Here is a 140,303-nt window from a genome sequence, read left to right on the forward strand (position 1 = left end):
TTTGCCAGGCTGTGGTGCAAAAGCCTTTAATCCCAGCATCAGGAGGCAGAGGCAGGTGCATCTCTGAGTTTGAGGCCAGCCTACAGACAGAGTTCCAAAACAGCCTGAGCTCCACAGAGAAACCGTCTCACCACAAATTAAAACAAAACCAAAACCAAAAGAAACCTTCTTCCCTAAACTCCAAGAGCCTTGTCCAATTATGAAAAGAATTTCAAACAAATCCAGGCCTCTTCAGAGCTGTCAAGGTCATCCAAACCAAGCCAGCCAGGTGTGACAGTGTGTGCTTGGAAGTGTAATACCTGGGAGGTGTCAGCATGGGCTACATAAAGACGCTTCTTACCACCAACAAACATGGAGGTGGGGGCAACAGGCCCGGAGTCTGAGAAATTGTGACAAACAAAAGAAACCAAAAGCAAAACAACCAACAAACAAACCAAAACCATGCAGACAAGTGTGGTGTGGTACCAGAAATGAATGATGGAGTAGAGAAAATATTAAGTTCAAAAACAAGGAAAATCCAGGTATGGTGGCTTATACCTATCATCTCATCAGTCAGGAGGCTGATGCTAGCCCTGGCTATATAGCTTTTGCCTCAAAAAAGGCAAATAGGGCCAGTGTAGTGGCAGAGGCTAGTCTCCATCAGTGTAAGTTTTCCCACAGACTGATCTGTGGGAAATATTTTGAGTTCCAAAAAGGCCACAAGATAACTTGGCTAATGGTGCCTGTAGCCAAGCCTGATGATTCAGGACCCACATAGTGGAAGGTGAGAACCCATTCCCACAAGTTGTCCTCTGTGTGCTCATACATAATCAACAAACAAGACTATCCTAAAATTGTTATTCATTTATTTATTTTTTACAATGCTGAGAATAAGGCCCAACTTGCTAGGCAAGCACTCAGCCCCTTAATCCTCTCATGGAAACCCCTCCCTCATGGGTGTGGCAGCTCAGCCTTAAGGCCCACTCCAGAATAGAGCTCTAGGAAGAGCTTGAGTACAAACCAGAGCAGGAGTTCAAACCAGAGAAGTTTATTCCAGAAAGTTCAATTTGGAGCTGTGGGGACTGTCTTGCCTATTGGCAGATATAATAGTCTGGATATAGCCCTAGAGTTCTGGGCTGCTAGCATCTTAGTTCCCAAGGCCTTCCCAAGAGAAGTGGCCCTCTTACCAAATTCTGTCAGTAGCTGGATAAATTATGACAGCTATTAAAAGCTTGCCAGAAAAAAAGTGAGATGGCTCATCCAGACAACCCAAGTTCCATCCCAGAAATGACACAGTGGAACAAGAGGACCTCAAGTTCTCTGATTTCCACAGATGTGCAATTGTATGGTGCATACACTAAACCCTGAAAATACGCGTATATGCTCTGTAGACCAGGCTGACCTCAAACTTACAGGAATCCACCTGCCTCTGCCTCCTGAGATTAAAAGGATGTGCCACCATTGCCAGACTTTTGTTTTAAGATTTATTATGTGTACAGAGTTCTGCCTGCATGTATGCCTGCACACACACCAGAAGAGGGCACCAGATCTCATTATAGATGGTTATGAACAACAATACGGTTGCTGGGAATTAAACTCAGGACCTCTGGAGGAGCAGCCAGTGCTCTTAACCTCTGAGCCATCTCTCCAGCCCGTTTTTTTGTGTCAGGGATTTTACTATTTAGCCTCTATGTAGACCAGGCTGGCCTCAAACTCAGAACTCAGGGAGCTACCTGCCTCTACCTCCCCAATGCTGGAGTTAAAGGCATGTGCCACCATGCCCAACTTTCAAATTTGTGTTTTACAACGGACCCACTAGAGGGTAAAAGCTGGTAACACCGGGTAATAAGAGGGTGAATGTGATCAAAATACATTACATGCTTGTGTGAAAATGTTACAATGAAGGCTGGGAGTGCAACTCAGTTGTTAGTTTGCTTGCCTAGCCAAGTTAGATCAGAGTGTGGTAGTACATATCTGTAATCTTAACACACAGGAGTTTGAGGTGGGTGCCTATTATGCCTCTGTGAGGTCAACATTCATCTGTGCAAAGGCCAAGCTCCAAGATGGTGGTGGGAAGGTGACTACGGAGTTGAGATTACTGACTGAGCCAGGGAGGAGCATACTGCAGGAACTTTGAAGTAGGGCCAAGAGTAAAACAGGATATATTGTGTATGAGATGGGCATCAGAGCTGGATGGAGGAGATCTGGACACACCTGGAGCCCTGTCCAGATGGAGGATGTTTCATTCTATGCTAGATTGAAAGCAGGTCAGGATCTAGAGCATGGAGAAGATTGAGTTGTCCCTGACTCCTCTCTCAAAGCTACTTCCACAGAAAGGGAAGTACCTCAATTACAGAAGAGGCTGCTAGGGTCAAAAGAGAAAGGTAACCACCTTCCCTTATGAGCAACTTGGGGTTCTGTGTGGTTATAATCTGCTGGGATTAACTCCTGTGCATGGCTCCTCTCTTGCACCTGCTGAATGACAGCCTGTATCCTCCCTACTTCCCCCCCCCAGCAAACTCTGGCCCATCCAGCTGTGATCTCTGAGTGGGTCAGGGAAATGCTGTGTCAGCTGGCGTGTGGGGCTCCATTGCTAAAGCAACCAGAACTTAAGTTGAATAAAGTGGTCTCAGGGCCTTGTCAAGGAGATTCCAGGTTTTTCTGAACAGCCAACTTTCAGAGAGGAAGCACTGTTATCTCTAGCAGTCATCCCAGCTTGCTCAGGGCTGTGGTCCAGTTGAGACCTCACCTTCCTGCTTTTCACAAACTTAGTGCTGGCTGTGCCCCACACAGGATGACTCCTGCCCCTGACGCCCCACCCATTCACATGGGGCAACTCATTTCCTGGCCAGCAGCTGTGCTCTTCCCCTTCGGCTCTGCTCTCTCCCAGTCTGGTGCCCAGAGAATCTTTTTCCTAGTGTGAACTCCTGCCCTCAAACCAGCATTTGGCCAATCCAGCACTCAGAACATTGACAACAGCAGGCCCAACACCTTCCGTGATATATTTTTTTGTTTTGTTTTTCCAGACAGAGTGTTTCTTTGTGTAGCTTTGGAGCCTATCCTGGCACTTACTCTGGAGACCAGGCTGGCCTGGAACTCACAGAGATCCACCTGCCTCTGCCTCCTGAGTGCTGGGATTGCGCCACCAATGCCCGGCCCGACATCTTTCTTTCTTTCTTTCTTTCTTTCTTTCTTTCTTTCTTTCTTTCTTTCTTTCGTTCTGTTTTTCAAGACAGGGTTTCTCTGTATTGCTTTGGAGCCTGTCCTGGAACTCGCTTTGTAGACCATGCTGGTCTCGAACTCACAAAGATCCTCCTGCCTCTGCCTCCTTAGTGCTGGGATTCAAGGTGTGTGCCACCACCACCTGGCAGAAAAACACAATCTTTTTGTTGTTGTTTGTTTTTCCAGACAGGGTTTTTCTGTGTATCCCTGGCTGACTGTCTTGGAACTCACTCTGTAGACCAGGCTGGCCTCAAACTCAGAGATCCACCTGCTTCTGCTTCCCTGGGTTTAGGATTAAAAGTGTGTGCTACTAAGCCTGGCTATGATGCCCAGTTTTTATATGCAGGGCTGAGGATTGAATCCCATACTTCATGCATGCAACATAATCACTCTAACTTGCCAAGGTGCATCCCCAACCCCTCCAACTGAAGTTTCAAATTACTTTCCAGGGAGCACATTAGCTAGACTCAAACTCTAGTTCTTCCTATGAAAGTCACATGACCTTAGACCCTTGGTAACCTCGAAGCAACATTTTCTCAGTCTGAATTGTGGAAAAACTGTAGCAGCGGTGGTGGTGGTAACATCAGAGTTGGGATGGGCAGAATCCACAGCTAGCAGGATCAATCCAATTATGAGGTGGATAGGATCCTTGTTGTTCTGTGCTCCCTTTCAGTTCACCTGCTTGAGAGTTAGTGTTCAGAAGGAAGTCACAAGCTGGGGCTGGAGGGATGGCTCAGTGGTTAAGAGCACTGGCTGCTCTTCCAGAGGTCCTGAGTTCAATTCCCATTTGTATGTGATCTGATGCCCTCATCTGGCCTGCAGGCCGACAGAGCATTCATGTACATAAAATACATAAATAAACCTTAAAAAAAAGTCACTATATGCCATCCTAAAGCCCTCATCCAGCAGTTGGTGGAAGTAGAAGCAGACACCCACAACTTATCACTGAACTGAACTGGAATCCAGGAGGAGGAGTGATGAGCAAAGGGGTCTAGACCAGGCTGTGAAACCCACAGAAACAGCTGACCTGAACAACGGGGAGCTCTTGGTCCCCAGACTGATGGCTGGGATACCAGCACTGGACTGATCCAGACCCCAGGAACATGGGTATCAGTGAGGAGACCCGGGAAATCTACAGGACCTCCTGTAGTAGTTCAGTACTTATCCCTAGCATAGGTGTGGACTTTGGGAGGCCATTCCACATAGAGGAATACTCCCTGAGCCAATACACACAGGGGTGGGCCTAGGCCCTATCCCAAAGGATATGACAAACTCTGATGACCCCTATGGAAGGCCTCACTCTCCCTGGGGAGCAGAAAGGATATGTGATAGGCAGGGTTTTAGTTGGGGGGTGGTGGTAGGGGAGGAGGAGAGGAAGAGGAAAATGGGATTGACATGTAAAACAATCTTGTTTCTAATTCAAATAAAAAAAATCTGCAAAAAAAAAAAAAAAAAAAGTCACACAGGCTGAGCCACATAAGGCCAGAAGGAGCTACACAGAGGTAGGTGACTCTAAATTCTGCCAGGATCATCTTGAATTCATCTACAAGAGAGAGACTGGGCACATGTAGGAACTACACCACCGAATAAATGGCATTGATGGGGACTAAGGAACAAGGCAAATGGAGCAAATACTCCAGCTTTGATCCTTTCTTCTAAAATTTCAGTGTTTGTTTTGCCTGCATGTATGTCTGTCACCATGTGTGTGCCTGGTGCCCCTGGAGGCCAGGAGAGGGTGTTTGATTCCCTGGGACTGGAGTTATAGACAGTTGGGACTTATCATGTGGATGCTAGAAAAGAAACCTAAGTCTTCTGGAAGAGCAGCCAGTGCTTTAACAACGGAACCATTTCTCCAGCCCTGTCCTTGTCCTGTGACTACAAGGCAAAGCTTATACTGACTTATCCTCTTCCTTCTCTGCTACCCACTGTTGAAGCTCTTCTCATCTCCCCATCACTGTCTCACTCTAGTTTCTTTCAGCCCTGTTCATTAGCACCTCTTCCACCCCAGCAAAGGCCTGCCAGGTGGCCAGCACTGGGCCAAGACTGTCATTTCACCTACTTCTTGACTTCAGTTTATGAGACTGTCCCTTCTAGAGACTGTGGAGGCCACTGGTGTCCAATCTGTTCCCATCCTGAGCTTCAACCCCCACCAGCTCCTCCTTTTCAACCTTTTCCAACTTCATTTCTATCGGTTGGCCCTTCCCAGCAGCCACCCAGAGTTAAGCATTCCAGCTACTCAGCATTTCATTCTGCTCAGATACAAATACTTGGTACGGGACATATCAGACTTGGAAAACAAGAGGGCTGGAGAGAGGGCTCAGCAGCTAAGAGCACTTCCTGCTCTTCCAGAGAACCAGGGTTCAATTTCTAGTACCCACATAGAGGCTCACGGCTGTCGGTAACTCCAGTTCCAGGGAATCCAACATCCTATTCTGGTCTCCGTGGGCACGGCATGCGAATGCGTCACAGAAGTACATGCAAGCAAAACACTCATACATATAAAAATAAAAATGAATTAAGAAACAAAACAAGGCCAGATGTTGGTGGCGCACGCCTTTAATCCCAGCACTCGGGAAGCAGAGGCAGGTGGATCTCTGTGAGTTTGAGGCCAGCCTGGTCTACAAAGTGAGTCCCAGGACAGCCAGCCAGGTCTACACAGAAAACCCTGTCTCAACCACCCCCCACCCCCCACCAAAAAACAAAACAAGAAAGCAGCACTTAGGAGGATGGAACTGCATGGCTAGAACACAAAAAAGCAGCAGGGAGGCCTGAGGACTGATTTTGGAGGTAGAGGAAGAAGTGACCGGAGAATGGCTCAAGCCGGTTTGAATGTGCTGAAGGATGAGTGCAGGTGAGCCCATGCTTCACAGAGGTCAAGGGAATCTCAATCTGACCATGTGGCGACATAATGGTAGGTGCTGGAGTCAAACCCACAGAGACAGCATTTAAAGTTGTAAGAATCATAAGATTTCACTGGACTAAGAATATAGAGATGAGAATGAGATTATGTAGAAAGTCCATGCAAAAAGGTACAGGTCGGTTCAGAGGGAGACATAAATTCCTAGTCATCAGTTGTTAGGAGCTACAAAATCCTGCTTTGAACTCCGCTCTCCTTCCTGCTTGGGGTTCCTCTAGACTGCCTGGACCTGCCCAAGTCTTCATGAACATCTGACACTAGCAGAGGAGACAGTAAGGCAGCTTCCTGTGACCCCTTACACTGAGTTTCAAACCTACCCATGCCTTTCACTTCAGCATGGTCCACAGAATATGGATAGAAAGTGGGAAACTAACAAATGTGATGATGACATGGCTGTAGATAATAGAATTGCCAGAGCTGGAAAAATGGCTCAGCAGTTAGGTATTTACGGCTTTTGCAGAGGTCTGGATTTGATTCCCAGCACCCATATGATGGCTCACAATTTCCTGCAACTGTTGTTCCAGGAGACTTGAAGCTTTCTTCTGACCATGGGCTTCCTACAGGCATATGGTGCATACATATCACTTAGGCCTACCAAAGAATATATATTTTTAATAAAACTGCGTTCTCCACAGGGTATGGTGGCACATGCCTTTTAGCCCCAGCACTTGGGAGGCAAAGACAAGTAGATCTCTAAATTCAAGGCCAGCCTTATCTACAGAGCAAGTTCTAGGACAGCCATGGCTACAAAGAGAAACCCTGTTTTGGGCTGGGGCTGGGAGAACTTTGTCCCCTTTCTACCTCAGTCTGTTCATGCTGATTTATAAAGAACAGGAAGTTATTTCCTCATAGCTCTAGAGGACAGGAAGTCCGAGGTCAAGGTGCCAACACCTGAAGTTCTTCTTGATATGTCTTTTCATGGTAGAACAGGGAAAAGAGTAAGTTCACTCCCTTTTTCTGCCACTGATGTAGGAATATTCCAGACAGAGGCTTCCAAAGATAAATTCCTCCAGTCTACCATGCCATTACCTTCAAAATGTGCTAGCCATGGCAACTTCCTCCCAAGCTATGATAATTTGTCCATTCTTAGTTGATGCTGCTCTTGGGATCTCAGGGCTCCCAACTCTTCTGTATGCTGCAACATTGACTGTCTCCAGCCCCATCCCCTGTTCACACTTTTCTTCCCTCTGCTCTCTTCTCACAGCAAACTTCTCAAAAGGAAGCTCATGTTCCTCCTCTTCCCACTCATTCTATTCAGTCCTCGTCTTGCTGCCACGGCTCCCCTTACCCTCTTTCTTCCCTCTCTCCTTTTGGAGAGAGTCTAAGTATCCCTGGCTGTCCTGGAACTCTCTGCAGACGAGGCTGATCTTGAACACAGAGATAAACCTGCCTTTGTTGGGATTAAAGGAGTGTGCCACCCACCATACCCAGCTTGGGGATGTCACAATAGTTACAGCCCGACTTGGTCCTATTTTATCTACCTGACTCTCCTCTTCCTCCTACTGTCCTCTAGGTACTTTTGTCTTTTGTACCTCCCTGGCCATTCTTTCTTAGCTGTTTCACATGCTCCTCTTCCTCTGGTGGCTTCTTTGTATATCACATTAATTCCTGAAGCAGTTACAGGGAATCTGCAATAGGCTCTGTAGCCCCACCCCAGGCCCCAAGGATTCTGGCCTCCTTCCTTTATCCATACAGGCCATATTTCTCCTGTGATTTTCATCTCTTTATGCTGTCTCCAACCTCCTCCTCTATCACAGACTACTCTTCCATTCTAATCCTTGTAAACCAGCAGGTGTTTCAGAGTCCTTAGACACACACATGTGATCTTGTCCTTTGGGTAGAAACTGTCACCCATGTCCCCTCCCTCTCCTTCACATTCTATACAACAAATGTGTGAACAAAAATATTTTTTTATTTTTTGAGACAGTGATTCTCTGTGTGTAGCCATGTAGGCTGGGTCGAACTCCCCAAAATCCTAAAGGCATGTACCATCACTGCCCAGCTGTGTGGACAAATCTCATTGAGCCCTCTTACTTCTTTCTTCCCACAAGAAAGGATCTCATGTTCTATGTTGCCTAGGCTGACCCTAAACTCCTGGGCTCAATGATCCTCCTGGCACTGGTCTATGCCAGGCTCTTATTTCTTCCCTTCTCCTCTTACTGTCCTGTGTGGGGCCACTTTCTTACTTCCCTCATGGGAAAAACAGAAGACCTTTCTTGCTAGCATTCTGCTTTTGTATCAGAGTTCTAAGACATAAACTTGACCTTGTCATTTCCTTGTATCTAAGAGCATAGGTTGTTGGGCCTTGAGGTCCACTCTTTGCTGGCCTCCCAGCCTCCTGGTCAGGCCGCATGGCAGCTCACAGTATTTCCTTTCACTTTACTCCTGCTGCACTGGATGGCTGCTTTTTGAGTGTACCGGTATCTTTACCTGGAATGTTCCTTTTTGTCAAATAGTTTCAATATCTCCACCTCAGATAAACTATCAGTTTCCTGGTAGGATTCACAGACCCAATCATTTGCTGTAGTTTCTCCAAGTTAACTAAACTCAGTTTTTTTTGTTTGTTTGTTTGATTTGAGACACTGTGTAGCTCTGGCTGTCCTGAAATTTGCTCTGTAGACCAGGCTGGCCTCAAACTCAGAGATCCACCTTGCCTCTGCCTCCTTAGTGCTAGGATTAAAGGCTGGAGCAACCACCCCCAGGCTTTTTTTTTTTTTTCTTTTTGGTTTCTTGAGACAGGGTTTCTCTGTATTGCTTTGGAGCCTGTCCTGGAACTTGTTCTGGAGACCAGAATGGCCTTGAACTCACAGAGATCCACCTGCCTCTGTCTCTGCAGTGCTGGGATTAAAGGTATGCACTACCAACGTCTGCCACCCCAAGTTTTTTATTATTCTGAGACAAGGTCTCACTATGCAGCTCTGGCTGGCCTGGAACTCACTTTGTAAACCAGGATTTCTGGAAGCTTTGTAAATCAAGCTTCTAGAAATCCTCCTGTTTTTGCTTCCCAAGTACTGGGATTAAAAGTCTTGTGCCACCACATCTGGCCCAAATGAATGAATATTTGATCTGTGGGTGAGAAACTGAGATCAGTTTGAGGAAGAACAGAAGTGCAATGGTACAGGTATTAAGACATGGTTTATAGTTACAACTGTATCACTAACCTAACTATATGATCTTGGCCAGGAGTCTTAACATATTGGGCCTCAGACCGTAAATTTTAAAAATGAGCAAATTGGCCAGGTAGTGGTGGCTCACACTTTAATCTCAGCACTTGGGAGGCAGAGGCGGGTGGAGTTTTGTGAGATTGAGGCCAGCCTGGTCTACAGAGCAAGTACCAGGACAGCCAGGGCTATACAGAGAAACCTTTTCGCAAACAAACCAACAAACAAACACACAAAAAACAAAATGAAAACAAACAAACAAACAAACAAAACCCAAAAGACTACAGAGCTAATGTCCCATTAGAAAATGTGGACCCAGCAGACACTCTTTGGAAGAAATTACTGCAGCATCAGGTCCTGGAGAGGAAGAGGGCCACAGCTCCTTCTGAAGTGGGGCAGAAACCCTGTCCTTCCTCTATCAAGCTGTTGTCATCTTTATGCTTGATATGGAGGTCGATTTTTTCCCCCACTTTTCCTGTGAGTGGTATGAATTTGTGTATGTGTAGGCTGATATTTTTAAAATTAGTCTTTTATTACATTTTTTTTTTCTGAAGCGTGAGCTACCACCCAGACCATTTTTATTTTATTTTGAGACAGGGTTTTCGAGGTTAGCTTTGAAATTGCAGTCCTCTTGCGTCAGCATCTGGAGTAGCTGGAATTACAGATACACACCACCACACCCAATACATACTTTTCTGAATTTATTGATGATAAAAAACTCTAAAGGGGCTGGGTGTTGGTGGTGCACGCCTTTAATCCCAGCACTCAGAAGGCAGAGGCAGGCAGATCTCTGTGAGTTCGAGGCCAGCCTGGTCTCCAGAGGGAGTGCCAGGATAGGCTCCAAAACTACACAGAGAAACCCTGTCTCGAAAAACCAAATTAAATAAATAAATAAATAAATAAAATCTCCTACAATAAACCATGGTGGCTCATAACCATCTATAATGAGATCTGGTGCTCTCTTCTGGCATGCAGGCATACATTCAGACAGAACACTGTATACATAATAAATAAATCTTAAAAATTCCAGTACTCAGGAGGTAGAGACTTTTGAGTTCAAGGCCAGCCTGGTCTCCAGACCTAGCTCCATGACAGGCTCCAGAGAAAACCTTGGTTTTTTTTTTTTTTTTTTTTTTTTTTTGGTTTTTCGAGACAGGGTTTCTCTGTGGCTTTGGAGGCTGTCCTTGTAGACCAGGCTGGTCTCGAACTCACAGAGATCCTCCTGCTTCTGCCTCCCGAGTGCTGAGATTAAAGGCATGTACCACCAACGCCCGGCTGAGAAAACCCTGTTTTAAAAAACAAAAAAAACTATATATATACATATATGTGTATGTATATGTTTTAGGAAAAATAAAACAAATACTAAGATGAATTAGATATATCATATAAATCAATATTTACATGAAGCATACATTTACATTCACATCTTCATATATACTCACAAAATAGATGGGTCAATCCTGTAATCAGCTCCAAAAATAAAAAAAGTGAAGTATAGAAACAGGACCCCCCCATTACACAATAAAATTGTCTCACTATGTAGCTCTGGGTGGCCTGGAACTCTGTAGTCCAGGCTGGCTTCCAACACCCAGAGTTCCATCTACCTCTGCCTCCAGAGTGCTGGCTTTAAAGGCATGTGCCACCATGCCTGGCCTCTTAGTACATTTTTACAACAAATTCTCTTTTTTCCTACCTTATACTCAACACTACATTAAATAGTTGAATGGAGAAAGATTTCAGAAATGAAAAAAATATTTAGGGTAGGGTACCATGTAACCAATGGTGGTCTAGAATTCTAGGTCTTCCTGCCTCAGCCTCCCTATGTCTTAGGGATTCTATTGCTGTGGGGTGTTTCACAGTTGCCTAGCATGTAGAAGTTCCTAGGTTTGATCCCTAGCATCCAAAAAAGGAAAAAAATACAAAAGAACCAGCCATCTTTATTTTATTTTTGGTGTTTCAAGACAGGGTTTCTCTGTGTAACTAGCTGTGTAACCAGGCTGGCTTGGAACAGAGATCTGTCTGCCTCTGCCTCCTGAGTGCTGGAATTAAAAATGTGTGCCACCACTGCCAGGAAATGGCAAGCATTAGTATCTGTTTTACTCAAGAGAACTGAGGCTAAGGCAGGAGGTTAAAAACACAAAACTGGTAGTCAGTCCTTGAAAAGCAGCTGAAGCAGCCTTAGCAGAAGCTGAGGAAAGGTGGTTTGTACCCTTGAAGAAGGTACACAAAGATCTGACCTGCTAGGAGGGTCTGGATACAGATAAGTACTTGCACAAGTAGCCTTTAAGGGACATGGCTGAAACAGGTATTTCTCAGTTCTGGTCTGTGGCAGGACAGCACTTCTTTTAGAAATGGGGAGTAAGGCCAGGTGGCGGTGGTACATGCCTTTAATCCCAGCACTCAGGAGACAGAGGCAGGTGGCTCTCTGTGAGTTCGAGGCCCTCCTGGTCTACAAGAGTTAGTTCCAGAACAGCCTCCAAAGCAATCCAGAGAAACCCTGTCTTGAAAACCCAAAAAAAGAAATGGGAAGTAAGGGTAGCCTAGCTCCAAAGCAATGCTAAGACTAGAAAGAACAGGTGGCTCTCAGATGCTGGCCTAGTTGCCCCAACAGCCAAAGTCAATCCACTAATTGTAGTGGCTAATCTGTAGAAAAGGCCAAATGCCAGGAGATAGTAGCTGAGAGGCACTGGGCCAGAGAAAGCTAAAGTCTCATGATCTCAAGGAAATGGTCAGCTGCATCCCATGTAATTTGAGTTTCATGTATGTCTTAGGGTTTTCATTACTGTGAAGAGACACCATGGCCAAAGCAACTCTTAGAAATCTTTTTTTTTTTTTTTTTTTTTTTTGGGTTTATCGAGACAGGGTTTCTCTGTGTAGCTTTGGAGCCTATCCTGGCACTCGCTCTGCTGACAAGGCTGGCCTCGAACTCACAGAGATCCGCCTGCCTCTGCCTCCCAGAAAAGAAATCATTTAATTGGGAGTTTGTTTACAGTTTCAGAGTTAGTTCATTATCATCTTAATGGGGAACATAGCTATGGTGGCAAGCACATGGTACTGGAGTAGTTGAGAGCTACATAATGATTGGCAGGCTAAGAAAGAAAGAGCCTGATAAGGGCTTTTGAAACCTCAAAACCTACTCCTAGTGATAAAAGTCCTTCAATAAAACTACTCTTCCTAATCCTTCCCAGACAGTTTACCAGCTGGGACTAAGCATGCAAATATATGAGTCCATGGGGGCCAATCTCATTCAAACCACCACGATGTGTCATCCATGCTCAACGATACAGGGCATTTTTGGCCTTTTCCTCCCCAATCCTTTTAGATTCTTTTTCCAGATGCAAAAGAAAATTACCTATCATTTCTTTAGGTCATGATCATTCAACATCCATTCATAGTATTAATGCCTTTGAATGATACTCATGTGGCTCAGTTCACCTCCAGAATGAGCTTGTCTGGTAGAAAAAAATAAGAGATGTTCACTATTTAACAAATCTAAAGAACACTAGTCTAAGTGCACCAGGTAGTAAAAAGAGAGTAGGCACACAGGCCTGTCAGATGATGGACAGAGAAGGTAGAGATAGTACAGAATGATGGAAAGAAGGACAGCAGGGAAGAGGATAAAATGGAGAGCAGACACAAGGTATGGGGAGGAAAAAGAGGCTGGGACTGAGGAGAGCAGTTGTCTAGAAAGGCTTGTGGATCATTCGAACCCTCTTCAATTTGCTTAAATACAAAACATCTTTACTCAACACTGGTTTTCTGTTTGTTTTGTTTTCAGATAGGGTCTCATGTAGCATAAGCTGGCTCTATAGGCAATTTAACCCTGAACTTCTGATCTTCCTGCTTCTATCTCCTGAGTGTTGGGATTATAGGTATGGAACACAGTGCTGGTATGGAACCTTGAACTTTGTGCTTACTAGGCAAGTACTCTGCCAACAATTCCCAAACTATTCTTTTTTTTTTTTAAAGATTTTATTTATTATGTATGCAACATTCTGCTTCCATGTATATCTGCACACCAGAAGAGGACACCAGATCTCATAACAGATGGCTGTGAGCCACCATGTGGTTGCTGGGAATTGAACTCAGGACCTCTGGAAATTAACCTCTGAGCCATCTATCTCTCCAGCCCTCTCCCAAACTATTCTTAAATCTAGATGCCAGAAATATAATGTGTACTAGATGGCTAAGTGGGTAAAGATGTTTACTGTTAAGCTTGATAACCTGAGTTCCATTCCTGGGACTCACATGATTGAAGGAGAGAACGGACTTTTTTTTTGGTGTTTTGAGACAGGGTTTCTCTGTGGCTTTGGAGGCTGTCCTGGAACTAGCTCTTGAAGACCAGGCTGGTCTCGAACTCACAGAGATCCACCTGCCTCTGTCTCCTGAGTGCTGATACTAAAAGGCGTGTGCCACCAACACCCATCGAGAACAGACTCTTTAAGCTATTCTTTGACCTACACACATACACAAGCATACACCTGCACATACAGCCATGACATGCAAGACCTCTTCCCTGTCAAGAGGAAAGAAAAATAAAAAGATGCATATGATCGTGCATACCTTTAATCCAGCATTCAAGAGGTCTAAATAGATCTCTAGGAGTTTCAGGCTAGCCTAGTCTACATAATGTGGGCTAGGCCAGATAAGGCTGCATAGTGAGATCCTGTCTCAAAAACAAACAAACAAAAAACAAACAACAACAACAAGAAAGGAAGTGTATGCCTGTGACCACTGAGCAGGCACACAGGTAAAGATGACTGTCAAGCCTGTTAACCTGTGTGACCCACATGGTGGGGAAGAAGAGAATCCTCTTCCACACGTTGTCCTCTTGTCTCCATATGCACGCTTTGACATACACAAATAAACAAAATCTAAGTTTAAAAAAAGCACGTGCTTGTTATCCTAGTTTCTTAGGAAGCTGAGACGGGAGGATGTTTTGAACCCAGGACTTTGGGGCTAATCTTAGTTATATAGTGACACTCGTTGATAGAGAAAGGTCATGAACAGTATCTATTATGTGGCAGACACCACACTTTAAGAGGTGATTCATTTCACAACTGAGACCTAGAAGGACTCATTAGGAAGGAGTTTCAGACACCCACAGGATGGCCATTCTGTCTCTGAGCTGTTGAACCACTGATGACCATGTTGACTCCCGGGGAATCTTCAAGACCACCTTCTCTGTTCTGGATCAGATCTACTATTTTGGGAGCAGCCTTGTTTCCTCTTTAAAATTGAAAAACAAATTGGAAATAGCTTAACACAGTTAAAAACAAAGCTTTTGTTTCATCCTTAACCCCGCCCCCCCCCCATTTTCCCAAATATACACAGAAAAGTGGGTGGACTCAGTATTTTAAAGGTTTTTTTATTTTTATTTATTTATTTAATTAATTTTGGTTTTTCAAAACAGGGTTTCCCTGTGGCTTTGGAGGCTGTCCTGGAACTAGCTCTTGTAGACCTGGCTGGTCTCGAACTCAGAGATCCACCTGCCTCTGACTCCCGAGTGCTGGGATTAAAGGCTTGAGCCACCACCGCCCAGCTTTAAAGGCTTTTTTAGATTTAAAAATTCTCTGGATGCCTCTGTTTCTAGGGAAGTGGTATGTGTACATGAATGCAGTTGCTGGTAGAGGCCAAAAGGGGGTGTCAAGATACCCTGAAGCTGTAGTTATAGGTTGTTATGAGCCAGCCAACATGGGTGCTGGGAACCAAACTCATGTTCTCTGCAAGAGCAGTACATGATGCTCTTAGCAGCACTTATTGGGTATTACTTCTGTGAAAAGAAAACTGTGTGGTGGTGCACATCTGTTATCCCAACACTTCAGAGACAGGCAGACCTCTGAGAGTTTGAGGAGTTCCAGGTCAGCCAAGGCTCTGTTACACAGAGAAACTCTGTCTCAGAAAACAAGCAAGCAAAACAAAGGCTGACACTGGAGCTGGCAAGATGGCTCAGTTGGGAAAGTACTCACCTATGTTTCACTCCCACAACCTACGTAAGAAGAGATGGGTGAGCTGGGCGTTGGTGGCGCATGCCTTTAATCCCAGCATTCGAGAGGCAGAGGCAGTTGGATCTCTGTGAGTTCAAGGCCAGCCTGGTCTACAGAGGGACAGGCTCCAAAACAATATAGAGAAACCCTGTCTCGAAAAAACAAAAACAAAAAAGAGATGGGTGTTCAAAGTGAACACTTGTTTATTTGTTTATTTATTTTGAGACAGGGTTTCTCTGTGTAACAACTCTGGCTGTCCTGAAACTTTCTTTGTAGACCAGGTTGGCCTCAGACTCACAGAGATTCACCTGCCTCTGGAGGGCTGGGATTAATGTTCATTGCCACCATCGATGGGCCATAGTGAACACTTGTAATTTTAGTAGTGGAGGGGCATAGACAAGCATATCCTTGGGTTCCCTGGCTAGCCAGCTTAGCCTTCTTGGGAATTCCATGTCAGTGGGAGACTTTGTCTGTAAAAGAATAAGAAAGAGACAAGGTAGATGGTGCCTGAGGAATGACACCCAAGATTGTCTTCTAGTCTATATATACCTTGCCACTATACATAGGCTCACAGGTAATTATGTGTGTGTAGGTGTGCATACTTTCTATGAGCAAATGCAGACACAGACACTGGCACACATTGTAAATGAATTTACAAATTAAGACACCAGATTATTCCAGACAGACTATTTTCTCAAGGCTTCTAGATTTTTTTTCCTTCCTTTCCATAAACCACTTATCTCCTCTCCCTTTAGCTGAAGTTGAGGCTACCTACATAGTTCAAGGGTCTAGCAGCCTTCTTGGGAAATTGCCCCAGTTCTAGACTTTCTGGAATTTTTTTTTTTAAAGCCAAAACAATAGTCCTCATAGATCTGCCCCTACCCATCAAGTCACTATGATTTGGGGGGATATGACTATCTATTTGCCTACCTCTTATTGCCTATCTGCCTATCTCTATCTTTGCATCTGCTTTGCTACATTTACAAAGCCAACCTGTACAGACATTATTAGGTGTATTTGTTTAATTAGTTAATTCCACTATTGCAAAGTAGTTAACAAATGGCTTTCAACTGGAAAGAGTTGGGATGGAATTTGGCAAACCTTGTTCTATTTGTAGCTGTGTTCAAAATAAATACTGTGGGTTGAATTTATTCTGGAGCCTTCCTTGGTTTTCTTACAGCACATGTGAATTAAACTTGCAAAAGGTCTCTTACAATGTCAAGAGTTACATCTAGAGATCCTTAACCTCCTCTGAGGCAGGAAATCTTGCTATACAGACCATGTTAGTCTTGAACTCATTATGCAGCTCAGACTGAAGATCCTTCTGCATCATTCACCTCCCAGTATTGGAATTATAGGTTGTATGTACCATGTAGGGCCTTTCTTTCTTTTTTGCCTTTAAGTATTAAATATTTCTGGATAAATAGAACTAAATAAAGGGAATAGCAATGAGACCCAACACTCAATTATTCTGATAGAAGCAAAATTTCCTTTAAAATAAATGGCTGAGATTTTTGTTTTGTAGCTACAGAAAGTCAGAGATGTCTTTGGGGCTATGCCTGGCATTGGATGTAAAAGACCATTGCCTTTTGTTGAGACAAGGTTGCACTATGTAGCCTAGGTTGGCCTGGAACTCATTATCTAACCCAGGTTGGCTTTTAATTTATGGGAATCTTTCTGCCTCAACCTCTGAGTCATTACACCTATGTAAGAGTACTACTTTTAAAACATTTTATTGTAGTCCAAAGACCGAAAGAGGCCTTAAATCTGATAAAGTTTCAGCAATTATCTCTTAGTAGCAATGCCCTAAAAAATTAAGTCTGAATATGGTATCAGAATAAAGAATGACTTTGCTCAGTAACTGGCTGCAAGATGACAAATCCATACTAACCAATCAGTTTTCTTGTGAGAGGTTTCTGTTGGCAGTCCTAAAACGGTGGACCTCTTTCTTTCAGTAATTATGCACCCGGTTTAATCTTATATTCCAATTGTCTATCTTTAAAACAAGTTTAAAAACAAAAAGCTCTTTCCCTTGTCTACTAAAGATGTGAAACAAAGCAGAGAATGTCTGTAAAAATCCTCTGTGCCTTAACAAAACCTTGTGTTTTATTAAATACTTTGGATTTAAGGAGTGTTTTTACCCAGTTCAAACTGTGATAGAAAAAGTATCATTTTTCCAACTGTCGATCACTAACGTCTTCCTAAAAGACCTAGAAGATTGTTTATGAACGTTTTTTTTGATAGATACACACCGTGCTCTTCCTCTTCAATTCCAGACTCATCAGGATCAAGCTGAAGAGTCGGAAACTAAGGCTGGGAGAAAAAGATTTGTGTGACACCACTCAGCAAGGGGAAGGTGCCAACCTCAAGCACTTGGATGTGTAGCGTCCAGGCCACCGTCCTTTGTGGGATTTACAATTTAAACGGGCCTCAAAGCACGAGATTGGCTGGGGAACTGCCCCTGAGCGCAGTTGGGCTGCTCTTATGGCATTGCTCTGTTACCTCTGGCTGGGCTCCGTCGACGTCCGAAGCCTGCTAGCCCGTCGGGCAGCTGTCGAGCCATGGGAGCCCGTTCGTGGGCAGGGCCGGGCAGCTTGGGCCGCCGCTGCCCCATCGCTGACCCTCGCGCGAAGCTGCGCACACAGACTGGAGACATCTTCCAGGCTGGGCCTCCTGTACACGCCGCGGCCCTGGGGTTAGGGGCGGCCCGCGCCCCTCTCAGTGGGGGGCGCCCCGACTCGCCGGGGGCGGGGTCACGTCCCACCCGGGCCGCCGAGGGCACCGGCGTTACGGAAACCTGAGCGTGGCCAACAGCAGGGGCTTCCTGGGCCACCTCCCCAGGCGCCTGTGGCCCGCGGTGGGTGCGCTGACCGCCGCCGCCCCCGAGCCGTCGTGGATCCCACTCGCGCGCACAGCACAGCACCTGTGGACGCCCTTGTCAAACGTCTGGAGCTCCCCCGAGGGAGCCGAGCCCTGGACAGACATGCTACTACTCCCGTTTCCTGCCCCTTCGGAGCGGCAAGGAGTGGGTGAGGCGGAACCGGGTCACTGCACAGAGGAGCCCCCCGTGCTAAGGGCGGCCAGGCCCTGCAGCGGGGGTGCTGGGGCCTACTCCGGGATGGCGAGCAGGTGGGCCTCGGTCCACCGGCCGGCGCGTGAGGGAGGGCGCCCGGCGGGAATACGCCGCTTGTATGCGCCCCCTCGGTCTGAGCAGGCCCGAGCGCGGCGCCGGGGCCTGGCCCACTCCCACCCATGGCATGACCCCGGGGGACCCCGCGTTGAGGTGGCCAACGGCTGCCCTGGCCCAGGCCGCCGGGCCCTCAGTGGTCTGACTGACGGGCTGGCTGCCTAGGGCTTCAGAGAAGCCTTTGGGGAAGGGGAGATGCTTCCTACTGCTTGTGGGGGGGATGTTGTGTTTTGTGGGGGTCGGGGGTCACAGCCCTCCCTAGAGTGGTGGGGGAAGGCGGCTGGCGCAGCTGGCCGGCGATGGGCGGGGTCACAGGCGAAGTTGTATGTGTGTGTGTGAGTGTGTGCGTGCGTGCCCGCTCGCCCGCACGCCCGCCGGCCCGCCCGCGTGAGCGTCTGTGGAGTGCCGGTGTGGGGGAGGGAGCTCGCGGAGGAGGCTCGCAGCTTGTGCGCAGGCGCCGGCATCCAGCCGTGCTGGGGACCTGGAAGGAGGCGGGCAAGGGAGCGGGGGCGGTAGGCCGGCCGGAGGGCTTGCGGGCTGACGCGAGGTGGGGAGGGCGGGGAACCGCGTCGGCGTCGCGGGGCGCGGGCGATTCGAGGCCGACGCATCCGCGCGTGCGCGCGCCGGCGGTGTGTCCGCGTTAGAGGGGAGTGACGCGTGCGCGTTCTCGTGTGTCCCGGAGAGCGGTAAGAAGCGCAGGGAGGCTTGAAGGAGGTGGGGGTGGAGAGACGACGGGGTGGGGGGGGTGGTGAGGAGACGGCGCCTGCGCAGTCAGCCCGAAGGAGCTGTGTGTATGTGAGAATCTGACGGGTTCAAAATGGCGGCGGCTGCTTCAGCGGATCCTCCTGTGTGAGGGAAACAACACCCCTCCCCGGCAGCAGCGGCGGCAGCGGCGGGTCGCAGAGCACCTTTCCAGCTCCTGGGCCTGTCGCAGCTGTTTCTCTCCCGGGCAGGGGGCTCTTCTGGTGGAAGGGCAACGACAGGGGGCCCATCCCCCGGAGTCCCTCCTCTGCGACTGGGGAGTAGCCGGGGGGTGGGGGGATCGTCCCGCAGCGCGGAGCCCCGGCTTAGGGGACGACGCAAACGCAGCCGGGGGCCCCCAGTCAGAACACTTCGCTGCTCCCGCCCCCTCCGCCCCCCGGGGCCGGGGCCCGCGTTCCGGGGGGCCGGGCGGCGCGGGGAGCGTCGGCCGGGTGGATCTCAGCTGATCGGCCGCGTCTTCTGGGCTTCGGAAGCGTCTGTGGTCGGCCGGGGGTACCCAGAGGAGGGTGTTCCTCGCGGCCGGGTTGTCCCGGGTCTCGGGCTGAGGCTGCTGACGGCCGGCCCGGGGGAGTCGCCGAGTGGTCTTGCTCTGCTCTCCTAACGCCTCGGACGCCGAGTCCGTAAAACCAGAAGAGGAGGTTTGATTCAGTAACTGTTTCTTCTTTTCCGGGTCGCTCTGACCCTTGTCTGGAGACTGGGTTAATATACAGAAAAACCGAAGACGACGTTAGGGATTTAATTTTTTCTGTTTTTGGATCTTCTCTCTTGGACAAGAACTCAAGAACAAAATCCCCGGTGAGATTTCCCCTCCCCCCTCCCCCGCCCTGGGAAGTTTGGTTCCCTGTCTTATCTAAAGACTTGATGTAAAGTTTTTATTTCTTTGCAAGGGGTGAACCATAGAAACGCCTTTTCCCTGGGGGAGCAGTCGAGATTTGCCGCTTTCCTGTCCAGCCCTGGCGGCACTCGTCCAGGGGGTCGGACTGTGTCCCTCGCTACCGAGGCAGAGGAGGGCAGTGCCACGGACTGCTCTCGCAAACTGTGTCATCGGGTCCTCTGAAAGGATTCCGTTAACGTGGCCGTAATATATTTAAAGAGAGAAAAACATTTGCATTCCCAATGGAAGCCATTATCTAGGAGAAAGAATATTTAGAGAAATAAAAACCCTTGCTTGGTGTTGTGGATTGTTTGACGCGCCAACCTGTCTTTATTTAATAGGTGTTTCAGTTGTTTGATTTATTATTTGACCGTCTAGATCATTTGGTGTTTTTGCCTTCGTATTGAAACTCTAAAATTTGTTTCCGAGTTGTACACCTTGTGTTGAGGTGTGGAGGGTAGTTCTGGGAAGGCAACAATTGTGCACAGTCTTACTAGAAGGATGTGGGGCATCGGTTTGGAGTCTTTGTAAAACCTCATTTTCCTTGCCCTCTTTTTATGAAAGTAACCTGTCCCTTTTGCTCATAGTTTGTCATTACTTGTTTGAGATATAATTTGTTTGGCATCTGGATTAGTTTTGTTCGTACTTCCCAACTGATCATTCAGGCTTTAGAAATAAAAGTCCTTGCTGGGTTTGGTGGTTCGCACCTTTGATCTCCGGGAAGCAGAGGCAGTCGGATCTCTCGAATTTGAGGCCTGCCTGGTCTACATAGTTTAAAGACAACCAAGGCTATATAGAGAGATCCCATCTCCAAAAAAAAAAAAAAAAAAAAAAGTCCTGAGTCTTTTCCTCTTTTTTCTCCTTTCTTCTCTTTATTTATTTATTTATTTATTGCTAGTGTTTCCAGGAAGGAGAGTTTTGCTAACTGCAATCTCATGGGCAGAAACAAAATGATGTGGCCTGGTCCCAAGGAACTGAAACCAACGTGTCCTTTTCCTTAGGCCTCCTAGAGTTGTGATGAGATTAATGTTGACAAGACATGGCACCATTTGCCCAAGAGGGTAAAGGTTCCAAATTCATGAAAAGGATTCTCAACCTTTAACTTTATGAGAAGGAAGGATAAGTTTGAGAATGAGTTCTTATTTCTGTTCATTTCCTTTGCAATTTGGTTCCTAAGGAGGAAGAGGAGGAAGGCAGCCCCGGAGTGGTTTCTTTACAGTACTTTCATTCGAAGAGTAAGAGATGGAACCTGAAGAAGAAAGGATTCGGTACAGCCAGAGATTGGTTAGTATTTTTAACTCCCTTCTTTTGGAAGTAATTATTCTATATGGCTTTTCTGTGTACCAGAGGAGGAGTGAAGGTACAATATTATTATCTTACCTTGTTTTTTTTTTTTTTTTCTGTCGAGTAGTTAGAACCTTAATCCATCCTGTTTTGAAATGGAGTTACAGCCTAAACTTTTATAGAAATCATTGCAAATATTGCAAATCAAAGGTTTTTGTAGATTGCAATTTGACTAATAACTTGGAATACTGATATCGTAAATTTAATTGAATACATTATCTTAAAAATGTAAATTTGAGGAACAAACCAAAGAAGGTTAGTTTTATTAAAAAATATATTAGTGTTACTTATTAAAAGTTTGTAGTTTTTGAGCTGAGGTGTTAATAATTAGCTATGATTTTTTTTTTTTTGGAAAGTTAGCAGTGGTTATTTTATTAACAGTGTGGTAAATTTGGAGGATTGTTGAGGGGATTGATTGAGAACAATACTTGATGCTGATAAAGTTCTCTTGGTTAATATTTTAGAAAGAATTTATGAGATGTTACTGAAGGAAAGTTTTGTCATAGTTTGGAGTGATTAGGTTGTACGTGCATTTGGATGTTTTTAGTTCTGCTTTCCTCTCAGGGTTTCTCTATTGGAGTTTAAAAAGTTTTTTTTGTTTTTTGTTTTTTTTTCCTCCTTAGTCATAGAGACCTTTATTAGTATTATTCACCATGTGTTTTGAACTTTTGAATGTGTGTTTGTAGAGTGATATAGGAGGAGAGCCACAAAATGGTATATGAAATCTGCTGAACTGAAAGGCTTAGCATAGTACTGAAGAATATGTGGTTTTATTTGGCTCTGTGTTCAGAGTGTGTTTGGAAAAGTGAGTAAATAGTTCCCTAATCTATTTTCTGGTGATCCTCACTCTTAGAGAAAAGGCTATAGCTTATTTTATTTATTTATTTGTTTGTTTGTTTGTTTATTCCCCCCAAGACAGGGTTTCTCTGTTTAGCTTTGGAACCTATTCTGGCACTGTAGACCAGGCTGACCTCAAACTCACAGAGATCTGCCTGCCTCTGCCTCCCAAGCACTGGGACTAAAGGTGTGAGCCACTACCATCCAGCTTTGCTTTTTTTTTTTTTTTTCCCCTTTGAGATACTATATCACATTGTAGCTTGGGGTGATCTGGAATTTGTGACAGTTCTCTTTTCTCAACCTCATGAATGCTAGGATTTCAGGTGTGAACTACCTTGCCTGCTTTCTTTTGGCTTTTTTCTTTTGTTAATGTTCTTGTTAGAAAGGTTTGATGCAGAAGACTAGAGAGATGGTTCAGTCAGTGGTTAAGAGCATTTGCTGCTCTTGCAAAGGACCTGTTTTAATTCCCAGTACCACATGGAGACTCACAACTAACTGTAATTCCAGTTCCATAGGCTCTGATACCCTATTCTGACCACTTGGGTACCAAGAGGGCAAAACACAGAAAATATAAATACCTAATTTTATTTATTTATTTATTTATTTATTTTTGGTTTTTCAAGACAGGGTTTCTCTGTGGCTTTGGAGGCTGTCCTGGAACTAGCTCTTGTAGACCAGGCTGGTCTCGAACTCATAGAGATCAACGTGCCTCTGCCTCCCGAGTGCTGGGATTAAAGGTGTGCGCCACCAATGCCCTGCTAAATATCTAATTTTTAATGGTTTGACATGTATTGGCAAATATGTATGTATGTATGTATGTATGTATGTATGTATGTATGTATGTTCTGGCCAGTTGTGTTTCAGGGATTTGTTTTACATCCCTAAATCTATACCCATTTATAAGATTTTATGCTGGGTGGTGGTGGCACAACCTTGGATCCTGCAGCATTTGGGAGGTAGAGAGAGGTGGATCTCTTGAGTTAGAGATCAGCCTTGGTCTACAAGAGTGAGTTTCAGGACAGCTAGGGCTATACAGAGGGAAAATAAAAAAATTCTATCTACCTATCCATAAGTAAATATTTGTACAATATATAGATAAAATACCCCACCCCCATTCTCTATGTAGCCTTGGCTGTCCTGGATGTCCTGGAACTCACTCCTGAGTTTAAGACCAGGTTGGCTTGAACTCAGATCCACTTGCCTCTGCCTCCTGAGTGCTGGGATTAAAGGCATGTACTACCACACCCAGTCAGATATTTGTCTATGAATACATAAAGTTAAAATAAATTTACCTATATGTATGTATGTGTGCCTTATGTATGCAGATGCCACAGGCTAGAAAAAGGCACTGGATCCCTGAAACTGGAGTACAGTACAGACTTTTGTGAGCCACTGTGTAGGTGCAGGTTTGTAGTGATCCTCTTTCTCCCACTATCTTGAGTGTTGGGATTGCAGGCACTATACCTGGGTTTTTAAGTAAGATAATCTTTTTTTTGTTGTTTTTTGTTTTTTGAGACAGGGTTTCTCTGTGTAGTTTTGGAGCCTATCCTGGCACTCACACTGGAGACCAGGCTGGCCTCGAACTCACAGAGATCCACCTGCCTCTGCCTCCTGAGTGCTGGGATTAAAGGCATGTGCCACCAACGCCTGGCCTAAAATAATCTATTTTTAAGTGAATTTTAAGACTTACATGAAGGTTCATTTCCCAGCCCCTTCCCCATGGTGACTCACAGCTGCTTGTTACTCTGGTTCCAGAGGTTCTGATGCCCTCTTAAGATCTGCATGGGCTCTTGCATGCACATGCTACACATTACACACACACACACACACACACACACACACACACACACACACACACACACACACTCTCTAAATGTAAAAAAAAAAATGAAAATACTGATTCTACTTTTTCTTGTCCTTAAAGAGTTACAGATAAAGATAAAAGAAGTATCACTGTGATAGGAAAAATGGCTCATTGTTACTGGCTAATAGCACACAAATTAGTTGAATATGCAGTTGATTCTTTATGAGTTCCTAACTCAACTAGCCATGGTCCACTAACACTTTAAAACAGAATGTGTCTGTGTTGACCATGTACAGACATCTTTGTTAATATTCCCATACAATGCAGTTAATGATGACAGTGAGATGTCATATAATAACATTAAAGACAAACATACTGTGTCTATTGTGTACCTGTTTCATGAGTTAGTCATGTAGTATGTTGTCTGTAGATTTGTATAAGTATGCTGTATGGTGTTAGCAGGATAGTGAAATTACCCACCTAAGGGTGCATTCTCAGTGTTTCTTGTTTTAAGAGTGTATCTCTGTATTTAAGTGATGCAAAATTACTTGCTAATTTACTTTTTAGCAGCCTTTAAGGTGGATTCTTTTTTTTTTTTAAAGCAGGATTTCTCTGTCTTGTTCTGGCTGTTGCTCTGTAGACCAGGCTGGGTTCAAACTCAGAGATCTGCCTGCACCCTCCCCCACCCATTGAAGGCATGCACCACTACTGCCCAGCTAAGGTGGATTCTATGATTCCCTTTTACAGATTTGGAAACAGGCATAATGTTTCTCCTGGGTTATCTAGCTGAGAAGGGACAGAGCTACAATTCAAAGATGACAGTCTGGTTAAGCTCTACTAAACTGTTCAACTTTGTTGGTGGTACTTTTTATGTTCTGATGATGGATGAATTTCAGGTTTTACCAAATTATCTTTCTCATTTGAGAGATTCATTCAGTTAAATGTTTGTTGAGTGCTTATGCTGAGCCAAACACTTAAATTTTCTAATACTGTAGTGTCAGGTGCTGCTGAACACTTTGATAAGTTATGACAGTGATGAGATGCTTGTAGAGTTGGGAGTGCTTTTTTAGATTGGGTAGTTGGTGAAAGGTTCTCTGAGAAGATGGCATTTTAAATTGAGACTTGAAGCTACTCTTCAAAGTCTTAAATAGGAATGAGAAACTATCAGTAACATTTAACCATGTATCAGACCTTAAGAAAGGCTCTTAGATTAGAGTAATATGCAAAATATACAGTTTGCCTTGGAATCTACTTTTGTTCAAACATTAAACAAATGTATGTACTAGTCATGTTAATTATGGTTATGCAGAGGACTACAAAGAAATACAGCACATAGTGTATAATAGTGACCTAATCCAGTCTACACTTAGTAATGGGGTATCAGAAGACACTTTTGCTAAGAGTGTTTAAAGTTGAGACCTGAAGAATGAGGTGAGAAAGAGGTGTAACTAGGCAAAATGGAGGAGTGATTATTGTACATACAAAAAAAAAAAATCTTAAAGCTGGAAGGGATTTGACATTTTTTGAGAGACTTCTCAAGCAATTAAATGCTAGCTAACTAAAAAGGTCAGTGTAACTATAGAGATGTAAGTGAAAGAGTTAGAATATTGACAAAGTATTATTATTTTTTTTTCTTTCTTGGTCCAGAGTAATAATGTTTAAGATTATGATATTTGACTGGATTGCAGAAAGGATTGGAATTACTATACTTAAAGAAACCCAGGGAGAGTACAGAAATGGATTTGAGACTAGTTAGGACACTGGTGGTTCAAGCAGTATGTTGGTACAGGATTGTTGCAAGCTGGTAGGAGATTAAAAGGGAATGATTTGAAAAATACTTACAGAAAGTATCATAGGCTTTTTATTGATAAGGTGTTTTGAGAATTAATGTAAAGGAGGTATAGCTGTGACTCCTAGGTTCCCTCCTTTGTGGCTTATAGTGTAGTGCATTCATTACCATAGGGCACACTTTTTTACCTTTGTTTGTTTGTTTTCTGAGACAGGGTTTCTCTGTATAGCCCTGGCTATCCCGAAACTCACTTTGTAGACCAGGCTGGCCTTGAACTCACAGAGATCTGCCTGCCTCTGCCTCCTAAGTGCTGGGATTAAAGGTGTGTGCCACCATGCCAGGTTGTTTTATTCTCTAAAGTTACTTTTCAGTAATTGTATATTGAAGGAAACCTCTTGGATCCTTGTTTCACCTGTACCTCATGATACCTAACTGAATATAAGATGGAAAGTTTTGTCTGTGTAGTATGTTCCTGCAGCCAAGTATGTTTCTTTTTCATGGCATATACATTAGCATGGTGCCATTTATGTCATTAACTCTCATTTTACTGGATGGTTAACTGAATACACCAAGGGCAAACTAGAATGTAACACAATTAATTTAATCGGTTCCCTTTTAAAGTGTTTGGTGGTAATGCTATAATTATCAAGAGAGTGGTTGTCAGGAAGGAGAGGGAAGGGGAGTGCCATGGAATAATAATTTGTTGTCTTTTGCTTCATTTCTGATCATTAGAGAGACTGTTTGTGTTCTTTGAACCTTTGAGTTACTTTTGCTCTGTTACTGTGTTCTTCAGTTTACTGTCATAATTAGTTTGATTACCCTGGTTCCTTGATGCTGGAAAATGGTTTCCCTGGATAGCATCAGTCATGACTGAAGTACAAGACATCCTGAGGATATTAATATGGCAGTCTTTTGGTCTTACAGAGCTGAATGTGTCAGTTTAACAATAATTTAATCTTTAAACACTTAACATGAAAGAATTCTCCTGTTTCTGCAAAGACCACTTAAATTGTATATGAACTGCTAAGGAATTAAGCTTACTTTAACTTTTTGTCTGAAAAGCATTTGATTTTACTACTTTTTTTGATTTTTCGAGACAGGGTTTCTCTGTATTGTTTTGGAGCCTGTCCTGGGACTCACTCTGTAGACCAGGCTGACCTCGAACTCAGAGATCCGTCTGCCTATGCCTCCTGAGTGCTGGGATTAAAGGTGTGTGCCACCAACGCCCGGCTTATTTTACTACTACTATTATTTTATTTTTAATTAAAGTCAGTCTGTGTGTGTGTGTGTGTCTGTCTGTCTGTCTGTCTGTCTCTGTCTGTCTGTCTCTATTTTTGTTAGGCTGTGGTAGTGTGTACCTTTTGTATGCCTTTAATTCCAGCACTTGAGAAGCCACCTTGGTCTACTGAACAAGTTCCAGGACAGCCTCCAAAGCTACAGAGAAACCCTGTCTTAAAAAAAAAATTAATAAAAATAATAATTTTAAGGTCTCACTATGTGGTTTTGACTGTCTAGAAATTACTGTGTTGACCAGGCTGGCCTTGAATTTACAGAGATCTGCCTTCCTCTGCTTCCTCAGTGCTGGGATTAAAATTGTATGTCACTATGTCCAGTAAGCGATTTATTTTACTTTGTTTATTTAATTTGGGAAGGGGCGGGGTTGAGACAGGGCTTCTTTTTTTAACAGCCCTAGCTCTCCTGGAACTTGATTTATGGGCCAGGCTGTCCTTGAACTTGCAGCGATCCACCTGCCTCTGCCTCCCAAGTGCTTGGTTTAAAAAGGTGCTCCACCAAGCCCAGCTAAGCATTTTATTTTTAAGATTTATTTTAATATTATTTATTTGTGTGTGTATGCGTGGGGAGCATGTGATTTCAGAGACCAGAAAAGGGTAGGTATCAGATTCCCCAGCGCTGGACTAAAGGTGCTTGTGAGCTGCTTGACATGGCACTAGGAACTGAACTCGGGTCTGCTGAAGGAGCATTAAGCACTCTTGGCCAACAATAATTTCCGTATACTTTGGGTCCTGGGACTACTAGGTAATAAAGAAAGGACAGACCCATGTACACAAAAGATGGAGTCAGGTGGACTGTGATGGTGACACCAACTACAGAGCAACCCATAATCTTAGCACCTTTATTATGTATAGAACAGAGTGAGTTAGCAAGTCTTGGTAGATAGGTGAGCAGTCACAGATTGTAAACATTGGAAGAAGGAGCTGAGTTTTTTAGTTTTTGCAACATTGGAACTTGACCAAAGGAAGGCTTGGTGATCCCTGAGCCTTACTGGGGAATGGGGGGTGTGTGTAGAGCTTTGCCTTCCCATAGGTCTGAGGCATTGGGTCTTTGACATAGCAATGCCATGTCAACAATACACATTCAGGACTTATCTGTCCCTAAACATTGACTCAGGCCTTCTCTACTCCTCCACACTTAACTACTAGGCAAGCCATCTCTCCAGCCCTATGCAAGTGTCCTCCCTGACCCTATCAGATCTTCCTGTTAAGTTCTTATAGCATAGAGTACCCCCTATGCTCAGTACTTACCAGAATGTGCATTTTACTTATTAGGGGTTTTTTGTTCTGTTTTGAAAATTTTTATTTTATGAGTATGAGTGTTTTGCTTGTGTGAATGTAAGTGTACTGCAAGCATGCCTGGTGTCCTTGTAGGCCAAAAGAGGACACTGGATCCCCTGGAATTGGAATTGAGGACCTTTGTGAGTATCTTATGGATCCTGGGAACTGAACTAGGTCCTCTGCAATAGCAACAAGTAGTTTTAATAGCCGAGTCATCTCTCCAGCCCCCTTATTTTTAACAGATACAAAAGAGCATAATAATGTGGTACTTGGTAAATTCACAATTGGCAGCTGGGCATTTGTGGCACACGCCTTTAATCCCAGCACTCGGGAGGCAGAGGCAGGCAGATCTCTGTGAGTTCGAGGCCAGCCTGGTCTCCAGAGTGAGTGCCAGGATAGGCTCCAAAGCTACACAGAGAAACCCTGTCTCGAAAAAAAACCAAAAAAAAAAAAAAAAAAAAAAAGTTTTGGGACAGAGGATGTGATACACCCTGTAATCTCAGTACTAGGGTGATGAAAGCCAGAGGAATGGATGTTGAAAGTGTATTCTTGGCTAAATAGTGATATCAGGCTAGTCTGGGCTATATGAAACCCTGACTCAAAAAAAAATCAGTAAAGTGTTTTTTTGTTGGTTTTATTATTTTACTGGCTATGCTTTTTATTTATTATTATTTTGTTGTTTTTTTTTTTTTCTGGGGATCTTTCAGTCCTGTGCCTACCCCTTAACCCTTACTTGAATGTACCATGGGATACCCAGTCAGTTAGGTTATTGCTGCAGTACAAACTGGTCCTTATGATTATAAGCAAACCCTTAGTCATTGAGCCATCTCCATTTCTGGATTTTCAACAAAAGAAAAAATGGTGTGTAGGTGGGGGGTAATATCTATTAGCATAGTCAACTATCCTGAGATGCCTATACCCACCCTGAGCACTCTGTGGTAATTACTGTGCTTAAATCTTCTTAAAGCTCTTCCAGATAAACCCTTCTCTGCTTCATTAAAAACAAAAACAAAAAGCTAAAATTCAGCTGGTGTGGTAGTACTTAGCATTCATTAATCCCAACACTCAGGAGGCAGAGGCAAGTCTCATCAGGGCTACAGAGAGAAGTCCTGTCTTGAAAAAACAAGAAGCAAAAGGCATAATTCTAGGGTGCTGCAGGGATGGCTCAGCAGTTAAGAGCCCTGGCTGCTCTTGCAGAGGTCCTGGGTTCCATTCCCAGAACCCACAGAGTGGCTCATAAACATCTGTAACTACAGTTCCAGGGGATTTGGAGCTGCCATCTGGCATCTGAGGGTACCAGGCACACACATGGTGTATAGACATACATGCAGCAAAACATTCTTACACATAAAAAATAATTTAAAATTTATTTTAAAACAATTCTATTTAAAATATTTCCATTGCTCAAATCTCCCTATTTGCCATTTTTGTAGTGGCTGGTTGGTTCAAATCTGGGGTCAGGGTCTTTCTTCCTCTTCCTCTTCAAATATTTATTTATTTATTATGTGCACAGTATTCTGTCTGCATGTATCCCTGCAGGCCAGAAGAGGGCACCAGATCTTACTGTGGATGGTTGTGAGCCATCGAGTGGTTGCTAGGAATTGAACTCAAGACCTCTGGAAGAGCAGCCAGTGCTCTGAGTCATCTCTCCAGCCCCCAGGGTCTATCTTCTTATCCTGTGTGGTTGATAAATGCCTCTGTCTGTCTCTCTTCTCAAGACAGGGTTTCTTTGTGTTTTTCTGTGTAATAGCCCTGGCTGTCCTGGAGCTTGCTCTGTAGACGAGGCTGGTCTTGAACTCTACCTGCCTCTGCCTCCCAAGTGCTGGGATTAAAGGTGTGTATCATCAATGTGTTACCACAATCTCTCTTAACCAATAGATGCCTACTCTTCTTTTTTCTTGTGTGTCTGGCTAAGTAGTCACCTGTCTGTAGAACTTAATCTTTTCTGTATTTCATTGACTACATATCAATGGTGGGTTTTTTTTATTTTTTTATTTTTTTTTTTATTTTTTAACTTTTAGACAGCATCTTAGTATCACTGTGTAGCCCAGGTTGTACTGAACTCATGGTGATCCTCCTGTCCTAGCCTTGTAGGAACTGTGATTATAGGTATGTATCATCATTCTTGGCTGTGGTAAACAGAATAAATCACACTTTTCCTTTTATGGTTTTGTCATGTGCTGTTAAAAATTTTATTTTAAAGCTGTCTTTTTGAGGGGAAATGTGATAATAGCCCATTTTGCTCATCAGAAAATGGCTCAGAGAAGTTAAATGACTTGCCCAGAGCAGTTAAACACCTTTGAATGGCAAAGATGAGAAACTAAGTCTTTTTCCTTGGTTGAATTTCTCTACCATATTAACCCTTTTTGTTTTTCCACTAACTGAAAATGATATTTCACTCAGCTACTTTTTCCTAAAGTTCTCTACCTGGTCTTACTTTTGGATCTTTATGTATACAATTCCTTAACCAACCATATTTCCTTCTTTTAGCTGTATGTATCAGGCCTTAGCTAAGATGTAACAGTAGCCTCTTGAGAGTTTTAACATCTTCATTCTTACTAGATAAAGGTTCCTCTTCTATTAATGTGGGTTTTCTGTTGTCAGAGGAAAAATAATCCCACTATTGTCTTTCCATTTGCTCTCTCTATATTTTGAGGACAAAAACCACGATTCTTTTTTTTTTTTCTCGAGACAGGGTTTCTCTGTGTAGCTTTGGAGCCTATCCTGGCACTCGCTCTGGAAATCAAGCTGGCCTCAAACTCACAGAGATCCGCCTGTCTCTGCCTCCTGAGTGCTGGGATTAAAGGCGTGCGCCACCAACGCCTGGCAAGAACCACGAGTCTTACTGATCAGAGTAGTAACAGTGCCTGGTACATCACAGATGTTTAAAATAACAACAACAACAAAAAAGGAAAATAGTTGTGTGTAATTGTGTAACTACTTGTGATAGATATTTTTGGTATTGTATACTTAGGCCTCATAGTGTATTTAACTTTATAATTTCTGTGTGGCATCATAATGTTCTGATGGGGGTTGTCCTTCTGTATGCTGTGAACGTATGTTTATAAATGGTTTCATTTAAATGTGTTGGTTGTAAATGGTTAATGATCACAGTCAATCTCTTTCTAAAGAAAAAAGGGACTATGATATAAAATGAATACTTTGCATTGGTATGGATTTTGGTTTATTGATACAAATTTAAGGCCAATTTTGCTATGTATATTTCTACTCTTGTTTAGGTATTGTGTTTATGCAGCTCATTTAAAAATGTAATATATACTGGGCCGGGCATTGGTGGCGCACACCTTTAATCCCAGCACTTGGGAGGCAGAGGCAGGTGGATCTCTGTGAGTTCGAGGCCAGCCTGGTCTCCAGAGCGAGTGCCAGGATAGGCTCCAAAGCTACACAGGGAAACCCTGTCTCGAAAAACAAACAAACAAACAAACAAATGTAACGTGTATATATATACGAGGCTGGAGAGATGGCTCAGTGGTTGGGAGCTGGCTGCTCTTGCAGAGGACCCAGGTTCAATTCCCAGTACCCACAAGGCAGCTCACAAGTGGATCCAGGGGATTTGATACCAATGCACATAAAATAAAAGTTAAATAAATTTTTAAAAATATAATAATGTATAATTAAATACAGATTGTAGGTAGTCACCTATAATAGTCAAAACTTAGATTTTTCTAGATATATAGAGATATATTTCAAATGAATAGGTATTTTTTGTTTTGTTTTAAGATTTATTTATTATGTATACAGTGTTCTGTCTTCATATATGCCTGCAGGCCTGAAGAGGGCACCAGATTTCAGTACAGATGGTTGGTTGTGAGCCACCATGTGGTTGCTGGGAATTGAACTCAAGACTTCTGGAAGAGGAGCCAGTGTTCTTAACCTCTGAGCCATCTCTCCAGCCCTGTGGATAGGTATTCTTCAAAAACTTTCAAAGACCTACAGAATATGGCATTTAAAATTAGGGTTTTTCATGACAATGAGACACAACTGCTCCTGGCCACACCAGTTACATCAGAGAGGAAGATGGGTATTGAAGAAACTTGTTAGTAAGTTTGCCTTCAGTGTGGCAAAACTGGCTTATTGGGCAAAGAACTGCCTTTCCCTCGACTGCTGACAGTAAGCACACTGTCCAAACTGGACAAGCAGGTTACAAAGGATAGTGACTGCTGAACTTCCAAAGAGACAGGATGGTTGGTTCGTCAGGGTTCCTGCTATACAGAAGAAAGCAACTGACTAACTTTGCTAATACATGACAGAACAGATCTTGAGATTTCCTACTTCATTAAAAAAGTCTGCCGGACACACTATAGCCTATGGGCTGAAGATAGATGCCTCAACATTTCAGGGATACTTTGGGTGACTGTCCAGGCATTGAGATGTGTCTGTCAATTCTAGAGTTTATGTATTATCCTTCTGGGGTCTTTGATGGAGTTGAAGACAGTTATGATTATTTTTATGGTTTTCCTTAGTTATGATAAAAGATAAATTATATATAAAACTTTAGGCTCACAAAGACAGATGAGAAATTTTAAATTTTGCCAAATGTTAGTGGGCTTAAATATTGTTAACTGTAGTTTTTGCTTGATAACTGTTTTGTTATATATAATTTGTTTTGTTTTCTCTGTATTGCTTTGGAGCCTGTCCTGGAACTCAAAAGTTCTGTAGACCAGGCTGACCTCGAACTCGCTGAGATCTGCCTGCCTCTGCCTCCCAATTGCTGGGATTAAAGGTGTGTACCACCAATGCCCATCTCAGAGGCTTATATTAATTATAAACAGACTCAGGCTTCTTATTGGCTAACTCTCTCTCTTATTAACCCACTTCTATTAATCTGTGTATTTCCACATGGTCTTGGCTTACCAGTGAATCCCAGACCTCTTGCTTCCTCGGCAGCTATATGGCGTGCCTCTGAAGACCTCTTCCCAGCTTTCACCTAGTCTGGTAGCCCTGCCTATACTTCCTGCCTGTCTACATCCTGCCTATCCATTGGCCAAAACAGCTTTAGTTATCAACCAATAAGAGAAACATATTCACAGCATATAGAAGAACATCCCTCATCATTTTCTCTTTTCTGACTAAATATAAAGGAAGGGTTTAACTTTGGTTTTTTTCTAGACAGGGTTTCTCTGTGTAGTTTTGGAGGCTATCCTGGCACTCGATCTGTAGACCAGGCTGGCCTCGAACTCACAGAGGTCCTGCCTGCCTCTGCCTCCCGAGTGCGAGTGTTGGGATTAAAGGATTAAAGTGCACCACCAATGCCTGGCCCCATTTTGGTTTTTTAAGATAGTTTCTGTATAGTCCTGACTGTTCTGTATCTAAGCTCTGTAATTAAAGGGTGGAATTAAAGACATGTGCCATTTAACAAAAATATAGTCAGAGGCAGACATCTCTCAGACCCCAGGAGGATAAAACTCTAGAATTGACAGAGACATCTCAATGCCTGGACAGTCACCGAAAGTAGCCTGGTCTACAGAGTAAATTCCAGGACAGCCCATCTCTCAGACCCCAGGAGGATAATACATAAACTCTAGAATTGACAGAGACATCTCAATGCCTGGACAGTCACCGAAAGTAGCCTGGTTTACAGAGTAAATTCCAGGACAGCCAAGGGCTATACAGAAAAACCCTGTGTCAAAAAAAAAAAAAAAAGAATCATCCTGTGTCTTTTTTTTTTCTATTCTTTTAATCTTTCTTTTATTTGTTAATTATAGCCATTCAGATAAATTGATTATACTGTAGTGTGTTCAGTTGATTGTATCTTTTGTTATCTTGTGGCATCTAGGATCCTGTCTGAAAAGTTTTACCTGTGTTGATGGGAACCACTGAGGGTTTGTTCAAAGTAAGGAGTAGAGGCATCACCTTTAATTTAGTTTGGGACTTGAAAGGCAAGAATTCTTTGCTCAGGGCTGGAGAGATGGCTCAGAGGTTAAGAGCACTGGCTACAAATCTTTGAATATCTATTGGACTTTCCAACTATTGTCAAAAGGCTCAAAAAATGCAAAATTTTCCAACTTCACTGTCACAAGCCAGATGTAAAATTCCTTTCTCAATTATTTGCCTATCAGGTGATAACTGTTAAATTTTATTTTTTTAAAAAAACAGTTGGGAGTTTCTTTATAAAGTATATAAAAATTTCAAAAAAGGAATAATTTCGCTTTTAACTGTATTACTGAATACCTGAGGTAGTTGAGTAAAAATGCATGTTTAATACCCTGCCCGAAGCAGTGGGCACTTCCCTTAGGTTATCCACATTAATGTTAGAGAGACAGGAAATAACAGTTCTACTCTAATGGCTTTACGGCATTCTACTTTGATCCAATCTATTTTTTCTAATTTATTTGATGAGTTTAGTGAATGTACCATTTATGCCAATCACTGGCATTAAAGAGGATGTTAAAAATTAAAAAAAAAAAAAAAAAAAAAAAAAAAACGAGCACTGTCTACTGGCTACTCTTCCAGGGCTCCTGAGTTCAATTCCCAAGACCCACAAGGTGACTCACAACCATTTATAATGAGATCTGGTGCCCTCTTCTGGAATGGAGGCAGAACACTGTATAAATAATAAATAAAATCTTAAAAAATTATTTGTTCATCTCTTTACTGAGTATATCTTTTTCAAACCTCCCCCATTTCTTTGTATTTTTTGTTTTTAGATATCTAATTTTATAAGTGTAAATTTGCTGGCCCTTCATTTCTCAGTAATGATATAAAATACAAAAACATTTTCTTATATTAAGTTTGTCTTAACTCCATAATGGGTAGAATCTTTCTTGTTCTTCTAACCCATGATTCCCATTCTGTTGAAATATCTCCTACTTCAGACTGGTTCTTTTCTGTTTTCTGCTTCTCTCCAGTTCTTTTGTTTTGTTTGGGTGTTTTTGTTTTGTTTGGGTTTTTGTTTTTTCAATTATGGGTTTCTCTATATTGTTTTGGAGCCTGTCCTGGAACCTGTTCTGTAGACCAGGCTGACCTCGAACTCACAGAGATCAGCCTGGGCCTGCCTCTGACTACCAAGTGCTAGGATTAAAGGTGTGAGCCACCAACACCCAGCCTTTTGTTTGTTTTTTTGAGACATGGTTTCTCTGTGTAGCCCTGGCTATCCTGGAACTTGGCTCTGTAAACCAGGCTAGCCTTGAACTCATAGATATCCTCCTGCCTCTGTCTACTGAGTGTTGGGATTAAAGGTGTATGCCTCCCCACCCAATGTTTTGTTTGTTTTCTATTTTCTCAATTGTGGCAGGTTGGTGGTGGCTCATGCTTTTAATCTAAGCACTGGGGTGTCAGAGGCATGTGAATCTCTGTGAGTTTCAGGCCAGCCTCGTCCACACTTGACACTGTCTTTGATAATGGAATAAATTGTTGATTTTAATGAACTGCTTATCAGTCACGTCTTTCATGGGTCATGCTTTTGGTGGTGTTTCTGAAACTAGGAAACCAAGTATGGTGGTATACATCTGTAATTAGAGCAGGAGGTAGAGACAGAAGAATCCGGAGTTCAAGGTGACCCTTGTATGGATACAAAGCAGGCCAAACTCCGGTACAGTTTTCTCTCATACTATCTTAAAGTTTGCATAGTTTTATAGTACATGTAGGTCTATGAACCATTGCTTCCAGATATTGTAACAGAGTTTAACTGTATCTGTTTGAATGTGAATTTTGAGTTTTTCTTGCACTATTTGTTAAAAACACTGGCAAGTTACTCTCCCAACTGAACCATATGTCCTGCCCCTATATGGTTTTCTTACACTGTTTCCCTCATTTAATCCTAATACAACTCTTATTTTGTGGTCTTTCTTTTTTTGTTTTTTGAGACAGGGTTCCTCTGCATAGCTTTGGAGCACATCCTGGCACTTGCTCTGTAGACCAGGTTGGCCTTGAACTCACAGAGGTCCTGCCTGCCTCTGCCTCCCGAGTGCTGGGATTAAAGGCGTGCGCCACCAACGCCTGGCGGTTGGTTGGTTTTTCATGCCAGGATTTCTCTGTGTAACGGCTGTTCTAGAATTAGCTTTGTAGACCAGTCTGGCCTCAAACTCAAGAGAGGCTTTCCCTGTCGAGTGTTGGGAACAAATGTGTGTACCAACACCACCAGGCAAAAAAAAAAATATTTTTAATTTGGTGTATATGTACATGGCTTTCAGCATGTGCCATTACATTACCCTGGAACTGGGATTTCAAGTAGTTGTTAGCTACCTGATTAGGGTGCTGGGAATTGAACTTGTGTACACTGCAAGAAACAGTGCTTGCTCTTAACTGCTGAGCCATCTTTTACCCCTAATTTAGGCTACTTTTGAGATTGTTTTTTTGTTTGTTTTTAATTAATTTTTTATTTTAGAAACAAGCCTGCTTCACATGTCAGTCCCTTCTCCCTCTCCCCCTTGAGATTGTTTTACAAATTTATTTTTTATATATTTTATTTTAATGTCTTTAAAATTGTGTAGTCTTTTGTTTTTAGATAGGGAGGTGAATGTCTACAAATGAATTTGTATATGTGAGTGCTGGTATATGAGGACAGACACAAGCATTAGATCCTCTGGAGCTGGAGTTGAAATCAGTTGAGCTGCCAGACCTGAGTAGTGGGAACCAAATTAAAGTCTTCTGAAAGAGTAGTATGCAGTTAAGCACTGAGCCATCTCTCCAGCCCTTAATTTAATGTCTTAAATGTCTACACTCTGAGAAACCATGATAGGTATTTAGTAGGTCTGAATTGGTTATGTTTTTATTGTGAATTTATATCTTTTTTTATTGTGAATTTATATCTTTGGGCTAAAAGAGGTACCAAAATAAAATTCAGCTGGGTATGGTGGTGATGCCTTTAATCCCAGAGGCAGAGGCATGTTTGAGTTTGAGGCTATACTAGTCTGTAGAGTGAGTTTCAGGGTAGATTGGGCTAAACAGAGAAACTTTGTCTCAAAAACAAAACAAAGTGTAGACATCACAGTTTGGAAGACCTGTAACTTACTAAAACTTCATTTTATTTTGTGCATTCTAAGAATATCAGTTAATCTTGAGCTTGGAGAAAGGAAAGTGGATGATTTAAACTAGCAACTAAAACTGGAAGTCATACTCTACATCTAGGGAGCAGTGATTTCTTAGTAGAGAGGAAGGAAAAGCACATGATTTCATTCTTGTATCCTTTTACAGCGTGGTACCATGCGACGTCGATATGAAGATGATGGCATTTCAGATGATGAAATTGAAGGGAAAAGAACTTTTGACTTGGAAGAGAAGCTCCACACCAACAAATATAATGCCAATTTTGTTACTTTTATGGAGGGAAAAGGTCAGTATCATTTTGGTTCAGACCCTGAGCCTCTTGATGTAAGAAGTCATTGACTCTGAGAGCTGTGGGTTTAGCAACTTTACAACTTTAAAATATTGCCTGTTGAGGATATTTATTTGTCTCAGTGTTCATTCTCTGCTAAATTTGAAGTAGTCTTTTACTAGAATAAGAATGCTACTGGGGAGTAAGTCCTTTTTCTCATTTCTTGGCTTGGGATTAATTAAAAATAGCACAAGTATGGTGGCACATGCTTGTAATCCTAACACTTAGTGAATAGAGACAGGAGGATCAGGAATGGTTAAGGGCCATCCTAGGCTACATGAAACCTTAGTGAGAGGGAAGAGGGAGAAAGGTACAATGAAATCCCTTTTATGAGGTGGAATTCCTCATATGTTGTGTAGTTTTTATCCTCAGCAAAAAGATACTGGACGTATAACATTCAAACTATTTTGACATGTTGATAATTTCTAATTAGGATGTATGAAGTGTCTCATTAACAATACTAACCTCCAACCCTGATTTTTCAGTGTGCTTTCCGTATTTCCTAAGAGAGAATTCTTAGTAACATGCAAAAGTTATATGATCACAACAGTATGCAAAGAGTAACAAACGCCATCAATACATTTTTACCTAAAATTTCTCTTATAAGTTAGGTGTGGTGGTGCACATCTTTAATCCCAGAGCTTGGGAGTCAGAGGCAGGTGGATTTCTCCTAGTTTGAGGCCAGCCTGGTTTACAAAGCAAGTTCCAGGACTGCCAGGACAGAGAAACCTGTCTAAAAAAAAAACAACAAAAAATTATTATGTAATCTTTTTGCCTTTTTTTTCAATGATTCCTCTCTAATGTTTTTTCCCCTTTGGTTTCAGATTTTAATGTGGAGTATATCCAGCGGGGTGGCTTGAGAGACCCTCTGATTTTCAAGAGTTCTGATGGACTTGGAATAAAGTAAGTGCTTTGGTGCTGGCCTGAGATGGTTACAAAACAGCTGTTACACTCAGGTATTCAGACAATGACAATGTTGAACCCAGAACAGTAGCTAGTTGAAGTTATGTCTCTTGTTTCAAAGGTGATTCATATACTCAGAAATGAAAAGTGTAGATGAGCTTAAAAAAGCTTAAGTCTCTTGAATCTATTATTCTTAGGTAATTGTTACTGACATTTCAGCTTTTCTTCCTTTTATACATATATAATTATTTGTATTTAAAAGCATTTAAACTGAAACATGAAGATTGATGGTTTTGTAGAGTTTTCCATACTTTTAAGAAATGACCCCCCCCCCAAGAAGAAAAGAAAAGATCCATACTGATTAGAGAAGTAGTGCTTCCTATTTATTGTTGTTTATTTCATAGGATGCCAGATCCAGACTTCACAGTGAATGATGTCAAAATGTGTGTGGGTAAGTAACAAACTTTTGGCCTCTTACAAACATAGTAAGGAAAAAAAGGAATTCTCGAGCTTGCTATTTTGTGGTATACGATAGTGCTGTTTCTTAGTTTGGAAATTAAATATTGTAGCACCACCTCTTGCCACTTAGACCCTTGTTTGACAGCCTAAATTCTTTGATGCCTGTATTATTTGTGCCCTAATGCTCTATGTTATTCTAAGCACCTGTCACCCATGTATTACTTGGTACCTATCACAACTTATGGACCAAGTACTCAGTAAATCTGTTGTGATCGATATTCTTGTCTTTCAAGCAGAGCTCTTTTATGAGGCCTAGATACTTTCTGTGAGTACTTACCATTGTAGAAGTTCACTTGGTTTTTTTGTTTGTTTTTTGAGACAGGGTTTCTCTGTGTAGCTTTGGAGCCTGTCCTGGCACTCGCTCTGGAGACCAGGCTGGCCTCGAACTCACAGAGCTCCGCCTCCCAAGTGCTGGGATTAAAGGCGTGCGCCACCAACGCCCAGCCAGAAATTCACTTGTTAATCCCTTTTTATTTTTATTGTTATTTCTAGACAGAGGTTCTGTCTAGAAATACTAGGCTAATGTATACTAGGCTAATCTCAAACTCCTCACATAGCCAGGGATGACCTTAAACTAATATTACCTACATGTCCCACTTTTTGAGTGCTCCAGTGACAGGCATGTGCCACACACCCAGATTATTTAGAGCTGGGGATCAAATCCAGGGCTTTGCCCATGTTAGGTGAGCATTTTTTCAGTATCTGAGTTATATCGTCATTTCTTTCTTTCTTTAATTTGTGTGCATTGGTGTTTTGCCCGCATGTGTCACATACCCTAGAACTGGAGGTAACAGACAGTTTTGAGCTGCCATATGGATGCTGGGAGTTGAACTGTGGTCCTCTGGAAGAACAGCCAGTGCTCTTAACTAACCACTGAGCCATCTCTCCAGCCCCTCACGATTGTTTCTTAGTTAACCTTTAGGGAAGTAAGGCAGTAGATAGCCATAGCTTTCCTGTGTTGGCTTTTAAGATTTCTGTTTATGAGTCACAGTCTCTCAAATGTAGCAGTAGCTGTCTTGACAGACTGGCCTCAAACTCAGAGAGATTGGCCTGCCTCTTCCTCCCAAGTGCTGGGATTAAAAGGCATGTGCCCCTACCTCCCAGTTAATCCTATGATTGTTAATATTCTTCATGTAAATGATCTGTACATCAGAGTTCTGAATACTCTGGTAACACTGAGAGAATAAAATTGCTTTTGTTGTGTCCAGAGAGTTCTTGAAGGAAGACATTCACTTTTATCATTTTTTTTTAAAGATTTATTTATTTATTATGTATACAGTATTCTGTCTGCATGTATGCCTGCAGGCCAGAAGAGGGCACCAGATCTCATAACAGATGGTTGTGAGCCACCATGTGGTTGCTGGGAATTGAACTCAGGACCCCTGGAAGAGCTGTCAGTGCTCTTAACCTCTGAGCCATCTCTCCAGCCCTCACTTTTATCTTTAAAAAGAGAATGTGTGAGAGAGAGAGTGTGTGTGTGTCTGTGTCTGTGTGTCTGTGCTTGGGCATGTGAGCACATACATGCTTATGTGCATATGTGCAAGTGCCCAAGGGGGCCAGAGGCATCAGATACCCTTTAATTGGAGCTACAGGCATTTATTTGTGAGCTACCTCTGATACATGGTGTTAGAATTTGAACTCAGGTTCTCTGCAAGAGCAGTGCACATTCTCTTGATTTCTGAGCCATCTCTCCCATCTTATTTTTTTAAATTGTGATTAAATATAACATGAAAATCACCTATTATAATCACTAAATTATACAGTTCAGTGGCATTACATCTATTCAGTGTACAACCATTATCAATGTCTACTTGCAGAACTTTCTTATCACCCAAAACAAAAGTCTATTAAGCAGTCATTTCTCATCCTCTTTTATGGAGCTCCCCTGACAACCACTGATCTGATGCTTTATACATCTGGGTTTAATATGTGCATTTCATATAAATGGATTTATATGATAGGTAGCTTTCCATCTAATCACTCCTCACGTATTTTCCAGGGTTATTGGTGTGGTAGTGTGGATTAGTACTTCACCTTTTTTTTTATTTTTTTTTCTTCTTTTTTAATTTTGAGACAGGGTTTCTCTGTGTAGCCCTGGAACTTGTTCTGTAGACCAGGATGGCCTGGCGCTCAGATCTGCCTGCCCCTGCTTCCTGAGTGCTGGGATTAAAGGTGTGCACTGTCATTGCCCAACAGTACTTCTTTCTTTTTATGTCCCTTGCATTGTGTAATTCACCATTTTTTTAATTTATTCATTCATCTAGTGATGGATCTTGTAATTATTTTTTTCATTTATTCATTCATCTAGTTATGGATGTTGGAATTATTTTTTTAATTTAATTTTTACATTCCAATCTCAGTTCCCCCTCTCTCCTCTCCTCCTGTTCCCTCCAATTTTGAAATTATTTTAACCTTTTAGGATACAGCCTCTTTTTTTTTTTTTTTAAGGTTTTATTTATTTATCATATATACAACATTCTGCTTCCATGTATATCTGCACACCAGAAGAGGGCACCAGATCTCATAACGGATGGTTGTGAGCCACTATGTGGTTGCTGGGAATTGAACCCAGGACCTCTGGAAGAGCAGCCAGTGCTCTTCCTCTGAGCCATTTCTTCAGCCCCAGCCTCTTTTCTTATGCTACCTAGTATAGTACGGTTTAGTTTTATAAATTGGGCAACAAGCTCACTGTCTTGTCTTTTTCATCAGGATCTCACTATGTATCTCTGGCTTGGAACTATGTAGATCAGGTGTCCTCATACAGAGATTTGCCTGCCTCTGCTCTACTGAGCGTTGGGATTAAAGCTGCTCACCAGTACTCTACAACGTGCTATATTTTGTTGTTGTTAATGGTTGAGGGAGTCTGAAATGGAACTTTGTGTCTACATAGTAACTTTATCAGATTGTAAATATGAAATAAATGTAAAGAGGGTTTATATTAGAAAAAATATTGACAGGATTAAAGAAACAAACTCTGTTAAACTGAAGGATAGAAAATAAAATTTCTGGTATTCACTAACTAGAGGATCCTTAGCTCTTATTATTAATTTTTAAAACTATTTATTTGGTTTTTCAGAACAGGGTTTTCTGTGTAACAGGCCTGACTGTTCTAGAACTCTGTAGACCTGGCTGGCCTCAAACTCACAGATATCTGCTTGCCTCTGCCTCCCGAGTGATGGAATTGAAGGCGTGCGCCGCCACCACCCAGCCCTTAACTGCCATTCTTGAGACAGATTAGGTTAGTCTTTAATCTACCACAGAAGCAGTATATCTTAGTCTTTTGTCTTGAAAGTTACCTGATTCCTGTTTTATCATTTATGAAATTAAATATTGACATCTTAATGTGCATAATTGTAGGATTATGTGAGGTATTGAATAAAAGATTCAGGACTTGCCAGTGTAGTAAACATGGCCTAGGTGGTGATGAGTGTTTCTAACCTTGCCTGTTGTTTTTTTCATTCTCTGTTGTGGTTATGATCATCTTCAAGTAATTTCCTTGTATATTACTAATTACCTTAAGAAAGGTTACTTTATTTTGACTTGTGTTTTGTATGTGAGTACCTGTGGCTTAATAGAGCTTCTTTCATGTAGGGAGTCGTCGGATGGTGGATGTCATGGATGTGAACACACAGAAGGGCATTGAAATGACCATGGCTCAATGGACACGATACTATGAGACCCCAGAGGAGGAGCGAGAGAAACTCTATAATGTCATCAGCCTAGAGTTTAGCCACACCAGGCTTGAGAACATGGTGCAGCGACCTTCCACGGTTAGTCATTATTATTTCCCCACATTCTCATTTTCACCAGATGGTCTTTATACTGGGAGAATTTTTGTAACTTTGTACATGCCAAGATTAAGCTAAATGTGGAAAAGAGTATTGGGTAATAGTAACTTTCATTTTTAAAAGACTTTGTTTTCCGAAATCATTTAATTTTTATTAGAATCGTTCTGATTTATATCACCAAGAAGTTAATTTGGGAACTTGACCTTTCTGTGATAGAGAAGAATCTTAAAATGTTACTGGGAAATTTGCTGGGCGTTGGTGGTGCACGTCTTTAATCCCAGCACTCGGGAGGCAGAGGCAGGTGGATCTCTGAGTTCAAGGCCAGCCTGGTCGACAGAGTGAGTGCTCCAAAGCTACACAGAAAAACCCTGTCTCGAAAAACCAAAAAAAAAAAAAAAAAAAAAAAAAAAATTACTGGGAAATTTGCTTAAGGAATTCCTGTCCTGTAGGTTTATGTTTGCTAAGAAACTTAAAGGAATTATTTTGTTGGGGTGGGGGTGGTGCCATGTGTGGTGGCAAACACCTTCAATCCTAGCACACAAAAGACGGGGAGTTTGAGGCCATTCTGGTTTGCATAGCAAGTTCTAGATTAGCATGGGCTGCATAAGATAGAGCCTATCTCAAAAAAAAAAAAAAAAAAAAAAAAAAGGTAATAATCAAATAAAATAAAAGAGAAACTAAAGGAAAACTGGTTAGAGCAAGCTAAATTTTGTAACCACAGCCCATTCATTTCTCCAGCATTTTATGTAACAGGTTGTTCAAGTAAGTAACTAATAGTGATAAGTGATTTGGTTTCATTTGTTTTTAATATTCTACTCTCCTGAGTTAATTTTTATTTTACCTATCTTTTGGTAAAGTGGCTGCTATCTACTCAATATTGGGAAAACTATTCAGGAAGTGGATTTGGCTTCAATTTTGGAATGTGTGTATATAGGCCTTTCACTTTAAAATAGCTGGCAGAGTAGTGTGCATGCTTATAATCCAGTCTCAGCATGTATGAACTGGAGGCAGGAGGATCAGGGTTCAAGGTCATCTTCAGCTAAGTGAGATGCCGTCTCAAAAATAAAACAAAAAAACTTGCCATGCCTGGTGACATGAGGGGGCAAAGACAGGAAGATCTCTGAGTTGTAGGCCAGCCAGGGGTACATAGAGAGACTCTGTTTCAAAATACCAAACAAAAAACTCACTTAGGTATTCAAACAGAACTTGTACTGTTTCAGTCTAATCCAGTATCTCAGTGTTTTATCCTATTTCCATTGAAGTCCTAATTATACCCTTTGATTTAGAAAATTAATACGTGTTAATTGCTTGTAATTGTTTCAGGATATTTGATCACACTGTGAATCCAGAGATTTTATTACTTACTGGAAAAACATGTTTCTAGTTGTGGTGTGGCTCTAGCACTCACCTTTAATCCAAGAGCTTTCATCTTGAATATTGTAAACAGGATTAAATTAAGTCAACCATAAGTCAAGAGACAGAGCAAGGAATCAGTTGACAGGAAGTGAATATAGGATTATTAAGAAAAAAAAAACATGGGGGGGGTCAGGAAGAAAGAAAGACACACCAGAAGGAGAAGGAAGAAACAATCAGTTTGAGGGGGCTTGTTAAGAGACAGGATGTCATCAGAGGAGGTAGGTCAGCTGGGTGCTTTCTCTGCCTCTCTGAGCTAGCAGGCTCTTCACCCCAGCATCTGGCTCCTGAGTCTTTATTGGTAAAGTCAAATGATTGTTCTTAAAACAACATGTAATATCTTTATATACCTTCTAATAATTTGCAGTATTATCACTATAGTTTATTGGCATGTAACAGGGTGTATGTAGCCGTGTTACAGGTTTTTATGTAGCCAAGGTTGTCCTGGTTGGGTTTAAAAGATTGACAAGACTTCTTTGATGAATATGCTATAAACAGTGGAATCACTTCTCATTCATTCATTCATTCATTCATTCATTCATTTTTGAGGTTGGGTCCCACTGTGTAGCCTGGCTATCCTGGCACCTACTATGTAGACCAAGTTGGTCTTGGATTCACAGAGATGCACCTGCCTCTGCCCCCAAGTGCTAAGATTAATGATGTGTGCTACTAATCATTTTTAGTAAAGAATTCCCTAAAAAGGAAACATGAAGTCAAAGCATGGTGGCCCATGCCCATAATCCCAGCATTGTGGACATGGATACAGGAGGGTTGCCTGGGCTAGAGAGTAAGCTGCTGTCTCATAAACAACAGAAAACAATGTTGAGAATTATAGTAGCATTGCTTATAAAGGCATTGCTTTAATAATTCTATAATTATAATTTAAAAATGAATATTGTTACATATATAAAGCGTGATTATTAGAAACATTTAATCAGCTGGGTAGTGGTGGCACATGCTTTTACTACCAGCACTTGGGAGGCAGAGGCAGGCGGATCTCTGTGAGTTAGAGGCCACCCTGATCTAAAATGTGAGTTTCGAGACAACCAGGGATGATACACAGAGAAACCCTGTCTCTTAAAAATAAATCAAAAAAAAGAAGAAGAAGAAGAAGAAGAAGAAGAAGAAGAAGAAGAAAGAAACATTTAACCAGGGGCTGGAGAGATGATGGCTCAGAAGTTAGAGTACTGGCTGCATTTCCAGAGGTTCTGAGTTCATTTCCCAGCAACCTCATGGTGGCTCACAGCCATCTATGAGATCTGGTGCCCTCTTCTGGCATGCAGGTGTACTTATTTATTTATTTGTTTGTTTAGTCTTTTTGTTTTTTGTTTTTTTTCCAGACAGGATTTTTTTGTGTAGCCCTGGCTGTCCTGGAATTTGATCTGGAGACCAGACTGACCTCCAACTCACAGACACCTGCCTGCCTCTGCCACCTAAGCACTGGGATTAAAGGTGTGCACTAACATCCCCAGTTATTTCAAAGATTTTAATTACTTTGATTTCAACTTTGATAAACCAGGAGCTTATGATTTCTAACCCAGTAGTTTCTATATCACATACTGAATTTCTTTCCTCATTTTTAGAAATTGTTTTTTTTTTTTTTTATTGTTTCTTTTGTTGTTGTTATTGTTACTATTTGTTGAGACTGGGTTTTTCTGTGTAGCCCTGGCTGTCCTGGAACTTGCTTTTTGAACCCGGCTGGCCTTGAACTTAGAGATCTATGTGCCACTGCATCCCACCATTGCCTAGTAATACTCTTTTTTAAAATTAATTTATTAATTAATTAATTTATTTGTAGAACTTATTTTTCAAGGTCAGTCGGGTCTACTGAGTGAGATCTAGGACCAGCCAAGGCTACACAGAAACCCTGTCTCAAAAAAAGAAACAACAACAACAACAAAAAAAAAAACAACTTTTTATTTTTATATATGTGTGTGTGTCTGTGCTTGTGCACATCATGGTACATATATAAGGAGTTTGGTTGTCTCTTTCTAGTATGTGAAACCCAGAGTCAAACTGATGTTGTTGGGCTTGGTGGCTTGAGCCTTTATTTCTACACCATCTTGCCAGCCCAGATCTCTTTTATATTTTAGCTGCTCTAATAGTGAGTTTCCAATTATCATCAAAAACTACCCTTTAAAAATTTTATACATTCTCACAGTTTCAACCTACCATACCGGTATTGACAGAAGAACGTTCCTAGTTGTAAGCTACTGGTTTTAACCCATTTTGACCAATGCTTGCTTTACAGTCATGTTAATGTAACCATCAGTCTTTGCTCTCATTTTTTATCTATTTCCAGAATGTCTTTTGTGTCTAAGGCTCACAGATTTTAAGATTTTCTTTTGTGCTGTGTATATTTAAAGGAATTGTTTTTTTCTTGACTTTGAAATTGTCTGTCACCCCACCTCTTAAATGTCTCTTCCTTTTTTGAAGGTGGATTTCATTGACTGGGTAGATAACATGTGGCCAAGGCACTTGAAAGAAAGTCAGACTGAATCAACAAATGCTATTTTAGAGATGCAGTACCCTAAAGTGCAAAAGTAAGTTACTCACTTTTGTGTACTTTCCCAAGTGTTCTTTGGGGGTCTAAAAGTGATAACAAGGAATAGTCTATCCCTTTCAAGCTTTTTTCTATGCTAAATCATGAAATCAATAGATTATAAAAGTTGTGAGAAATTACATAGCACATGGTCTTATGAGTAAGGGAAAAAGCTGTATGTCCTGGACATGTGCCTTAGAATTGCATTTCTTTAACAGAATAGAGTGGCCCATGCCTTAAGGCAGAGGCAGCTAGATCTCCTGAGTTTCAAGGCCAGCCTGGTCTAAGTATTGAGTTCCAAGACAGCCAAGAAGCATAGTGAGACCTTACAACAACAACAAAAAGAAAGAAAACCTACTGGAAGTTTATTAGTTGCAAAGTAGAGAGAGTTCACTAGGGAGGAGAATGTCATTTTGGTCAGTAGTTTCTCTTTATCAGTGTACTAATGCTGCTGCTTCTCTTTGGGTCAGGTACTGTCTAATGAGTGTTCGAGGCTGCTATACTGACTTCCATGTGGATTTTGGTGGTACTTCTGTTTGGTATCATATCCACCAAGGTGGAAAGGTACGGTCATGGTTGGGATTGGAATTAGAAGCAGATTATATGACTTGCATGCTTAATATAATATGGAAACCATTCTATTAGGAAACATCCTCCATTCATATCTAAAGAGAATAGTAGATTCAGTTGCCTTTGTTGGCTAGTCCATTGGCATTTTGGTATTTATGTAGGCCAGTGTCATTCCACCAATATTTGCCCAATACTTGGGAAATCTCAGTAATACTGTTTCTAGAATGCAAAGCAGAATTCTCCAGGTGAAATTGAAAAGGTAATTCTTAATGGACAGTGTCCTTTTTGCACCTAAAAGAAAAGTAACGTGGAAAGGAACATCTAGCAAATTAGGATTCAGCTGGCTCTCCCTGTCTAGAGATACTGGTCTGAAATATGACCAAAGGAAACATTTTCTTTTTTTGAGGATTTGAAAAGGTACCTTTAGTCATAAAGAATTATATCCAAAAATAATAAAATATATCCATTTTTCTAAACATTATTTCAAATTGAAATGTAGAGTTACTAGCAGAGGTTTGTAGCCTTTCTTCTACTTAAGAGTGACTATATCTATTAGCAGAAGCAGAACTGGGATGAAAACAAGTACAAGAATTTAAATTAGGACATCTGAGTATCTAGCATCCTTTTGTTTATTTACATCTGTGTAGATGGGTTTTTTGTCTATTGATTTTAGTTACTACTTTGAGACAGAGCAGCCCCAGGCCAGTCTCTTTTTTGTTGTTGTTGTTTTGTTTTGTTTTGTTTTGTTTTTCGAGACAGGTGTTCTCTGTGTAGCTTTGGAGCCTATCCTGGCACTCGCTCTGGAGACCTGGCTGGCCTTGAACTCACAGAGATCCACCTGCCTCTGCCTCCCAAGTGCTAGGATTAAAGTTGTGTGCCACCAACGCCCAGCCCAGGCCAGTCTCTTAAGAGTTATTAATTACATCTAAATAATGGGGCTGCTTAAGCCTCTGGCCAGAGATTTTAAGAAACTGCCCAGGTAATAAGCCCAAGGCCCTTTTTCTCTTGGTGTTCTAGGTGGGTTCTGGGTTCTTCTACAGCCATAATCCCAGGAAGTCTAGATGTTGACCTACCAGATCTGTTTGTTTAGGTCCTGAGTTACCTAGATAGTCAAGTTTATTAGGCTGAGGGAATTGTTCGCCTGTCTTCTACCTTCCAGTCCTCTTTGTACTTGTTTATCAGTTGAGGGAGACGACTGGATCATGTCAATGGCTGTTAACAGACTGAAGTTTTTTAACTCACAGGTCTTCTGGCTCATCCCCCCTACAGCCCACAACCTGGAGCTGTACGAGAATTGGCTGCTGTCAGGGAAACAGGGAGACATCTTTCTGGGTGACCGGGTGTCAGATTGTCAACGAATTGAGCTCAAGCAGGGCTATACCTTCGTCATTCCCTCAGGTAAGAAAAGTGGGGAAAGTATGTAGCTTTCTAGCACTTAGCCCCTTTGTTTTCTTAAAGAAAATTGAGAATGCACAAGGTTCTGAATTCAATCCCTAGAAACACATACATGTGTATGCGTGCACAATCAGCAACAGTGATGTGTTTTTCTTTCTTCATGGGTGCAATTTAGAGAATGTGTATTTTAAAACAAAAAAATAAAAAGCAGTGCTTTTATTCTGGTACAATATATTAGTATTGGCCAGTGGTGGCTTCTCAAAGGATAAGCATGTTTGGACTACATGTTAAGCCCAGTAATTCAGAATCTTTATATGTGATGTATCCTCTCTGGTGAAGAACCACCTTTCCCCACCTGAATGGCGTGTGCTGAATCAGTGATATTTTAATTGTATCAGTAATTCTAAAATAAAGAGTACAAATATATAAAGAGTACAAATTTTCATATAAAGAGTACAAATCTTCGGGTCCGTGGTCTGTTTGAGATTTCTAGCTATGAAGTTGCTTGTTCAATACTACTTTGACGAAATAATTAAGTCTGTTTTTTTGTTGTTGTTGTTGAAAAGACTACATGAGAGTATTAATAAACTATCTTGCACAGAGCTGGTACACAGTTGGTGCTTTAATAAATGTTAGGAGCATTTATTAAAAGTTTCTTGCACTGGGGAAGTAACTTGATGGTAGAGTACTTGCTTAGCATGCATAATAGTGTGTGTTATATCTTTAGCATTAAAAAAAAACAAAACCCACACATCTTATGCTGAGTGTGGAATCACACACATATAGTCCTAGCTATTTGCATGTATTTGAGACTGGCATGAACAGCATTTAAGACCCTGTCTTTAAAATAAGTAAAAAAAACCTGTTCCTTAGTTATGTATTCACATTTAATGTTCACTACCATAGGAAGTACAATATATCCTAGTTTTAAGGAGAAAATTGAGGCTTTGAAAGATAAGTAACTTGACCAATCATTAAAGGAGCCTGGACTATTCATCTAGGTCGTGTTTCGAAGAAAGAGAAGAATATGACCTAGAAGACTTGTAGTATTCTGAGGAAACCATATTGCAGCATATGCATTCATTCCTGCCTCCATTTTCTATCTTCCAGGTTGGATTCATGCTGTGTATACTCCTACAGACACATTAGTGTTTGGAGGAAATTTTTTGCATAGCTTCAACATCCCCATGCAATTAAAGATATATAGCATTGAAGATCGGACACGGGTGAGTAATTTTATGTAACAATTTTATGTGAGGACGTTTCCCTGTGTATGACAGATGTTAGATGAGCATGGTAATCTTTGTAGCACTCAGGGACAGAAAGATTGTGAGTTTGAGGCCAGCTTGAACTATGTAGCAAGACTGTGTATCAAAAGAAAAAGACAAATTTAAAAGGGATTCATGGGGTGAGATAGCTTAGCAGGTAAAGATACCTTGATGCACAGCTTGATAACGGAAGTCCAAGCCCCAGAGCACACATGGTATAAGGATAGAACTGACACCTGCACATTGCCTTCTAACCTTCATATGCATATACTGCTATCATCCTTCCCCCAATACAGTAAATAAATCAGGAAGGGATTCATGGATGATTTGTCAATTTTTCAGATTTTCTTTTCATTAAAAAGCAATTCCACCTATTTTGAGGGCATGGCAGAAAAAAATATTTACTGGACTCTTGTTTTGAGGGACTTTTAACTATGAAGTTCTTCATATAGATATCTGTATAATCTTTGGAGCCATGTTTTTCATTTTTATGCTCATGCATAGTTTTTGGAATGTGAATGATCACTTGAAACTTCACAGCTTTGAATTTTTCTGCCTTCTTATTACCAGCTCTCCTCTCTTTCCCTTTCCAATTTTTAAAAATATAAGCACCTTTTAAAAAATAAATTTTAGCCAGGTGTTGGTGGTGCACGCCTTTAATCTCGGCAGAGGCAGGTGGATCTCTGTGAGTTCAACGCCAGCCTGGTCTACAGAGCTAGTGCCAGGATAGGCTCCAAAGCTACACAGAGAAACCCTGTCTCAAAAAATCCAAAAGAAAAAAAAAGTAAATTTTATTTATTTTGTCTTGAATGTTGGGTTTCTATGCCAAGGCATATGTGTGAAGGTCAGAAGACAACTTGTAGAAGTCAGTTCTCTTGTCACCACGTCCCGGGAATCTAATTGAGGTCATCTGGCTTGGCAGCAAGCACCTTTACCTGCTAGGAAAGGCCATCCTGTTGGGCCCTTTTCCTCTCCATCATAAGTGCCAGGATTAGTCCTGAACTCAAGAACTTTCCCAAAATGTATGAGTACACTTCAAATGCTAATAGAGAAGCACAGTGTGTTGTGTTTAGTTTAAGGAGACTCAATACCTATTACCTATTTTTTTTTTTTTTTGAGACAGGGCTTCTCTGTAGACCTGGCTGTCTTGGAACTTGATTTGTAGACCAGAATCTGGTCTACAATCTGGACCAGAATCTGGACTAGAATCTGCCTGTCTCTGCCTCCTGAGTGCTGGGATTAAAGGCATGCATACATCACCACACCTGGTTTTAATTTTTTCTTTTAGACAGCGTCTCACTATGTAGCTCTAGCTGTTCTGGAACTCACTAATTAACAGGCTGGCCTCAAATTCAGAGATTGTCTGCCTCTGCCTCCTGGGTACTGGGGTTAAACGTATGCACCAGAAGGTACCAGATATATTTAGAATGGTACTTGGCACTCATCTTCCTTGTTCATTGATTTATGGTAATTTTTTTTTTTTGGTTTTTCGAGACAGGGTTTCTCTGTGTAGCTTTGGAGCCTATCCTGGCACTCGCTCTGGAGGCCAGGCTGGCCTCGAACTCACAGATACCCGCCTGCCTCTGCCTCCCGAGTGCTGGGATTAAAGGCATATGCCACCAATGCCCGGCCGATTTATGGTAATTTTAATTCACCTTTTCCTGACAATGGTATATCTAAGGGACATTCTTTATATTTCTGAATTAATTTCAAAATGCTCTGAATGGAAAGAAGATTAATGCTACAAAAATAGTGATTGATTAAACCACACAGATTATTAATCGGATAGGTGGGTATACTACAAAGTACAAGACAGCGAAGTTGAGGGTGGTTGTTGGACAGAGGCTCAATCTTGTCTTCTAAACAGCACACAGCTTGAGAATGAGTTTAAAATTATACTTTTATGCATATAATCGATGTGTTAATGTAATTGTGTAACTTTATTTCCTGCCCATCTTTCATTAGATTCTTTGTCCTGTATTCTTCAGATTCAGAAAATAACATCCAAGCAAGAATGCTTGGCATGCCTTTATACTCTAAAATAGTTTTTTGTTTATGTTTTGGTTTTTTGAGACAGGGTCTCTCTAGGTAGCCATTGCTGTCCTGGAACTCTCTGTGAAGACCATGGTGGCCTGCCTTTGCCTCTTGAGTGCTAAGTTTAAAGACATTGGCCTAAAATAATTTTGCAAATATATAGCACCTTTTTACCCTCTCTTCATGCTCCTACACCTTTCTTCTTTTTCACTTGCCTCTTATCTCCTGACTGTAGAAATTACAGATGTGTGTGTCCTACACCTAGTTATTGTGTCTTATTGTAACATCCCTGCAATCAAACCTTAAACTTACCTTTTTTATTAACCACGTAACCAAGCCAGCCTTTTAGTTGTTCTAGTTTTTGCATATCCTTTTTGTCTATAGTGATTGTCTCTTAAAAAATTCTCTTCCTTTTTTTCTTAAACATTGTACTTTTGTTTTTGTTTGCTGGCAAGTTTTAAGATAGATTTTATGGCCGGGCATTGGTGGTGGTGGTGGTGGTGGTGGTGGTGGTGGTGTGGTGGTGCACGCCTTTAATCCCAGCACTCGGGAGCAGAGGCAGTTGGATCTCTGTGAATTCGAGGCCAGCCTGGTCTACAAGAGCTAGTTCCAGGACAGCCTCCAAAGCCAGGGAGCAACCCTGTCTCGAAAAACCAAAAAAAAAAAAAAAAAAAGATAGGTTTTATGTAGCCCAGGCTGTCCTTTAATTTCTGATCCTCCTCCCTCTATGTCCAAATTGGTGAGAATACAATTATATATCATGGTACCCAGTTTTATGCATTTCCTACCCAGGCCTTTATATCTGCTAGGCAAGCAATCTGCCAAGCTGATCTACATCTCAGTCCTTGTTTTTTTCTTTTTTGACAGTGTCTCGCTATGTAGTCCAGGCTGGCCTTGAACATGTTCCTTGCGTCAGCCTTTTGAGTACTGAGGTTGCAGATACAAACTACCCTGCCAATTTCTAAAATCAACATTCTCAAAATTGTCAAATTGACTTAAGTTCTTGCTTCAGATGCCAATTTAAATTTATAGATTGACTGACAAGAATTTTTCTTGGGTTAATAGTTGAGTGGTTGAGATTTTCTTTCTTAATCTCTTCCCTTGAAAATTGTCATTTTCTCATAATTCTTTTCCTGTATAGGTTCCAAATAAATTCCGTTACCCATTTTACTACGAAATGTGTTGGTACGTGTTGGAGCGATATGTATACTGCATAACCAACCGATCTCACCTAACTAAGGAATTTCAGAAAGAATCCCTCAGCATGGGTAAGTGTTTTGACTTCATGAACTTTTAAGACACACTTGAGTTGTCACTTAGTAGTTACAATTTAGGAGTTTTTGACATTTGTACTTGTCTGAAAATTCCGAGTTGATTTACTGCAATTGAACACTAAATACACAGCTAGATATGAATTACCAAGCTGAATTAAGCACTGTGTGTCTGCACTTTGATTGGGTTGCTATATTCATTTCCTCAAGATAAGTGATAGTATTGTTCTGTTTTTTTTTATTAACAAATATTAGCTACACATATGGTTTCATATGTATCTGCTTTCCTCTTCCTAACTAGTCCTCTTCTACTCCCCCCCCACCCCCCCAGACAGGGTTTCTTTGTGTACCAGCTCTAGCTGTCCTGGAACTCAATTGTAGACCAGGCTGGACTCACTCAAACTCACAGAGATCTGCCTGCTTCTGCCTCCTGAGTGCTGGTTAAAGGCATGTACCACCAACGTCTGGCCTTGTTTTATATTTTTTAAGATTTATCTGTTTATTATGTATACAGTGTTCTACCTGCATGTGTCCCTGCAGGCCAGAAGAGGAGGGCACCAGTTCTCACCACAGATGGCAGTGAGCCACCCTGTGGTTGCTGGGAATTAAACCCAGGACCTTTGAAGAGCAGCCAGTGCTCTTAACCTCTGAGCCATCTCTCCAGCCCTTCTTTCTTTTTTAAAGAGAATTTAATTAATTTTTATTATATGTGCATTCGTATTTTGCCCACATATATGTCTGTATAAGGGTGTCAGAGACCTTGGAACTGGAGTTTCAGACACCTTGTGAGCTGCCATGTGGGTATTGAACCCGGATTCTCTGGAATAGCAGCCAGTTCTTTTAACAGCTGAGCTATCTCTCTGGGAAAGTCCCTGTGTGTGTGTGGGGGGGTGGTTATCAACTAATATAATTAGACTTACTATAGAAGCATGGGTGAAGGATTATTTACAGATACATGGGCAACCAGTGGCTACACCAATAAGGAAAATTTCTCTCCTTCCCCCCACAACCATGAACTGCCAAAAGATCTTCAGGGATGATAGGGGCTTATAAGCCCCTTGCAATACTTCACTGCCTACAGATCTTGAGGGAGGGTGGGGCCTTGTGATCCCCTCTTATCAATGATGGAAGTTGGTGGTCCAGTCTTGTATAGTTATTGTGTATTATAAGTAATCACAGCCATTGACATTTCAAGATTCTATGTCTTTCCTGGAATATAACATTGAATAACAACCATCCCTTCCTCCAGCCGTTATATGTGTGTAACATAACTATATACCTGTGTGGTAGGTTTAATTAGCCTGATTTTACAAATAAGAATTTGGAGGGATGTTTTTTGTTGTTTTGTTTGCTTTGGGGGTTTTGTTTGGTTCATTTCAAGACACAGGTTTCTCTGTGTAGTCCTGGCTGTCATAGATCATGCTGACCTCAAACTCAGAGATCCACCAGTCTCTGCCTCCCAAGTGCTGGGACTAAAAGCATGTGCCACTACAACCCAGCACAAATGAGAATTTTATCTCAATATTTTTATACTTTTTGTGCTGGAGAGATGGCTCAAAGGTTAAGAGCACTCACTGGCTGCTCTTCCAGAGGTCCTGAGTTCAATTCCCAGCAACCACATGGTGGCTCACAACCATCTAAAATAAGATCTGGTTCCCACTTCTGGCCTTTAGGCAAGCTTTTTGGTAGAACACCGTATACATAATAAAGTCTTGGGGTTTTTTGTTGTTGTTTTTGTTTTTGTTTTTGAGACAGGGTTTCTCAGTGTAGCTTTGGAGCCCATCCTGGCACTCGCTCTGGAGACCAGGCTGGCCTCGAACTCACAGAGATCCTCCTGCCTCTGCCTCCTGAGTGCTGGACTAGACTGATCAGACTCTAGTATCTTTGTTTTTAACCTTTGTGCTTTAAAGTTTTCTCAAAGAAATGCTTAATTGGATAAATGGTAGTTTGTTTTCTTTAATTTTTTTATTAGATTGGTTTTATGTGTGAGTGTATGTATGTATTTGTACCACATATGTGATAGGTGTCTGCAGAGGTCAGAAGAGCCTGTCAAATCTCATAGAACTAGAGTTCTACATAATTATGTGGGTACTGAGAATCGAACCTGGAATCCTTTGCAATAGGAACAAGTGTTCTTAATCACTGAGCTGTTGCTCTAGCCCCCACATGGTAATTTTCTTTTGTTTTGTATCTTTGTATCTCAACTCTAGCTGGCCTGGGATTCACTATGTAGACCAGAGTAGCCTGGAACTCACAGATCCTCCTGCCTCTGCTTCCTACTATGCTGGGAATTAGGGGCATGCCTTACCACTCCCAGCTACTATAGGGATTTTTCTGTTTGTAATTATGGTTTTTCAGCATTGACTTTGTGTTTTATAACTTGGGGTATACTGTGTTATTTCTCTCATTAATGAACTGGCCAACTGGCATTTATTTCCTTTGCATTGGTAGATATGGAACTAAATGAGTTGGACTCTGGAAATGGTGACGAGGAAGGGGTGGACAGAGAAGCCCGGCGCTTGAACAGTAAGCGATCTGTGCTTACCAGTCCTGTTGCTAATGGAGTCAACCTGGATTATGATGTACTAGGCAAAACCTGCCGAAGTCTTCCAAATCTGAAGAAAACTTTGTCTGGAGACTCTTCCTCAGACTCTAGCCGGGGATCTCAAAATGGCCAAGTTTGGGATCCCCAATGTAGTCCTAGAAAGGATAGGCAAGTGCATCTGACCCACTTTGAGCTTGAAGGTCTTCGCTGTCTTGTAGATAAGTTAGAGTCACTGCCACTGCACAAGAAGTGTGTCCCCACAGGGATAGAAGACGAAGATGCTCTGATTGCTGACGTAAAGGTAAGCAGCCGTTTACCTGTCTAGGAGAGTTGTTCCAGGATTTGGAGGGAAAGGGTATTGGGATTAAGGATGCCTCAAGTACAGGATAGTTAATAAGTGCTTGTATCAGTGCTGCTCAATGTTTCCATTTCTAGACTGATATTCACCTTGCCATTTGGAAAATGGAAACATTTGTGTCTTCGCTGTTGACTTAAATTTAATGTTAAAAACTTGAAGCATACCACCAAAATAGAGAAAGTGTAGAGGGCCAGATGAGATGTTTCAATGAGTAGATTTGATGACCTAAGAATAATTCCTGGAACCTACATGGTGAAAGGGGAGAATCAGCTCCCACAAGCTGTTGTTTTACACATAATAAATCAACAACAATGTAATGAACATAAGGACATTTGGGACCTGAGGAGATGGTATGGCAGGTAAATTCTCTTGCTGCACAAGCATGAAGACCTTGGTTCAATTCCTAGAGCCCATCCATATTCATGCGTTCCTATGGTGAAATGGGAGGCAGACATAGAACTGGCCAGAAGCTGATTCCCTCCTTCTACTCCAGATAATCCCTCTTTCTGCTTTCATGTCACAAATATTTCATTACCCTGTGTTTTTTCCTCTTCCCTTTTCCTCTCCTCTCATGGTTTCCTTTCTACCCCATCTTCCCACACACAAATACAGATTCTACATAATTTTCTGTAGTTCCATCCATTTTCCTGAAATACCATGATTTTATTTTTCATTATAGTTGGATAAAACGTCATTGTGTAATTGTGCCACATTTTCATTATCCATTTATCTCTTGATAGACATCTAAGCTGGTTCCGCTTCTTAGCCATTGTGAGTAGTCCCACAGTAAAAATGTATATTCAAGTATCTGTGATATGATGACTTGGAGTCATCATATAGCTGGCTTATATAGTACCTCTATTTTTAGTTTTTTGAAGAACTCCCATACTGACTTCCCCAATAGCCATGCCAGTTTACAGTCCCACCAGCAACATATTTTCTACAGGCCCTCCAGATTGTCATTGTTTTATTTTGTTTGTTTGTTTGGTTCTTTGGATGATGATTATTGTAGGAGAGGGCACATGTGTGGCTGTAAAATGGGGGTTGAATTCACGATAAGCACTTTTCTACAACTAGCTCCTGTCATTGGGTGTTCGTTTTTTGATAGATTTGGGAGGAGGGAGGCGTAGGTGAAATCTCACAGCAGATTTAATTTAATTTACTTTATATTGATGACTGAGAATTTTTTTTTTTTTTTTAAGTATACTATTTGGTGGGTGTGTGGTCATATGTGTCATAGCACACATGTAGAGATCCAAACACAACTAGTGGGAATCACTTCTCCCTTTCCATACCTGAATTCCAGGGATCAATCTTAAGTCTCCGGGCTTATTAACAGGTGCCCTTTTTCCACTGAGCCATATTACTGGCCCTTACCCATATTTTATTCTGTCAATTTTGACGTTACAGGACTTTGAGCCATTTTGAATTTATTTTTGTGTAGGGTAAAAGAGTCTGATCTGTTCCATTCTTCTACAAAATCTCAGCTAGTTTTCCAACCATTATTTGGTATAGCTTTTTTTCCAATTTATATTTTTGATATATTTGTCAAAAATTGGGTAATTGTACCTGTGCGGATTTATATCATTGGTCTGTGGGTCTGTTTTTGTGCTAGACCGTGCAGGTTGTTACTATAAATAGTAAATCTCTTTCCAGACCCATATTTCTTTTCTCCTTCCATCCTTCCTTTCTTCCTTCCTTCCTTCCTCCCTCTCTCCCTCCCTCTTCCTCCCCCTCCCTTTCTCTTCCTCTTCCTCTCACTCTCATTCTCTTTCTTTGAGGCAGGATCTCCCTACATAGCCCTGACTGTCCTGGGACTCACAGGGATCTGTGATTAAAGGCATGCACCATTAAGACTGGCTAGTTCCCCAATTCCTTCCTTCCTTCTTTCTCTCTTTCTTTGTTTCTTTGTTTCTTTCTTTCTTTCTTTCTTTCTTTCTTTCTTTCTTTCTTTCCCTTCTTCCTTCTTTCTTTTCTTTCTTTCCTTCCTTCCCTTTTTTTTTTTTTATCTATTTTATGTACACTGGTGTTTTGCCTACATATATGTGTGATGGTGCCACATCCCCTAGAAGTGGAGTTATAGACAGTTGTAAGCTGCCATATGGGTGCTGGGAATTGAACCAGGGTCCTCTGAAGAGTAGTCAGTGCTCTTAGACACTGAGCCATCTCTCCAGACCCCCATTCCCAATTCTTGATTCAGATTTTCCTTAGCCACTGTGTCATCGAATTAGGGTGCTCTCCAACTTCTGCCACTTCAGCAAAGAATTCCAAAGACTTTGAATGAGTCTCATGTTTTATGTTTTCTTTTCACAGTTGACATTTTAATTGCATCTTATACTTTTAATGTATTAGTAAAAAGGGAAAAGTTACAGAGACTGAAATGGGATGTCAAGGGTCTTGCTCTATATAGTCTGGATTTGTCTTGATCTCTCAGTCCTCTTACATAAGCCTCCTGGGTGATGGAATTACAGGAGTAGTGACAGTTTGATTTTTTTTTTTAAGATTTGCTAGCCATGGTGGTGTCTCCAGCTTATAATCCCAGTACTGGGGAGGCAGAAGCATGGGGAATCTCTGTGAGTTCAAGGACAGCCAGGGCTGTCTTGCAAAACCTAAGGGATGAGGGAAAGATTTGATCTTAAGCTAGATATGGCAGTATATACCTGTAATCCAAGGAAGCTAAGATAGGATAGGAAGAGTGCTGCAAGTTTAGTGCTAGTTTAGCTACAAAATGGGTCTCAGGCCTGGGCTATAGAATAAAGACTGTGTTTCAAATAGGAAGAAAAAAAATCTCCTTTGTTGTTTTAGAAAAAGCAGGTGCTATTGCAGCTTTTATATAATGAAGTAAAAAAAAAAAAAAGACAGGGCTTTCAGGTTGGTGTGGTCCTATTTCTAAAATTGCTAGTGTATAGCAAAAGAAATTTAGCCATACTTTTCTTGGCTCTCAAGTTATATTACAATTCACTTTACACCTTTGAGTAAACAAAGGATTTTTGGATTTTTTATTTTCTACTGTGGTGAGTCAGTCTGTCTGTCTACCTGTCTGTTTTTTAGCCCTGTCTGTGTAGCCCTAGCTGGTCTACAGGTTAACATGGAACTCAGATAGAGCCTATCTCTACTTCCCAGTCCTGGGATTAAAAGTTTGTGTACCAAATCCAACTTCATTTTCCTTTATGGTGATTGATTACAACCTCACTTTCTACAACAGCTTCTTTTTAAACACATGATTGTTGTTTTCCTATAATAACAGCTACTCAAATGATAGAGGTAAAAGGACACAGTTGAGCCTAGGATTTTCAGGTCAGCCTGGGCAACACGATAGGACCCCTTTCAAAAGTAAAAATAAAGTACTTAAGCTAATGTCAGGAAACAGCAGATTTAGAACTCAGAAACTGGTGGTTTTATTTAAGAGAAGAAAATGGAATAATCCTGTATTTCATCAGTTACTTAGAGCTCTGAGCATCACCTAAAACAGTGTTGAGCCAGGTCAGTTTCTATGAGTTCAAGATTAGTCCATTCTACATAGCAGAGTTCTAGTCCAGCCAAGACTACATAGTAAGGCTCTGCCTTTTTTGTTTGTTTTTTTGTTTTTTAAGGCACTCTAAAGGGCTGGTGTAGTGGCCCAGCATTTAAGAGCACTTGCCACTTTGCCACTCTTGCAAGAGGATCCAAATATGGTTGTTAACACCCATTTTGATTGGCTCACTTCAGATCTAACTCTAATTGCAGCAGATCTGGTACCCTCTTCTGACCTGAACTCTATAGGTACCTGCTCTCATGCACATACTCTACATATAATTAAAAGTAAAATACTTTTTTTTAAAGGCCACGTGGTGGCTGGTGCCTATGAATACCAAGCTCACAGAAGAAACAAGGCTGAGTTTGAGGCCAGCCTGGCTATGGAGTGAGACCTTGGTCTCAAAAACAGATACCATTAGAACATTAGGTTGGGTAAGTTTCAAGTTACCATACAGATAGGGACTCTGTGACAATGGTGAATTTAGCACTTATGCTCTTGGCTGTGTTGCAGTGGGGGGACAAAAGGAAGCGGTTTACTCTTCAGAAAGCAATTGTATCCTGTTATAATCTATTTGCTTCTCAGAAATACAGTGAGTAGCATACATGAAAGGAAAAATGATGAGATGAGATAGCCATAATTACATATTTCCTCGAAGAAAAGCCCATTTTAGTGCTGTGATAAAGGGCTTTGAGCATTCTAAAATGTTAAGTTTTACAGTGTTGAAGAAAATCATAGAATTAGAATAGGATTACGTGGAAAAAATAGCATTTAAAGAGTATTGACTTATTATTGATAACGTGAATCAGCATGGATAAGACTGGAAAATGTAAATAAAGCAACTCTCCTACTGTAAGATATTCTTAGTTTCTAAAGCAACTTACTATCTACTAAATAAAAGGCAGAACATGATGCGGTGTGTATAGTACAGGTCTATTCATAGAAGCAAAGTTTGCTCACTGCAAAGAGTTCTTGAGAGGTACACCCTAAGCTGCTTTAAACAGAAAAGCTAAGGGTGATGGCAGTCAAGTGGAAGAATTTGATTGGACTTTATCGCTTTGTTTCTATCTGTTTTGGTCCATTTTACTGATAAAGAATTCCCAATGTATATGCACATATGGAAGAAGCCTTTTGATCAGCTTGGCCAATCATACTTTGTGACATTGTTACTAGAGACATGAAAGCTAGTTCTTTCCTCTATAAAATATCTCTATGGAATTATTAAAATTAATGATAGAGGCTGGAAGTGGAGCTCGGTGTCAGGGAATGTATTTCCATATCAGCACCAAAAATTTTAAACCTTAGTGTTAGTAATTAAAAAGTGGTAACATTATTTGTAGCTACACATCTATGAAATTCATTTATTCCCAGTGCTGGTTTTGGCCTCTAGGCCTTCAAGTCCAATTGTAGAGCAGGCTAAGAAGTAGGCTAAGAAGTACATACAGTCTGCATTTTCAGGCCCTGTGCCCAGAGCAGACACTGAGGGAAAGTGGGAGAGCTTATCCTAAGTGTGGAGGAGGTGCCAGTCCTCTCATACCTGCTAAGACTGTCCTGGTAGATGAAATAAAATTGATTACAGTAACATTCTGTAAAATGGTAACAGCTCTCAGTTTATAAATTGGGAAACTGTTCTTTGTGGTGCAGTAAGTAGACTCAAGCTACTTTGATTTATGATTCTAATATTTTTATCTTTTATCTAAAATTTTACACTAAGTTCACCTGAGGGAGGAGTGTGATAGTACTGAAGCAGAGTTATGGTGGCAAGTAACCATAGAAATAGTAGTTATCTGGGGTTGAAAAGATGGCTCAGTCAGTGGTTAAGATCATTGGCTGCTCTTTCAGAGAACCCAAGTTCCAGTAACAGCACTCATAGGGCAGGCAGCTTATAACCATCTGTAACTCTAGTTCTGTGGAATCTGTTGCTGTCTTCTGTCTACTTCAGTCACCAAGCATGCAAGTGGTATGCATGTATACATTCAGGGGAAACATACATACACACAAAATGAAAATGAAATAAAGTTTAAATATAAAACACCATACAATGAAATTTCATTTGACATTTTCACTAACAAGATATTTGTATGTGCAGGGCGTGTGTGTGTGTGTGTGTGTGTGTGTGTGTGTGTGTGTGTGTGTGTGTGTGTGTATAAATTCCAGAGGGACAACTCTCAGGTATTCTCCCTCAGATGCCCTCCCCACTTTGGTTTTTGTTTGTTTTGGGTTTTTGAGACAGGGTTTTTCTGTGTAGTCCTAGATGTCTTGGAACTCACTCTGTAGACCAGGCTGGCCTCAAACTCACAGAGATCTGCTTGTCTTTGCTTCCCATGTGATAGGATTAATGCTAAGCACTACCACTACCTCCCAGGACTTTGTGGATATGTGTATGGGAGAGCAGGTACCCTTGGTGGCCAGAAGCTTCCGATCCTCTGGAGCTCTGGAGTAAGCCACCCCACATGGGTGCTAGAAACTGAAATTGAGTCTTCATACTTGCAAGGCAGGCTCTTTACTCCCTAGTCTGTAGTTTTTTGTATTTGTTTGGGGGGTGGGTGGTGTTTTGGTTTGGTTTGGTTTTTGGTTTTTCGAGACAGGGTTTCTCTGTGGCTTTGGAGGCTGTCCTGGAACTAGCTCTTGTAGACCATGCTGGTCTCTTGAACTCAACAAAGATCCACCTGCCTCTGCCTCTTCCTCTGTCTCTGCCTCTGTCTCCTGAGTGCTGGGACTAAAGGTGTGTGCCACCACCGCCCGTCGTTCGTCTGTAGACCAGGCTGTCCAGGTAGATTATAAAAATCCACCTGTCAGCCGGGCATTGGTGGCGCACACCTTTAATCCCAGCACTCAGGAGGCAAAGGCAGGCGGATCTCTGTGAGTTTGAGGCCAGCCTGGTCTCCAGAGCGAGTGCCAGGATAGGCTACAAAGCTATACAGAGAAGCCCTGTCTCAAAAACCAAAAACAAAAAAAAAAAAAAAAAAAAAACCACCTGTCTTTGCTTTCTGAATTCTGGAATCAAAGATGTGCACCCATGTGCCAATCTCCTTTTTTTAAACTTATGCTTGTTTGTTTATGTTAATGTACGTATCACCCATATGTCTTAGGGTGCCCTCAAAGGCCAGAAGAGGGTGCCATATATCCTGGAACAAGAGTTGCAGGTAGTTGTGAGCTACCTGGTGTGGTGCTGCTAACTAGACTTAGTCCTCTGAAGAGTGCTCTCAATTGCTCAGCCATTTCTCCAGAATTTAATAATTCACACATTCTTACTGAATAATAGAAAGTTTTAAATAACTCAGTTTTAAGTTAAATATGGTTTCATTTAAAAATTAATTTTTTTCAAGTTTCCTATGTCATAAAAGGCCATGTTCTTCCTCCTTTGTCCTTTGAGATAGGGTCTCTCTGTGCAGCTTAAATTGGTTCTGAAGTTACATCCTCTTGCTTCACATTCCTATGTGCTGGAGTTATATGCCACCATGCACGTTTACACATTCTTTGTTGGCAATTTTTTATTGTTGATTAATTAGAGGAGAGGGGGAAATTAGGACTATTTAATATGTAATTTGAAAATTTACTTGGAGTGAGTTTCCTAGTGGCATTTTTGTTTTTCATCTTTTCTGGTAGATTTTGCTATAACCAGTTTTCTGTGAAGTAGTATGTTTTTCTAAAGTATTTCATCATCCCTCTAGGATGGATAGATAAGCATTTTGTTTTTGTTTTAAGTAATTTATTTAACCTTTTATGTGCATTGGTGTGAAGGTGTCAGATCACCTGAAACCAGAACGACAGTTTTAAACTGCCATGTGGGTCAGCACCCACATGGATTTGAACCCCAGTTCTCTGGAAGAGCAGCCAGTGCTCTTAACCACTGAGCCATCCCTCCAGCCCCCATCAGGAAGGTTCTTATTGCCACAGAAAGCTAAGAAAACCTCTTAATAGAAAGATGATTGATTGTTAACTTTTCATATGAAGTAAACTGAATGTACTTGGTCTTTAAGTCTTAAAATGGAACTTCAAAAGTGAGATGTGAGGTCAGGATGACCATATAAGCATTTCCTGGAAGAACTCAATATAGAGCACAGAAGTGCTTCTTTCATTCTGTATGCTGCAATGGAAATAAGCACATGCAGCATGTGTAGTATACCAGTTACTAGTGAAATCTGGGAGGATCACTTGATTTCCAACTGATCCTGGGCAGGCAACACAGGGAAGCAAACTGTCTGGCAAAAAGTATATTCACAGCCAGGCAGTGTTGGCTCACACCTTTAATCCCAGCACTTGTGAGACAGAGGTGGATCTCTTGTGAGTTCGAGGCCAGCCAGAGGGAGTTCTGGGACCATCAGGGCTACATAGAGAAATCATGTCTTGGTGTGTGTGTTGGGGGGGAGGGGGTGTATTCACAAACACAGCCTTGACACCAGCTCAGATCCTAGGAAGCCTGTTAGGCCACTAAATCTGTTCCAGAAATGCATTGAAATAACTATAACCATTCCTGAGCAAGGTAGCTCCAGGATGATGGTGCTTATTGCCAAACCTAACAACCTCCATTCAGGGACCCACATGATAGAAGTTGCCCTCTGACCTCCACATTCATGCACATGTAAATAAATATGAAGGGGGAGAAAAAGAATGGTAGAGGGAGCTAGAGGGTTATATCAAAGTAGCACTGGCAGTTATGAGGATCTGGAGAATAGAAATTTGAGTCTAAACTGCTGCTCCTTAGCTGCCTTTTCCTGCCCAGCTTCTCCTCCCATGCTGATATGCAGTGTGTGTAGGCCTCTGACCTGTATGAACCTTCCCGTTTTGCTGTAGCCAAGTAAGAGTATATGAACAAATTTTGAACTTCACCCTAGCTCCAAGACCTCTAGACAGTGTAGAAGCTGTCATTAAATAGGATACAGGGCTGTTTTCTTTGTAGAGAATATCAAGAAGGTAGTCCTGCCTGTAAATCCAGCACTGGGAAAGCTCAAGTAGTAGTATTTGAATGAGGCAGGCAAAGCTGATTTAGGAGAAATCTGGGAGTGGTATCTAGAGGGTGAGGCATTCTGGTGGGCAGAAAAGACTGTTGCAGCTATGGGGGGAAGCCTATTCCCCGACATTGTACCTTGTATAGAGTCAAGGGATAGTGTTCCGACCTTAAGTTGCTCCTGGGTACCTTGATTTGGTCACAGTGGAACTGCTAAGAATGCTGTTTATACAGAACTAGAAGCGGGTATGTATTGTGGTTGATGGAAACAGCCATATTTTATCTCAGTTGCCAATAATGTGGTATTTCTGAAGATGTTGATAGAAATACTTGCTGGTAGGGTAAAGCTGTATGAGTATTGGCCGGTGTGAACCAGGCAGGTGACTCAAGAGCTGGAGAATATCATAAGCTGCTGCCATTCCTCCCCAGAGGCTGGGCTCTTTATGGGATCCCGTAGAGGAAAAAAATCTGTACCATTGGTGGGTGAGAGCTCTAGTTATAACAGTAACTGACCCTGAGGGGAACGGTGTAAGACAGATACGGGCCATGGTACACAGGCATTGGTTTACGCGTTCCCTTCCACTGGCGCCTCCTGAAGTCAGCTACCAAGAGCCCTCTAGGGGCTGACCCTGGGCTCTCCGGTTGCAGTGTTGGAGGGAAGGAGCTGGGGCCAGTGCCGGCCAAGCTCCCTCCCCGGCTGTGCTTCCTCCAATCACGAGGAGGCGAGCGACTGCCAAAACACACCCCCTCCGGGTGCTGCCGCAGAACGGCCAGGCCCTCTGCCTGGCTGGCTCACTCGAGCTGAGCTCCCCCTCCTGCCATCTTCCGTTGCAAAGCATTTCTGGGAGCTGCATGTGGGTGACGCAGCAGCATTGTTCGCAGGCACAGGAAGCCGCGGCTGAGCTGAAGGGCTTTAGAAGGAGCTCAGAGTGCTACACGCTGCTCTGAGTAGCCTGAAGGGTTACAGCAGGACTGCCCTGTCTTACATGCTCTGAGAGATTCAGGATTTTCAAGTAAATCAGGATTTTCCTAGAAGCAGAAAAGCTAACTCCTTCCGCACAACTTCCAACACAGAAAGCAAAACAAAGGCGCTGGGGAAACTTCACCCAAGAGCCTCTGCAGCTCCAGAGCAACAAGAAACGCAAGGTCAGGCGGTCGGTTGGCAAGTCCTTTCTGGTTTGGGGTGTGTTTAACTGTAGAGACTTTGTCTCTTGGAAAAGGCAGAACTGCCTGCTGGGCGAGTCCAGGACAATGCTTGTGTTACTTGTGTTTCTTGAGCCGTTGTTAACACTTTTTCTCTAGCTGGTAAGATGTGCTTTGGAACTGGGTTGCTTGGTTTGGGGGGGATACTTACTCCTTGACCAGAAGCCCTCAGTTTTCTTTCTCTTCCTGTGTTCTCTGGGGTGTGGGCCTGTGTTTGAATGTTTTCCCAAATGCCTGGAACCTAGATAGGCAGCAGCCTTTCCGCACTCCACCCACCCCCACCCCCGCTCCTTGATCCTAAATCCCCACTGGCAAAGGGTGGTGGCTTTTTTATGGTTTCTCACAGGGCCTCAGTTAGAGTCTTTATTTAATTTTTTTTATGAAAGCATTGCGGACTCCCAGAAAATTTAAGCTGGGAAGGAAATCTGCATTTCCCTCCACACCCACACATACCCCAGTAATTGAGTGGTGTGTATGCTTACTGCCCCCACCCAGTGCAGCCCACACAGTGTCTCTACCTTCCCTATGCTCCCCACAAAAGTCTGCAGGTAGAAGAATTAGGCTGTTCCCATGAACTTAAGTTCCTTTTCTGCTCTCTTAATCATAGGTTTTTCTGTGCAGTCTGCTTTGCTGAAAGTGGAAAGTCCCTGTTTGTGGACAGCTCAGTTCTCTCCCGCAGAGGAAATGGGCAGAGTCCTACTCCTCCCCTATGCAAAGTGGGGGAGGGGAGCCATGCACTTCTCAGTGCACATTTTGAATGGACTTGAATTTTTCACCCTAGGGAGATTATGAGCTGAGACCAGAACCTTGTCCCACGTGGTACCACACCCTGCCTCTTCACCCCCACACAGTATGGCGCTAACATGAGGCTCTAGAATAGGGTGCCATAGCAACTTGAAGTAAATAAAACGTCTGAAAATGAGATGGGGGAAGGTGTAAGGCATCTGGAGATTTGGCAAAAGTAGATCTTAATAGAGGAACCTTTCAGAATGTAAACAGGTCTTATGAGTCCTATTTCTGAAATTTGGAGTGTGATCTTTAGGTTAAGGAGGAAAACAAAAGTTCTGATTATGAAAGTGCTTGTTAGAGATGACCCGAGTATGCTGTTCCTTCTAGGTCAAAGTTTAGTTTTTGCTGAAACAGTCTGTGTGTGCACTTAAGGCAAGGGTAACCTAGACTTGTATTCGTTTGCTGTAGCATTTCTTTATGGTTCATGCTATCAAAGGGGGGATTTATTTTACTAGGGGGTTTGGGGTTCATAGTTTCAAAGACAAAATGATTTGTCTCAAAATAAAGTCAGCCAATGTGATTCACTTAAGTGGCAGTTTTGTACTGTCATGTTATTCCTAAGCCATCCAGACTTTTATTAAGAACTGTTGATCTAAAACTGTTCCTTTCCCCTTAATGTAATAAATGTAAAGCAGATTGTGTCCGTCCGTCCGTCCGTCCGTCCGTCCATATAATCAGCCTTAGAACAAGTCTGGATATATAGTGGTAGAGTCTTAGCCTAGAATATGCATGTGTGACATTGTGGGTTCAATCCCCAATACTGCTCCCTCTTCTCCCCAAAAAGCAAGTCTTCTGTTGAACCAGGACATTCAAGTTATGTTGTCTTGCTAAATCAGTTATTAGCCACTCATTTTGATACCCCTCTCCCCACATCTACAAAACAACAAAACCCTGATAGGCCAGCATGGTGATGCAGGCCTTTCTTTGATCCCAACACTAAGAAAATAAATGACAAAACTGATAATAATTGCTGCTATAGAAAAGTATAGCAGTAATGTAAAGTTTTACTATCCGGTGTAGAGAACTGCTTGACAAGTAACACTGTAACACCATAGTACCTAGTTGCTTCAGTGTATTAAAAATATAAAGATGTAGTATTGAGCAAGGAAGTCTTTTAATCTGTCTGCGGTAGTTTTTGAGATAAGCCCTCACTGTGTAGCAAGGCTGGTCTGGAACTTGCTATATAGATCTGCTTCCTGAGTCCTGGAATTGCATGCGCAGTATACCCAAGCCAAGGTTAAACCTTGATAGCAGCAGTCCAAGGTTTCTCTTTTATTGTTGTTTACTTGATTTGCAATAAGCCTGTATGAAGGGGAAATGCAGCCAACTTGTTCTTCTTCTCCGTAGTGCTGAAGGGGGCATGGGTAAGGCTGGATCTAAATGCTTTTGAGAGTGCTTGACTTTTGTTTTCACCATACTCAGCCTTTTCCTTCTTCTCTTTGACCTTAGATTTTGCTGGAGGAACTTGCTAGTAGTGATCCCAAGTTAGCCCTCACTGGAGTCCCTATAGTGCAGTGGCCAAAAAGGGATAAGGTAAGAACCTCTGTTTGATCTTCAAGCCACTTCAGTCTATTGCCACTTGATTATTCCATTCTGGAAAGGAAAGACAACTAGAGGTAGATAGGGTTCAGTGCCTTGATAGAGTCGGACAAGGTGGCACAGAGGCTGGTGGATCTCTGTTAGTTTGAGGCCCGCCTGGACTACATTGTGACTTTAGGCCAGCCAGAGCTACATAGTGAGACCCTGTGTCAAAAAAAAAAAACAAAACCCTAGTGGTCCTGCATGGTGGTGAAGGCCTTTCTTTGATCCCAGCACTCAGAAAATAGAGGGAGAAAGATTTCAGTAAGTTCCAGGACTGTCTCGATAAATGAGCAAGTAAATAAAATGATGATAGTCAGTCATTACTTGGTTCTGTTCTGACTCATAGTTCAGGGTGTTTGGCCTCTCACCAATCCTACAGAGGGTCAGATGCTTTGATGTACATTGATTGGCCACAGTAGATGGCTCCTATTTTTCTGATCCAGAAACTCAGCTAAACATGATTTAAAGCTAATTTAAATTCATATATATGTATCTAAGACTAGAAGGTGGTTTGTTTTTTGTTTTGTTTTGTTTTTCAAGACAGTTTCTCTGTGTAGCTTTGGAGCCTGTCCTAGAACTTGCTTTGTAGACCAAGCTGACATGGAACTCTCAGAGATCTACCTGCCTCTGCCTCCCCAAGTGCTGTGCCACCACTGCCAGTCAGTCTAGATTTTTTTGTTTTGGTGGGACCATGATTCCAAGATTTACCACCCTCCCCTTTTTGAAATGGGGTCTCACAAAGTATACAGAGCTGACCTTGAACTCATGGCCTTCTCTACCTCCTATGTTCTGGGATTACAGGTAGATTACCATTACATCAAGCTAAGATTAAAAAGAATTTCCATCAGCTAATAAATTGTCAATTATCTTTTTTTATTTTTTTTCATGCCCTTGTAGCTTAGATCCTGTATTACTGTCTGTGACAGAATTGGTGTATTCTGTCCATGAGCCAAATTAGGCTCCTCTTCAGTATTTCCTAGCTGGCAGTTACAAAGAAAGCCTTAACATTCCAGAGGTGTTTAGGCAGAGCACTAACATTCTGGGGTTGAATAATGTCTTTAAAGAGACCCCTTCCCTCTTCCTCATTGTAGGAGTCCCACTTGCTGTGAGGGACTGCCTCAAAACAATTCAGTCATTTATGGCTGTTGATTATTTTGTGTTAGAAAATTGTTAAGAAATGATGAGAGCCGGGCTTGGTGGTGCATGCCTTTAATCCCAGCACTCGGGAGGCAGAGGCAGGCGGATCTCTGAGTTCAAGGCCAGCCTGGTCTCCAGAGCGAGTGCTCCGATAGGCTCCAAAGATGCACAGAGAAACCCTGTCTCAAAAAACCAAAAAAAAAAAGAAGAAGAAGAAATGATGAGAAATTAAAGAAGTAGAAGAATATGGTCTTATCCCTGGAAAGGTCCCTAGCAAGGTAAATAAACACAGGTGTTAAAATATAAACATTATCGTTTATTCCACACTTATATGTTATTAGATGAAGTATAACAAGTTATGTGCTGCCTATGTGCTATCTAAATGAATGATAAATTAATAAGACTAGTTTCACCTTCCAGGACTTTGCCGTCCTGTTTGAGTGGGAAGTTTGGGCCTTTTGGTGATTTCATTACAAGGCACTTAACCCCTACAGCTTTAGGGAGGGGCAAGACTTACAGTTCTCTAAATTGAAAGGGGTATCATTGTTAGGACAGGGGTTGATTTTTCTATCAGTTTTGAGGTTCTGTAGATTGATATAGCAGTCACAGTGTCAATAGCTCTATAACATTTGGAAATAGCCATAGATAATAAGTAATAAATGAATATGGCTGTGTTCCAATAAAAGTTTATTAAAAATAGGCAGGGGGCAGACTTGCCTACAGACAAGGCTTTGCCAAGTCCTAGGTCAGGTACATTGCCATGTAATAGTCTGCCCAGATAAGGTTGACCTCACTGCTTTCTTTTTCCAGCTTAAATTCCCTACCAGGCCAAAGGTAAGGGTTCCTACCATTCCCATCACAAAGCCTCACACCATGAAGCCCGCTCCGCGCTTAACGCCTGTGAGGCCTGCTGCTGCCTCCCCCATTGTGTCTGGAGCCAGGCGGAGAAGAGTACGCTGCAGGAAATGCAAAGCGTGTGTTCAAGGAGAATGTGGTGTCTGCCACTATTGCAGGGACATGAAGAAGTTTGGTGGGCCTGGACGCATGAAGCAATCCTGTGTCCTCAGACAGTGCTTAGCAGTAAGTGATCTTCTGGGTAAAAGATTTTTCGGGAGTGGTGCTTGTGCTAGAGAGACTATGTAATATTCCTCCTATGTAAGTCAGAGAGACTCAGCAGAGATGGAGTTCCTCTCTCCCTGAGTTCAGAAGGAAGATATCTAGTATGAAAATAATCGAATGTTTTGGCTGTACTCATCTAATGTTCAAACAGAGTACTAGTATTTGAAAAGCAGTTCAGTTTTCTGTTCCTTCCTTATTAAGAAAGGACATATGAGACCAAAGGCAAGCCAACAAAGAGTGAATTAATTACCTCTGACAGTCTCTTCTTACTACCTTGTCTTTGTGCATCCCAGGTGAACTATGTCTCCCATCTTCATTTAAAGAGAACATGAAATTAAAAGGTTCTAAATCTGGTGTCCTGATCTTTGTCCTCTTGTAGCCCAGACTGCCTCATTCAGTTACGTGTTCCCTCTGTGGAGAAGTGGATCAGAATGAAGAGACACAAGACTTTGAAAAGAAGCTCATGGAATGCTGCATTTGCAATGAGATAGTTCATCCAGGCTGCCTCCAGGTAAAGAGATGCTTAAAGGCCCTTGACAGAAGGGTGGATGGAACACCTGTCAGTGAGGCTGTTACCATCTCTACTGTAGACTTTCAGCTCCCTGGTTACAGGGAGCCATTTAACATTAGCTCATTGTTCATATGTCTACTTTGATTTAGGCTGTGTGATAGTTCTTCAGGATAGAAAAATATACAACATAGACCAGTTCACATTCCAGTGAACAGTGAGGCCTCTAAGTCTCCAGGCCATTGTCATAAAACTTGTAGACTTGTTTAAGGATGCTTCAAGCTCCCAGACATCTCTGCTGTGTCCCTTATATCTCTGGATATGAGCTCCTATTGTAGCTCATTGCGGCTGAGATTTAGAACTCAACCTCAAAGGTGGAGTTATGTGATCTACCTTAAATTTTACATTCCCAGAATGCCCCAGGTGATTCTGATACATGGCCAAAAAAGAGAAGGCATGTTTTTTACATGTATTTTTTTTTTCTTAAATCTTTATGACAAGCCTGTGATGTTGGATCTGTCAAATTTAGGTCTCAGGTATATGAGTGACTGGCGTGGTGAGACACACCTTTAGTCCCAGTTACTCTGAGGTGAGAAAATGGCTTTAGCCTATAAGTTTGACATAATAAGACCCCCCTTCCCAAAGTTGAGTAGGTGGATGAGTGGGTGGTCAGGTGAATATGCATGGGTGCTGGTACTTTGGCTTTGATAGAAAGTATCAACAATTAAGGGCTTCTACCTAGTGATTAGAGGACATTGTCAGTGATGATGGCAGTCTGCACAATTTCAGAAAGATTAAAAATGTGAAAAACAGCTGATTGGTGGTGGCTCACACCCTTAACACCAGTACTCAGGAGCCAGAGACGGGTGGATCTCTGTGAGTTTCAGCATAGCCAGGGCTACACAGACAAGCCCTGTCTCGAAAAACAAAACAAAAAACAAATACATGTGTTGGAGCTGATAAAAGCTAAATGTAAGTGGCATATGCCTGCAATCCCTGTATTTGGTAGGTTCAGGCAGAAGTTTTCTAAGTTTAAGACCTTAACCCAAGAGGGCATTCGAGGAAGAAAGAACAGAATTGGTAAAGTAGTCCCTCCCTGTGGCTAATTGTTAAAATACCAAGTGCCTTTCTGAGCAGCTTTCTTTTTGTTTTGACACATTCTCCTTGTATTTGGTCAGAACTCACTTTGTAGATTAGGCTGACCTTGAATTTACTGAGATCATTCTGCCTCTGCCTCTCAAGTACTGAAATTACAGGCAAATGCTACCATATCCAGCCATCAACACTTTGAATTTAGTTTTTAACCACAAACCAGGGTTTGTGTTACTATATCTCAAGCAATTGAGTGGATGCATTGTTACGTGTATCTACATTTTATAGTGGAGAACCCTGAGTCACAGAAACTAAACCATTGATCTCTGAATCTCAGTAGTTATTAGTTTGCCCAAATAGCAAGGTAGGGTCTGGTGCCATTGACATGAGATGTTTAGAGTAGGAAATGCAATTCTGAAAAATCTCTTTAGGGAGCCTGCAATCATAGTGGATCAAATTAGTCAGTTTACTAGTTGCTGGAAGTGGGTGTTATTACTGTCTTTAATTCCCATGTAGACCAGTATGTTTAGAAATAATACCGGCACTTGGTAGGCAGAAGCAGGAAGATCTCTGAGTTAGAGGCCAGCCTGGTTCACACAAAGAAACCCTGTCTCCAGGAGGGGGGGGGGGTGGATTGGATGACTTTTCCCGTTTCTTCCTACCTATGTTACTGTGTTATATAGAAGGCAGAGGAGACTAACTTTTTAAACATCCCTATCTGCCTATAGATGGATGGAGAGGGGTTACTTAACGAGGAATTGCCAAATTGCTGGGAGTGTCCAAAGTGTTACCAGGAAGACAGCTCGGAGAAAGCCCAGGTAAAGAAAATGTTCAGTCTGGTAGGTTGCTGTGCACTGGACTTTACAGTAGTATCCATGGGCTTTCTCTGACCCAAGATTTTGTTTTGTTTATTGTTTGTTTGTGGGTTTTTTGTTTGGGGTTGGGGGGTGTTTTAGTTTTTATTTTTTTGTTTGGTTGGGGTTTTTTGTTTGGGATTTGGTTTTTAGGGTTATTTATAGTTTTTTAAGTTTTTGCTTTTTATATTACTAAATACTGTTCCACTTGGGATTCCTGGTGTCATCTTTATTCTGTAGGGTACTAGAAAGGCAGGAACCATCATCCCTGGGCTATTGAGTTGGAGAATTAGGTATGTCCTGAGGAATGTAACTAATTGGGAGGCAGGCTTAGCCTGTGGTGCTGTTGCATATTGGATTTATACACTAGAGTTTCCAGTTAAGCAAGTTTACTTTTTTTTTTTTTTTTTTTGTCATATTTCCCTCTTTGTCCTTACCTGCTGCATTCGCCCAAATGTGCAATTCAGAAGCAATTCCAAAGCCATTCCACTAGAGAGAATGGGAACCAGCTTCATGACCTTAGCCCAGGGCAGCTAAGGTTGTTGTCCTAATGATCACCAGTAACATCAGAGCCAAAAGGACTGTGATTATTCATTTATTCGTGCTGGCAAGGCTGGACCTGCTGAGGGCACAGACAGCAGGAGATGGCTGCCTCCTGTCAGTTCTTCAAGGATCCTGCATAGGCAAGAGGAAGAAGCATGAAGAAATTTCTTCCTCTTGGGCTCTGGGGCAGTTGAAATTTTAGTCAAGAGTTTTTTGGTATTTTTGAGACAAGATTATACATTTGCTGGCCTGAAATTCAACTATGTAGATCAGGCTGGCTTTGAACTCAGATCCAACTGCTTCTGCCTCCTCAATGCTGAGATTAAAGGTATAGGCCCTATGTCATGCTAGTTGAAATATTTTTGAGAATGAGGTTTTGTGGAGCTGACTACTCTTTTAAAGTTCTCGTTTCATGTTCTTGAACTAGTAGCTTTTGAATTTGTCTTCACTGGTGCAGTTGAGGGTAGCAAATGCTGTTTCTATTGCATTTTAATATGCTGTGAAAGCTAGCTCCAGAACAAAGATGGAGCTAGTGACCAAGAATGTCAAGAGCAAAAGAAATAAAGACCAGGATTGTTGGTGGTGACAGAATGTCTCCTTGTGGAAAATCCGATTTATTAATAGGGCATTTAGTGGCATGTGTTGACTGAATTTTGTTACAGCATAGCAAAGGTGGTCACAGGAAAGCATAGGCATCTGGAAAGAGCAGGTCCTACAGGATGAGATCTGGGCTTTGTGGGATTCTTCACTGTAATAGTAAGCAGGTCTCTGAGGTGATGGGGTTCCTTAGGGAGAACTGAATTGAGCTGCTATAGAGTTGACAGCTGAGAGGCAGTGAAGTCTGGTACTTTCTGCTCCTGCTTCTTTGTCCATGGTTAGATGAACTGTTTTTCTCTCATCAACATGGATGCATCACTGATTGTGAAAGAACTAAATTAGAGACATAAATAAAAATGGTCAAGTTACACAAAGGACACAAATGTAATGCTAAATAAAATAGTATTTTTACCCAAGACATACCCAAAATTTGAGGTGCAATGAATCTGGTAGGGTGCAGAATCAAGAAGCCTTGTTCTAGATTTTACTTCTTTTTACTTGACAAAAGCCTTTTCTCACAGATTGGCTTCCCAAGTGACCATATAAGGATTTTGTGTTCTGAAATCAGCATTCTGTGGCCTGGGTGTGAGTTCAGTTGCTGATCTTTACAATCTGAATCATGGGCTCTGAGGAAATCGCCCCCTTAGGCAGCAGCAACCTGGCTTCTCTCAGGTTCTTCTTGTTACTTTAGAAGGTTTAGAAAAAAGGAAGCACTGGTGTTTCTTTTCTGGGCATTTTGCAGAAGCGGAAAATAGAAGAGAGTGATGAAGAAGCTGTGCAAGCCAAAGTCTTACGGCCACTGAGGAGCTGCGAGGAGCCCCTCACACCCCCGCCTCACTCACCTACTTCCATGCTGCAGCTCATCCACGACCCGGTTTCTCCCCGGGGTATGGTGACTCGGTCATCCCCTGGGGCTGGCCCCAGTGACCACCACAGTGCCAGCCGTGATGAGCGCTTCAAACGGCGGCAGTTGCTGCGGCTACAAGCCACAGAGCGCACCATGGTACGGGAAAAGGAGAACAATCCCAGCGGCAAAAAGGAGCTGTCTGAAGTTGAGAAAGCCAAGATCCGGGGATCGTACCTCACTGTCACGCTACAGAGGCCCACCAAAGAGCTCCACGGGACCTCCATTGTGCCCAAGCTGCAGGCCATCACAGCTTCCTCTGCCAACCTCCGCCCTAACCCCCGTGTGCTGATGCAGCACTGCCCAGCTCGAAACCCCCAACGTGGGGATGAGGAGGGGCTGGGGGGAGAGGAGGAGGAAGAGGAGGAGGAGGAAGATGACAGTGCAGAGGAGGGGGGTGCAGCCAGGCTGAATGGCCGGGGCAGTTGGGCTCAGGATGGAGACGAAAGCTGGATGCAGCGGGAGGTCTGGATGTCTGTCTTCCGCTACCTCAGCCGCAAAGAACTCTGTGAATGTATGCGAGTGTGCAAGACGTGGTATAAATGGTGAGCAGGGATACATGGGTCAGGAATATAGGGGTAGGGGTGTAGATGGCAGGTCTTCTTTCTGTATGCACTGTGATATCTGTAGGCGTGTCAAAGTCTTTTAAAGGAGTAAAAGGACCTAGTCTATGGGTTATCCATTGTACCTACAGATAGATATTGGGGGAATTTGACCCTTTGCCTCCTCTCCCTGCTTTGTTTCACTGTCTCTCTGCTGGGGAAAGGCAAACTGATTTAAGAGATGGATTTGTATGGTTTGTTCTAAAATGTAGGGTCTCAGAGGTTGTAAGCCTGTCGTCCCTCTCCTAACTGACTATGTGCTGCTTGAGAGTGTGACAAGCTAGGTAGTGGTCCCATGTTCATGACAGGATCGTGCCAGGAGGAATAGGTGGACTTACCAGAATGAATTTGAAGGTGCTCCAACTTTTCCAGTTGTAGTACTCTCTGGTCTCCTCCTCTATGTTCAGCTTCCAGTTTGAATTATACCCAGAATTGAATCATTCTTCAACTGAAAAGCAGAGCCCACTTCTGAAGCTGAGACTTAATCCTTCCTAGTGGATCATTTTATTTCTCCACCAGTTGGACAGACACTTAGTAGGGACAATCCCTAGAGCTAATGATCCAAGAAATTACTGTGGGGCATTGTTTTCTATAAGGGTGTATAGTTTTTATTTTGGTCACGTACTATATTACTGTTTTTCCCAAAATCTGGTGTTCTGACCAGCAGTATATATCTGGGAACTTTTTTAGAGTGTGGTAGTACACATGTAATCCCATCATTCGGGAGATGGGCAAAAAAGAAGGGGGTGGGGAGGAGAGGGAAGCAGATCCCTAAGCCTGCAGAATCAGAGCCTCTGGGATGGGTCTAGTAGTGTATTCTGGCATGGTGTGTGTGTATTTGTTTGTTTATTTATTTATTTATTTATTTATTTATTTATTTGAGGACTCCTGCCATCAAGATTTGGTGTGCCATCAGTGAGATTTTGTCAGTCTAATAACTTTGCTAATACAAAGCTTATTTCTTCAATTAGAATTAATGTATGATATACCAAAAAATCTCTTTTTCTTTTTGTCAAGTAACTGGGCCTGCCAGGCTCTACTCCTTGGTTTTCAGGCCAAGACACATAATAAGGCTCCTGTTAAATATTATCTCCTTGTGCCCTGCCAGGCATACTAAGTTCAGGGGCCAGGACTGTAACATTGAATAGAAGCCTGCATGGTGCGGTGCTGTCTATAGACAGCAGTAGAAAGGCCTCTGTCATTCATTTTCTGACTAATCAGCCTAGAAAATGTTGAGGGAGAGTCTCGCTTGGCCAAGGCAAGGTGTGATATAGTGATGCTCAGTTGCATCCTTCAATTCTCTCAAGTGCAAATGACAAGGGAAAGGAGCAAGCTAAGGAGTTCTAGGCAGTACGAAATGAAGAAATTTTAAAATTACAAAAATTATATGGAAACCTATTTATTATCTTGTAACCAAGTTAAAAATTAAAGTATTTTTAAAAATTGTTTAAATGTTCTTGTACACCTTTCAACAGAAGCCGTACTGTTTTAGTATAAAGGAAGGGAATGCAGCATACTATTGTGTGGGCTAGCCAAACCATTCCCTGCTTAACCTAGATTTGCAAAATGTCTAGTTGTTGTGAAGAACAAGGCAGTTTTTACCTGACTCTAAGGCACAAAATGACAGTGATCCTTGGTTTTCTACAGGAGAAGTTAGAGGAATGGCCTTCAGGTATTCTGCCTTTACCAGAAGCCTTCTAGCAGAGTGCATTATGTGTGCCTTTGACAGGAATATCAAGTTAGTTAAATTCTCTTCCCTCTTACAGGTGCTGTGATAAACGACTTTGGACAAAAATTGACTTGAGTAGGTGTAAGGCCATCGTACCCCAAGCTCTCAGTGGCATCATCAAGCGGCAGCCAGTAAGCCTCGACCTTAGTTGGACTAACATCTCCAAAAAGCAGCTGACGTGGTTGGTCAATAGGCTGCCAGGTAGGTGAGCAGCCAGACCTAGAGGACCAGCAGGGAACATTAGGCTATAGTCAGCATTGCTTAGAACTGATCCAGTGGAGTGTGAGACAGTAGTCCTGTACCATAACTGTCTTTCTGAATAATAAGAGATTTATTTAACCTAGGGCCACTGTGACTGCCAGTCTGTAAGGCATTGCTGTATTGGTGACTGCACTAGACACAAAATGATTGGGTTGCTGCTGCCAGCCCTGCACATTTCCTGAGCATAGAAGAAGAAATTTAAGTCAGATTTTTGCCTCCATCAGCCCCCAGTTAGCTCTTCAGCATCTTGGGGTCCCAGAAGGACAAGCCACACAGCATCTGTTGCTCTAGTAGAAACTAAGTAGTTGGGTCTTTATTATTTTTTTTTTTTAAGCGTATATGAATGTGGGTTAGAGTACATTGTCGAACCCCAGAGCTTGCATATGATTTGGCTAGTCTTGATATACAGTTTATAGAGATCCTATCTCTTTTCAATGCTGTAATTACTAGCAAGCTACCATGTCTGCCTGGCATTTATGTGGTTTCTGGGGATATGAATTCTGGTCTTGTTTGAGTGGTAACTACTTTTAATTGCTTAGCTATTTCCCTCACCACATCCCACCCAGCAGTTGTTTTTTGTTTGTTTTGTTTTGAGATAGTCTCACTTTGTGTCCTTAAACTATGCAGAACTCAGAGATCAGCCTGCCTATGCCTTCTAAGTGCTGGGATTATCACACGCAGCTCCAGCAATTGTTACTTTGTTTGTTTTGGGGTGTTTTATTTTGTTTTTTGTTTGTTTGCTTGCTTGTTTGTTTTGTTTTGTTTTTCCCCTTTCAAGACAGGGTTTCTCTGTGTAGCCCTGGCTATCCTGGAACTCACTCTGTAGGCCAGGCTGCCCTTGAACTCAGAGGTCCACCTGCCTCTGCTTCCAAGTGCTGGGTTTAAAGCTGTGTGCCGCCACCACCAGCTTTCCAGCAGTTGGTTTGTTTGTTTGTGGGGTTTTTTATTATTCTTGTTTTTGTTTGTTCGAGATAGTGTTTCTCTGTAGCTTTGGAGCCTGTCCTGGAACCTCTGTAGACCAGCAGTTGGTTTTAACACCAAAATAAAAGTTATAACTTGGAGGCCTAGACAACATGACATTCTTTTTTTTAAAGATTTATTTATTTTGTGTACAACGTTCTGCCTCCATATATGCTTGCATGCCAGAAGAGGGCACCAGATCTCATTACAGATGGTTGTGAGCCACCATCTGTTGCTGGGAATTGAACTCAGGACCTCTGGAAGAACAGTCAGTGCTCTTAACCTCCAAGCCATCTCTCCAGCCCCCACCATGACAATCTTTAGACTTGGTTACTAGATTAGAACACGGTCCTTCTCTCCCATTACACTGGAGATCTATTCCCTTTTCCCAGATCAGCTGGTAACTGAGGCTTTGAATTCTCTATCTGCAGAGTATGTTGTATGTCTGTTTCCATTTGTTGCAGGACTAAAAGACCTCCTTCTAGCGGGCTGTTCCTGGTCTGCGGTCTCTGCCCTCAGCACATCCAGCTGCCCCCTTCTCAGGACACTTGATCTTCGGTGGGCAGTAGGAATTAAAGACCCTCAAATTCGGGACTTGCTGACTCCACCCACAGATAAACCAGGTATGATCTCAGCCTGCCTAGTCATGTGTGTCTGTCTTGAGGTAGTTTTCTTTTTGGACAGACCTGGACACTTAAAGGTCTCAGAATTAAACTGTGGAAAAATAGAAGAGTACACGGCTAAAATATAGAGGTTATGTACAAGCAGATAACTCCCACAAACAGGAGACAGTCCATTCTATGAATTTAGTTTGGGCCCAGAGAGCATAAACCTGAGAAAGTCTTGCTCAGTGTAGGACATTGAAAATTCACACTGGGTGATACACTGATTCACAGGACTGTGAGGAAGGAGGGCCCATTCCACACATCACCTTGGAAGTACGCATACAATCTGACACTGAGAAGACAGAAAACTAACCATGTTTTCTAGAAATATTCACTTCCTATGGAAAAGGTTAAATGTGGCTGTTTTGCTTCTTGACCCTATCAAGGGGATCCTAGAAAACACGTATCACATAGCTGTTGCCACCTTGGAGCTTTGATAGAGAATTAAAAGTTGGATCTAAGCTTTTTAGTTTTTTCTAGACAGGGTTTCACTATGTAGCTCTGGCTATCCTGGAACTTGCTATGCAAACTAGGTGGCCTTGAACTCGGAGAGATCACCTGTCTCTGCCTCCTGAATGCTAGGGTTAAAAGCAGCGTGTGCCACCACTGCCCAGCATAAACTCTTTCCTTGCATGTGCAGGTCAGGACAATCGAAGCAAGCTCCGGAACATGACAGACTTCCGGCTGGCAGGCCTTGACATCACAGATGCCACTCTCCGACTCATCATTCGCCACATGCCCCTTTTGTCTCGACTTGACCTCAGTCACTGCAGCCACCTTACAGATCAGTCCTCCAACCTACTCACTGCTGTCGGGTCTTCCACTCGATACTCCCTCACAGAGCTCAATATGGCAGGTATGGTGCTGCTTTTATACTTGGGGTATTGTGATAGCCCTGCTTTCTGAACGAAACCGTGTTTACTTACTGATTCACATTTGCATGGTTCAGTGGTCCCCATCCCCCATATCAGGGACCTCAACAACTGCTTGTAACTCTAGCTCCTGGGCATCTGATACCTTCTTCTAGCCTTTGAGTACCTACACACGAGTTGACATACACATTAAACAAGTCTTCTGAAAATTCACAGCTGGGCATGGTGGCACACACCTTTAATCTAATCCTAGTGTTTTGAAAGCAGAGGAAGGTAAATTATTGAATTTGAGGTCAGTAAAGTCTACATAGTGAGACCTTGTCTCAAAAAAATAAGTATTAAAATTTGAGAATTTACATCTGAGCCAGGTGGTGCATGCCTTTAATCCCAGCTCTTGGAAGGCAAAGGCAGGCAAATCTCTGAATTTGAGGTCAGCCCAGTCTATAGAGTGAGTTCCAAAACAGCCAGGACTACACAGAGAAATCCTATCTCAAAACAGAAAACAAACAAATACCTGGCCAGTTATGGTGCCACACACCTTTTTTAATCCCAGCACTTGGGAGAGCAGATATAGGCAGACCTCTGTAAATTCAAGGCCAGCCAGAGCTACGCAGACAGACCCTGTCTCAAAACAACAACAACAAAAGGTTTATATCTGCAGGAGAACAAAAGATTTCTGTTTCTTTTTCAACCAAAAGATCTCTGAGGCAGATAATAAAACTCAGGTACCTGTGTGTGTGGCTGCCATCCAGCTCTAGTCTGGTTAACTAATGACCCTTGTGCAGTTCACTTGCTCATGGTGCTTAAAGGAAGGCAGAGAGACCCACAGTATTTATGGCACCTCTGGTCTCTCTGTGTTTGACAAAATGGGCTTTTTGTTGTTGTTTTGGTTTTTCAAGATAGGGTTTCTCTATATTGTTTTGGAGGCTGTCCTGACCAGGCTGGCCTCCAACTCATAGAGATCCACCTGCCTCTGCCTCCCAAGTGCGTGAACTTGGACTAAAGGCGTGAACCACCAACGCCCAGCAACAAAATGGGCTTTGATTTAGCATTTTGGAGAAATAGTTGGGTGAACTGAACATCAAAGATGGGCATCTGTGGCTGTGTTTATGATCTTTATTCTCTTGGCCATGTTGCCCACAGGTTGCAATAAATTGACAGACCAGACCCTGTTCTTCCTAAGGCGAATTGCTAATGTCACCTTGATTGACCTTCGAGGATGCAAACAGATCACTAGAAAAGCCTGTGAGCACTTCATCTCAGACTTGTCCATCAACAGCCTCTACTGCCTGTCTGATGAGAAACTGATACAGAAGATTAGCTAAGACATGCTCAGACTGGACTGAACAGGAAAATCTTCCCCTGCCTTCCCACCAAGGAGAGTCTCTCCCTGCGCAGGCTCTGAGGCCAATGACACACTCCCTCTCTGCTCTCTTCTCTGAGCCCTTCTCCCACAGGTGGGGCAGAGAGGATGGTGGACACCAAGGTTATTTGCCTGCTCCTCTCCCTCCCAAGGAAAAGAGAGGAGAGGTTGATCAAGGAGAAAGCACAGGCTGTGCTGTCCCAGTGCCTGCTTGCTTGCTCATCTGCCAGCTGGGAAGCTGGGCTCTCAGTTTTGGGGAATTTGTGCATCTTTCACCTGCACTGGGCCAAGAGCCCTAGCTTCTCACCCATGGTCCCCCAGCAGTGCCTGGTTCTGAGCAAACTCCAGGGAGATAGGTAGCCTTGCCTCTGTGGCCAGGTTCTCCTCATGGTGTCCGTTGCGCGTCTCTCCTCCGTTATACTCTCCCGGCTTCTTCAGGAGGGGCTAACAGCCCTAGGAACACCAGACCTGGCAGGTCTCAATGGTGCTGTGAGATGTCTGAAGCTTTGTTCCATGTCTGTACTATCCCCTTTTCTTTTCCCTGAGCTTGATGCTGTCCAACACTCGTGCTCATTCACATAATATAGTCCCTATTTCTGACACCATCCCCTAAATTTTCCCACTAGTCTCTGAGTTTGTTGTTGCACTTACTGGGGTTATTAAAAAAAAAGAAGAAGAAAAAAAGCTCTTCCAAGGAGCTAGAACTGCACCCCCAGAGATGCTCCATTTCATTGCCACCCAGGCATATTCTAAGACAGGCATCATCTCCCCTTCCCTCCCCATCCCAATGCCTTCTACCAACTGTCCTTTTCCACGTGTCCTCTTTCCTGCCCGAACAGGGCTTTCCTAGAATGTGTGTCCTCAGAAGGAGCAGCGTGTTTCCTCAGGTTGGGGGAACAGAGGACTGGTTGAGTCCCCACTTGCCTCCAGGCCAGGCTCCTCTAGGCTTCTGGTTTAGCATAGCCCTCTGAGCCCAGGCCTGTATAGCCTAGCAGCTCACTGACCTGGTGCCTTTTAAGGGGAAGTCCTAATTGGAAGCCAGTCACCTGCCCTCTGCCTGCAGCCTTGGAAGTGTGTGTGCATGTGCCTCTGTGTGTCTGGCTGAGTGTGCTGCACGTGTGTGCAGGGCAGGAGGGGAGCATATGTCTCCCTCTCCACCACCCTTCTTCAAGCCCCATCAGCTGCCCCTTTTACTTTGCATTGAACGGCCTGTCCAAAGATCCTCTCTCTAGGGCAGCAGAGAGCTTTTTTGCACTTTAAAAAAAAAAAAAAAGAAAGAAAGAAAGAAATGGTCGGAATTATTCTGGGTCAATATTTAGAGTGTGAGGAGATGCTCAGCAGAGGCCTGTGGCCAGAGTTTGTCAGTGATACATGCAAATTTGCACTCTGCTCCCCATCTGTAGGAGATTGATAGCACAGCCTTGCCCCACCTTCTCTTCCCCCAGCCATACCCCTTCCCACTTACCACCCCACTTTCCTGTATCCCAGCCTCAGGCTTTCCCAAACTCCATCAGGAGGGGACAGAGCCCAGGCACCATGAGTCTGAAGTGTGAACCGCCCAAGGAGAGATGCTAACTGCACCCTTGCCACTGCCAAAGCAATAGAGGCAGAAGCATCCCCTCTTTGCCACCCAGCCCAGCTTTGACCCTGGCATTAACCAGACTTTTTCCAGGAAAACTGGGTTCTGGCAAGGAGTGGCATTGTTTCTTCCAATCTGCTGATTTTCTTGTCTGCACCTAAAACACAGCAGTATGCTCCCATGACCCTCTGCCATTCCATTGGTCTTCAGGACCCAGGATTCTGGGGCTGAAATGTTGAAGAAACGCCAGTGACTTATTCCAGAGTGCCTCAGTTAGGGGAACTTCTGTAAAGAACCCTGGGTGTTGAGCAAAAACCTTATTAATATTATTAATGACCTATAATTAGAAGCTTCCTGCCTCTTTTTTTTCTTTTTGGTTGCTCCTGTGGAAATACTAAAATTACTAAGTTTGTTTGTCGTCTTTTTATAAAAGGGGAGGTGGAGAGACCCCTTCAGAGCAGGGATTGTGCCGGGAGAGTGCCTCTGACCTTTGGGAGAGTTTATCCACAGAAATTTCTAAGCTGATGGCTTGTCTGGGGTTTTAGTCTTTGCATTTAGGTTTGGAAAAAGCAAGAGTTTTACCACACAGATTGGTCAGCTGAAAAGGGAGCTCAGGATGGCGGCAGATGGACTGATGATGCCCTTGCTGGGCCTTTCTTTTCTTCAGGACTATGAGGGAGAATGGTTTTTAGAGGTAAGGGTTGGTCCTTGCAAAGGAGAGAAGTGTCTCTGGGGCAAAGAACATGCAAGTTCATTTGTCCTGCATCTAATTTCAGCTGTGGTCTTGCCAGAGCCTGGCTTCCTCAGACTGTAGGATCAGACCTCTGCCTTCATCTTTCCACATACTGGGGCAAAAAACCACAAAGGAAAGGAAGATAATTATATATATATAACTATATATATATATAATATAAAATCACTTGGTGATTAAAAAAATAACTGCTCAATAAATAAAACTCCTAAAGTCACTATGTTTAAAGGGTTTGTTTTTTGGGGGGAAATATTGTAAATATATATTTTTTTGTTGCTTATTTAGAGTCGATCTCCAATGTTGTGCTGAGATTTTTAAATTAAATGTAAGCATTAAGGGAGTGAGTCTTCGCCTCCAGCTGACACATTGACATCATTGCGGGTCAGGGAAGGAAGGAAGCTAGTTGGACTTTGTTTTCTAAAAGTTCCCCATTTGGTTTTAGAAAGAGCAAAGATGTCTTTCTTCTGACACTTGGGAATGGGAGATATTTGTGTAATAAAATTTTTAAACGACAAAAAAAGAAAGAAATAGCCTCCAATGGGAAATATTTTGATTTGGTTTTCTTTTTTGTTTTTGTTTTTAAATAAAAAGACTTTAAAAACAAAAACTAACCCCTTTCTCCTTTGGTGTATGTGTATGTCTGAAAGGGTGACTCAGAGGTCATATAGACTGTTCAGCAAGACCAGGGAGTGTTGGCTACACCACTATGGGCAGAAACAGCTTGGCACTGGTAAAAATCAGTGTGCTTACTAGCTTTCTTAATGTCAAAAGGCTGCACTTGCTTCATCAAGGAAAACTTAAACTTGTGTGTGTGCTTGCAGGCATGTACATACACCATGGCATGCCTATGGAGACCAGAGAACAGCTTGGAAGAGTGTTTTTGTAACCATGTTCCAGGGATCTAACTCAGGTTGTCAGGCTTTCTGGCAAGTACCTTTACCCAGTGAGCCATCTCTCCAGCCCAAAACAAACTTGGGGGAGGGGTAGTGAGAGGATTTCTTTGTGTAACTACCCTGGCCATCCTAGAACCCACTCTGTAAGACCAGGCTGGCCTCCAACTCAGAGATCCACCTGCTTCTGCCTCCTGAGTGCTAGGATTAAAGGTGTGAGTCGCTGCTGCCTGGTCCACAGTAATGTTTTTAATGGATGCCTAAGTATTTTATGTGCTGAGGTTATTCAGCATCCCCAAAAGTAAACAGGCAGTAATTGGAACAGTTCCTGGGAACAGCTTGGGCATTTCTCATCTTTCAGCCCCAATAATCACTACCAACCTCCATGTTGCTGAAGCCTCCAGATAGGCTGTGGTTGGCATTTACTCCATTCTCCAGCTTAGCCATATGACCAGATCTGTTACTTAGTAAATTGAGAACCAATTCTCACCTCTAAACAAGCTCTGCCTGCTGCCAGAAATCCCCCCTGTGTCTCAGGAAGATTGAATTCCTGCTCATCCTGCTGCCCTGAACTGACAGCTGCCTGTTTAGGTCTGCTGTATGCTCCTTGGGTAAGTTGGATATCCAACTTACCCAAGTTGGGTAAGTTGTGGTATTGGGTAAGTTGATCTGTATTGGGTAAGTTGATCTGTAGTTAAGTTTCCTGAAGATGAGCTATTTGGATGTTAGCAGAGAACAGGGAATTGTCAGTTTTGCCTCCATTGTATCTTGCCCTCTGTTTCATATTCTCATGCTTGCCACCACTGTCTAGGATCTCAAATCATCAACAGCCTCTAGTGCAGAGGTTCTCAACCTATGGGTTGTGATTCCTTTGGGATATTGGACAACCCTTTTACTGGGGTCACCTAAAACACAGAGATTTACATTATGATTCATAACTAGCAAAATTAGTTATGAAGTAGCAACAAAAACAATTTTATGGCTAGGAGTCACCACAACATGATGTCTATATTAAAGGGAACCCAGTATTGGAAAGGTTGAGAACTACTGTGCTAGTCCCAAAGTAGCAAGAACATTTCAATGACTGACCCTGGTGCTATTTTTTCCTACTTAAAACTTGTGTTTAGCTGGGCAGTGGTGGTGCACACCTTTAATCCCAGCACTCGTGAGGCAGAGGCAGGTAGATCTCTGTGAGTTCGAGGCCAGCCTGGTCTACAAGAGTGAGTTCCAGGACAGCCTCCAAAGCCACAGAGAAACCCTGTCTCAAAAAACAAAAAAAAAAAAAAAAAAAAGATGGCACCTGCATCTGAGCTGCTTCCTCTGGAGGCCATGTGGAAGAGAACTGACTCCTGCATATTGTCCACATAGAAGCTATGCCATGCACACACACATTTAAAAAAACATTAAAATAGCCAGGCGTTGGTGGCGCATGCCTTTGATCCTAGCACTCAGGAGGCAGAGGTAGGTAGATCTCTGAGTTCAAGGCCAGCCTGGACTACAGAATGAATACAAGAACAGCCGGAGCTACACAGAGAGACCCTGTCTCAAAATAAAAAAAAGTGACCAAACCATAGTACACACCTTTAATCACAACACTCCAGAGGCAGAGACAGGTAGGTCTCTGTAAATTCAAGGCCAACCTGGTGTACAGAGTGAGTTCCAGGACAGGGCTACATATAATAGTTTTTAATTTTCTCAGGGTTAGGGTTTTGTTTTTTGAGAAAAAGGTTTCTTTATGTAGCCCTACCTGTTCTAGAACAGGCTGGCCTCAAACCCAGAGATCCACCTGCCTCTACCTCCCAAGTGCTAGGATTAAGGTTGTGCATCACTCGAACTCTGTGTGTATGTTGCCTGCATGTATGTGTATCATGTGCATGCCTGGTGTCTATGGAGGCCACAGAAGAATCAGACCCCTGGAATTGGAGTTACAGATGTTGTGAGCCACCATGTGGATGCTAGAAATTAAACTCAGATCTTTGGGAAGATTAGCCAGTGCTCTTAACTGCTGAGCCCCAAACTCTTATTTTTTATGTGTATATATGTGTGTGGATGAGTGTGGGTTTGTGCACACATGCAGTGCCCTCAGAAGCCAGAAGAAAGCATTGGATTTCCAGGAGGTGAAGTTATGGGAGGTTGTGAGCTGTTGAACTTGGGGGCCAGAAATCCAACTCTAGTTCTCTGAACAGTATATGCTCTTAATCACTGAGCCATCTCTCCAGCCTAGAGCCTATTTGAGAAAGTAAATAAAATTGTGTGTGTGTGTTCATCTATCTGTTCATTCAAATGTGTGAATGTGTGTGTGTGTGTGTGTGTGTGTGTGTGTGTGTGTGTGGTCAGCTGGAAAGTGTACTGTTCCAGTGTGTTCTGGAACGAGAAGAGGACATTAGATCCCTTGGAGCTGGAGTTACAGGTTATTTGTAAGACTCCTGGCTTGTTAGGTACTGAAATCAACTCAGTGTCCCATGATTGTGCTGCAAGTGTTCTTAACCATTGAGCCATCTCTCTAGCTTGGAGGCTTAATATTTTATTTACATAGGGCTCTTCAAGCGATATAATACTTCGAAGCAGGGGCTCCCATTTCCTCCCAGGCCAACTTTGCTAAGTATGGCTTGGGTACTGGCTGCAACTTATGCTTCATACTCATTGGATGCAGAGCCCTACCTCTTCCATGCATATTTCCAGGACACAGATACAGGAATCCAAGCCAACATGGAAGCCAGAGAGCACTAGGCCTCTCTCTGTCCAGGTTCTGATCCTGACTCTCCCTGGCATGCAGAGGCTGAGAGCAGAGATCTCCAGCAGCTGATTCCAATGAGTCAGGAGAGTGCCGGAAGATAGTGATGCACCCTGAGAGATCCAGAAAAGGAAAAGTAAGTAACAGGTAGAGGGCATAGAGAAAAGACTTTAGAGGATGCCTGGAGAACATGTGAGACCGAAGACTAACTGGGGCGGAGTCAGCAGGCTGAGATTCTACCTTACCCCAGAGCTTCTCGATTCATCCTGGTTCACCAATGCTGACACAGAAAGATTAAGAAATTTGACCAAGGCACTGGACGGAGTTAGTAGAAGATAGCTCTTGGATCCAGCCCCCAATGCACCACAGCAAATACCAGCGAGAGGGCTAAGAGATGGTAAATCGAACATTCACAAGCCAGTTGCAAGTGTTCCGTGAGAGAAGGGACCGCCACGAACACTATCCAGCGAGGCTGACTTGAAGTGCAGGAAGGCATGCCCGTTGGACCTGGAAGGGCGGGGCTGGGCGGAACCAAAACTAGGACAGGGCTGACGCCAAAACTAGGGGTGTAGCTCAGGTCCGGAAGATTGTAGCTGGTGTCTTGGCCTCTGCTAGACAGGACTGGACTTCGTGACTTTAGGGGTCCCAAGGAAAGAGGGTCGTGAGAATCTACAAAGGAGCTAAGAACCTGCGTCCTGCTGGCAGGGACCTCTAATCCCAGCACTTGGGTAGCTGAGACAAGAGGATCTTGAGTTTGAGACCAGCCTGACCTATATATTTGTTGAGACTTTATCTCAAACAAATAGGGCACGCCAGATTGGGAACCTAAATGAGGTCCCTGGAGCCCATGTGAATGTGAAAGAACAAACCCCACAAGGTTGTCTGCTCACTTTCACACATGTATTATGGCACACACACAACCACATATGCAATAATAATAACGGTAACAACAAAAAGTAGAATATGGTAGTCAGGTGGTGGCGCACGCCTTTAATTGCATCGCTTGGGAGGCAGAGGCAGGAGGATCTCTTTGAGTTCAAGGTCAGCCTGGTCCATAGAATGGGTTCCAGCACAGCAAGGGCTGTTACATAGAGATATCCTGTCTTGGAAAAAAGGTAGAGTATGAGAACTCATGTCTGGAACTCAGTTACTTCTTACTTCGGAGGCTGAGGCAGGAGGATTGATAAACATTCAAGACCAGCTTGGCCTGTATAGCAAGCTCCAAGCCAGCCAAGGGTATATGGTAAGGCCCTTTCTCAAAAACAATTTTTTATGCCACCTGTTTTCTATTGCTGTGATAAACACCATGACCAAAAGCAAGTTGGGGAGAAAGGGTTTGTTCAGCTGATGCTTCCACGTCACTGTTCATCACTGAAGGAAGACAGGACAGGAACTCACACAGAGCAGAAACCTGGAGACAGGAGCTGATACAGAGGACATCGGGGAGTGCTGGGTTTTTGGCTTGTTTCTTATGGCTTGCTCAGCCTGCTTGTTTATAGAACACCCAGAACCACCAATCCATGGATGGTACCACCCTCAATGAGCTGGACCCTCCCCAGTCAACCACTAAAAAATGTCTCACAGCTGGATTTCATGAAGGCATTTAAGGTCCCCTCCTTTCAGATAACTCTGCTTTGTGTGTCCAAGTTGACATAAGACCAGCTAGCACACCACTAGTAGTAGCATGCTTTTATCCTATTTGGAGGCAAAAGAAGGAGTCTCTGTGAGTTTGAGGCTAGCCTGCTACATAGTAAGTTCCAGACCAGACAGTGAAGCAACATAGTGAGACCTTTAAAAAAAAAAAAAAAAAAAAAAATATATATATATATATATATATATATATATATACACACACACACACACACACACACACACACACATACACACACACACACACACACACATATAAAACAAATGAAATAGTTCTCAGTGCTAGAGCATTTGCCTAGTATGTGAAAGATCCTAAATTCCTTATTTATTTCATTTCATATGTATTTTTTGCCTATATTATATATGTATACCATGTGAATACTTAGTGCCTGTGAAGGCCAGAAGATGGCACTGTATTTCCTGGAACTGGAGTTGCAGGAAGTGTAAACTGTCGAGTGGGTGCTAGGAATTGAAACCATGTCCTCTAGAAGACAGCAGACAGTGCTCCTAACCACTGAGCCATCTCTCCAGCCCTGAAAGCTCCTAAATTCTATCCCCTGCACTAGGAGAGTGGGGAAATGGTTCCCATTTCTGTGGAAGCAGAACCAGGAAGAGTGTCACAAGTTCAAGGCCAGCCTGAATTGCATGCTGGCCATGAGGGATGCAGCACAGAAACAGTGTGCCTGAACCCTTGGCCCTTTGAGCATAACCATCTCAGCCCAGGAAGCAGCAGGCTGAGCAAGATCCTAGCGTGCAGCCTGGCAGCCTGTCCAGCTTAGGCTGCGAGGTGGACAATATAACAGATTTGTTCAAGTGACAGGCTGGAGAGCAAAGGAATGGAAGAAGGACCTTTGGAAGAGCAGCTAATGCTCTTAACCACTGAGCCATCTCTCCAGCCCCTGAGCCATCTTTCTACCCAGATCAAGGAAGAAAGGAATTGAAGAAGATTCATGAGGTTTTGGAAAACTGAGGCTTTGTGGGGAGGCAGGAGCAGGACGTGGACTGATTGAGTTTTCAACACTTATAACCACCCAGTGGTGATCTAAGCAGCACTGTGTCTAGCTGAGCAGAAATGGTGTCCTCTCCCCTCTGCACTGACAACATCCTGGCTCAATTCAACACAATCTGGATACCAGACAAAAGGTTTGTAGAAAGAAGTAAATGATTAAAACTGGCCTGAAGGTCAAGTTTACAGTCGACCTCCCAAACACCACCAGAGGGCAGCACTATCTCAAAGACCAGCCTTACCAGGCCAGGCCTCCTTATACAAACCTCTGGTTCCTGGCTTCCTAAGACTGCTTTCTCAGATCTCAGGAACTCCAGAGGGTAACCCTGGAGACCTGCTCCCAGGAAGGAGGTCTGGCTGGACCAGTGGGTGGGGGGCTGGTGGGTGGGATGGCCCATCTGGGTTTCCAGGTAGTGGAAGGAAGGGATGGTTGACATTTCCAAACCCACACTCAGACTCTGGTCTGACAAGTTCTTCAGGCAGATTTTTTTTTTTTTTTTTTTTTAAATAGGAGCTGTTCCAGAAACAGGGTGGGGCTGTGCTCACAGGCCCAGGCCCAGAGACTAAGGGCAGGGCTTAGGAGAAGGTCACAAGCATCTGGTCCTATTCTGCTTCAAACTTCAGATGCTCTAAGAGTGCAGTCCTTCATTCCTCCATGCTTCAAACATTGATGCCTGTCTGAGTCTGGTCCTGAGATGAACACAGAGGAACAAGAGATGAATTAGGGGCACTTGAGAGATGATTTAGCCAGTAAAGTGCTTGCTGCGCAGCCTGGATTCTTCCTTCAATCCCTCATACTTGTACCCATAAAAAGCCTGTTGCAGTGACACATGTTTGTGGTCCCAGCACTAGGATGAGGGATGGGAGTGGAGACAGGTGGATTTATGAGGCTTCCTAGCTACTTCAACTAGCCTAATTGGCATGCTGTATGTTCTATGTGAGAGACCCTGTCTCAAAGTAAATGAATTAGGTGTTTGGAGAGATGGCTTTGTAGTTAAGGATTAAAAGCATGTACTGCTCTTACTGAGGACTCAGAGTTCAATTCCAGTACCCACAGCAGGTCGCTAATGACCTCTTATAACTCAGCTTCAGGGGATTCTGCAGTCACCTGCCCTCGTGCACAAATCCATACTCAGACATGTATGTACATATATATATATATATATATGTATATATATTTTTACTTGTTGGTTTTTTCAAGGCGGGTTTCTCTGTGTAGCCCTGGCTGTCCTGGAACTTGCTCTATAGACCAGGTTGGCCTTCAACACAAAACTCTATCTGTTTCTGCCTTCCGAGTGCTGGGATTAAAGGCATGCACCACCCCATCTAGCTTGTAATTTTTAAAAATTAAAAATAATCTTAAAATTAATTAACTAAAATAAATACACAGGTGACTCCTGAAAATGATATCTAAGGTTGACCCGGCCTCCACAAAAACATGCATTTAAACAAAACATGCACTCATACCCACATGAACATACACACTTGCTTGTAACACACAAATTCACACAAGAGAGAGATGAACCATGAAACTTCAATTACAGTGGAAGATAGCAGGTATCTCCTCCCATATATCAACATTTCTGACATTTGGACACAGACATGTAATGTCTGCCCTCCCCTCACTGTAAAACTTACAACAATGTATGTTTTGATTGGTGATGGCTTCAAGTTAAAGTAATAGGGCACGGTGGTAGTCAGTGTAGAATGGAGAATGCATACAGTTAGGGTCTGGTTAGGGAAGAAGGCCCATAAAAGAACTTCCAGAACCAGAGGAGAGCAGAGGCCCAGAGCAGAGAACTAACAATGAGAAAGGGGATCTGGGGGATGGGAGAACCAAGCTAGAGAGGATAACAAGTTCTGTCATTTGAGGTTCAACTTTCAGTTTAATAGACTATTCACCTAGGCCAGGTACTAGGATGATTTCTGTGAAGTCAAGACCAGCCTGGTCTTTTTTTTTTTTTTTTTTGGTTTTTTGTTTTGTTTTGTTTTTTTGAGACAGGGTTTCTCTGTGTCGCTTTGGAACCTATCCTGGCACTCGTTCTGGAGACCAGGCTGGCCTCGAACTCACAGAGATCTGCCTGCCTCTGCCTCCCGAGTGCTAGGATTAAAGGCGTGTGCCACCAACGCCCGGCCCACCCTGGTCTTTATAGTGAGACTTTATTTCAACAAACAAAATACACCAGTGTCTGTGGCAGGGGCAGAGGCAGAGGCAGGTAGATCTCTGAGAGTTCAAGGCCAGCCTGGTCTACAGGTCCAGTTCCAGGACAGCTGTCTTAAAAAAAGAAACAAAAACAAACAAAAAACAAGATATTGTTCATTCACCTAATCTGGCTTAGGCAGCAGAAGATTGGTGTCCAAAGTGCCCCCTTAAGACTTGACACTTGTGGCCAGGCATTGGTGGTGCACGCCTTTAATCCCAGCACTCGGGAGGCAGAGACAGGTGGATCCCTGTGAGTTCGAAGCCAGCCTAGTCTACTGACCGAATTCCGGGTGAGGCTCCAGAACAATACAGAGAAACCCTGTCTCAAAAAAAAGAAAAGAAAAGAAAACAAACAAACAAATAAACAACAGCAAAAAGACTTGACACTTGGGCTGGAGAGATGGCTCATAAAGTTAGAACACTGGGTGTTCTTCCCCAGGAACCTGGGTTCAAATCCCAGACCTGCATGTCAGCTCACAACTGTCTGTAACTCCAGTCCCAGAGGATCTTACACCCTTTTCTGGTCTCCACAAACATCAGGCATAAGCATAATACACAGACTATAGACTATACTACATACAAGCAAAACATTCATATACATAAGATAATAATAATTAAAAAAGACTTGACACTCTCAGCCAGGTAGAGTGGCACAGGCCTTTAAAATCCCAGCCCTAGGGAGGCAGAAGCAGGCAGATCTCTGAGTTCAAGGTCTTCCTGGTCTAGTCTACCAGAAACTTGTGGGGGGGGGGGAGCGGGCCTAGACAGCTTCTGTTTGGCATTAAATGAGCAGTAATCCCATCAGATCTGGTTTTGGGAACAGCCATTCTGGTCAGAGCCTGTATCAGTAGGGCAGTGGTTATAAGGATCCTGAGATATGAACAAGACAAAGAATACTCAGGAGGCTGTAGTGATGAAGTAGGGAGGAGGGGAGGATGAAGCAGGGGTCAGGGGAAAACAGCCTGGGTTTTGACTTGGATGTCCAAGGATATCATCCACTGATAACCCCCCCCCATCTGATTTGTATTGATCCAAAGCAGTGAAGAAGAGCAAAGGAAGTAGGGGTACTTGTTTTGCTGGTCTGTGAACTGGAACAAGAATCAGTTTCTAAGTGTCCAGAGCTGGGTTTGAAGAGCCCAGGCACGTTTGGAAATCAGAAAGGTGCTCTTAAAGATTTTATTTATTTATTATATATACAACATTCTGCTTCCATGTATGTCTGCACACCAGAAGAGGGCACCAGATCTCATAACGGATGGTTGTAAGCCACCAGTGGTCGCTGGGAATTGAACTCAGGACCTCTGGAAGAGCAGTCGGTGCTCTTAACCTCTGAGCCATTTCTCCAGCCCCTAATTTTTTTTTTTTTCATTTGTTTGCTTGAGATATGGTCTCACTATTTAGCACTGCCTGGATTTGACCTTACAGAAAGACACCTGCCTCTGCTTCTCAAGTAATGGAAGGACAGAATAGGCAGTAGTTGGTTACGATAGAAGGAGGCACTTAGAAGGCCACCAGGCCTGAGGATCTGAGTTCCATCCCTAGGCACCCAAGTGGTTAAAAAAAAAGAGAGCACTGATTGTCAAATTGTCTGTCCTCAGACCTCCATATGTGCATAAGTAAGTAAATAAAAAATAATGGAATAAAAAAAAAGTTCAGCCCTCATCGGAGTGTGGTTTGGTAGCTCACACAATTTAATCCATCTCAGCACTTGGGAGGCAGAGGCAGGCAGAGCTCTGTGAGTTAGTGGCCAGCCCGGTCTACGTGGTGAGTTACAGGACACCAAGGACTACATGGCAATCAATACCCTGTCTAAAAATAAGGAAAACAACAGCAAAATGTTCATAGTATTGTCACCCGAGGTCTGGGGTCCGAGGTGTTTATGTTAGTGTGATCCTGAGAAAATGTTCTGAAATCTGAGTCTGGGATCTTGGTCGGTGTCAGGATTCTTATTATCGTCCACGGTCTGGGGTCCACGCCCTGCTGGGAGCATGGAGTCTAGCCTCCTGAGGAGATGCGATCCCAGTTTGTGGCCATCCCCTAGGGTCGTCCCGGAGTCCTGGGTGCAGGACTCAGGTAACAGCCCAGGACTGCGATCCGCGTCCCTGTCCCGGACCCGAGCAGCGCGGCCTCTAGGGGGCGCTGCCGCCCGCCTGCCCGCCGCCCGCCCGGCTCGGCCCCTCGGCGGCTCGCTGGCGCTGTGCGCGGCAGCGGGGCCGGAGGCGGCGGCGGCGGCGGCGGCAGCTCCGGGCGCGGGCGGGCGGAGGGAGGGCGGGTGGTGGTGGTGGTGGCGGCGGCGGCCCCCGACTGCAGTCCCGGCGGGAGCGGAGCGCGAGCCGGGCCGGGCCCGAGCCGGCGCCATGGGGCGGCGGCGCCTGTGAGCAGGCGACGAGCGGGGACCGGACGGGGCGGCGGCGGCGCCGAGGCCGACAAGCCGCGCGGGCCGAGCCGGGCCGAGCGAGCGGGAGCGGAGCGGAGCCTCGGGCGGCGGGAGGAACAGCGCCGCCGCCGCCAAGATGGCCGACCTGGAGGCGGTGCTGGCCGATGTGAGCTACCTGATGGCCATGGAGAAGAGCAAGGCCACGCCGGCCGCGCGCGCCAGCAAGAAGATCCTGCTTCCAGAGCCCAGGTGAGGAGCCCGCCTCTGCCGGGCCCCACGCGCCGACCCGGGTACCATGCCCCCGGGGACCCCTCTCTCCCCGCCGCCCCAGGCCCCGGGGACTCCCCCTGCTCCGGTGACCCTCTGCCCCAAAGACCCCACTATCCGGGCCGCCCCAGGACCCGGGGACCCCCATACTCCCGGATCTTCTGCTCCGGAGACCCCACTATCCGGGCCGCCCCAGGACCCGGGGACTTCCTCTCTCCCTGCCACCGCAAGGCCCGGTGCCTGCGAGCCCGGAGCGCCCCAACTCCAAGCTCCCATCGCGCTCTCCCGGCCGCGCTACCGCTTCCTGTATCTCACTGCTGGGCCTGGTCGCTGTCAGCCCCTAGCTCTGCTGCAGCTGTCTTCCCACCCTGGGTGCTGGACTCTGCCCTCCACCCTTTGTGTCCCCTTGGGGTTCCTTTCCCCAGGTCTGCCTCTGTTTACCCAGTCTGTTGCTCCTGCTCCCAGCACCCCCCTCTTTGGCGTTCCACTGTCCTATCCACTCCCCTCAGAGTGGGTAACACTCTTGTTCGGTTTGTGGAGTAGGGAGGACCAGTCTGGAGACTTTTTTTTTTTTTTTTTTTTTTTTTTGCCTTCTCATCTGGTAGTGTCACTGCCCCTGGCTTGGATTTGAGAGTACTTTGGGGGGACAGTGCTGTGTGATGTGTCTACCATCCCTCGGGGCTGTGCTCAGGTGAGGGTAGTCCCTTCTCCGTTTTCTCCCCATGTGGTGCCTTGTAGGTACTTTTGACGAGGGGACAGCCCATCCTACAGTAGCTGGACCGTGCTGCCACCTTTCTGCAAGACAACTGATGTCATTGCACCTGGTATCAAAGTTTAAACTGTTCAGGATGTGGGTGCAGAATCGGGCAGGATGTGAGAAGTGTAGCTGGGGTTTGTCCAGTATATTGTGGCAAATAGACTTACCTTCCCATTTGAACTCACAGGAGACCAGAGAGTGAGTGAGACAGGTGTAGTTTTGTGCCCATAGAACAAGGTTTGTGTGTGTGTGTGTGGCGGGGGTACAGCTCCCCCTTGAATGGCTTGTTCAGTGTCACCCAACCTCCACATCAGGGCTTCTAGTTGTATCTTTTGTTCACTGTCTTGACCTGAAGGATGGCCTGGATGTCCTGCGTCTGGAAAAGCAGATGTGTCTTCTACACATCAGGATGCCTTATGGTGGATGGGTGGTGAGGTCAGTCCCAGAAGTTTTTCATGACAGTCCCTTTAGCAGCCAAGAATTGTTCCTGACTTTACCACCATACTCTTATCACAAGACATGGGGCAAGTTCTTTTCCTTTTAGACCTTGATTTTTACCTCTGTGAAATGTGGGCAGTATGAAATAGGCCTCTGGTGGCCCCAGTTGTTGGAGCAGGGTTGGCAGCTTACAGGGATGCTGTTGTACACTTACCATGCCCCTCCTCCAGTGGCTGCTTACTGGGTTTCGGGTTGACTGAGAATCAGGCCCGTAGAGGAAAAATTGGTCTGCGTTTCGAAGAGGCCGTTGCCCCCCCCTTTTTTTCTAAGACATTTGCAATCAGATTTCTCAAAACAGGAACTAGACGAGTGTCAGCCAGGGCTGTCTAGGGGCAGCGGCAGTTAGGACGAAATGAGTTCAGAAATGACAAAACTTCAAGGGAAGAGAAGGGGGAGGCTTGCAGTTAGCATCTAGGGCACTGTCTATCTCTTCTGGGCAGCCACAGCCATGAGAGTCTTGTGCAGGTGTGAGGTCTGCAAAGTTTGAGGTGGTGCCTTTTTCTAGAACTCTCCATATTTGGATAATCTTTCCCCAGAATGCATTTCTCCTACTGGGCCCTGCCTTGAGTGTCTTCTGCAGGCATTAGAACCCTGATGAATGAGCTGTGCCTCTTCCCCTTTCCCCTTTCATTTGGTGGCAGTGGCGATGTGACAGCAATGAGAATGGAGTTTTTAATAATACATTATTTATTTTGACATCTGTCATCTTAGTTAATCCAAAAACCATCGTGTGAAGTTGGCAGGGCCATGCCTATGTGGACTAGTTGTAAACAGTACCAGGATGGGGTGATAGTCTGTGAGCAGAATGGAGGCAGGCTGTGAGTTTTAGGAAGCAACGACGGCACCATAGGCATTGGTACAAGGGCAGGGCACCATCAGCACTATGTTGTTGATCCAGTTGCTCAGTCTGGATGGTGAGGAACCTCTTAACTCTGAACACTGGTATGCTCAGGCCAGGAAAGGACCTGGAGTCACCCTGCAGTGGCCGTGGCCCTAGGCATGCAAGCCTCCCACGATGGAAAGCAGTCACCTTTGTGATGCATGTTGCACATTCTTGAGGCATATGTCTCTTGCCCTTGAAGGTAGTTATGGTTGGGTCTCACATTTGCCCAGTATGTCCCAATTTGTGAAGTGCCTTGTCTTCACAACTCTGGTATGCTGCTGACCCAGCAGGTGGTATTTTCCTCATTTACTGATGATCAAGGTCTTGAGGCATGCCATACGAAAGATCTGGGATTGGATCGCAGATCTTTGGGGTCCTAGCCATAGTACTCTTCCTGTTTGCTTTGTCTCCTCCACCCACTCCCATGTAACTGGCTGTGGCACCCCATGTCTTGGGAGCTGTGGGTCTGAGGTGGTGGCTGAAAGCAGCAGGGCAGCTTCTGCTATCATCAGCCATCACAGTATACAAGACCCAGTCCCTTGGCCATTGCTGAAACAGAAACAGGCTGCCCTGGCGAAGCTAGTGTATAGAAGGACAGCTATATGTCAGGAGCTCCATCATATACAGGGTTTCCTGCTTCCCCACTGTGAAGTCGGGGCTAGGGTAAGAAGCAATGGGGTTCGTTCCTGTGCCAGGGTGCCAATGTGAATTGTTCCTACTTTGGGGTGGGCCATCTTGGCAGCCTCTCTGTGGCTGGTGCCCAGGGTTGTGATTTGGCTGAGCTTGGCATCACAGCTCTTATTTCCCAGGGCTGGGGAATGGGAACTGTTGGGCATAGTGCCACTGTAACTTGGCAAAGGGACCTCCCCTTCTGTCACCTAGAGGATCTGAGGAAACAGACCCATTCCCCGACCTTCTCACAGGAGGGGGTTTTGTTTTGTTTTGTTTTTTTGGTTTTTTGAGGCTGGGTTTCTCTGTGGCTTTGGAGGCTGTCCTGGAACTAGCTCTTGTAGATCAGGCTGGTCTCAAACTCACAGAGATCCGCCTGCCTCTGCCTCCCAAGTGCTGGAACTAAAGGCGTGCGCCACCACCTCCCGGCAGGAGGGGGTTTTGTGTGGATAGAACATAGGGGTCCTGGCTCCTCACTTCTGCAATACTGGTTCACATGGGCCCCAGGCATGCAAATCCTGACTGGACCTGCCTCAGTTTATCTGCTTTGGTAAAACCAGGGGGCTGGTCCTTAGCCAATGACCTCCTAGGGCTGTGGGACTGTGATCTGGGCCTCGCCCTGTAGAAGCTGTTGCCTCTTTCCCAGCAGCTGTGGCAGTCTTATAATTACCATCATTTGCTTAATATGACCACTGAGGCCCTATGTAATTAATCTCAGGCAGGGCTCCTGCTTGAGGAGCCCTGCCTGGGCGGTCCCAGGAGATGTCCCTGCTCTCCCCAGTGACAGTGGCAGCCCCAGCAGGAGCTGGGTGCCTCTTGCAGCCTTCTGGTTTCTCTGGGCTGTTTCCTGGTCCCTCCCCCACCACGAGCTTCCTCCACGGCTGCCGGGCTGCCCGCCCCTTGCTTGTTTCCCCAGTCTCCTCAGACCCTGCTACTCTTCCTTCTCTGCCTCTTCGTTCCTCTTAACTCATTACAGCCAGGACTTCCTGCCTGGATTGGTGGGGGAAGGAGTGCTGAGAGGACTTTTGCTCTTCTTCCTTCCTCTACTTCTCCATCACTAGCACAAAGCCTGCTGCTGCCAGCCTTTATCCCTTACCAGAACATTCCACTCCAGTAGCAGTGGCCCACCCCTGCTGCCCCTGAAAACAAGATTATCTTTCTGCAGTCTACCCCGCAGGCCTTTGAAGCTGCTCCCCCCCCCCCCAATGGCTCTCTGAGATGCCTTTTCCCATCTGTCCTCTCTGGAGCAAGGCTCTCATAGATTTGCTGTTAAGTTGCTCAGCTCTGCTTGCTTCTCTCCTGTGCACTCACTGAATGGATCTGAAGGGAGCATGATCGTCAGAGGTTGTCAGAGGTTGGGATCCGTGCACAGGAATCTGGGCTCTGTCAGCCTCGGAATGATGTGTCCTATTAATGCACAATCCATGCTGGTAGTAAATCCTGGGTGACGTCAAGTGCAGGCACACACTCTGCAGCAGCTTCTTGTGCCCAGGTTGCTGTGTAGGGAGCTGAGAGCCCTAGGGGCCCCAGGGAGTTCCAGCTGCTGCACATGGCTGTTGTTCTCAGGGTTTTATGGAATAAACAGCAGAAGCCGAGAGCATGTGATGGTTTTTGAGAAATGCACAACCTCCATCATACCTACCTGGGCTCCGTTCCTACTCCCCACTGGCTCCTAAGGCCATTTCCTCTTCTGGACAGTTACACGTAGGTTATTTCAGGCCCCACTTCAAGTGAGATTCTAAAAGTAAGGCGTTTGGCAACAACATTTTTCTGTAACGACATCTTGTCTCGCATCACTGCTTACTGAAAAGGGCGGTTTTGGTGATGCAGACGTGGGTGTTTGGTGGTAAAATGGGGGTCACTCTTCTGAGGGTGGAAGTTGCCCTGGAATTGGAATGGGGAACAACCCCCTTCCAGGGATTGCAGGGCAAAGACCCCTAGAATTGTGTTTTCAAGGCACACAAATAGGATGTCTACGCCTTGTGTCCTTGAGGGCAATAAGGTGCAGGGTGCCTTAAACAGGTTTACATCTTGTTTATGAAGGCTGAAGTGTCTTCCTGAACATCCTGCAGGAGAACATGGGAGTCTGCGGTTCACTGGACATGACCATGGGCTCAGGGTCAACCACTGTTGTCCTTTATTAGCCAAGGATTTTCATGGACATGGTGGTCACAATTGGTCTTTCCTCTTTGGTAGTGGCCCCATCCTTGAGCTCTGAGAACATTGTCAGGCCCCAGAGAGTCATCAAGAAATATTAATAAGAAGCCCCAGGGGACTTCCTCCTGCTGTTGCCACCTCTGTGCCAGGTTTCCTGGAAATGCCGCCAGAGAGTACTTGAACTGCAGCCACAGCTTGTTAACTGTCCCCTACCAAAGTGTGACAGTTCCCAGTGTGGCTGTCTGAGACCCGCCAGTCTGGAGGCCAGTAGCCTGCACCAGCTTCTTGGGGTGTCACAGCATCAATGTCACTGGCACACAAAACCAGAAACCATGGATCCAGCCAAGACTATTCCCTCCAGTCTGGCAGGCTCTTGGCAAGATCTGCTGCCATGTCCTGAAGCCCCTGGTAAAGTGGGAGGGAGGTAGCAAGGAAGAGGCTAGGCCCTGGTCCTTCAAGACTCTCCTCTGGCATCCCGGTGGAGGCTGAAGGGAGGGAGAGGAAGCCCTGTTGAGACATATTCCTCAAAACCAATTTGGATATTTCCTTTGTCACAGACTTACTGCCACCCTCAGCTTCCTTACTATCAAAATGGGCATGTTTGCCCCAGACTTCTTCCTGTAGGCCCTCCTTCTCAGTCCATACAGCTAAGCTCCCTGACCCTACATGGGAGCCATCTATGAGGGTCATGCCTGATATGCTAGGTCACTATGCCACAGACTGTGGAACTTGCTCTCCCACTGCAGCCTGTGGCTCCTCTCCTGCCAGAAGTTCTGCTTAGATACCACTCCCTCCCTGCCCACTGTCTTCTCACCTTAGTCACTGCTGAGAGAAGGGATGTGCCCTCTTCCTACTCCTCAAACTATGTAAGCACCCTAGCTGTTAGAGGTGCAAGGAATGGGGACCAGGGTAGGTGTGTTCCACCACCTGGTAGCCACCCTGGCGTGAAGCATGTTGGTGCCTAGGTGCCCTCAATCTTTTGGCAGAACTCTGATGGCCTCTAGGGTGGAGTCATGGGAGTCTTTAAATCTGCTGTCAGGGCCACAGGAGAGGCAGCCACTCTGGTTCACCCCCTGCCAATGGGCCTCTGGTCTGACCCATGCTCTGCCTCCAGGAGACTGCCTAGCTAGAACCCCTTCCTCCAAGTTCGGGACAAATGTGGCCTATTTAGCATAACATCAGATCATTCTATTGAGTAATTCTAGGAGTAGTGTAGGCAGTTACAGGTTGTGGGGTGCCAGATAATAAACCTTAGGGCAACTATGTCTTAATGTCCAGGAGGGAAGACACATGCTAACTAACAATGACACAAAAAAACTGGTACTAAAGGTTTTCTAGATCTTTTTTAGATCTTTCAGGCTTTCTGATATATAAGAGAGGAAAACAGCAGTAAAGTCTAATTTAGCTGAGTGAGCATGGTGTTACATGCTCTAGCACTCTGGAGGCGGACAGAAAGATAGCTAGTTCAAGGCCAGCCTGGGCTACATAGCAAGACCCTATATCAGAAGACTAAAATAGGACTGGAGAGATGGCTCAGTGGATAAAAGAGTTTGCTGTACACACTTGAGAACCAGAATTTAGACCCCTGGCACCTACAGAAGTCAGGCTGGCTTGTGGCTCCCAGTACACTTGGATAGCAGAAACACAGGGTCCCTGGGGCAAGGTGGCTAGCTAGAGCAGCTGAATCACCAACTCTGGGTTCTGAAAAAGTCTCTGCTCTAGTAAATGATATGGAGAGTTACCAGGGAGACATCTGACAGCAGCCTGTGACTTCTGTAAGCATGAGCACATGTGCCTGCTTCTGCATACACACACACCACACATATACACACATGCTAAAATAAATAAAATAGCTTGTGATTTGATCTGGGCAGGGTAGGGAGAGCTGCTTGGAACCTGGCCAGGGTGCCCTTCTAGCTGCTAGGATACAGGGGGCTCCAATGTCTCACACCTGGAATAGTGGTCAACTTACTGCTCTCACTCAGATAGGCTGACCTGGAACTTACTACATGCTGGCCTCAGCTTCCCAAGGCTGGGCTCACAAGCATCTGCTACCATGGCCGGCACATTTGATTTTCTTAATGACCCAGAGGGGGAACTTAAGAGCCCTGCACCTCTGGATGGATGGGGTTATTGGCTTGGGTGGAGATAAAGATGTCACTCAGGACACGTCACATCTCCAGGCACTGCCAGCATCAAGAACCCCACCAGGAGCCTGCTGATGCCTCCCATGTAAGCCTGCACTTGATTCCTGGCCAGGAGCTTTGTCCCATGATACCTTTTCTAACCTGCTAGCTTCCATAGCCTCCAATTCTTTGGGGTCAGGCTGGAAACTCTAAATTGTCACCCGAGAGGGCTTTCCATTCGAGGACTCTGCTCAGGCCTGGCCTTATTTTAAAAAGACTTATTTTTCTTTTTAGGAAGAAAAGTACTATGGGCTGGGAATAATGCTATGGCTATGCCCAGATATAGCTCTTGATGGAAGGGACAGTCTCCAACCTGAGGTCCTGCTTCCTGCAGGCCCCAGGCCGGGTGAAAAAACAGAAAGCCATGTCCTGTTGGTTACCTGGCTGTCTGAGGCAGGGTCTCTTACAAGCACTTTATCTGTTGGGTACCTTTGTACACCCATATCAGCTGCTCTGGGCCAAATGGTGCGAAATCATGGTGGCAGCTCCCCAACCCTGGGTGGGCATGCCTTCAGCAAGATGGCCTGTTTTGCCAGTTCTCAGAAAGGCTGTACGGGGTTGGGAGGGTATCTCAGTGGTACCCAATGCCCTGCCCAGATCCTGGTGAGGTCTCCATAACAGCTGGGATCTCTGCTTATTATCAGCATCTTCCTGTCCATACATCCCACTTGACCCTACCTGACCATGTCCATCTCACTTCCACTGTATGGAAGGTTGATGATATTTTCTTCCCTTTATTGCTTCACTTCCTGTCCTGTCTGTGGACTGAAATGTTCCAGAATGTAAAAATTAGGTGACAAGCAGAGCATCCAGAACTTGGGGTGGTGACAGTCTCACCCTCCTGGGCTATCTGCCAGGTGAGATCCAGGCACCTGGTTTTACAGGTTCTTGAACCCCAGGTTCCTGTGCCCTCCTGCCAGGGTTTTCAGGAGTGCCACTGCCCTGCAAGGTCTGAGAGATCAGCCTCCTATGTGGAGGGCTGCCTGGCCAGGATGCCATCTGCAGGCAGAGCATGGGCTGTGTCTGATATATTTCCTTATTTAAGTATTTAAGGTTTTTGTTTTTTGGTTTTCTTCATGGTAGGGTCTCACACTGCCCAGGCTGGCCTCACACAGCAAACCTCCTGCCTCAGCCTCCTGAGTGCTGGGATTTTGGTGTGAGCCATCAGCTGGACTCTGCTTCTCTGAGTCTAGCAGCTTTTCTTCAAGTTCCTATTGTTTGTACATGTCTGTGAGGTTTGAGTCTATCCTGTTCTGAGTCTTCTGAGGATGAGGAAGTATGTTGATGGTGGCTGATCCCCAGGAGGAGAGATTGGGCCAGTGTAGATGAAGGGCATATGTAACCGTGGTGCCTCTGCCAGTTACCAGAGCTATCTCAGAGGGAGCCAGCTCTGAGGCAACAGTGTGGGGGTCCCTGAGCTTGGGCAGGAGTTGCAGGCTGGAAACCCAGAGTCAACACAGCCTGACCTGGTCATCAGAGCCCTATTTCTTTTGGTGGAGCTGTGGTGTCTCTCAGCCTCCAGGCGAGGGTGTCACAGTTTCTGGATTGGGCCCTGGCAGCTCTGCATACTTCACTATCTTGAGAGGCCTTTCCTGAGGAAGGCCAACAAAGATAGATCCCGGGAGGGCTGGGCCTTGGGTCTGGTGCCCTGGCACTACTTTCTCCAGTTCTGCTTCTGACCGGAGCTGTTATCTTTCCAAAAACTTGGAAGCTCACAGTGCAAGATAGAACTGGCAGATACCCTTTCTATACCCACAGCCTAATAGCCCGCGCCACCTCCCCAACCTCACTCCCCCCCCTTACCTTATCAGAGTGTCTACCTGGACTTCCTTACATAGTGACTCAATAAGGTCTCTGCTCTGTCTTGGATCCAGCCTCATAAGGGCCATGCCTTCAGGCTGTACTCCAGATTTGAAATCCCTAGCACCCTATTTCTGTCCTCCCCTCAAGAGGGTTTTTGTGTTTGTTGTTTTTTGTTTTTGTTTTCAAGACAGGGTTTCTCAGTGTACCCTTGGCTGTCCTGGAACTTGCTCTGTAGACCAGACTGGCCTCAACTTCACAGAGATCTGCCTGCCTCTGCCTTTCAAGTGCTGGGATTAAAGGCGTGTGCTACCACTGCCACATTTTTATGGCCAAGATTTATTATTTTGTTATGTATATGAGTGCTCTATCTACACTTACACCTTTATGCAAGAAAAGGGCATCAGATACCACTAGAGATGGTCGTGAGCCACCATGTGATTGCTGAGAATTGAACTCAGGAAGAACAGGCAGTGCTCTTAACTGCTGAGCCATCTCTCCAGCTCATGCAGTTTCGCTGGCCCTTCTTCCCTGCCCTGTGGGCCTCTTGTTGCTGGGCCAATTTTTCCTCACCTGTCTTAACACCCCACCCCCACCTGCCCTGAGCTTCACCACCTGGTGACATCCTGTTTGCACTTCAGGAAGCTAGCAAAGATCCACCATCTCCACACAGCAGCTCCCCACCACCCAGAGCTGATATGATCACAGGCCCCTAAGACTTCGGATACCACAGACAAGGGGTCTGTACCAGGGACAGACCTGCCTAGAAGCAGATATGGGTCTCACACCATGAACAGTGCCTTGATGCTAGCCTAGGTGACCAGGTCAACCAATGCTTGACCTGCCAGGGATTCTAGGGGAGACAGTACCAAACACAGAGCTGACTGTGGGTGTGAATCCTCAGCAGCTACAGTCTCCTAGTCAGAGACCCTGCTGGGACTCCACATGTCCACAAGGACTTGGCCTAGCACACATGATCCTGTGTGCCCTAGGTTGGGCAGATATGTGTTCTCTGAAGAGGCCAGGCTAGTGGGGGCCAAATGTGACCAGAGCTGGCTGTTGGGGCAGGTTGGCAGGTTTGGCATGTCAGTGGCCCAGAAGAAGAGGGTGGAGACAAGAGGAGGCATCTGAATCTTAGTGTAGCTCAGTGAGACTCCCCCAGGCCATCCATTCACAGTGTTGCACTAAGATCAACAAGATGGTGATTATGGACTTTGGTGACCAGTCCTTCTCTTATGGCCCTAGGCAGGGGTCATTCATGTTTTTATCCATGTGTTAGGGATACACACTGAGGCTTGAACTTTTCTTTTTTGAAATAAGGTTTCATGTGACCCAGGCTGGCCTTGAATCTCTGATGCTTCTGAGTGCTAGGATTAAGATGAAATACATTATAAATCCATTTCTTTAAAGTATTAAGGCTGGGGGCTGGAGAGATGGCTCAGAGGTTAAGAGCACTGACTACTCTTCCAGAGGTCCTGAGTTCAATTCCCAGCAACCACATGGTGGCTCACAACCATCCGTTATGAGATCTGGTGCCCTCTTCTGGTGTGCAGATATACATGGAAGCAGAATGTTGTATACATAATAAATAAATAAAATCTTTTAAAAAAAAAAAAGGAAGGAAGGAAGTCATTCCTTTTTCTCAAAAAAAAAAAAAAAAAAAAAAACACCCAAAAATCAAAAAAACAACGTATTAAGGCTGGGTAGTGGTGGTGGTGCACACCTTCAGTCCCAGCACTCAGGAGGCCAAGATAGATGGATTGATTTCTATGAGTTTGGGGCCAGCCTGGTCTACAGAGTGAGTTCCATGACAGCCAAGACTAAGACAATATAGAGAAACCCTACCTTGGAAAAAAAAATCAAAAAAGAAGAAAAACGTATACAATTCAAAGCTAGATGTAGTAAGACAGTCTTGTCAGCCCAACCCTGAAGGATCGCTACATGTCTGAGGTCATCCTCAGCTACAACAGCAAGACCCTATTCCCCCAAAACAGAGCAAAAAAATAAAAGCAGAATTCAGTATTTCCTATGTGTGTTCACTGTATTATGCTGTCTCCTCCCAGAGCATCCTATCACTTCTGAGGGAAACGCTACCCCTGGGCTGGTGAGATGGCTCAGCTGGTTAAAAAAAACCACCTGAGTTCAACCCCTGGGACACATACACTGGAAGAAGCAATCTGACTCCCAAAAGTTGTCCCCTGATCTACACACATAAACCAAGCAAAAAACAAAAAAACTCACAGCCTTATTGGCAATTTCCCTCAAATCCCTAGCACTTACAAATCTGATTTTCTGTCAGTGAACCTGTCATGGAGTCATGTGGATAGGCTCATACAAACCTAAGTCCTCTTGTGACTGCCATCCATTACCTGGTCCTGGTCCTGAACTTATCAAGTGTCAGTGCTTCAAGGGTCACTCCGTGGTAGTGTATGTTGGTGCCTCATTCCTTCTTATGGCCAAACATAACAGAGCCAATTTTGTTGATTTGCTCATTATCCAACTGACAGGTAGGTCCTGGCTTCACCATTTGGCTAAGTTACCAAAGTCCTTGTGTGGCAGTGTGTGTGTGACACGTACTTCTATTGGCAAGGCAGTAGGCCCAGGTGAGGAACTGCTGCCCACCACAACCTTGGATTCATATGAGGTGACCTGTCTGGACAGAATGGATGAGCAGACTAGCTGAGGGTCTGGGATCTCCCTGGAGGGCATAATGTGACACTGAGTTAAAGGATGGTTCCATTCAAGCCAGACATGGTGGCACTTACCTGTAATCCCAGCTCTGGAGAGACCAAAGCAGGAGGGCCTCTGAAGGTCCAAGACCAGCCTGGGTTATAGTGTGATTGTGATTCTATTTTTAAAAAAAAGACCTCCAAGGAGATGTCTCAGTGGGTAAAGGTGTTCCTGTCGTGCCTTCTTCTCTGACCTCTACACAGCCCGGCATGCATGCATCCCTCACACACAATAAATAATACATTTTTCTTTTCAAAATGAGTTCCCTGATCCAGGCTCCTGGGAAGGGCCTGTAGCCCCAGGTCTGTGTGAGCCCCTGCTCGCTCACTGTGTTCCTTTGCCTGCAGCATCCGCAGCGTCATGCAGAAGTACTTAGGGGACCGAGGAGAGGTGACTTTTGAAAAGATCTTCTCACAGAAGTTAGGTGAGTACAGCCACCTCTCCCAGCCTGAGGTCTCTCCATGAAGACTCCAGGGTTAACTTCCTGTCACCCAGTAGCTGCTTGTGCCATATGCCCCTGTCCCAGGAGGTACCCCTATCTAACTTGGCCCCTCCACCCCCCAGTAAAGAGTAATGACCCTTTGTGCCTCCCAGCCCCTGGCTTCTGCCCAGGGAGCCCTGTGGTGGGGGTGGGGGCCCATCAGTCTTCCCCAGGCGCCAGGGAAGTTCCTCCTTTGGGGTTTTTGTTTTCGAGAGTTGCAGCTTCCCCTTGGCGCAGCCACAGCTGCTCTGGGCCGTTGGTAGAACTGACAGGAAGGGGCGGGGCCCTTCCTGTGGTGCCTGTAGAGCTGTGGTTGGCCCCGCCCCCACCCAAACCACCCTCCCACCCCCCAGGCCCTAAGTGAGCAACCTGCCTTGGAGCTGGCCCCTCCATCCTTCCTCTGGTGTGTGGGGTGTATACTCTTGTCTTGGAAGTATCATGTTGCCTGCCTCATGTCCCAGCCCAGGGAAAACTTGGGATCCTGTCCCAGGAAGCCACTGTAGTCACACAGGGTACAGATTTGGGCTTCCTAAGGATGGGATCTCAGTATGGAACTGAGGGTGGCCTGGAAGGATCAGGCATTGGGGTCAGCCTTAGTTCAGCTGTAGGCCAGGAAGAAAACAGCCTGGGGTACAGGTCTGTGCTGTCTAGCTTTATGCAAGTCGCCTCTACTCTCTGAGCTTCATGCTAGTCAAATCTGAGAAATAGGACCTTGAGCCTAATTGCCCATGGCAGACAGGGTGGACCTGAATCAGTGGTGTCAGTAAGAGAGAGTACTTTGCAATCCCACGCTTCTCCCTACAGCCTTGTTCCCAAGTCACTGGAAGGTTCCCCATTAAAAGACCAGGCTAGTCTTAGAAGAAATAAATGGTGCTTTAGACATTACCAGGCACACCTGGGATTAGAGGCCAGTAACAACACTAGGCCACCAGTGCCTCTTAAAGATACATAGCCACTTAGCACAATTCAGGCACCCTAGCCGGGAGATGATGGCGCACATCTTTAATCCCAGTACTCAGGAGGATCTTTGAGTTGGAGGCCAGCCTGGATCTCTGAGTTGGAGGTCTATATAGTAAGTTCCAGGCTAGCCAGGGCTACACAGAAACTCTGTCTTGAAAAACAAAACAAACAACTCAGGCATCTGAGCTAGACTAGAAGCCTGAGGGGGGACCTACCCTTAGCTTTGCCTCGTCATCTGGAAGCTGCTCTGAGACCTCCACCCTTGGCCTGGTTTTCCAGGGGATCTGCCAATGGATTGAGGAGCTCTGAATTCTCATGACAGGTCTCCCTGAGCCTCAGTTTCCCTAACTGGACTTGCCTTTCTGGTTAAGGAGACATGAGAAATCATCTAGATATAATGAGGCAGTAAGGAGAGGGACTTTCTTGGTTGCCACCTCCTTCTATAGCCTGACTTGGCCCAGGTGGCCAGGACATTATGATGTCCCCACTAAGAACCTTACTATAAGCCAGGCAGTGGTAGCACACACCTTTAATCCCAGCACTTGGTAAGCAGATCTCCGAGTTTGAGGCCAACCTGGTCTATCTACAGAGTGAGTTACAGGACAGCCAGAGCTACACATAGAAACCTTGTCTTGGAAAACAAACAAACAAAAAAGAGCCTCACTATATCTCCATAGCCCATAGTAGGCAGTATTACCATCTCAGGGGGATCAAGCGTGCTAATGCAGAGTTAGCCCCACTCCTCCCCTACTTTGCCACAGTACCAGTGTTTTCCAGCCATCGTCTGTAGATGATGTAGAGGCAGATTGGGATAGTGCAGAAGTACAGATGCCCTTAACCTGGAATTTGGGACTCCAAGCTGATAGCAGCCTCAGTGCCCACATTGCCTAGATTATTTGCGAGATTCAGACCTGCTGCCTTGGCTAGTTCTGTCTAGGAGTCCCCAAGCTCACTCTACCCCTGGTGATGGGCAGGCCCCTTGGGGAGGGTATTGTGACCAGGCCTGATTGCTTTCAGGGTACCTGCTTTTCCGAGATTTCTGCCTGAATCATCTGGAAGAGGCCAAGCCCCTGGTGGAGTTCTATGAAGAGGTACGACGGTCAAGGTCTGCTGAAAGAAAGGTGCTTGGGCACCTTTGCTGAGTCTGTGAGGCACCTGGGATCTAGCCCCGTGCCTTGGCTACAGACCATCTATGGGTGTGCCTTCCAGATCAAGAAATATGAGAAGCTGGAGACAGAGGAGGAGCGTGTGGTCCGAAGTCGAGAGATCTTTGACTCCTATATCATGAAAGAACTCCTGGCCTGCTCACATGTGAGTGTCCTGGTCAGCTGCCTTTGGGCTGGCCCCAAGCAAACTGGGGTTGGAAGGGGGAAAAGGGGCTTGTATAGGATGCACAGCCACCTCTGTCCTCTCCAGCCCTTTTCAAAGAATGCTACCGAGCATGTCCAGGGCCACCTGGTGAAGAAGCAGGTGCCTCCAGATCTCTTCCAGGTGCGTGCTGGGCTCCTTTCCTCATGGCTCCACCCTCTCTAGATCAGGTCCTCCTGACTTAGACAGTTGGGGCCCTGGAGCCTGGGGCTGGATGCAAGACCTGGGTTACCAAGGTCTAATAGACTTGGTCACCAACTCCCAGCTCCCTCTCCACAGCCATACATTGAGGAGATTTGTCAGAACCTCCAAGGGGATGTGTTCCAGAAGTTCATTGAGAGGTGAGAAAGAGAAGAGGTCTGAGTGGAACAGTGGCAGCTACTCTGAGTGGCAAATGCTTGGTCTCTCCATGCCCTACCAAAGGAACTCATGGGAGGTCACAGACTCTTTGTTCCCTTCTGTCACTAGTGTCAAGGTCCAGGCAGGGCTAGGCCTGAAGTACACACTACCTTCTGTGGCTTGAACCTCCAGAGTCTAGGCAGAATGCTAGGAGCAGCATTTTCAGTCACAGCTACCTAGCCAATGGGGGTGGGGGGAGGCTGAGAAGGTGACTTCCCTGGGAGTGAGCCCTTGGTTGGAGGTGTGTGAGCAGCAAGTGTTGTACCCTGGTGGAGGTCTGACTAGAGACCATCTCTCTAATCGCAGTAGGATGCCATGGCTCAGCTGCTGAGGCTGTGTGGCGTAAGCTGACCACAGGTCCAGGGTGTCTCCAGGTTCACTTGCCAGGACTCTGGGAGGGCAGTGGATGGGATAGGCTCTGATGGTTTCAAAATACCTTGAGGTTTGCCTAAGTGTGGGTCCTCTCTCTTTCCCAGTGACAAGTTCACACGATTTTGCCAGTGGAAGAATGTAGAGCTCAACATCCACGTGAGTGGGCTGGGGTGTTAGCGTGCCAGTGTGCTGGGGACCATTGGGAAGTGCAGCAACCAGGGCTCTGCCCACAGCCTCACAGTGGTGGCTCTGGAGGGGAGGGGACCAGTGCTAGGATTCCAGTGGGGGAGGTGGAGAAAGATATGTGTGTAGCCACATCACAGGAGTAGGGGACCCTAGTGCCAGGGCCTGTTCCTGCTGCCCAGATGCCTCTGCTGTGGGGCTGGGCCCAGGAGGCTTGCAGTGACCTCAGCTGTTGTCACCCTGCAGCTGACCATGAACGACTTCAGTGTGCATCGCATCATCGGGCGTGGGGGCTTCGGTGAGGTGTATGGGTGCCGGAAAGCAGACACAGGCAAGATGTGAGCACTCTGGTCAGCTGGCACTGGGGGGGGGGGTGCCTGAGGGAGGAATCAGGCTCCTAGAGGTATGGTGAGGGACTGGGGCCTTCTAAGGAAGAGCTGTTATGGGGATTGGTGTCCCAAGCCTGCCACCCCTGAATGTTCAGTCTCTGCCTAGGACCATACCTTGTCCCCTCCTGCCACTGTCCCTCCTTCCTGTCTTGCTTTGGCTATTCTGTCTCCTTCAGGCTCCTCAGAGACTTAACTTGCCAGCACCTTTTGCCCTCTCTAAAGCATTGGCTGTGTCACGTGTTTGTTCTGCGTCTGGTCTTCATCAGCAGCCTGCTGAGGCAGCCTGGGGCTGTGCCCTGCAGGGTGTGCTGACACAGCTGACCTCCAATCCATCATAGGTATGCCATGAAGTGTCTGGACAAGAAACGCATCAAGATGAAGCAGGGAGAGACCCTGGCTCTGAACGAGAGGATCATGCTTTCCCTCGTCAGCACCGGGGTGAGCTGGGAGGCCAAGCGGGCCCCCATAGTGACCTCTGACCCAAGCCTCAGCCGGCCTTTGCTTACCTTCCCCTCCCTCCTAGGACTGCCCCTTCATCGTGTGCATGTCATATGCATTCCACACACCAGACAAGCTCAGTTTCATCCTGGATCTCATGAACGGTGAGCCCAGGACCAGCCCTAGGGGGTGGACCTAGGGCTGGACCTGGGCAGGAAGCTGAGTCTCACCTGGAGGGCTACCCCTCAGGTGGGGACCTGCACTACCACCTATCTCAGCATGGAGTCTTCTCGGAGGCCGACATGCGCTTCTACGCAGCTGAGATAATCCTGGGGCTTGAACACATGCACAACCGTTTTGTAGTCTACAGGGACCTGAAGGTGAGGGGCTGCCATCACCCACCCTTTCCTAGTCTAGGCCTGTAACAAGGTTAGCTTGCCTCCCTGCCTTGCCCTCCTCCTCTCCCTGCCTGAGCCACATTCCGAGTTCAGTTGTGATGGGGAAGGGGGTATCCTATCTGGGACCTTGTCCCAGAAACCTCTAGTTCCCTCCAGTGGAGGCCCAGATTGGCCTCCTACTGGCGAAGCAGTTCACTGGACTTTCCTTCACAGCCAGCCAACATTCTCCTGGACGAGCATGGCCACGTGAGAATCTCGGACCTGGGCCTAGCTTGTGACTTCTCCAAGAAGAAGCCCCATGCCAGTGTGTGAGTGTCCAGACATTACTTCCCTTCCCAAACTTCCTCCACTTCACTTACAACCTATGCTTCCACAGGGGCACGCACGGTTACATGGCCCCCGAAGTCCTACAGAAGGGTGTGGCCTATGACAGCAGCGCTGACTGGTTCTCCCTGGGTTGCATGCTCTTCAAGTTGTTGCGGGGGTGAGTAGGCTGTCCCAGGTGGGCAAATAGAGTGAGGACCTGAGACATTGTTCACCAGTTCAGATAGGAAGCAGTGAGGGGAGCCCTCCATGGCCTGGGTATTAGGGGTGGAGCCCTCCCTCATTTCTGATAAGCCTCATTCATGCAGTCTACCTCAGTTTTCCCACTCTTGTTCTTTGACATTCGTCTTTGACCCCTTGTCCAGACACAGCCCCTTTCGGCAGCACAAGACCAAAGACAAGCATGAGATTGATCGCATGACATTGACAATGGTGAGTGTAAGGGTAGCAGGGAAGGTCTGCAGTGGTGCCAGAACCATAAGTGCTTTTCCTCTCCAGCCAGTGATCCCTTCTCTAGCCCTAGGCTTTTCGCCCCATAGCCTCCTGTCTCCTTTGTGTTATCAGAGCTCACACTTGCTGGGGACCAGGAGGAGGCTGGGCCTCATCTGCTGCTGCTGGCCTCTACCCCTCCCCCAGAGCCAAGGGCTTTTCCTGGGCTCCTATTGACTTCCTCCTCTTCCTCTCTTCCGTCCCGGAAGGCTGTTGAGCTGCCTGACTCCTTCTCCCCTGAACTGCGGTCCCTGCTGGAAGGTCTGTTGCAGAGGGATGTCAATCGGAGGCTAGGCTGTCTGGGTCGTGGGTGAGTACCCTGGCCCCTCCAGCATATTCAGTCTTTGCTGTGGGATGCTGGGCCAACTTGCCTGGGCCTCTGGCTGTGGCTCCTCAGAACAATCATTTGAATTCCTCCATGATCTCAACCTCCCTTGTGAGAGAGCTTCTCACAAGGGAGGTCGTGGCCCACACTATCCAGTGTCCTCAAAGTGGTGGGGCTGGCTGAGTGTGTCAGTGTTGGAACCAACTGGGGACTAGCTTTTAAAAGGCCCAGAGGAGTCTTTGTAGCAAGGTGATGATGACCACAATTATAACAACTTTCTTTTTCTTTTCTTTTTTTTTTTTTTTTTTGCATGAGGTAATGGTTATTTTTCAAAGCAAGGTCTCATGCAGCTTAGACTACCCTTTTACTCTGTAGCTCAGGCTGGTCTCGAACTCCTCCTTCCACCTTCTAAGTGCTGGGATTAGAGGTGTGTGCCACCACATCCAGCTTAATAACAGCTTTTTATGTCTGCTGGGACATCTGTTAATTGTCAGACAAAGTAGTATTAAAACTCACACCAAACCCAGGATGTGGGAACTGCTTTTCCCATTTAGAGATGAACAAACAGGCTGAGAGTTATGGAACTCACTTAAGATCATAGAGCCAAAAGGTGGTTGAGTCAGGAGTCAAACCTGAGCTAATGACCCCACAGTCTGGACCTAGCCCAACTTGGGTGGTACAGAGCCCAGGTGACAGATATGTCTCTCCACAGGGCTCAGGAAGTAAAAGAAAGCCCCTTTTTCCGTTCACTGGACTGGCAGATGGTCTTCTTACAGAAGGTAAGAGCCTGTCCAGGGGTAGGATGAGGAATCCCATGGCCTCACCCCTGCTGATGCCCAACCCCTGCTCTTTGCAGTACCCGCCCCCACTGATCCCCCCACGTGGGGAGGTGAATGCAGCTGATGCTTTTGACATTGGCTCCTTCGATGAGGAGGACACAAAAGGAATCAAGGTACTGCACCTTGCCTGGCCCCTGAGCCCTGAGCCTGGCCTGCTCTGGATGGCCTTTGCCCCTCCTTTGCCCCTGTGAGACACTGTGGCAGCCCTGTGGTCTGTGGGCCATGCTTCTTCATCCCCCAACCTCCCTGGGGACGGTGGTCACATGAGACCATCCCTGGCTTAGGGCCCTATGCAGGTCTATGACTGACAATATCCTGGCATCCTTTGTCTATCCACGTTTCCCTGCCATGTCCACCTGGTGAAGTTACTGGACAGTGACCAGGAACTGTACCGAAATTTCCCTCTCACCATCTCGGAGCGGTGGCAGCAGGAGGTGGCAGAGACTGTTTTTGATACCATCAATGCTGAGACAGATCGGCTGGAGGCACGAAAGAAAGCCAAAAACAAGCAGCTGGGCCATGAGGAGGGTGAGGACTCATGACTTTGGGGGACCACGTCTGTTGCACACTGCAGAAATGAGAAGTGGGCTCTGCTAAGAAACTGACCGAGACTACAGCCAAAAAGGGGGTGTGGGTGGGGTGCTGATACTACACCCCACCTTTTGTGCAGACTATGCTCTGGGAAAGGACTGCATTATGCACGGCTACATGTCCAAGATGGGCAATCCCTTCCTGACTCAGTGGCAGCGGCGGTACTTCTACCTCTTCCCCAACCGACTTGAGTGGCGGGGTGAAGGCGAGGCTCCGGTAAGAAGGGGTCCTGATAGAACATGGTATGGGCACAGGGTGGATCCCAGGCCCTTTCTTCACAGCCTGTTCTGCTCCTCCCACCCTGCAGCAGAGCCTCCTGACCATGGAAGAGATCCAGTCGGTGGAAGAGACACAGATCAAAGAGCGCAAATGTCTCCTGCTTAAAATCCGCGGTGGCAAGCAGTTTGTCCTGCAGTGTGATGTAAGTGGGGCCTGAGGTGAGGGTGCAGATGGGTGGGTGCCTGGCCAGCAGAGGCTGATAGATCCTGGACATGTGCAGAGTGATCCTGAGCTGGTGCAATGGAAAAAAGAGCTGCGCGATGCCTATCGTGAGGCCCAGCAGCTGGTGCAGCGAGTGCCCAAGATGAAGAACAAGCCACGCTCACCTGTGGTGGAGCTGAGCAAAGTGCCACTGATCCAGCGTGGCAGTGCCAACGGCCTCTGACCCACCCATCTGCTGCCCGCCTGCCCACCCGCCTTTTATAAACCTCTAATTTATTTTGTCGAATTTTTATTATTTGTTTTCCCGCAAAGCGGAAAAGGTTTTATTTTGTAATTATTGTGATTTCCTGTGGCCCCAGCCTGGCCCAGCCCCCAGGGAGGGGCCTGCTTGCCTCAGCTCCTGCTGCCACCAACCAACCCAGCCATTGTCTAACACCCCTGCCCTGACCCCCAACTCCCCAGGGTCCTTGCTGCCAGTGTCTTCCTGTAGGGAAGAGGAGCGACCCTCAGCAGCCCCCTTGCCCCTCCATGGGGTGAAGCCCCATGAGGTGGTGTGCCACTTGAGGCTCTGTGGGCTGTGCTCAGCCTGTGGCCCAGCGAGGTGGCCCAGCACCCCCACCCTAGGAAGGAAGGTGCAACACAGGGATACTACTTGAACTTTCCTACCACAGCCCTCATGCCACAGGGGGACAGACCCCCCTGCTGTTCTGTCCTCTTGCCACTGGTGAGAGAAGGCCCTTGTCTCCCCAGACCTGGAGGTCTCCCACAGTGACTGGCTCCTAGGTCCTTGTTCAGGGAAAGCCTCTGTGTCACTACTGCCCCTTCCCTGGACACAAGGGCTGGGTCAGAAGTCTGGCAATGGCAGTGGCTGCTGCTGGCCTCCATACAAGTCCCCTCTTCTTCCCATTGTGTGCCCGGACTCAGAGGAGCACAGAAAAGGCAATTGTGGATTGGGCCACACTGGCCTAGCCTGAACCTGGTCCCCCAACCCTGGGCTGGGTGAAGCTCACCTGCCCAGGACCACAGTGGGACAGCCTGGGCAGGTGGGTGGCACAGCAGAGGAGCCCAGCTGGGGCCAGTCCTCCTTGTCCCGGCTGGCCAGTGTGTCCCCACCCACACTGTCCAGCCCCCAACCCCCGTCCTGTCAGTGCCGCCACCCACAGGTGCCACCTTGCCCACCGCATGCCCCCTTGTGCCAGTCGCGCAGCCATGTGTGGTGTCGCACCCTCTCCCCCTGGGGCTGGGCCAGCGCACCCCCCTGTCTACTCACTCCCAGGGCGTTTCTTTGACGATTTTTGAATGTGATTTTAAAGAGTGGAAAATGAGAATATGCGTTTTTATAAAAAATGGTGCCTGACTCCTCACTGTCTGACTCTTTGTACCTGGTGACTACTTTTCAGTCACTTCTGTCTGGGACCTGGGATGGGAGGATCTTAGTAACCCATCTTTCCCACACTGGAGGAGTAGATTCTTCTGCCCACCTCCCAAGTAGCAGGAGTGGCCCATGGTCCACATCAGCTGTCATGTTTGGACTGGAGACATGCTGACCTTATCAAGTTCCCCTGCATGTCAATCCCCACTTACTCTCAGCACACACATTTTCTCATCATACTGCAACTTCTGGCCCTTTGGCTGTGTCTGGCATTGGCCTCTCTTGTGGTCTTACTGTGCAACTTCTACTGGGGTCACTGGGCTTGAGGGGTGCCCCAACATCAATCCTATCTCCTGAGAATGAACTTCTTTATCGTGTGTCCTTGCTCCAGGTCTTTGGAGCTGGTGACAGATCATGGAAGCACCACTGCCCACCCTGTCTGGTGCGGGGATGGGGTGCACAGAGGAGGAGATAGTTCTACGGAAGATGCTGTGTGGTCTTGGAGGAAATGTTATTTGAGCTGGGTCTCCAGCATTGGAGTGGTCATTGATGGAGATGTTTCTAAGACCAGGAAGGGTCAGGCACTTATGAGTGTCTCAGTCAGCAAAATACAAAGGAAGAAACTAGGACTTGGGGCCCTGAAAGGCCAGCCTTAACCCAGCACAGGCCCAGAATACTCAGTGACAGCTTGAAGATACGAACAAGCTGAGGGGCTGAACTTGCTTAGCTCTGGGTGGTTAGTAGTGGCTAGTCTTGAACTCACTATATAGCCACACACATGGCACCCTCCTGCTTCCCCTCCCATGTACTGGGGTTACAAGTGCTACCATGTCTGGCTAGTTCTCAAGTTTCAGGGCAGGCTGAGTTCATGAGAACTGGCTCTGAAAAAAACCGCTGGTCACTGCAAGAAATAAGGAGACAGGGTCACTGCTTTTATCCAGGGAAGATGATCTTGTAATGGTGATAGTGAAAGAAGAAGTGAAAGAGGCCAGAGAGGTGAAAATGGCTGAGCAGTTAATAGACCAGGCCAAGATTAGGGATGAGCAGTAGGTGGTCAAACCTGGAGCACAATAGGAAGCCCATGATGCTATTCAAGAGGTAAAGTAGAGCTGGACGTGGTGGCAGAGGCAGGTGAATGTATGAGTTTGAGGCCAATCTGGTCTATATAAGTTCCAGACCAGCCAAAGCTACATACTGAGACCCTGTCTCAAAAGACCAACCAGCCGGGTGATGGTGGTGCACGCCTTTAATCCCAGCACTGGGGAGGCAGAGGCAGGGGGATCTCTGTGTGTTCAAAGCCAGCCTGGTCTTCAGAGCGAGTTCTAGGACTGGCTCCATGGCTACTGGGAACCCCTGTCTCAAAAAACAACAAAATCAAACAAAAAATCCTAGAACAACAAAAAAAGAGGTAAGACAGCCCAGAGCACAGGTGGCCTGGGAGAAAGAAAGTAAAGGCATTTGGATTTGTCTTTTGACACCCTAATGGGGCAACATGGACTACCTAAGACCAGAGATGTTCTGGAGGTGACATCAGGATGGCAGTAGGAGAATGGAACAGATAAGCTCTCAGCCAGGAGAGGCCCACATGGGTGTCAGGCCGGGAAAAGAGGGTCACTGTCATAGAAGAAAGGACTGGTGGAGAAATGGTCAAGACTGCAGCAATCTGTAACCCTTTCCAGGTTCAGGGTGGAGAGGTGGTGGGGACAGGACGGTTGTGACGAAAGCAGAGGCCAGCAGAACCTAACTGTAGAGCTCTGGACATTCAGAAGCTTCGACCTCCTCCTTAAGTCCAGACATCACAAATGACCTGACTGCACCATGCAAGGAAGGTAGCATAGATCCCAGAGAGCTATAAGCCACCCACCTGACTACAGGGAGAAAGGGAGTAAAGGTGGCAATCAGGCTGCAAGAATAAGGACATCCTAGAACAGGTAGGGAGCCTCAAGTTAATGGTCTTTCTCCACCACACCAACTGCTAACAGATAGGGAGACAGGGCCAGCAAGGTGGCTCATCAGATAAAGGCACTTGCTGCCCAACCTAACAACCTGAGTTTGAGGGTGGAAGAGAGCCAACTCTAAAAAGTTGTCTTTTGACCTCTACACTCATGAGCACCCACACCCACACACAAGAATGAATGGATAGTTAATCAAATGTAAACTTTTAAAATGGAGAAACTAGTGGATCGGTTTTGGGAAGTGGTTTACGGCTTCTTCAAGACCAGGATCAGAGACCCTATGGTAGGACTGAAGAGAACCAGGGGCCAGAACTAAGATGACTGCCTTGCACCCTAGTTCCTGTGTGGGTGGAAGTGCCGGCCTTCTTTTGAAACTCTCCTTCCTTCCCTATTGACAGTAAAATGCAGCCTTCTGCAAAAGGGACCCACGTAGTGGCAGTGTGTGCCATGGTCAATTTCCCACCAAGAAAGCTTGCGCTCTCCAACCCCAGCATTCCTATTACTGACTCCAGTGCTGTTGGAGTCATGGTGTAATGTCTTCCAGGCATCAGGGCCAGGCAAATCCTTGGGAAAGAGGCTTTGATCGATCAGCATTAGGGGCTGCTACTTGGGTACTCATCTCCAGAAACTAAGTGCCTTGCCTGGCAGGGATGAGGTCAAAACTTCCCATTTCACCCTGACACAAAAGGCCAGTCGGTACCGGTGGAAACCAGGAGTGGGTTGGGTGGAAGGACACGGTAGGGGCGAGGGTCTGGGCCCACTGCATATGTAGGTCTTGGAGCCCAATCCCGGCTGCACCAAGCCTCCGGCCCCCCTCCCGGCCCTTCCCTCTCTTTCCAGAACGCTGGGAAGGGGGTCTGCCCGGGGCATGGGGCGCCCCCTGCGGGTACGGGTGGTGATACAGCTAAGCCCCGCCCTCCGGAACGCCCCCTACCGATTCTAGCGGGTTCGAAACGAGGTTCCGGCTGTTCCAGGGGCTCGTGTGGTTGTCCTGGAGACTGGACAACACCCCGCCCCATCTCCGCCCGCCCCTAGCGCGCAGGCCTGCAGTGGTTGCCATGGCTGCGGGAGGCGAGGGGGCGCGGAGCCCGAAGCCACGCCCTACCCTATGTAGCCCCGCCCCCAGCCTCTCGCCCCGCCCTCGCTGTTGATGCTGCGGATGCTGCTAGGGGGTCCGCGGGCTGTGGCCGGTGCAGCTGAGGTGCGGCTCGGAGCGAAGGCACCCGGGCAGTGCCAGACGCAGGCCAAGAAGGGCTGGGTCATTCACTCGGGATGCGGCGCTGAGGCCCAGCATGGCCGGCGTGGGCCCCACCTTCCCGCTGCACCGGCTAGTCTGGGCGAACCGGCACCGCGAACTGGAGGCCGCGCTGCACAGCCGCCAGGTGAGGCCCCGCAGTGGATCCGGTTGATTCCCTGCCGAGGTGCGGAATCCATCCTGCAGCCCACTTGCCTCTGCTCTGCTCTGCAGCCGCATCCTGACTCCTTAGTTCAAGCTCTGACTGAAGCCCAGGTCACCTGCCCTTTAGCTGCTTCTTCCTGCGCTGGGCCTAGCTCTGCTTTCTGCCCACTTTGTATTGCATTAATCTCCGTATTCACCCTCCATCTCTGAACTAGATTGAGGACAAGAACCTTGCTCTTGGTCCTCAAGCCAATCCATACTCCTGACATCCCTCACTAGACCCCGCCGCAGGGCCTCCAACTCTATGGGTAGCAGCGGGCAGGAGAAATGTGGAGACCCTTGCCACTGGTTCTCACTGCCCCCTATGCCCCGGCACCCTCCAGCCCACATAGACCACCCTCTATCTTCTCACTGATCCGGTTACTCTCGCTTATTTCCCATAGTAATTCTACCCCTTTTCAATCCAATGGCCTCCTTGCTTTGGCTCTCTCTTGCCTTGGGTTGAGTGTTCCATCTCCCTCAGCACGACATCGAACAGGAGGATCCCCGAGGGCGGACCCCCCTGGAGCTGGCTGTGTCCTTGGGGAACCTGGAGTCTGTGAGAGTCCTCCTTCGACATAATGCCAACGTGGGCAAAGAGAGCCACCAAGGCTGGGCAGGTACTATGCAGGGCAGGGGTTGGTGGCTGGGGTGGAGTAATCAATTCTGGGGTCACTAAGAGGGCTTCCCCAGCAATCCTTTGTTTCCAGTCCTGCAGGAGGCAGTCAGTACTGGAGACCCTGAGATGGTGCAGTTGGTACTCCAGTATCGGGACTTCCAGAGGGCCACACAGAGGTTGGCTGGTATTCCAGAACTGCTCAACAAACTCCGTCAGGTATGATAGGGTACAGGAATCGGTCAGTAAGGAAGTGAGGTATCATAACAGGAGCTACCCTGTTCCCTGTGACAGACCTGGCATTTGAAGAGTAAGTACCTAGGCTGTACAGTATGTTGTCCCACCTTTACCTGTGCCAAAGGTCATGTAAGAAATAGAGGATTCCAGGTCCATGCACATGAGACTGGGTCTTTGGAAGGAACACATTCACCAGCACTAAGGGTCCCTGATGCCAGGAATCTCTTGGACAGAATGATAGGCCTTAGGCCTCCTAGAGAAGGTAAATTTCCAGAGGGCGACTGGGTAGAGACAGCCTGGACCCTGGGATGCCTACTTCTGTGTACTCTATCCTTCCGTAAGCATGCAAAGGACAGAAGCACAGTTGTGCCTGGCAAGGTCCTTGTGTTCCCTTTACAGATAAGGACTCAGAGACACAGATTAGACCATTGGAGGGCCCCACATTAGCCTATGGGTCATGTTGACTGGCCCTAGGCCACCAGTGCTTATAGCTTCTTTATGTGTAGATCATTTTAGGGCCTACTTGGACCCTCTCCTTGGCAGGATTTGATTGGAGTGGGAGTGTAGCTGGGCAGCATAGTTTGCAGGCTCCCAAAGAGTAGTGGTAGACAGTGAGCCCCAAGGCCTATTAGCCTATGACACCAGACCATAGTCCCTAACAGGCAGCTTTGGTCTCTCTTAGGCCCCCGATTTCTACGTGGAAATGAAGTGGGAGTTCACCAGCTGGGGTGAGTCGGGAACCATTGGCTGCTAAGATTTGGAGCGGGCTGTTTGGGGGAAGATTCCTGATAACTTTGAGACTCCTTGCAGTACCCCTTGTATCCAAGATGTGCCCGAGCGATGTGTACCGTGTGTGGAAGCGGGGTGAGAGCCTGCGGGTGGATACTAGTCTCTTGGGCTTTGAGCACATGACTTGGCAGCGTGGCCGGAGGAGCTTCATCTTCAGAGGTCAGGGTGAGCTCTGGGGCACTTGCTGCGGGGACAGGTGTGTTGGCGCCCTCAGATTCTCCTGTGGCTTTCTATCTTCACTTTCTGGAAGTGGAGACTGAAGCCAAAGGTAGAGGGTAACCCAGGGGCTGAGGATATATCTACTTAGCAGCAGTGGCTGAAGATAGCGCACTGGTGGGGCCTGGCACTGATATGTTCCCCTCCTGTGACATCCCTGTGGCTGACAGAGGCAGGAGCCTTGGTGATGGAAGTGGACCATGACCGGCAGGTGGTGCACACAGAGACACTAGGTCCAGCTCTGCATGAACCAGAAGCACTGCTGGCTGCCATGCGGCCCAGTGAGGAACATGTGGCCAGTCGCCTCACCTCTCCTATTGTCTCCACCCACCTGGACACTCGAAATGTGGCCTTTGAGAGGTCAGTTGGGGCCTGGCTCACCATGGGTGGGGATGGAGGAGAGATGGAGAAACACACATCTTATTTACTTATTTGTTTGTTTGTTTTTCCAGACAGGGTTTCTCTGCGTATCCCTGGCTGTCCTGGACCTCACTCTGTAGACCAGGCTGGCCTTGAACTCACAGAGATCCTCTTGCCTCTGCCTCCCGAGTGCTGGGATTAAAGATGTGCACCACCACCACCTGGCTGAAACACACATTTCTTAAAAGTTACTCTCACTGTGTAGCCCAGGCTGGTTTTGAACTAGAGACCCTCCTGCCTCAAACCCTGAGTACTGGGATTATAGGTGTGTGTCACCACACCCAGTGTAAACCACCATTAATAAAAGCAGAGCTATCCATTGGGAGGCAGAGGCAGGCGGATCTCTGTGAGTTCGAGACCAGCCTGGTCTACAAGAGCTAGTTCCAGGACAGCCTCCAAAGCCACAGAGAAACCCTGTCTGGAAAAAAAAAAAACAAACAAACAAAATATGTATATATATGTTTCTACATTGGTTACATATTCTTGAATATTGCTGCACTCATTATTTCCACTAGATTTTTAGTAAATCCCTTTATTTGTATCAGTATTTCCTTGTATATATGTGTGTGTACCATGCGTGTACACTGCCTGAGGTTGCCTGAAGGAGGTATCAGATCCCTTGGAGCTGAAGTAACAGGCATGTGTGAGCCAACTGATAGGGGTACTGGCTTCAAATTCTGGTTCTGTAGTAGAGCAGGAAGTGCTCTTACCATTGAGCCATCTATCCAGCCCCAGTACTTTAATGATAAAAAATCATATCTTTAAGTACAGTTTTTCATGTTTCTTTTCAATGTAAATGTCTTCATTTCTTTTGCTTGCCTGTGTTTTCCAACTAAGACTTCCAGTATAATGTAGATTAAAAGTGGCAAAAGCCTTGATGTCTCAGCCTAAAAAAAAAAAAAAAAATCAGTCTCATCATTATCTAATAGTAATTTACTAATTACAAGGTTTTGGGGATACTCTTTATTAAGTGAGGAAGTTTCCTTCTATTCCTAATTTTTGAGTGTTGTTTTTTTGGGTTTGGTTTGGTTGGTTATTTATTTATTTATTTATTTATTTATTTATTTTTTGAGACAGGGTTTCTCCGTATCTTTGGAGCCTGCCCTGGACCACACTTTGTAGACCAGGCTGGTCTTAAACTCACAGAGATCCGCCTGTCTCTGCTTCCCAAGTGCTAGGTTTAAAGGCATGCACCGCCGCCACCACCACCCAGCTTGTTGTTAGATTTTGTTGGTTAATAATTTGCTGAGGATTTTGTTTATATGTTTGAAAGAAATATTGGTCTATAGCCAGCCTACTTGCCTCCCTTTCTTCTGTTTTGTTCTCTCTTTTTCTGTGCTGGTGTTCAAACCCTGGGCTTCCTGTGCACCAGGCAAGCACTCTGAACTATACCAGAGTTTGCAGTTTCCTTTTCATGTCTTTGTCTGGTTTCGATATGTGGGGAAAATTTAATAGTATGAGTTGAAAAGTATTACCTCATCATCATTTTGTAGAAGAGTTGGTGAGCACCTGACACTAATTCTTTAGATGTTTAGTAGAATTCCACGGTAAAGCCTTTCAGTCCTGTGCTTTTCTCCCTAGTAGATGACGGTGAAGAGAAAAAGAATCATCTCCTCAGTTGCCATAGGCACCTTATTTATTTTATCTCTTCTTATGTCAATTTCAGCAATTTGGTTCTCACAAGTCATTTGTCCACTTCATCTAAATTACTATTATTATATTTTTGTGTGTATGTGTGCATACTCAGGAGTGAGAGGCAGGAGGATCTCTGTGAGTTCAAGACCAGCCTGGTCTAAAGAGTGAGTTCCAGGACAGCCATGGATACGTAGGGAGACCCTGTCTCAATAACAAGAAGAAACAAATCATCATCCCAGATGTCTTAAAATCTCAATAGTAAATGCTTCTGCATTCATGCACAGTCTTTAACTGAGCCCCAACACCAATATTATACCTAATAAAATAGGAATTAATTTTGCACCTCTGGTCCTTGGCCCTTGTGCAAATGTTCTAGCTGTCCAGTCCTTCTAGTCCAGGCCCCTCCATGTGTCACTGTGGGCAGGGACCTTGACAATTGAGTAGTCAGGGACACCAGCTAGGTGTTGTGTACTGGGGGGAGGGAGTACATGTTCTCACTGCTCCTGTCTGGTCTGTTGCAGGAACAAATGTGGTATCTGGGGATGGCGGTCGGAGAAGATGGAGACTGTTAGTGGCTACGAGGCCAAGGCAGGAGGGGCTATTGGGCTAGGGGACTTGGGGGTAGCCTTGTGGGACCTGGGGGCTGAGCTCCTTCACCCCTTCATGCTATGGAGGGAGAGGTGGAATTGTTTTTTGACCCCAGCTGACTCCTTCCTAGGCTCTGAGATGAAATAGTGGGTGATTTATGTTTTGTTTTGTTTTTCTTGGCTCTCTGACTACATGTACCTGTTAGTGACTCCTGGGGTTCAGACCCTGCCCCCTGCTCTCCTATGGGGAAATTTTGTGTTTCTTTGGGAACAGGAAAACTTGGTCCTGGGCTGATGCGGCTGAATGTGAAGAACAGACTTTGAACCCTGAGTTCCTCGTGTCTCCCCCTGATCCTTAGGTGTACAGTGCCACCAATGTGGAGCTGGTGACACGCACAAGAACAGAGCATCTCTCTGATCAGGACAAGTTAAGGAACAAAGGTAAACCCAGGTGCGACTGCCTGCTGCCCAGTCATCCTGTGGCCTGGGGCCAGGGCTCAACAACCCCAGGCAGGGTGGGAGGCCTCCCTCTTCTTTCCAGAATCCTCTCCCACCTAGCAGGAGGGTGCCAGGCGGAGAATGGTAGGACACAGTCTGGGGAGTTGCCCAAAGTTCCCTCATGGTCCCCACTACTTCTTCTCAGGGGGGAAGACTCCGTTCCAGTCCTTCCTGGGGATGGCTCAGCAGCATTCCTCCCACAGTGGGGTGAGCTTGGCTGGGGAAGGGCTGGGCCAAGCCTGGGTGGGTGGGGCACTTTCTGTTCATACTAAGGGCTAAGTTCTGCCCTGGGGTCTGCTCAGGCTCCAGTGCAGCAGGCCGCCAGCCCCACCAACCCCACAGCAATTTCCCCTGAGGAGTACTTTGACCCCAGCTTCAGCCTGGAATCAAGAAACATTGGCCGCCCCATTGAGATGTCCAGCAAAGTCCAGAGGTGAGGTCAGGGGCAGTTTGGGGAGTCCCACCAGAAGACCTTGAGCAGTGGCAGAGTCCTGTCATGCATGGAGGGCATCACAGTGAGGGATCTGTTCACCTAGTAGGTTTGTCCCTGGACCAACTCCAGAGGGTGGGAGCCATGTCTGTCTTACCTATGGTCTAAACTAGAATGGGAGTTGGTCATACTTGGGTGACATCACCAATGTATTTGCTTGTTTGTTTGTCTGTTTTGGGCTACAAAGGGTTCTACTTTGTAGCCCTGGCATGTAGCTCACTATGTAGCTTGGGCTGGCCTCCAAGTGGTGGGATTACACCATTCCTGGCTTGTTTTCTTGTTCAACTCAGTGAGCATGTGCTAGGGACCAGACCATGACAGAGTGGGGAGGGCCCAGTGGTTTGTATCACAAGGAAATAATCTTCCCTTCTGGGAGTCTGTTTTCTTCATCAGAAAAACAGTCAACCAGAATTACTCCATGCAGCCTCACATGTCTCTACTCAAGAAAATGATTGGAGATGGGATTTAAAGCCAGAGTCCCGACCTCTGGGCTGTGCTCAACACTCAAGCAAAGTGCTTTTGTGTTTGTGTGTCCATCACAGTCCAGTGTATAGTACTGACTAGCTTTGGACAAAGACCAGGCTGTGGACAAGGCCCAGAGATAGCCCACAGGCTGGCTTCTGCACGTCCCCATGCAGATCAAAAGAGTGGCACAAAGCCATGATCACCAGAAGGGCCAGGGGCTGACTATCTTAGGCTTCAGAGCTAGTGTTGAGTTCCTAGGGGCGACAGTCAATAAGAGCTGAATGGGGAGAAGGGTACCACAGGCCAGTGACTAGAAAGGGTGAGGCATCAGGGGTCCCTGACCCACTTCCTCTGGTCGGCTGGATAGGTTCAAGGCAACACTGTGGCTAAGTGAGGAGCACCCACTGTCCTTGGGTGACCAGGTGACACCCATCATTGATCTGATGGCCATCAGCAATGCTCATTTTGCCAAGCTTCGGGATTTCATCACTCTACGCCTCCCACCAGGCTTCCCTGTCAAGATTGGTGAGAAGGCAACTAAGGGGCAACCAGGACTTGAGCATGACGCTCTCCTCAGTCAGGTTTGGGGTTACTGCAGGGGGCAAGCAGCTCAAACCTGTCTCCTCTCCTCTCAGAGATTCCCCTCTTCCACGTGCTCAATGCCAGAATCACCTTCAGTAACTTGTGTGGCTGTGATGAGCCTGTGAGCTCGGTGTGGGTCCCAGCCCCCAGTTCTGCCATTTCTGCTCCAGGTATGGCTATAGCTACAGGAGAGCTGGGTGGCTGTGCAGCTCTCTGATCTGCCTTGGGGCTGAATATGACCCATCTGTTACCCTGCCCAGGAAGCCCTTTTCCATGTGAGGTGGACCCCACAGTGTTCGAGGTACCTGAGGGGTACAGTGTTCTGGGTGCTGAGCGCAGTGAGCCCCTTCGAGATGAGGATGATGACCTGCTGCAGTTTGCTATCCAGCAGAGCCTACTTGAGGCAGGCACAGAGGCAGAGCAGGTGGGATGCAAGTGGAAGGTGGGTCATGACCTCGGCAGCCACAGGCCTGAGGTGACAGTTCTGGGCTCTGGCTGCTGCAGGTGACTGTGTGGGAAGCCCTGACCAACACACGGCCTGGCATTCTCCCTCCTCCCCAAGTCACAGTGTTTGAAGAGCAGCTTCAGCTGGAGCAGTGAGTCCCCCAGGAACTATTCGGGTCCTTGCTTGACTGGTGGGGGAGGGGAAGCAAGGTAGTTCTGATCTGAGGGCTCCATACCTTCACAAGACAGGATGACTGCTGCTAACCACAAGGAGCATGGAGGGCCAAAAAGAGTTGCTTGTTTCTCTCCCTGACATCTTGTCCCTCACAATTCCATGCTCTTGACTTCTTGCCAGGCCTTCTCATTGGTCTGTTTTCCCCTCAACCCTTGCCCTGAAGGGCCCTCCAGGAAAGCCTACAGCTGTCCACAGAGTCCAGGGCTCCAGAATCTCCTCAGAGGACACCTCCATCCCCAGTACCTCCAAGCTTTGAGGAGCAGCTTCGCCTGGCCCTGGAGTTGTCTTCAAGGGAACAGGAGGAGCAGGAGCGACGTGGTCAGCAGGAGGAGGAAGACTTACAGCGGATCCTGCGGCTGTCACTCACAGAGCACTGAGCTGTCTGGCCTTGGAAAGGCTCTCCAGGGTCATTCCTTCTGCCTGTTTTGTATTTATTTATTTATAAACTATCTGCTGCTGAGCTTGGGGTCTGGGCCCTGGAGGTAAGCTGGCAGAGAGGCCAAGGTGGAAATAAAGAGACCATCAGCAGAAGGCTTACTGTCCTCCATGGGCTGGAACCAAGGGGACACACGGGATGGGGGAACTATTGAAGGATGGTGACCTCAGCTCTAGCTTTGGATCCTCTGTTTCTTCAGCTGTAAAATAAGGTCACCACATAGCAGGTGTTCAAGGGATTCTGAGATTCCCCTAAGTACCACCTCACCTACCCCAATCCCAGGTGCCTGCCACCCAACTTGGTCTCCCCAAAACCTAGCCCACGCTCCTGCTGGGAGAAAGGCTGGGGCTTCCTATTCTCCCACTGGAGAAAGCTCCTTCCCTCCTCCCTGCAGCTTAGGCACAGGTTCCTACCCAGATTCAAATATCTTCTACCAGAGTGACTAAGTAAGCCACACCCACACCCCCTGTGCACAGTATCTGTGGGAGAGGCTCAACCCTGTCCTGTTCACTACTAGAGTGGCCCTGAAATGCCTATGGGCTTTGTAGGCTATTGCTAAGACCCAAATTCATTTCCTCAGAAGCCTGCTGGTCTCCTAAATTGAGTGGAGGAAAGAAGGCCAAGACAAAAGGAGAACAAGTTTGGAATGGGATGGTAGATGTAAGACCCAGTCGCTCCAGGCATTGTGTCAGAAATCTTTAATCCCAGCATTTGAGAGGCAGACACAGATGGATTTTTGCGAGTTCCAGGCCAGCCTGGTCCACAAAGTGAGTTGCAGTCATATCAGAGCTACATAGTGGAACCCTGTCTCAAACAAACAAAACCTATTGTCCTTGCTCCTTCCTTCTCAGAAGCCTGAGCATAAACCAGTGGAGGTGTGTAGCTACTCAGGTGATTTTACTGCAAAGAGGGCTGGGCGCCTCCTGTGGGAATAGCCTCCAAAACCAGGGAAGAACGTGAACTCTGGACCCCTTACCTGCGCCCCGCCCTTGGCCCCACCCTCAACCCCGCCTCCAGCGTGGACGGGGCGGGGCGAGCAGAACGGAGACTGAAGGGGTGGGGCCGCGGCCGATCGGTGCGAGCTCTGTGGGGCCGGACTGGGCACCAGTCGGGCCCTTTAAGGGCCGCTCCCGAGGAGGTGCCAAGCCCTAGTGACTCCAATCTCTTCTTCCTGGTCCTGCGAAGGCAGGGACTGACCGTAGGGCTGTGGGAGGGGTCGTGCCGGGCTTTCGTCCAGGTGACTCGGGCCTGGCCTTATGGCTCTGGTCACAGTGAGTCGCTCGCCGCCGGCTAGTGGCCACTCCTCGCCTGTGGGACCCACGGTGAGTTTAGCTTGGTCCTACCCTTTCGCAGCTGGCTGCCAGCTGGGCCTGAGGAAGCACGTCCTGCCTCTGGCAGCCGGCCTCACGCCTGGGAGTAGGAGGAGAGGGACCTTGAGTCTGCTGTTCCAGAGCACTTGGGAGATCCTGAGGCTCCCGGGAGCTCGACGTAGGTAGATGCGAAGTCCTGAGAGCCAACCCAGTCTGCAGAGGCCCAGATCCCTCCCACACTCTGCAACCCCCTGCCCTTGCAGCCCCGCTGTGCCCAGACTTAGGCAGGGACTCCCCTGGGGCCTGTGGAGGTGAGCGACTTAGAGAGAGGAGGGTTGTTTTGTTTTTTGTTTTTCTTTTGGTTTGGTTTGGTTTGGTTTTCCACCTAGGGTTCCCCTGAGGGGAGAGGAGGATAGGGTTTTGAGTGCTTCCTGTCCTGGGGGCTGATCTTTCATTCTGTCCCCGGGCTGCTTTCTCAGCAGGACCGAGTGGTCAGGCGTAGAGGCTGGCTCCAGCGCAGGTGAGTCCCTTCTCCGGACACACACTTCCTTATAGCCTGTGGCCTGGCTGCTGCTATAGTGGATTCCAGGTGTCTTGCTTGGGACCAAGGATTCATTGAAGTACTCTGATAAAACTCATGCTTAGGTGGGAGCCAGGGGCTGTGGGTGGAACTGGCAAACATCACATCCTTGGCGTGTGGAAGAACCAGCAGGGCTACCTTGGCCCTGGTCAGTGGATTATTTCACACATTACCTGGACCTTGGCCCAGGCCAGTGATCACAGGTCCAGGGGCAGGATGGGACCTGAAGATGTATAGGTGCCTGGACAAGTTTGGAGCACCTAAGCCCACCCAGAAAAGGGGCACATCCCCAGAAGTGAGCCCAAGGCTGGCTGGCCCTCTGACCACTATCAGGGTCCTGGTTAAAAATCCAAACTGTGCCTCACTCCAGGAGAGCTGACTCAGGAGAGCAGGCCAGCAATCCATTTCAGCATCCCTTCAGGGGACTCTTGCTAAAGTTTGAAAACCTATGGTCAGAACCATTTCCCCGTCGCTCTGCTAGGCAGAGTTTTGCAGTGCTCCGAGGAGCTGTCCTGGGACTTCAGGATGGAGGAGATGGTAATGATTCGGCTGAGGCAGACTCTGAGCCAATGGAGGAACCCTTGTGTGAGAAGCAGCCCACTGAGGACCAGACCGACAATGGGCAAGAATTCCAGAGTCCCTGGAAACAAGTGCAAAGGCAGCACCTGCACCTCATGGTGGAGCTGCTGAGGCCACAGGATGACATCCGCCTGGTAAGGGACTTGTGTCTATTGAGGAACAATGCTGTGAGATTAGGGGGCACCTAGGCAGTTGATGGGGGGAATTACCCAGTCCCCGAGAATTCTGCCACTTCAGCTAGAAGCATCTTATCAGGGCAAGATCATGTCTGTCTGCAGAGAGCTGTGAAAAGACAAGGGAGGTTTGTCATGTATGAGCCGTGAGGTGGGGGTTACATGAGGGAGGTTTCTGTTAATCCACAGGAGGCCCCTGTTGATACTAGTGAGTTGCCCAGAGATGGACTCATACTCCCAGGCTTTGTGAAGCATGTTGGCAGCTAGTGTGCCAGCTAGGCAAACAGAGTGCCCACAGAGGGCTGGGGTCTACTGGAGCCTAAGAGCCAGCTCCTGAAAGAGTGTGGAGGCAGATACTTGCTGTTGGCAGCAAAGCATGAAAAACAAGATGTAGGCTTTGGTAAAGCAGGGTTTAGAACAGGAATGTTGTTCTTTTTTTTAAATTTATTTTTATGTTCTTTGGTGTTTTGCCTGTGTGATGGGTGTCAGAAGCCCTGGAATTGGAGCTACAGACAGGTGTGAGCTGCCATGTGGACCCTAGGAATTGAGCTTCAGTCCTGGAAGAGCAGTCAGTGCTCTTAACCACTAAGCCATCCCTCCAGCCCCAGGAGTACTGTTCTAACCCTTTATAAATCCTTCTAGCATGTATGAGGCCCAACATCGTTCCTTTGGTAGAAGGCATATCTTAAAATATTGGCTAGTGGCAGGGTTATTAAAACCCTCCTTGCAAGGCTGGAGGGATGGCCCAGGGGTTAAGATCTCTAATTGCTCTTTCAGAGAAACCAGGTTCAATTCCCAGTAACTACATGGCATCTCACAACCATCTCTAACTCCAGTCTCAGGATTGCCAACACTCTCCTGGAATCTCAGTACCAGGCATGCGTGAGATGCACAAAAATACATGCAGACAAAGCATCCTTACAAATAAAATAATTTTTAAAAAGATAAAACCTCTTTGCTAGGCAGAAACAAAAATGAGGCTACCTCTAACAATGCTATCCTCCCCTCCTCTTTGGGGGGTGAGGGGGTAGTGTTTCGAGACAGGGTGTCTCTGTGTAACATCCTAGCTGTCCTGAAACTTGCTTTGTAGACCCGGCTGGCCTCAAACTCACGGAGATCTGCCTGCTCTGCCTCCCTAAGTGCTGGGATTAAAGTTGTGCGCCACCACGCCCAGCCTCCCCTCCTTTTCTTACACTCCCCATTTGAGGCTTCAAAAAAAAGTTTGTTGAGCCATAAATTACAAAATTTGAGTATTGCTGTGTTCTCAAGTAGCCACTGATATTCTGTATGGGAGTTTGGGGGAACAGGGGCTAGCAAGGCACAAGGTGTGTCTATGTGGGAGCTCCTATGATTCCAGGGCTTCTTCCATTTTCCCAGGCAGCCCAGCTGGAGGCAGCCCGGCCTCCACGACTCCGTTACCTGCTGGTAGTGTCCACTGGAGAGTGTCTGAGTCAGGAGACCATCCTTCTGGGAGTGGACTTTCCTGACAGCAGGTAGGAACAGAGAGAAGAGGGTTGGGACAAAGATGGAGGTGCTGAGGGACAATGGCTCTCCTGTTCTATCAGTTCCCACAGCTGCACCCTGGGCCTGGTCTTGCCCCTCTGGAGTGACGCCCAGGTGTACCTGGATGGCGATGGGTAAGAGGTGGCAACAGTGGGGGGGGGCAAGAATTGAAGAATAGTGGGACTAGGTCTGAGACTTACTCTTTTTTACTGTGTGATCTTGGGAAAATCACCTAACTCTAGGCCTCAGCCTCCCCCATCTGACAAATGAACAGGTTCTCTGAGAGCCTGATTTGTGGTTCTACCTTCCCTGGGTCTCCTGTAGGGGCTTCAGTGTGACATCTGGTGGTCAGAGCCGAATCTTCAAGCCAGTCTCCATCCAGACCATGTGGTAAGTGCTGCAGTAGCCTAGCCTTAGGCCAACCTCTTCTTGGGAGATGGCCTCCAGGCCCAGGAGAGGGAACCAAGTAAGAAGGTGCGTGTCTTAGCCTGTTTTTCTTGTCCCAGGGCCACACTGCAGGTATTGCACCAGGCATGTGAGGCAGCTCTAGGCAGCGGCCTTGTGCCTGGTGGCAGTGCCCTTGTCTGGGCCACGCACTACATGGAGAAAGTGAACTCTGACCAGGGTTGCCTCAATGAGTGGATGGCCATGTCTGACCTGGAGTCCCTGCGACCACCTATTGCTGAGCCTGGACAGTCAGTGCTGGAGGGGTGGGGATTGGGGTGGTACCACAGTGAAGGGATGGCCTCTTACTGAAAGATCACTACCAGGGCCTCGGAACAAGAGCAGATGGAGCAGGCGATCCTGGCTGAGCTGTGGCAGGTGTTGGACACCAGTGACCTAGAGAGTGTTACTTCCAAAGAGGTGGGCAAGGTGGCTGGGCCACCAGATTCACCTTTCTTTGGGGCCTTTCTTCCCCTTGTTTCCTCCAGCCCCGAGGCATTCCCTAATCCCTGACTTTTAGCTCTGTGTAGATGGGACAGGGTCCCATCCTCAGAGGCTTCACAGGTATGGTGATCTAAACTCTCTTCCCTTGCACCACTCCCATAGATCCGCCAGGCCCTGGAGCTGCGTCTGGGATGCCCTCTTCAGCAGTACCGTGACTTTATTGACAACCAGATGTTGCTGCTTATGGCCCAGCAAGACCGAGCCTCCCGCATCTTCCCCCACCTCTACTTGGTGAGTGCAGGCTGTTGGAGGTGGGGACCAGATCACCCATGCAGCTGCTGTGACAGGTCCTGTAGCTAGAGGCAAGACACAGGAGCCCAGTGCTCTTCTGCTCCTACTCCACAGGGCTCTGAGTGGAATGCTGCCAATCTGGAGGAACTTCAGAGAAACAGGTAGGGTTCCCCAGCTGCAGGACTGCCCATCATTCTCTCAGCCTTCCTGTGGGGTAGCCTGGCCAGTTTCTGGAACCTTAGATCACCCCCAGCACTGCTCTTTCTGCTTTAACCCAGTCCTGGGGATGCTGCACTCACTTGTGTCAAAGGCCTCAACAGCATGGCCATTTGCCCCACTAAGCACACACAATGGTGCAGAGATGAGGTCTCTAAGACAAGGGGTGCTGGTGGGCACTTGCCAAGCAGAAGAGGTTCCTGCCAGCCTGGCCACCTCTTCAGGTATAAGAAAATGCCTTCTTTTGGTAGGGATGTGGATACCACTTCTGAAAGGAACCTGCCATCCCCCACTGTGGGCTGCTGGGAGACCTGCTGTAGCTGGGAGCCCCCTAACCTCAGCTTAGCTTTAAGCTAACTGCAGTCTGAATCATGGACGAGGGTTAGTGTTTACTCCTCCTCAGGGAAACTCATTCCCAACAGAGTAACACACTGTGCCCTAGGTCAGTCAGCTGATGGCTGGTTCAGTTATTTTCCTACTCCAAGTGTTGCCACCCCAGACTCAGAACCAAGAACCAAACAGAAATGGCCCGTGGTGCGCTTGGTTCCTTTGCCACATCAGTCTGGTTTTGGACCCTCTGGCACAGGGTTAGCCACATCCTGAACATGGCCCGGGAGATTGACAACTTCTTCCCTGAGCGCTTCACCTATCACAACGTGCGTGTCTGGGACGAGGAATCAGCACAGCTGCTGCCCCACTGGAAGGAGACACACCGCTTCATTGAGCGTGCCAGGTTGGGTTCCTCCCAGCTTCTGCACCCTCCTTAGCTTCCAGTGGGGACTGGTGCCCTCCTCCTGCTCATCTTGCCCTTGGTTCTGTCCCCTCTGTTGCCCTCTCTAGTTTCACTTCCTTCTCTCTGCTGGGTCCTAAGCCCTTACCTTCCCCTTCCCAGTCTCCAGACTACTGGGGTTGAGGGAGAATGGACTAACCATATCCCACCTCCATAGAGCACAGGGCACTCGGGTGCTAGTCCACTGTAAGATGGGTGTCAGCCGTTCTGCTGCCACGGTGCTGGCCTATGCCATGAAACAGTATGGCTGGGGTCTGGAGCAAGCCCTGATCCATGTGCAGGAGCTCCGGCCCATCGTGCGCCCCAACCCTGGCTTCCTGCGCCAGCTACAGACCTACCAGGGCATTCTGACTGCCAGGTATGGGGGAGGGGACAAGGGAGAAGATGTGTATACTGGGGGGTGGCTGCTGTGTCACTCAGAGCTGACTCAGAGCCACCTCCTCACAGCCGGCAGAGCCATGTCTGGGAGCAGAAAGTGGGTGTGGTCTCCCCAGAGGAGCCCCTGGCACCTGAAGTTTCTACACCATTGCCACCTCTTCCACCAGAACCAGGAGGCAGTGGGGAGGTGATGGTTATAGGTTCCAAGGAAAGCCAGGAAGCCCCCAAAGAAGAGCTTGGGCTGAGGCCCCGCATCAACCTCCGAGGAGTCATGCGCTCCATCAGTCTCCTAGAGCCCTCCTCGGAGCCAGAGAGAACCCCAGAGGCTGGAGACCTGCCAGAGGTGAGTCTGAGCAGCAGAGCCCTGCCTACAGTAGCCTTGCAGAAGAGAATGTGGAGCAAGTGCTAGAGCTTGACTTAAGGCTCTGGTAGGCCCCTCACAGTAGGGTGTTGTCCTTGCTTCCTCCATGCTGACCACTTTACACCTTTCTGTGCCAGGCAGCTCAAGACTGTCCTGAGTACCCAAGGATGGGGACCACCTTTGGGCTCCTCCTTTTATGCCAGGCCAGGCAAGAACAGTGGTCCCAGGGTCTAAGCAGTGGCAGATCAGCCTAACAGACTGGCTCCATTTCCTAAGGGCTTGGCTCCTAGCTTTGGAGTGAGCATCTTCCCAGGGCCATGAGCTCTACTGCCAGCTGATGGCTGGAAAAGCTTCCTGCACTGGAGAGGATAGGTAAGAGCATTCCTCAAGTCCCTCCTGTGCGCCGAGGAGCCACACAGCAAAGGACCGGGCAGAGACGAGACTGTGTACTCACACAGTCACCTACTAAGTGAACAAACAAGCATGCTGTGTGCTGAGAGTTGTTGGGCACAAGCTAGGACAGGAAGCTGGCCCTTGCCTGAGGAAGCCAGGCCCCACATGTGACATGAAGTCACATGGCTAACCGAAAAGAAGGAGTCTGTGCAGGCAGAGCATTTAGGTGCTGGGCATGAACCCACAGGGAGGAGTGGGATTAATGGTGGGCTATTGTCAAAAGCAAGTATCCTATGAGGTACCTGACACTGCACCCACAGAGCCCTGGTGCCTGTCAGGGTCCAGCTGTGGCTTACGGGATTGAATGTATGAAGGCAGAGGGGTGAGAGGAGAAGGTGGTTGAAGTCAGGCTCGGGGGACTAAGAAGGCTTCTAGGGTCCAGAAGAAAGCTCAAGCAAGTACAGCCAAGAAACAGGGGCTGGGTGCTCTTTTCCCCTTGGGATGCGTGTACCTACCCCTTTCCTGGCTCTGAGCTCCCTGTGGTTCTTTTTCTTCCCCCACCCAGGTTTTCTCTTCCCATGAATCTTCAGATGAAGAGCCTCTTCATCCCTTCCCTCAGATTTCAACAGCCAAAGGTGGTCACAGCCAAAGGGCCCACAGGGGGCCTTGGCCTGCCCTGAAGTCTCGCCAGTCTGTGGTTGCCCTTCATAGTGCTGCCCTGGTGGCTAGCAGGACCCGGGCCTTCCAGGAGCAGGGACAAGAGCAAGAGCAGCGGGAGGCTGGTATGCCTTCTACACCTAGGCTCCGGAAAGTGGTGAGGCAGGCCAGTGTAGACGACAGCAGAGAGGAGGGTGGGGCCTAAGCCTTTATACTCTGTCCCGCTAGACACTAAACAGACTGGTCACAGCTCCTCAGATGAGCACCTTTGCACCTCTGGGCCTGCACACTCCATATAGCTAGCTCCTCCCCAGCAGTCCCTAGACCTTTGTCATTTCCTGCAGCCTTAGGTCTCAGGTAGCTCATGTCTTCCTGTCAAGGGCTCAAGACTTTTTCTACATAGGGTATATGAGTAGAACCATTAATGGTGCCTTAAAGGGTAATAACACCCTAGTTTCATTATGGAATTAAATTGTTAGGGCAGGTTTTCTGGTTCATGTCCCCCTTGCCCTCAACTTTTGGCCATCCTGTCCCATTCCTCCCACCTCTCCTCCTGAAGTCCTACAGGCAGCTAGGCCAAGGGTCCAGGGACCACAAAGGTAGATAGCACTTTCAGTCCCCAGCCCCATAGGCTCTGAGGGGGCTCAGAGTTCACCCTTCACACAACTGATCAGAATCTCTGCTGCTGCTGAGTTCTCCCATGGCCCTCACAGGGTCTCAGGGCACTGGGCTAAAGAGAGTCTTCTTGTTTTTGAAGATCTCTGGCCAGTCAAGTTTTTCATAGTCGTGTAGTATCTGGCTTTGTACTGAGAAATAAAAGACATTTTCATATTAAGTTTTTTTTTTTTTCATTTGGTGACAAAGCCATCTGTCTTTCAATCAGACCCTTCTCTGTTTACACACCACACATAGCGTCTTCTACTCCTTCCAGCTTCCTCATGTCTCTCAGGTGTCTGTGACAGACCTGTTTAGGTTGAGTGGTGTGTTGGCGGTGGGGGAGGAATAGCCAGTGCTATCTCCTCATCTCTAGGGCCTGGGTAAATGTTAGCCATCCTGTCATTAACAGGTGCAGGGAAACTAGCCTATATGGGGTTGTGGTTCTGCTGGGACAGCTAAAGGGAGTTAACTATGAGGAAGTAGAACGCTGCTGCCTCCCTGGACAAGCCTGTCCTTAGGGCTGAACTTCCTTTGGGACATTTGATGCTAGTTTTTGAGGATATTTGGATTCTAAGAATCTCCTTCCAGCCGGGCAGTGGTGGTGCACACCTTTAATACCAGTACTCGGGAGGCAGAGACAGGCGGATCTCTGTGAGTTCGAGGCTAGCCTGGTCTCCAGAGCGAGTGCCAGGATAGGCTCCAAAGCCACACAGAGAAACCCTGTCTCAAAAAACCAAAAAAAAAAAAAAAAAAAAAAGAATCACCTTCCAAGCTGGGCACAACTTTAATCCCAACATTTGGGAGACCGAGGCAGGATGATCTCTATGAGTTTGAGGCCAGTCTGGTCTACAGAGTGAGTTCTAGTACAGCTAGGCTTACAGGGCTACAGAGAAACCCTGTCTCGAAAAACTTTAAAACTAAAAAGAAAAAGAAGGAAGGAGTTAGTGCTTCTATCATTGTCATTGTCATTTCCATCCTAGTGTTTTATGACACTGTGACATACTACACTGGTTTGTGGTAACTGTGTTCAGTGCCAGAACTGACTCCAGACATGAGTATCACACATGTCCAGTTTCATCGAAGTCTTTCCCATACCCTTGGGGGATTCCCAGTCCTATCCTAACCCTAAAATGGAGAGCTCTGGGTGAGGAGACCTGAGAGTCTCAGCCCGGGCTTCATCACTTCCAAGTCACTGCATCCAGAGTCTGTTTCTTTTTGTAAAACAAAGCAAGCCTGGGAAGCCATAAGCACCCCACTTCTCTTTGGTTTTTGTTTAGAGAAATATAGATCACTTACAGCTAGAGATCATCTTCTGAGTGCTCTCTGGAATAAGAGTCATTTAAACACATCTGGTGACATGCATGGGGTCAGAGGGGGGGTTCATTACTGACCCAAGGCACTGAGCAGATGTGGGACTGACTGCCTTCCCTCCCAACCAGGAGTCACACCATACTGCAGAGGCTAGGGCTGAGGGCTGGTCAGATCAAGTGTCAGGAGGACAGCCCTCTTCCTGCTGCTAGCTCAGCTCCTTCTAATTCTCTATTCACAAGGACCCTAAGAAATAAGGATTCAGCTTTGGGGAAACAAAGACTAGAAAGAAAACTATTTGCATCAAAAATACAGACAAGTAATTAAGATATGTGTATACAAAAATTAAACAGATTGCTAGAGAGTTTAACAGAAAATGAGAGTTTATTCTCTGTCCTACTCTTTTAGTGCCTCTCTTCCCATCTTCACAAGCAATGGTTCTTCATAGCTTCTGAGGCTATGTAGTTAAATATACTAGGATATGTTTTCTTTGGAAATGTAGGTGATAGCATTTTAAAAATTTTAATTACATTTTTATGCTTTGTGTGTGTGTGCCTGTACATACTTATGCCACAGCTTGTAGGTAGAGGTCAGGAAAACAGAGGAGTCAGTTCTCCCAACATGTAGTTTCTAGGGATCAAACTCTGGCAGGTGCTGGATCCACTGATTCCTCCTGGTGGCCCTAAACAGCAGCTTATTAAAACCCTAGGTTGGGGGTGGTGGCGGTGGTGATGATAGTGGCAGCAGGGCACATCTTTAATCCTAGCCCTCAAAAGGCAGAGACAGGTCAATCGCTGTGAGTTCAAATACAGCCTGGTCTACAGAGTTCCAGGACAGTCAGGGTTACACAGAGAAACCCCCATCTCGAAACAACACCTAAAAATTCTATAGAGCACTTTGAAATAATTTCAAACCACAAGTTTCACATAACTTTCACATTAAAATGTGCCCCAATTAAAATACCCAGCCATACAAATCTCTGTGAGTTGGAGGCCAGCCTAGTCTACAGAATGAGTTTCAGGACAGCCAAGGCTACACAGAGAAACCCTGTCTCAAAAGACCAAAAAGAAAACAACAAAAAACCCAGCCATAGCTTCTTCAGTGGTAAAGGGTTTGCATAGCATGTTCATGGCCCTGAGTTCAACACCAAGCATCAACATACAAAAAAAAAATTAACCATACACATTAAATTTTATAAAATCTATTATGTACTTAAGTGACCTTTAAATTTATTGTATTTTATTTTTTGAGACAGGGTTTCCCTTTGTAACCCTGGTTGTCCTCAAACTTACTCTGTAGACCAGGTTGGCCTTGAACTCAGAGATCTGCCTGCCTCTGCCTCCCCAGTTTTGGGATTAAAGGTTTGTGCCACTTCCTGGGCTATATAAAAGACCATTTATTAACAGTCTGTTTACATTTTTTAAAAATCACATTCCAAGTAGCATTTCACTATGTAGTTTTGTCTGTATTTTTGTTTGCAAAAATACTTCGTTTGCGGCTAACTCTGTAGGACACATTTCTAAAATTGCTAAAGCAAAGACTGCATTTTTAATTTCGTGAGACATTGCCTAATTTCCTTCCAGGAAGTTGCACCTATTTACAGTAAGGGCCATCCAGCCTAACACCCAAGTCACCTTGCAGTACTCTCAGAGGGATAAAGGGCAGGGCTTACAAACACCAGTGTTTAGAAACCAAGACTCAGAAGAAATTTCTGAGTATCTAACAGAGTCTCAATCCGATCCTGGGTTTCTAGATTTCAGCCCGGGAGCCTAACTCCGGACACGGAGACGTCTGTTTCTCAGAGGTCAACTCACTGATTTTACACTGGTGCTCAAGCGGTGGAGAGCCTCCTGAAAACACCAGAAAGCGCCTGCTTTCAGGGTCCCCATTCAATTCCCACCTGATACCGCAGCCCGACTTGAACACTTGGTTCATCTCTCAAGGTAGCCCCATCTTGTGCTAGTTCCCATCCTCAAAGCCTTCTTCCGGTCAGGAGCCAGGGCAACACCTCGTTAGGCAGTATAAAAACACAGCAAACTCACACCCTCCTCATAGCTCGCGCTTCCGCCCCTACTCCGCACCGTAGACGTCTCACAGCTAGGGCGTCTACGACTTATCAGGCTCTGGCGGCCTTGCCTCAGGCCACAGTAACAGCGACAGTGACTCTACTCATTAGAACCAACCGCGACGCTCGGGCGCCATCTTGTGGTCATTTCTCAGGACTATGAATGGCAAACCAAAAACTACATTTCCCAGCGTGCCTGGCGCAGCTGCGCAGGCGCAAAGAAATCCTCTCGTTTCCATGGGAACCCCGACCCACCGGTAAACCGGACAGTTCTGTGAGGGGTTAGAATGTTTCTCGCTTAGAAGCTAGGAGCTAGACTACCGGATGTGCAGACCATTGCGGGAGAAAGTGATGAACTTGCCTTGTCTCTCGGGAACATCGCAGTCAAATTCCCCTGGGTATCCTGGCGTCCGCGCTCTCCCGGGGCCTCCGCGTCTCCAGGAGCCTGGCAAGAACAGTGTTTTGCTCTGGCCTATAACGTGCGGCTCCTCTGAGTCAGTTTCTAAATCTTGTCGTCCTCAGCCGAGCGCCTGCGCGCCGCACACAGGTACTCCTCCGGCGCGAGCGGACAGCGGGCCGTGGTAGTGGGCGCTGAGTGTATGTGGAGACCAGGGCTTGGACCTGACTCTGCCTCCAAAGAGTTGGGACTCCAGGCTGACCCCCAGCTTCAGTACTCGTCCTTGTTCCCGCCCGACACAATGAGGTTTGCCCTGGAATAGAAGGCAAATGCCTTCATTTCGTTGAACCCAAGTTCACGAAATAAGGAAAGAACTTTTTTTTTTTTTTTTTTTTTTTTTTTAAAGATTTATTTATTTATCATGTATACAGTGCAGGCCAGAAGAGGGCACCAAATCCCATTACAGATGGTCGTGAGCCACCATGTGGTTGCTGGGAATTGAACTCAGGGAGAACAGTCAGTGCTCTTAACCCCTGAGCCATCTATCTCCAGCCCAAGGAAGGAACTTTGAAGCAGGATGTGGTG

General features: G+C 45.9%; 4 protein-coding genes and 1 long non-coding RNA gene across 13 annotated transcripts in view; all 5 read left to right on the forward strand.

Annotated features, from left to right (window-relative positions):
* The first annotated feature begins 19,033 nt into the window (after nt 1-19,033).
* Kdm2a (lysine demethylase 2A) lies at nt 19,034-84,473 on the forward strand. 3 transcript variants are annotated; one of them, XM_027408683.2, is made up of 21 exons: nt 19,034-19,139; nt 21,267-21,373; nt 37,593-37,731; nt 38,598-38,676; nt 39,081-39,127; nt 42,787-42,965; nt 46,833-46,939; nt 47,409-47,502; nt 48,753-48,906; nt 50,014-50,129; nt 53,347-53,473; nt 55,928-56,322; nt 68,286-68,369; nt 70,365-70,634; nt 71,053-71,184; nt 73,002-73,091; nt 75,010-75,716; nt 77,540-77,703; nt 79,188-79,346; nt 80,029-80,244; nt 81,404-84,473. In XM_027408683.2, the coding sequence occupies exons 2-21, from the start codon at nt 21,332-21,334 to the stop codon at nt 81,583-81,585; spliced, it is 3,483 nt and encodes a 1,160-aa protein (XP_027264484.1). In that variant the 5' UTR covers nt 19,034-19,139; nt 21,267-21,331; the 3' UTR covers nt 81,586-84,473. The 3 variants fall into 3 exon arrangements, with proteins under 3 accessions (XP_027264484.1, XP_035297939.1, XP_027264483.1); XM_027408682.2 differs by lacking the exon at nt 19,034-19,139 and adding an exon at nt 19,708-20,010 and having other exon boundaries at nt 81,404-84,171; XM_035442048.1 differs by lacking the exons at nt 19,034-19,139; nt 73,002-73,091 and adding an exon at nt 19,702-20,010 and having other exon boundaries at nt 81,404-84,171.
* A 10,275-nt stretch (nt 84,474-94,748) lies between these two features.
* On the forward strand, nt 94,749-116,121 carry Grk2 (G protein-coupled receptor kinase 2). 2 transcript variants are annotated; one of them, XM_027408684.2, is made up of 21 exons: nt 94,749-95,062; nt 107,108-107,184; nt 109,219-109,322; nt 109,411-109,512; nt 109,618-109,692; nt 109,849-109,910; nt 110,445-110,496; nt 110,770-110,861; nt 111,251-111,350; nt 111,436-111,514; nt 111,600-111,730; nt 111,962-112,056; nt 112,125-112,232; nt 112,438-112,504; nt 112,771-112,871; nt 113,599-113,665; nt 113,743-113,838; nt 114,091-114,253; nt 114,396-114,532; nt 114,624-114,737; nt 114,816-116,121. In XM_027408684.2, exons 1-21 carry the CDS (start codon nt 94,950-94,952, stop codon nt 114,978-114,980), a joined length of 2,100 nt encoding a protein of 699 aa, XP_027264485.1. In that variant the 5' UTR covers nt 94,749-94,949; the 3' UTR covers nt 114,981-116,121. The 2 variants fall into 2 exon arrangements, with proteins under 2 accessions (XP_027264485.1, XP_027264486.1); XM_027408685.2 differs by having other exon boundaries at nt 94,751-95,062; nt 109,219-109,292; nt 114,816-114,980.
* Nucleotides 116,122-117,485: 1,364 nt separating this feature from the next.
* Ankrd13d (ankyrin repeat domain 13D) lies at nt 117,486-127,264 on the forward strand. The gene is made up of 15 exons (XM_027408691.2): nt 117,486-119,466; nt 120,007-120,142; nt 120,233-120,357; nt 121,058-121,103; nt 121,186-121,329; nt 121,551-121,740; nt 123,957-124,023; nt 124,382-124,463; nt 124,666-124,727; nt 124,823-124,953; nt 125,843-126,000; nt 126,111-126,227; nt 126,318-126,481; nt 126,562-126,653; nt 126,900-127,264. The coding sequence occupies exons 1-15, from the start codon at nt 119,377-119,379 to the stop codon at nt 127,111-127,113; spliced, it is 1,818 nt and encodes a 605-aa protein (XP_027264492.1). The 5' UTR covers nt 117,486-119,376; the 3' UTR covers nt 127,114-127,264.
* A 948-nt stretch (nt 127,265-128,212) lies between these two features.
* Nucleotides 128,213-136,126, forward strand: Ssh3 (slingshot protein phosphatase 3). Of its 6 annotated transcripts, none has more exons than XM_035442049.1 (15): nt 128,213-128,494; nt 128,962-129,002; nt 129,544-129,775; nt 131,192-131,307; nt 131,380-131,451; nt 131,642-131,707; nt 131,824-132,012; nt 132,088-132,181; nt 132,368-132,496; nt 132,611-132,657; nt 132,775-132,936; nt 133,299-133,445; nt 133,660-133,860; nt 133,950-134,223; nt 135,200-136,126. In XM_035442049.1, exons 1-15 carry the CDS (start codon nt 128,429-128,431, stop codon nt 135,494-135,496), a joined length of 2,133 nt encoding a protein of 710 aa, XP_035297940.1. In that variant the 5' UTR covers nt 128,213-128,428; the 3' UTR covers nt 135,497-136,126. The 6 variants fall into 6 exon arrangements, with proteins under 6 accessions (XP_035297940.1, XP_035297941.1, XP_035297944.1 ...); XM_035442050.1 differs by having other exon boundaries at nt 128,965-129,002; XM_035442053.1 differs by lacking the exon at nt 128,962-129,002.
* Nucleotides 136,127-139,555: 3,429 nt separating this feature from the next.
* LOC103160214 overlaps nt 139,556-140,303 on the forward strand; it is a 47,480-nt gene continuing 46,732 nt past the window's right edge. The window contains exon 1 of the long non-coding RNA XR_004769054.1: nt 139,556-139,868. This is a non-coding gene — a long non-coding RNA (uncharacterized LOC103160214). The remainder of the gene's footprint in view (nt 139,869-140,303) is intronic.

Source organism: Cricetulus griseus, chromosome 3, assembly GCF_003668045.3.
Source record: "Cricetulus griseus strain 17A/GY chromosome 3, alternate assembly CriGri-PICRH-1.0, whole genome shotgun sequence".
Lineage (NCBI taxonomy): Eukaryota > Metazoa > Chordata > Mammalia > Rodentia > Cricetidae > Cricetulus > Cricetulus griseus.

Excerpts from the sequence above, each read along its gene's own strand:
- Kdm2a (XM_027408683.2), top strand. The coding sequence starts at position 21,332 with ATGGAACCTGAAGAAGAAAGGATTCGGTACAGCCAGAGATTG. Across the intron at positions 53,474-55,927 it reads GAAAGAATCCCTCAGCATGG|ATATGGAACTAAATGAGTTG; the intron begins GTAAGTGTTTTG and ends TTGCATTGGTAG. Across the intron at positions 71,185-73,001 it reads TTCATCCAGGCTGCCTCCAG|ATGGATGGAGAGGGGTTACT; the intron begins GTAAAGAGATGC and ends ATCTGCCTATAG.
- Grk2 (XM_027408684.2), top strand. The coding sequence starts at position 94,950 with ATGGCCGACCTGGAGGCGGTGCTGGCCGATGTGAGCTACCTGATGGCC. Across the intron at positions 109,323-109,410 it reads CAAGGTCTGCTGAAAGAAAG|ATCAAGAAATATGAGAAGCT; the intron begins GTGCTTGGGCAC and ends TGTGCCTTCCAG. Across the intron at positions 110,497-110,769 it reads ATGTAGAGCTCAACATCCAC|CTGACCATGAACGACTTCAG; the intron begins GTGAGTGGGCTG and ends GTCACCCTGCAG.
- Ankrd13d (XM_027408691.2), top strand. The coding sequence starts at position 119,377 with ATGGCCGGCGTGGGCCCCACCTTCCCGCTGCACCGGCTAGTCTGGGCG. Across the intron at positions 120,143-120,232 it reads GAGCCACCAAGGCTGGGCAG|TCCTGCAGGAGGCAGTCAGT; the intron begins GTACTATGCAGG and ends CTTTGTTTCCAG. Across the intron at positions 120,358-121,057 it reads TGCTCAACAAACTCCGTCAG|GCCCCCGATTTCTACGTGGA; the intron begins GTATGATAGGGT and ends GGTCTCTCTTAG.
- Ssh3 (XM_035442049.1), top strand. The coding sequence starts at position 128,429 with ATGGCTCTGGTCACAGTGAGTCGCTCGCCGCCGGCTAGTGGCCACTCC. Across the intron at positions 129,776-131,191 it reads CACAGGATGACATCCGCCTG|GCAGCCCAGCTGGAGGCAGC; the intron begins GTAAGGGACTTG and ends CCATTTTCCCAG. Across the intron at positions 132,013-132,087 it reads CCTATTGCTGAGCCTGGACA|GGCCTCGGAACAAGAGCAGA; the intron begins GTCAGTGCTGGA and ends GATCACTACCAG.